The sequence below is a fragment of the Mesoplodon mirus genome (genome assembly GCF_964341445.2).
Source record: "Mesoplodon mirus genome assembly, chromosome: 9".
In the NCBI taxonomy this organism is placed as follows: domain Eukaryota; kingdom Metazoa; phylum Chordata; class Mammalia; order Artiodactyla; family Ziphiidae; genus Mesoplodon; species Mesoplodon mirus.
This window is the reverse complement of record NC_138985.1, coordinates 31,755,669-31,899,847: the sequence shown is the minus strand read 5'-3', so window position 1 is coordinate 31,899,847 and position 144,179 is coordinate 31,755,669. Positions and strand designations below refer to the sequence as shown.

The 144,179-nt window shown below is 43.4% G+C and overlaps 1 protein-coding gene and 1 pseudogene across 2 annotated transcripts; both read left to right on the top strand.

The window, feature by feature from the left end:
• Positions 1-56,378: 56,378 nt before the first annotated feature.
• On the top strand, positions 56,379-56,748 carry LOC309810649 (mitochondrial intermembrane space import and assembly protein 40-like; annotated as a pseudogene). The gene has a single exon. The product of its transcript is annotated as a mitochondrial intermembrane space import and assembly protein 40-like (transcript).
• A 15,507-nt stretch (positions 56,749-72,255) lies between these two features.
• On the top strand, positions 72,256-133,400 carry LANCL2 (LanC like glutathione S-transferase 2). The gene is made up of 9 exons (XM_082632648.1): positions 72,256-72,676; positions 90,366-90,483; positions 108,445-108,652; positions 109,771-109,918; positions 111,268-111,414; positions 114,567-114,749; positions 125,265-125,441; positions 128,214-128,286; positions 130,871-133,400. Exons 1-9 carry the CDS (start codon positions 72,488-72,490, stop codon positions 130,984-130,986), a joined length of 1,359 nt encoding a protein of 452 aa, XP_082488774.1. The 5' UTR covers positions 72,256-72,487; the 3' UTR covers positions 130,987-133,400.
• The last annotated feature ends 10,779 nt before the right edge of the window (positions 133,401-144,179 follow it).

Sequence of the window (144,179 nt, the reverse complement as noted above, 5' to 3'; positions counted from 1 at the left end):
ATGCGAGGAGAACTTATCATGGCCCAGAGTCCACATGGTCTTGCAGTTTCAGGGATAGTGGTGACAGGCACAGGACACTAAGACCATGTGTGATGGGAGTGTGGGGCAGGAAGAAGCAGATGAGAACCAGTTTCAAGAGATTTCCAAAGCTATAACAATTTGAACAACAAAATAAGTGATGATCGTAACACATTATAGCTCATTGAATCAATTGGAGTTCATGAGTCCATAGCCATGTAAGACACATAAATAAGGAGAAGTGAAAGCTCTTCGTTAAAGTAGAGCGCCAACTCAAAATACACAATAAAGATGGAAACGTCACAGTGTTGACACTCACACTGAGAGTGCAAACGCAGTGCGCCTAAAGCCTGCTGGAGTCTTCACACGCATCAGTGCACCGGCTGCAAACTGCCAGCAGCCATGTGCTCTCCCCACCAGGCACGCACAGTCATGAATAAAGAAATGTTAACACCAGCGACAAGTGAGGTAAGTTTCTCTTAAGAATGTTCTAGATAAATCGGTTAAAAAAAAACTATTAATTTCATTAAATCTTGGCCCATTAATACATGTCCTTTTACTATTGTGTGAGATGAAATGAGAAGGCGTGTGTGCCGTGTGCTGAAGGGTGATGGTCAGGGCACCGAGGAGCCAGGTGCTGGATGGGTTTTGTGGGCGGAGCTTGTCAGCTTTCTGATGGACACCAGTTTTACTTGAAAGAACAACTGATAGACAAATATGTTATTCACACATCGGTATTAGGCAGACATTTTCTCAAAAATGGACAAACCAAGCCTGATGCTTCAAGGAAATAACTGAGAGTAAGTGTTGCCAATGAGAAAATTCAAGCTTTTTAACAAAAACTAGAATTTGGAAAACTTGAATCTGCCACCATGAGCTTGACCGTTTCCCTTGACCTAGTAACTTCTGTAACGAGATCAGTGGTGATAGTAACAGATGTGATTTTTCAGTACTGTATAATGAAATGTGTCAACATTTGATAAATTTCACAACTCAAGGATCCAGCATTTTCCAAATGGCTAATGTCACAAAATATGACAAAATAATACACAGATAAAACATCTATCCAAACTGCAAGATAGAACAATGGATTTTAATGTAACAGAGTATGAAAATTTAATTGACATGTTTCAAATTCCACATTGCAACTAACCTTTAAGAAACTACTATTGTTGAGTTTTGGTGTAGTATCAAAAAAGAAGACCCATAATTATCCAAAGTGGATACTTAAATACTCCTCCTTTTTGTGGATTTTCTGCAAACATTTCCGCCATAAGACCATACTCCAACAGATCACAGAGGTGTGTAAAAATATGAAACAGAGCCACTTCTCTCACTAAACTTCCTTCTGAAAATATTATTTTTCATAAAATTGTTCATTTATGTTAACATGTATTTGGTTTATTATTGTTATTTTTAAATGAATTAGTAAATACTTTTAAAGTTTCCTACCTCTAATTTCTTCTTCAATAAATATTGATAGATCTAAACCATATTAACAAAAGCTTTTTGGAGCCCTTAGTACTTTTTTAAGAATGAAAAGGAGTCCTGAAATTAAAAAGCTTAAGAATTGCTACCTTGGGAAAAAGTATGCTTGGGGAAAAGGTGTTTTCTTTCTTGTCGATTTCTCAAAAACATTAAACTGCTAATGAATTGGAACTCTGCAAGGCGCCAGGAGAGAGAGATGGGCTATTTAGCACTGTTCAGACTTATCTAACCCCACAGACTCCACTGCATCGTGTGGGCATCTCTCCACAGACAAGATCCCTGGAGACGGGAACCCAGGCTCTGCCACGAACTTGCCATGTGGCCTCAGTCAAACCCAAACAGTTTCTAAATCCAAACCTAACACCCTGTAACAGTGGCACATCAACATTCCCACTTGCATGTGGCTTTGGACTCCAAATTCATATGTGGAAGCCCTAGCCCTGAATGTGGTAGCATTTGGGGACAGGGCCTCTGGGAGATGACTGGGTTTAGATGAGGTCATGAGGGTGGGGCCCTCATGGTGGGATTAGTGCCCTTGTAAGAAGAGACAGCAGAGAGCTTGTTCCTCTCCCCTACACGTGAGCACACAGCCAGAAGGCAGCCATCTGCCAGCCAGGTAGAAGGCCTCACAGGGAACCGAATCTGCTGACACCTTGATCTTGGATTTCCAGCCTCCAGAAATGTGAGAAACAAACGTCTACTGTTGCAGCCCCCCAAGTGTGGTATTTTGCGATAGCAGCCTGAGCTGACAAAGACACACACACCTACAACAAGGCGGCAGAGCTAAGGAAGCCTGGCAGTGTCGTGCAGTTACATACATGAGCCCCGTGGTCCCCACTCAAGTAAGGCCTCTAACCTGAGCTCTCTTCCAAATGTTTTAAATGTATTTTCAATCAGAATAACATGTACACGTTTTCTAAAAATCAACTAAGGAGAGACACTGATAAAGAAAGCCACCTGTCCCTGCCTGCACCCCTACCCTCAGCCCTGCTCTCCAGAGCAACCTGATTCAATCATTACTGATTTGGTTCTGTGGTTGCCTCTGAAGTTCCCAATAACAAGTTCACAGAGCTATTTCTGGATTTATCAGCTCTACATATTTTCTGCTGTTATGCTGAATGATGGTTTAGTTTGCTTACACCCTCAATATCTTTCCCCATAACACATTCACCTACTACATACATACATATGTATATGAAATATAGGTGTATAATACCTTTTTCAATTTATCTATTTGTGACCTTTATAATTTTTAAATTGCATCTTTACACCTCTATTTCTTTCTTCATTAATTATAGACAGGTGGTATTTCTTTTTTTAAAACATCATCGCCAATGCTCATTTATTAATCAAAGTCAAATGGGAAATACATCTGCTCTAATTTATAAATTAGGATTCCTAGTTGTCAGAGATGGTAAGCGTCAGCTGGACATCTGGTTTTCTTTCCATCTTAGTGTTTTTTTAAGTCTACTGCAAAGTGTACATTATCGGGCTTCCCTGGTGGCGCAGTGGTTGAGAGTCCGCCTGCCGATGCAGGGGACACGGGTTCGTGACCCGGTCCAGGAGGATCCCACATGCCGCGGAGCGGCTGGGCCCGTGAGCCATGGCCACTGAGCCTGTGCATCCGGAGCCTGTGCTCCGCAACAGGAGAGGCCACAGCAGTGAGAGGCCCGCATACAGCAAAAAAAAAAAAAAAAAAAAAAAAGTGTACATTATCATAGTGTTGTGAGCTTTTGATGACCCATATGCATAGACTGGCCATCTATGGCTCGGCTCTTTCATGGAATCCTATGGGCATCTTCACGATATCCATGGCCTGCGTTTTGGAGAAACGTATGTGTGTATTCCTGGAGGCCCCTTCTTCCAAATCTATGAAGACATGCTCTTTCTAGGACTGAGAATTGCTGTCTCACAGAACTCTCTTCAGAGCGCTCCTGAGTTGGACCCACTGTTTCCTAGACCCCTCAGTTCCCTTTTTGTATTTTCTCCTTGTTTTTGCTAGAGTACCGCCTTGCAGTAGTTTCCCAGGACAGACACAGAGGAGTTAAAGTGGATTTACTGTGCTGTTAATGAGCCTCTTCCAAGGGCCTGGGAAGGAAGGGCCTTTGCCTTAGAGTCACATGATTGTGTGTTTTTATAAATTCTTCAAAAATTAGACCCTTCAACAGCAACCGTTTAAGGCAACATCTCTCTCCCGCCTGCCTTCAGTCACATTCCCCACATTGCTGGGTGGCGGTGGAGCGGCCCTAGCGCGTGTTTGAAATCTGGCTGAGGGGAAGCTGAGTGGGGAACACACTGAGCTGCAGCACCTCCATCCCCACGCAGAGCTGGGTTCTTGCCAAGCCAGAGAAGGAACGGCTTCCACGAGCCACCCCACTCACCGTGTCACCTCTCTCCCCAACAGGCCATGCCTCTGCAGGCCCTGAGGTCACATCCCAATATGAACACGGAGTTTCCTATACTATCAGTAAGAAATAACAAATTTTGACCAACCATAGTAGAGAAAGGACTGAATGCGTCTCTTCTCTCCACAAAAATACTATAAAACTGTTGTCATATGAAGAAGCAACCAAAAAGTATGGGGAAAATATAGGATCAAAGTATAATAGAAATCAGTCAGTGAATCAAATTTTTTCTGGATTTTATGTTTATAATATTTAAGGCTAATATTTGTATTCAGTTGTGATTTCTCATATGATTCTAAGTAACTATTCACTTTGTATCTAATTATATAGTAGTAATTTTTAATGTTTTTCTGAAAGAGAGGCCCCCCAGATTGTACAGGCTTCATGCCCCACCAAACCTGAACCTATCACCGTACTGCAAGTACATTTCCTGAAGCCTTGCAATTCTGAAAATAACTTGTATTTGATAGATAATGCGGCCAAGTAAAAAATTCTAGTTTGAATTTTTGTTTCTCAGATACCCAAAGGCACTGACTCAGTATTGAGAGTACCATTTGGATTCACTTGCCTGCTTTGGTGGAGTGGGGTGGGAAGCAGGCAGGACGGGTAGTCAGCTGGGCCACACGAAACACAACCACACCTGTTGCTAAAATACAGAAATTCTTTTGCACCAGTTGGTACATGGTCAGCATCCTATGACCCCCAGCCCCAGCCCCAGCCCTGGAATGTCCCAGCATCCTGCAGACTCTTCTCCTGGACCTTTAGACCTTTCCACCATCCAAACAGCTAAAGGGCTAATACCCAGTATAGCAAGACCCCACTTGAGAGCTACTTCCAGGAGCATCCATTCTGATGGGCCAGTGCCCAGGCCACACCAAGTGTGAAATATTTTCAATCCTGCCACCAGCTGGTGGGATTTCGTTCTTATTGTTGGTATTTATTTTTCTCTGGAAGGCTTTAATATTTTCTTTTGTCGTATGAGCTCCGAAATTTCACAGTAACGTGGGCTGTATGAGCCTCTTTCCTTTCATTGTGCCGGGCTCTCCACCCTGGAGATGTCCAGTCAGTCTGGAAATCGCCCTCACCCCTCTTCTGCAGGAAGGCTTGCTCTGATTGTGATACAGGGGCAGCCTGCGATGGAGCTTTAAATTCTTTCCTTAGGGAACTGCCCTGAGGCTGGCCTTCCAGTTCACTTCCAGAAAACACTGCGCACAATTAGGCAGGAAGCTGCGTCCTCCCACGGGGCCCCCAGCCCTGCCTCACCTTCACCAGCCAGCACGCGCTGCCCCAGTTCACACCCACCCTCTTTTCCCTCAGCATCTCTTGCACTGTGGTCTCCTCACGTCACCGACAGGACGTGGGTCCTGTCACCCCTAAAGCATCTTTGTATTTTGCTCTTGCTTCTGACACACACAAGCTCATCCATCACTTTTTTCTTCCAAAATTAAACAAAACTGCCCTTTGGGGCTTCCCTGGTGGCGCAGTGGTTGAGAGTCCGCCTGCCGATGCAGGGGACACGGGTTCGTGCCCTGGTCCGGGAAGATCCCACATGCCGCGGAGCGGCTGGGCCCGTGAGCCATGGCCACTAAGCCTGCGCGTCCAGAGCCTGTGCTCTGCAACGGGAGAGGCCACAACAGTGAGAGGCCCGCATATAGAAAAAACAAAACAAAACAAAACAAAACAAAACTGCCCTTTGCATGCAGAATATTGCCTGTAGGAAGCGGTCCCTGCCTGGTGTCTGGATCTGTGTGACACCATCCCCCACACCAGCGCTGCCCACACCATCTCCTATTCCAATCCCTGCTCACTCACGGCCTCCAGAAGCTGTGCTCTGCCTGGGATGACCTTTACCCCCGCCCCTCCATCCTGTAGGATTTAACTCACACTCCACCTTCTCTATCAAGTTCTCACAGATGCAACACATACAGCCCCCCCATGCCAAATAAACCTCGCACTTAGCCAGGCCCTCCTGAGTGTGCACGTGTAGCTCTTACCTTAGCTGTCTCTCCTGGGTTCCGAGCCCCCACACCCAGCTGTGAGCACAGTGGGGTGTACGTTACATAATAGTTACCATTCAGTTTGAGAGACTGGGAAGAGAGATGGTTCTGGGAATAGAACAGAACCTCCTTGGGTAAAAAAGGTCTAGGAGAGCCAGAGAACCAGAACCTTGCACGTTTTTTGTAATAGAGGCCTGATTGTATTTTGGGTTTGCTAAGACTTTGCATCTCTGAATTTCAGAACACCAGAAAAGCTGGATTAGTAAGAGCCTTTTACTCTGGTTTTACCAGATCAAGTATGATTGCAGAGCCGCCTCCTTTCAGTCCATGACCCAAGTTTAAGGTAAAGGGAGGAGGATCAGGCAGAAGGCTCACTCCTCATCCCACTAAGTGAAAGGAGCGCGCAGACTGTAAAAGCAGGGGTTGGCCAGCACCGGCGAGGACCGTGGCCTTCGCTCCCCCGACATGGTTCCAAATGCGTTAGGCCTCAGAACTTGGAGGCCAGCCCAGGAGAGTCTGTCTTCCCACCCCGAGTCCCACCCCCACAGGCAGGAGCCCTTGGCCTGCGCTCTGAACCCTGTCCAAGGGGCTGGGCCCAGGCATGTCTCCTTGTTTTGTCTAAGTTTGATCAGGAATGAGAAGAAGGCCCAGCAACTACATTCTGCCCAGACAAAAACATTCGACCCGCTTTCGGAAAAGCAGGAACGTGGAAAAGAACTGACTTTCTTCTCCCTCTGGGAATACCCCCTGCGCCCCTCCACCCTAACTTCTGTCTCCTTTGCTCCTCACGTGTTGCTGTCAAGGGAAGTCTCAAGGTTCAGCTATTTTACAGGAGAGCAGTTATACGGAAGGCTCAGTTAAAGACTTGAACACCTAGAGATAAATCAGGTGTCCAAATCTGACCTCTGCTGCCAATACTCCAATAACCTGTTTTATCAAAACAGTGGACTAGTTTAAGAATCAAATGATCAATTATTTTATTTATTTTCTTTGATATGAGAAAATAACAGAAGTCTTGAGAGAGAAACTAAAATTTTAAATAGGCCTCAAATCATGGAATTTAAGGTTTTTTCCAGTCATAAACATAATGTATGTAGGAAAAAATACGATAAAGAAAATCTTAGGAGCTAGTTTTCCTGGGTCTCTCCTATGTATACATGTTATTAAACTTTGTTTTGAAAAGAAAACTTAAAATTGTTTTCATTTAAATAGAAGTTTTAATCGTCTATCAGGGCCCTTTTTTTCTCTTTCATGGCACCTGCTGTCCTAAGCACACAGCTTTTAACTCTTCCTCCAAGATTGCTGTTCTAATTCCAGCCATAACATCCACATTCCAGGCAAAAAGGAGACAAAGGCAGGAAAGGGTGTGCCTCCTGTCTTGGAGGACACCTCACAGAAGATGTGTCCACACTCGCCTACATCCCCTTGGTGCCCTGTACTCATAAAGCCGCGCTCGCTGGGAGATGGGGTCTGTTGTGGTGGCCACATGTCCAGCTAAACACCCTGAGTTCATTTACTGCAGAAAAATGGGAGAAAAGACATTGGATAGTACCAACAGCATCTGGTACAGGGAGTAAATTCCAAGGAGAATCCTTTTTAAATCAGCAAAGGCATGAAAATGCAGATACAAATCACGGAGATCACGCTACATAAGAAAAGAGATGGTGTGAAGAAGTCTGGGAAGACAGGGCTGAAGCCAGCCCAGCCAGAGGGGCCCGGACACACTGCCTTCTAGGTGGAAAGATGAGGCTGCTGACATCAAGAGGGAGAAAAAGAAAAAAGGTAGAGGATTTTGTAGTGAGGGGGTTGCCATGTAAACTCTCTACGCCGCCGTAAGTGTTGACATGGAGTGGAGCTGGACCTGTTTGGGAGAAGCACAGCCTGCTTTTTGGGAGGTGCAGTAAAGCACAGCTGCTGGAAACACCAGAGTCTGTATGTTTTCTTGCAGAAGGTGATGGACACGTGCAGGGAGAGATCCTTGCGTGGAGAGCTCTCTCGAGGGCTGGTCCCCCACCCCGTGATGAAAACAGGGCATGGAGCATGTCTGCAGCCCACACTGTCCACATGTGTGTTGGGAGATTCCTTCTGGTTGGGCATAGGGTTCCCGAACATCCGAGGGGGCTACTGCCTGGCATCATGGTGGCTGTAGCCGCCGTCCCGCTACAGGCAGCCGGCGGTATGAATCCCCATACTCTCCACCCCTCCCTCCTGTGCTGAGACGCGGGGCAGGACGAGGGGAAGGACACACAGTTCAGAACTAACTTCCTAACTGGCCTGTATTAACAGTGATGTGAGTCAAAGTTTCCTGGGAAATTGGGGTAGGGTCTTCTTTTGCTATCACCCTATAGAGCTGTTGTCCATTTCTGTCTGTCGTGGATGCTCATGAGTTTCCTATGAGAAGAAAGGAAAGCGCATTTGTGTTGTTCATTGGGCATCCCACAGCCTGAGGGCAGGAATTGCTGGGCTGTGGGGAGAGCGTTCTAGGCGGAAATAACAACACGAGAAAATGGAGTTAGGTAGGCAAAGCCCCAAATCAGGAATTAAGAGCAAAGTGAGGACATGGGGTGCAGTAAAAGGCAAGTCTAGAAAGATCTAAGGCTCTGTTCAAGTGCCAGCTCATCAGCTGGAAGCAGCTGCCCTCAAGGGTCTGAGGCTTATGAAAAAGAACACGTTGCTTAGCTAACGATGTTGGCCCCAGGGGTGCAGAAGGAGAAGAGGCAGGGAAGGAGCATGGAAACCTCATCACAAATCTGAGACAAGCGTGTCCAGGGCCTTGGAGCCACACGAGGAAGTCTGCAGTCTATCTGAGGGATTTGCCTTAGAGCAAGGGCCAAGTCCCTCTAAGGACTGCAAGGTCCCGAGCTGCTCTGGCCTGAAAATTCAGCACAAACATCCCTCTCTTAACAGTCAGCCAGAGGAGGCGGTGGGGTGAAATGCAATCCCTGGGACTGTCTTTGCCTCTGGAAAGCAAGGAAGAGCAGAAGCAGGGCCAGGAGGGACCACAGCGGACACGGGAGGTGGAAGGGAGGTCTTTCAGCTGCTCACCTGGGTGACAACGGTGATGATAATAATGAAGAAGCAAGGCTGCTCTGAGAAGCCGGCAGGAAGGAACTGAAGAGGCACAGATAAGAAATCGCATTTCAGCACTCCCCTCAGCATCCCCTCCACTTCCCCACGGTGGTTACAGGGGAGCTTTCCCACCCAGGCTTCAAATCTTCAAGTGACCTCAGGCATTTGAAAAGTAGCTTTGTATTCCGGTCTGCTAACCTTTCTGTGAAAGAACTTAAGGCCCACTGGGGTTGGGAAGTGTCACCATCATGTTTCCTAAGTGTTCTTTTCAAAAGCTGGTATTCCTCGATGAGATCCATGAAATTCCAGGTATTCCTAGAGATTCTCCCTCACAGCCAAGGGTAAAGCAGCTTTTATTGCCCCACCCATGTCCATGGATCTTACATCAAATGCCTGTGAACCCTGACTGTGGGTCCTCACACCCCCAGGCCGTTTCTCAAAGACCTCAGGAGCTGCCATAGAAAACCTTCTCCTGGCAGCTGCCCTGACAGTTCAGGCTTCCTGAAATGTATATTCAAAAAAGAACCCTTGTATATATGTGCCACATCTTCTTTATCCATTCATCCGATGATGGACACTTAGGTTGCTTCCATGTCCTGGCTATTGCAAATGGAGCTGCAATGAACATTGTGGTACATGACTCTTTTTTTTTTTTTTTTTTCTATACACAGGCCTCTCACTGTTGTGGCCTCTCCCGTTGTGGAGCACAGGCTCCGGACACACAGGCTCAGCAGCCATGGCTCACAGGCCCAGCCGCTCCGCGGCATGTGGAATCTTCCCGGACCGGGGCACGAACCCATGTCCCCTGCATCAGCAGGCGAACTCTCAACCACTGCGCCACCAGGGAAGCCCCATGACTCTTTTTGAATTATGGTTTTCTCAGGGTCTATGCCCAGTAGTGGGATTGCTGGGTCGTATGGTAGTTCTATTTTTAGTTTTTTAAGGAACCTCCATACTGTTCTTCATAGTGGCTGTATCAATTTACATTCCCACCAACAGTGCAAGAGTGTTCCCTTTTCTCCACAACCTCTTCAGCATTTATTGTTTCTAGATTTTTTGAGGATGGCCATTCTGACGGGTGTGAGATGATATCTCATTGTAGTTTTGATTTGCATTTCTCTAATGATTAGTGGTGTTGAGCATTCTTTCATGTGTTTGTTGGCAGTCTGTATATCTTCTTTGGAGAAATGTCTATTTAGGTCTTCTGCCCATTTTTGGATTGGGTTGTTTGTTTTTTTGTTATCGAGCTGCAAGAGCTGGTTATAAATTTTGGAGATTAATCCCTTGTCAGTGCTTCATTTGCATGTGACACTTATATACAATGGAATATTACTCAGCCATAAAAAGAAACGAAATTGAGTTATTTGTAATGAGGTGGATGGACCTAGAGTCTGTCATACAGAGTGAAGGAAGTCAGAAAGAGAAAAACAAATATCATATGCTAACACATATATATGGAATATAAGGGGAAAAAAAAGGTCATGAAGAACCTAGAGGTAAGACGGGAATAAAGACACAGACCTACTAGAGCATGGACTTGAGGACACGGGGAGGGGGAAGGGTAAGCTGTGACAAAGTGATAGAGTGGCATGGACATATATACACTACCAAATGTAAAATCGATAGCTAGTGGGAAGCAGCCGCATAGCACAGGGAGATCAGCTCAGTGGTTTGTGACCACCTAGAGGGGTGGGATAGGGAGGGTGGGAGGGAGGGAGATGCAAGAGGGAAGAGATATGGGAACATATGTATATGTATAACTGATTTACTTTGTTATACAGCAGAAACTAACATACCATTGTAAAGCAATTATACTCCAATAAAGATGTTAAAAAAAAAAAAAAGAACCTTCACCTAATAGTGTGACCTTAGAAATGTAACAATTGGAACACTTCACATTTCAATTCCTCTATCCATCCAAAATATTTTTTGAAGATCAACAGTGGCTTCAAAAGTTTGCCTACCTGTCATCAGACTTCAATCCCTAGAGTCCCTAGAAAGGACACTGAAGACTTCTTAAAACTAAGATGTCTTTTCAAATGAAAAGATGAATGGAATTCCTTGTTTTTAGTGGAAGCCACTCCCCCTTTGCCAACAGTACCCTTTGGGACCCATTCAGTATCCGGGTCCTCATCGCCCATCTCCACGGTGACAGGATCCCAAGTGACAGCACCACCTGCAGGTCCGCCTCTGGTCCCGAGGCCCAGTGTGAACAGGAAGTGGTCTTTGTACCCTCTATGTGCTCACCCCACACAGAGCCCGAGGGCGGCTGGCTGGGCTCTGGAGCCGGTTCGCTGACCCCTGCACTGCCCTGTTGTCCCACCCTCGGCTGATCGGGGCCCTCCTGATCAATCACAAGACTGTGCCCAGCAGGTCTCCCACGGTCCAGGCGCCAGGCCTCCTGACTCCGAGGCCACATTCCAATAATCTGTCCAACAGCCCAGGGGACTGGCCGCCTCCAACCCAAGCGAGTCCCTAAAGGCCCTCACCTGAGCACAGGTCCTTCCCACTCGGTCCTCCCTGCAGTGGGTATCGCGCTGGGCATCTTCATGCAGCCTCGTCTTGTTCCCATGACAGCCCTGCAAGGTGGTCTTCTTGCCACCAAACCGAGAAGCTAGAAGGTGCAAGGCAGAGTTTCACCCCAGCTGTCTGCTGCCCTGCCCTGGGTGCTGCGTGGAAGCAGTGCCCTGTTTTAATGGGATGCATTGCTCTGGAGAGGGAGTGAGTCCGACGTGTTCCACCTGTTTTATCTCAGCACAAAGGGCAGTGAGTTTTTGTGCCTGGATGACAAAGACAGAACGTTCAGGGACCCCCGAGGAGCTCAGCCAACACTGACGTTTCTCTAAATCTGGTTTTCCAAAGAGCTTCCCCTTGTCCCAGCTCTATTTATCTCCACATCGTGATGTTTCATAGCCTTTTGTAAAAGTCAGAGTTTTCAAATAGCTCTTACAATCCATGAAGGCAGTATTCCCATATTATATGGTATTAAATCTTAACGCATTCTCCGTAATGCCTGGACTGGAAACCACAGTTGTTGAAAACACCCACGGACTAATGGTGCCCTCTGCTGGTGGAGCGCAGCAGTACAGCACAAGGGATCCAGGCCGCGGTCTAAGGAGGCTGAGATTCACAGTGCGCTCGCTTCTTCACTGAAGAGGCTGAATTCCAGCCCCAACTCTTCTGCCGATTGACTAATTGGCATCGTGTAAGTGATTCCCCGTTCTGGGCCTCGGGGGTCTGTTCTGGAATGAAGAGCTGGAGTCGGTGCTTCCACATTCCTATGTTCCTGGATGGCTGGAGAGCCAATCCAAGGTTTGGGAACCAGACCCCTTCATAACCTGGTGTAGAAGCAATAAAAGTCCCTGAACCACCATCACCTCCAGTCAGTAAAACATCACCTACTTCATCTTGACTTTTCAACTTCCTACGAGAGCAGAGAGAACCTGGGGCAGAGGAGACACAGCTGCTGAGACGTCCAGCTCACGTGTGGCCAGCACACCCCCAGTCCTTCCTGCAGTCGGAATCCCACTCCCCTCCCCCAGCCACGGCTGGCCCACTGCTGCTCTTTACTTGCACTTACAAGTGTGCGGGTTGTTCATTATCTAAAGCCTGAGACTCACTGCCGGTGAGGGTCACTGACAAGCTGTCCTGGAGACAGCACGGGGGTTAGTCTCTACAAGGGGCATGGTGGAGCCAGAGTCAGGCTCCACCTCTGCTTCTGCCACGTTCCAGCTGGGTCCTGTGTCTCCACTCCTGCGTTGCTGAAAAATAGAGGTTTACTGAGGACCTAAAGAGAAATGAATACAAAACTGCCTCATCAACCCTGAAGAATTGTGCACATAGATGTGATCATTAGGCTGCGAAGCCATCAAATAACAACCTGGCAGGGCCTCCCTAGTGGTGCAGTGGTTAAGAATCCGCCTGCCAATGCAGGGGACACAAGTTCGAGTCCTGGTCTGGGAAGATTCCACATGCCGCAACGCAACTAAGCCCATGTGCCACAACTACTGAGCCTGCGCTCTAGAGCCCATGAGCCACAACTACCAAGCCGGAATGCCACAACTAAAGCCCACGCGCATAGAGCCCGAGCTCTGCAACAAGCGAAGCCACCGCAGTGAGAAGCCCACACGCAGCAACAAAGACCCAACGCAGCCAAAAATAAAATAAATTTATATAAAAAAAACAAAAACAAAAAAACAACCTGGCATAGTTAGGTAGTAAAGAATGAATCGAAGGAAACTGAAAAGGAAAATCCAAATTTATGCGAAAAAATTAATTAGGAGGTCTTGAACTAATAGCAAGATTATCTCAGGGCATGATTTCCCAAAATAAAACTCCCTTGAGATGCTCCAAGGGAAAAAAACGATTGCATGGGCTTTATTCCCTCCTGGGAGATTCACAATGCCTGTCAGATTTTGCTGCCAAATTTCTTACTAAAAATGCTCAATTTTTAGAGCTGTTTTGGATTTCAGAATTGCAGAATTTTGATACTTGTAAACCTGTATCAAAATCTACAAAAAAATTTCCAGTCTGAGTGGCTCCTACGTCTCTGGTCTCTTCAGAAGGAATTATTTCAATCTAGTTTTAGTTTATATCACTGTCAGTAACTTAGTAGTCAAAATAACCTTACCAACTAGGGTTGATTTAGGACTAAATTGCCCAAAATGTATACAAAGTGCTTATCTGGAAGTGGGCACAAGAGGGTTTAATACGTGTGCTGTAATCACCATCTGTGATGGAAGCACTCCTTCTGGCTCCAGGTCACTAGGAAAGATACTGCATGCACCAGTGCCACCTAAGAAAGGACCCAGGCCACCCCCTCATACTGATATTCTGAACCTCAAATTAGGACTAATGATCTGACAAGTATAATAGTAAGAACCACAGGATAGACTACTTGAACTCAGGACTGCCAGAGAACACATAGGATGCATAGATGACATAAGAAATGCATGAGAAAATGGGATCAATTGTCTAACAATGGACCCATCCTGGAATGTCAGATTCCCATCTGTCATATAATTCTTACTTATTAGTACACAGGCTGAAGGAGGACGGAGAAGGATGGTTCATTCAGTGAATACAGTGAAAGGCTCTAAACTTCCACTATCACCATGTGCTGCGTCTTATTCTACAAATCAGGGTCTTTTTTCAGCCAGCACACACTCCCTTGTCCTGAGAACACTGAACCTAGGACCAGAAGAACCACTGTTCCCCAGTCGGGTCGTGATCATACAGGCATGGACCCAGTGCTGAGCTCCCCATGTGCTCCTTTGGCCTGTTTGTGGGTTCTCACGCCTGTACCACAGTGTTGATTACTGTGGCTTTATTAGTGAGTCTTGAAACTGGGCCATGTAAGCCCTCCAATTTTGTTCTTTTCTTTTTTTCAAGATGGCTTTGGATATTCTAGGTCCTTTTCATTTCCATATAAATTTCAGAATCATTTTGTCAATTTCTACAACAAGCCCTGCTGGGATTATGATTGAGATTGCAGTGGATATCTACTTGGGGAGAATTGATATCTCAATAATACTTTCTTCCAACCCACAAACATGGTATATCTTTCCCTTCATTTAAGTCTTCTTTAATTTGTCTCAGCACCATTTTGCAATTTTCACTATAGAAGTATTGCATGTTTTTGTTGATTTATTGCAAAGTATTGGATGTTTCTGTTGTTATGGTATATGGTTTTTTTTTAATTTCATTTTCCAACTGTGTACTGCTATATATTAAGTACCTGTTGATTTTTGTATATTAACCATATACCCTGCAATCTATTATCAGTTCTAGTAACTTTGTAGATTCCTTAGGATTTCTCTATATAAACAATCATGTCATGACTATAAATTAAAAACCAAGCCAAGCCATACCCATAAAATTAAGTCTCTCTTTGGAGCCTAAGAAAAATGAGGAAAAGTAAAACTTAAGATGCTTCATTAATGAACGAAAAGTTTACATCTACATAACCCACAGAAATGAGTGCAATAACACAAGAAGGTGGACCAGATTATCAAATTTTATGTCATTTGATTGTTATTTTCTTTGATTTATGGAGGGAGAGGGAGAGAGGGAGAGAGAGAGAGAGGGAGGGAGAGAGGTGCTACTCTCATCTACATTTGGGTGAATTCTCACCTACTCCCCAAATACTGTTACTATCAGTAAAGATATCCAGAAAGTATTTGTCATACATTAAATAATGACCTGCATTAACTGCTGTAAGATAATTTAAAATATAGGGACTTCCTTGGTGGCACAGTGGTTAAGAATCCACCTGCCAATGCAGGGCACCTGGGTTCGAGCCCTGGTCCAGGAAGATCCCACATGCCGGGGAGCAACTAAGCCCGTGCACCACAACTACTGAAGCCCGCGTGCCTAGAGCCCGCGAGCCACAACTACTGAAGTCCGTGTGCCTAGAGCCCGTGCTCCACAACAAGAGAAGCCACCGCAATGAGAAGACCACGCACCGCAACGAAGAGTAGCCCCCGCTCGCCGCAACTAGAGAAAGCCTGTGCGCAGCAACAAAGACCCAACGCAGCCAAAAATAAATAAATAAAATATATTAATTAAAAAATAATAATAACCACACAAATATTTTTGTGATCCTGTAAAGATCCCACTGGGAAAAGACCTCTTTTCTTCCATGTTCTTGCTTCCCAATCAGCTCTAACACCATGTGATCATCTCCACGGTGGTCCCACCCACGCCCCCCAGCAGGGGGCAGGAGCCGTATCTCTGACATTGTGTAGAATGTCCAGCCCAAGGTGATTATAAAAAGCATGCGGACTTCAGTCCTTTGCATTACTGTCTGTAGACTCTCTGTGGCAGTACGCCCCATACAGTGTGTGCCGGGTGGGCTGCGTCCCTACCGTGTCCCCACCGCGTCCCCATGCAACTACCTCTCTACCACCATCTCCAGTTGGGTCCGCAGCTTCTTTGCTGTGGACAAACTACCAGTGCTCAGAACCCCTAACTCAGCCCTGGTCCTGTTCACCAAACAATCCTGCTGGCTCAGCTGGCTCTGAAAGTGTCCATGGCAGATTCTGAACTCAGAGCCTTTCAGTTATTGAGAAAGGCGTATCACCTTGGCTCATTCAAGCGTTCAGTGCAGGTAGGCCTCTGGTTTCTTATGTGTCTCGAGTAAAATGAGAAATATTACTGCTCCCAAAATAGACTAAACTTAGGCAAAATTTAGACTAAACCTCTGGCCGACAGAATAATGGCCCCCCCAAAGATGCTGCCCTGGTTTGCTAAGGCTGCCATACCACAGACTGGCACAGAGAAATTATCTCGGATTGGGTGATTACACAACAGAATTTATTTTCTCACAGTTCTGGAGGCTGGAGGTCGAGATCAAGGTGTCAGCAGAGCAGGTTTCTCCTGAGGCCCCTCCCCTTGGCTGCAGAGGCCGTCTTCCCCCCTCTCTCCGCCCCGGATCTTTGCATCACCTTCCCTCTGTGTGTGTGTGTCTCCTGATCTCCTCCTCTTATAAGGGCATCAGTCAGACTGCATTAGGGCCACCCTAAAAACTTCATGTTAGCTTAATTAACAGTCACAGTCTGAGGTACTGTGGGTTAGGGCTTCAACATACGTGATTTGGAGGACACAATTCAGCCTATAACAGATGTCCATGTCCTAATCCCCAGAACCAGTGAGTGTTACCTTACATGGCAAAACGACTTTGCAGGTGTGGTTAAGTTAATTTAAGGATCTGGTGAGGGGGAGTGGTTCACTCTGAATCATGCAGGTGGCCTCACTGTACTCACAGGGTCCTTAGAAGGAGGCAGAAGGGTCAGGGTCAGAGAAGGGGGTGTGACAACAGAAGCAAAAGTCAAAGGGAGACAAGACAGACTTGCAGGGGTAGGCTCCACGGGCTTTGAAGACAGGAAGGGGCCGCGGGGATACAGGTGCCTCCAGAAACCAGAAAAATTGAGGACATGGATTCTCCCCTAGAGCCTCCAAAGGAACACAGCCCTGCTGACACTTGGCTTTAGCTCAGGGAGACCTCCTACCTCCAGAACTGTGAGATAATAAATCTGTGTTGTTTTGAGCCACTAAGATTATAGGAATTTGTTACAGCAGCAAGAGGAAAACTAATATAACTTCCCAGTCTGGAAATATTTTGGAAGCTGTGAAAATGAGGAAACAATCAGAAGGATAATCAAAAAATAATGAAAAACTAGAGTTCAAGGGAAAACACCAAAGGAAATGAGGGAGGGGGAGAAAGGGGGAAAGAGAAATCAAGGAATGCAACAGGAGAGAGCATAGGATGCCTACAGTGGCAGCCCTGCAGAGGACACGTGCTGGCCTGGAGAAGATTATAATATGAAAGAATTTAAAACTCAATGCCCATAAAACCAGTTGTGGAACCCTGAGCCTCTAGGAAAAGCGGCCAGCAGTGTATTCAGCAACTCTTTGCATCCATGACTCTGACCACACCGCCAACGCCCCCAGCTGAGCTGCCTTAGAAAGACCAGACCAGGAAGCCAGTCAGCCAGATCTGGAAATGGCCCAGGGCGGGCACGCTTCAGAGAAGCCACAGAAATAACAGGACCTGGTTCTAAGACCATCCAGGTGAACAATCTGGGCACCCTCTGTGGAGGTGACAATAATAATAACAGCTACTTTTTAGAAGCCTATTACTATGTCCAGGCACTTGAGAGGCAGAATATACAAAGAGACAATGGCCAGACCATATATAAGAATAGAGCTCTGACCCCCAACCCGCTGCAGCCCGCACAGGGAACTGACCTCTCATCCACAGTCCTCCACAGGAACCAGCCCAGGAATCAGCCTGCCGTCTCTAGTGACAATGCAGAAAGCCAAACAGTAACCCCTGCAGCATTCAGCCCCAAATGCCCAAGACCTGATGAAAGACTGATAGCATACTTTTGTCCCTACTTCCAACTTAGAACCAACCAGAGGAAGCCAAATATGTCCCTCTGACAAATCGCATAGGATGGGCTTCCCTGGTGGCGAAGTGGTTGAGAGTCCGCCTGCCGATGCAGGGGACATGGGTTCGTGCCCCGGTCCGGGAAGATCCCACATGCCGCGGAGCAGCTAGGCCCGTGAGCCATGGCCGCTGAGCCTGTGCATCTGGAGCCTGTGCTCCACAGCGGGAGAGGCCACAACAGTGAGAGGCCCGCGTACCACAAAAAAAAAAAAAAAAAATCACATAGGATGCCCCTGTCTAGTAGCCGCCTCCAGCCAGGGCACGCCTGAAACCTTCCCTTTTTTTCCACCATGAAGCTTTCCCACTCCTCTGTTTGTCTTTGAGTCTCTGACCAACCAGGTGATGGTGGTCGCCGCCCTCGCTGCAGCCAGCTCTGCATAAATAGCCTTTGCCTGTTTTCACGTGGGTGGTCTTCATGTACACACTCAGGAAACACTCACAGCCACCCATGCATTGATAAGTTCCATGACGCTATGCAGCAGAAGCTAGAAGTCACTCTCTGATTGGCACCTGAGGCTGCCTGCTCATCAGCTGACACTTGGAGCCCAGAGAAGTTTGGCTTCTTTTCCCAAAGCCTACCACTAACCATGTTTGGGAAAGACTGAACTAGAGGTTCAGAAGCAAAGCCATAATTTGGAAGCCAGAAAGATAGTTGAATGCCAGAGCAGAAGGATTAAACAAGGAAAACCAGAGACTGACCAACATGATGGTCAGATGTGTCTGGCCCTCATCACAGAGGCACTTCCATTTAGAAATTAACACGCTTCAAAACGGGCCGAAGTATTCCTGGAGGTTCCTCCAGGGTCTGTCGCGTGCTGTCCAGTACAGTCCAGGCCACCACTGTGCCCATGTCGCCCTGGGTCTCACGGACTCTGGAACCTGAGCGCTAACGCGGGGGCCTGCCTTCAGAATCCTGCACTCTTGCGCCAGAGCTGAGACCACTGCCCCCCAGACAGCCGAGCCTGAACCACACACCCGCCCGGGGAGACCAGCACGGCCCCTCACTCCTGTCTCAGCGCACCTCCTCGACCGTGTTTTGTCCCAGCATCACTGTCACCTCAGATGATTGACAGGAGAACATTTACTCCTTCCCCCCATGATTCTTAAAGACGATCACTCATTGCTACATTGCCATAATCACCTTGTTGAACTTGCAACAGTCTTAAAATTATTTTCACAAACACTATTCATGCATTGCACTATTCCTCTTTTTTTCTTTTTTTTAACATCTTTATTGCAGTATAATTGCTTTACAATGGTGTGTTAGTTTCTGCTGTATAACAAAGTGAATCAGCTATATGTATACATATATTTCCCATAGCCCCTCCCTCTTGCATCTCCCTCTCACCCTCCCTGACCCACCCCTCTAGGTGGTCACAAAGCACCGAGCTGATCTCCCTGTGCTATGCGGCTGCTTCCCACTAGCTATCTATTTTATGTTTGGTAGTGTATATATGTCCATGCCACTCTCTCACTTTGTCCCAGCTTACCCTTCCCCCTCCCCGTGTCCTCAAGTCCATTCTCTACGTCTGCATCTTTATTCCTGTCCTGCCCCTAGGTTCTTCAGAACCATTTTGTTTTGCACAGCAAAGGAAACCATAAACAAAACGAAAAGACAACCTTCAGAATGGGAGAAAATATTTGCAAATGAAGCAACTGACAAAGGATTAGTCTCCAAAATTTACAAGCAGCTCATGCAGCTCAATATCAAAAAAACAAACAACCCAATCCAAAAATGGGTAGAAGACCTAAATAGACATTTCTCCAAAGAAGACATACACTATCCCTCTTCTGGGAGGATGATGAACACTCAGGGGACCCTGGGTTTTCATCCAAAGAGCAAAAAATATTTACAATCCAAAAAACCTCTCCTCAAGCTCCATGAAGTCAAGGATGAGATTTCAAACAAACCAAGTCACCCCAGCTGCCATCTACCTGGGCTCCCTTTGCTGGGTGGGCTAGAATCTGGGGAGGGGGTGGGGGACATGATGGGGAACATGTGAAAAGAAAAGGATAAATCAAGGAAGACTGCCAGGAAATCACAAATGCATCGGCAGCTTGTGCTAAGCGCTCTAGGATCATAGCCCACAAGCGCGGCCCTCTGGCGTGTGTGAGATGGGGTGTCCCTGAGCCTCATCCTGTACGGCCCGTTGTTCAGGACAGAGCTGACCCATATCCAAAGGCAGCGCGGACTCCAGGAGAAATACGATGAACAAAGGCTGAGAAACAAAGCTGAGCTGTTTTCTGAATGGAGACTCTATGAGAACCAGGTGGAGAGGAACAGAGGGGCCCCCTCCACCCCTGCCGTCCTGAGTGCAGCGGGGGTGACCCTGGCGCTCTTGTGTGGGTCAACGCACCCTGCCATGCCTTCGCCTCAGGGTGTGCAGTGGAGGTGTACTGACGCTGCCACACATGCTTTCTTACAGAAACTTCTGCACTCGATATATGGAATGCTGTCGGAGCCAAGAACGGAAGGTTGTAGCCTCGCCTGTGACCAGGCTGGCCTATCACTGCCCCATCCTTCCAGATACTGCGAGGGGTTAAGGGGGAGATATGAGCCCAGCAAAACCAATCAGAATATTCAGGGAGATGGAAGAGGACACGGAGTGACGAGAGCTGTTCCTTATCAAATTCGGAGCTGCAGGGATCCTGTAACCGGGAGCCCCTACAAGGCATCGTCCCTGCCAACTCACAGGTGCAACGCAGACCTGCAGACGAGAGGAAGTGGCCCCTGACAGCAGGGGCCGAGGACCAGCAGCCTCCCGTTGCTGTACTTGGGCTTCTGCCTCTCTTCCCAGCTAGAACAAAGGGAAACTGGCTGAGCCCGTACCTAAAACGAGGACAGACACTGAGCGGCAGAGCCCCTGCCCTCCCCGGTGCCCGCTAACCAGTGTGACCCGGGAGGGATCAGGGAGACAGAGCCTTCAGGAAGCGCGGCGCCCACCAGAGCTGAGCCCAAGATGAGGCAGTGACCTTACAGTGTGTCAGGACAGCCAGGAGAGCAGAAATAAAGCCCGTTCTCCTCCAAAGGGGCCGCGGCCTCGGGCCCAGGCATGTCGCACTGAGTACACTCACTCTGGTGCAAAATCCCTGACCCTAGGGCGAGGCTGGTCCAGATGCCACTGAGTCAGAAACTCCTCCTCCAGGGTGCAAACCACCAGGGACCACCTTCACTGGCTCTTTTTGTTTCCAGAGCTGGGACTGGGCAATTCCGGTAGAGCCACACTGAACGTGCCTGGCTGCAGCCTGGTTTGGGACCCTGGAAGGGACTCACCAGGTCCAGGTGGGACCCTTGGATTGCTCTGGACGGCACTGTGCCCCCTCAAAATTCACATGGTGAAGCCCTAACCCCTCACGTGGCTGTAGAGGAGACAGAGCCTTTCAGGAGGTGATGAAGGTTATATGAGGTCATAAGGGTGGAGCCCTAAGCCCATGGAACCAATGTCCTCAACAAAGAGGAAGAGGCACTAGAGATCTCTGGCGAGCACACGGTGGGAAGGCAGCCATCTGCGAGCCCGGAAAAGAGTCCTCATCAGACACCACATCCTCCAGCACCTAAATCTGGACTCCGCAGCCTCCGGAACTGGGGAGAGAGAACTTTCTGTTGTTAAGCCCCCAGCCTGTGGCATTTGCTTCGTTGCCCTGAGGTGATTAAGATGAGGACTGTGAAGATCTCTGGGTAGATACGCACCCGCCCGACCCTGTGGTTTCCTGGACTAAACCTCAATAATGCTGAGCTCCACGTGCTAAGGACAGGGCTGCTGCCTGGAGCTCCCCTGCCCTGATGACCAGCACGGCTGGGCCGTGGAGCCTACAGACCCGAAGGGTGGACTCTGACCAGGAGCTCCGTTTCCTCACTGAGGAGGTCAGGGCTGCTGCATAACCTTGAAGAAAATGAGGGGTCAGGCAAAGTCCTGGCTCAGGGCTCAGTCAACTGGCCCCGTGGTTTGGACGCTGAGTGGGCACAGAATGAAGTGGGCCTTCCAATTCCAGATGCTTCAGCTGCAGCCGAGACCAGGTGGCAGGGGCCCCCTACTGACGACTGGTCAGCAGAGCAGCCACCCTGGACAGTGTGCAAAACAGTCTCCCTGGGTTCCGAGCCCAGGGAGGGCAGGGCCGTGTTGGCTGTGCCCACCTTCGCCCTGTGCTGAGCACAGACGAAGGCACCTGGTGGGCCAGCTCTCTCCCAGATGGGGGAAGTGCTGGGGCCCACAGACAGTGCCCAGCCGCTCCCCTCTCCTTGCCATCACGGCGGCTGCTTCTGAGCACCACGGGGCCGTCTGCCCGGGATACGCAGCATGGTATTTCCACCCTGCGGCTCTCCCCGGGCCTTTAGAGCGGAGGGAATCCCCTGCCTCAGCTCCACCCTTGCTGCACAGCACAGCCGTCCGTCAGGGACAGGGGCCGAGCGGCAGGTGAGACCCATCGCGCGGCCGGGCGTCCGCTGGCTCTTCCCCGTCACGATGTTACCCAAGGTGGAGTCCGGCTGCTCGTCCCTGGAAAGCCAGTCCTCAAGAGGCAAGGTTGGTGGAAAGAAAGATTGCTTCATTCCAGAGCCCCGCAGCTGGCGGGGAGGGCGGACTCGTGTCCAAAGGCCAACTCCGCCCCCACCCCCACCCCCCGCAACTATCAGGAGAGTTTCAGGGCTGCACAGGCGGAGGGAGGGGGCTACACATGGAAACGGCACAGTCGGCTCTGACAGTCTTCCTGAAATCGGTCCTGCGGTTCTCTGACCAGCGTCATCGTGATTGCTTTCAGTACAGTTAGTCTTCAGTTCCAGGCTTGCTTTGTTCCCATTTCCTTGAGGCCGATTCTCAGAATTGCAGCAGCTGATGTCAGGGCTACACTCTGGTCATCATGTAGTTCACTCCTTCCACCTGGTGGCGGTTGCAGTGTCTACGAGACACCGTCTAAGAGACAGCTCACAGGATGTGGCTCAGAATATTTATCTGTAGCCCTCAGAGACCTAAAGGTCTCTGACTTTGCTTAACGATTACACTATTATTATTTGGTCTCATTTGACTGTTTTCCTTTGTTTCTGCATTTTCCCGCTTCTCTGATTAAACTTATTCTTTGACTAAAGCTTTTATACAGACAGAGGACATGGTGGGGAAGGACCACGGGGTCCTGCTCCATCTCAATAACCACCCTGGGCATGAGACGGGCGCCTGCCTCGCCCAGTCATCCCAGCACATTTCTGGAATCCTTTTACTCTCTCACTTCCCCGAGAGGTTATTTCACGATTTCTCCTGGTGAGAACACCCCACACCCCTCCCCCTCCTCACTCTCCACCCTCAGCGTCCCCTTCTGCTTCCCTGAGGACACAGAGGCAGCGATCTCCCACAGCCTGTCTGCAAAACTCCCCGCACCGAGGACCACCAGTTCCCTGTGTCCTCCCCATGGCGGCTGGTGAACTGACCTCGCTCCTTCTAAAGCAACCCCTGCCCTCCGTTTGTGCTCAGGACCTCACCCCCTCACATCAACTCACGGACTTTTCTCCTATGGTTATCTCCTCTCCCTCTGTCATCAGAGGTTTACGCTTGTCCCCTGGATTATCACCATGAACGTACAACATGTTCTAGGATCTCCCACCTTTTAAAAGCTTCTCTCTCTAGAACGCATGTTCTCCTTGAGGTGCTGCCTCCCTCGCTGCCGGCCCCGTGCCCTCTACACTGAGCCTCTTTTCCATATGCAGCTGCTCGTCCATGCCATGGCTTTAATGACACCAAAATGCTCATGATGATTAAATGTCTATTTCCAGCCCCAACATGTTCCCTGAGATCCAGACTCAAATATCTCAGTGCTTACTCAGATGTCTAGTAGGTGTCTCAAAATTAATACAATCAAAACAAAACTCTTCCCAACGCCCCTCAAACTTGCAGATGCCCATTTTAGCAAACAGCATGCACATTGCTCCCATTTTCAAATCAAAACCCCAGGAATCCTCACTAAGTCCTCTTTCCCACATACTCTGGGATTCATCAGCGGGTCATACTCACTCCTTCATGAATCCCAAATCCAACCCCTCCCTACCAGGGCCTGCCAGCCCCAAGGGCCCAGCTTGGGGCCCCTCTCTAAGCTCTTGTGCTGACAGCCGCCAGGCCACGGGCGCTGCAGCCCCTGGGGCAGGACAGGTGGTGAAAGATAAGCAGGGACAAGGGACATCCCCACCAGCTACCACACTCAGGACCAGGGCCACAGAAACAGTCATTACTTGCCCTAAATCACAAGACAGTAAGTAGAAGAGGCAGGATTTGAACCTAGGAAATCTGGCTCCAAAGTCTGGGCTCTAAAATACAGACGAGGACTGGACATGCAGAGCGTGCAGCTCACCTAAAGAACTGCCCAGCTGGAGAGAGTTGGACATATTCAAACCCCACCCACGCATTCCCACGGATACAGGCCATCCATGGTGTGGGCGGTCATGAGGCCATTTTTTCAGTCTTCAAAAACACTCTCTGAGATCCAAACTCAAATATCTCAGATGTCTAGCAGGGTCCTGCTACTAGACAAGTCAGAACCACCCAGCTAAGCCACTCTTGAATTCCTGATCCACAAAATAGTATGAAATAATAAATGTTTATTGTTGTTTTAACCTGCTGAGTTTTAGAGTGATTTGTTAAGCAGAAAGAGAAGATTAATAGGCCTGGAATGATCAGGACATTTTGTGAAGGAAACTGGACTCTGGGCTCTGATAAGAAGAGAAGGGAAGGGCATTAAAGAGTAATCTAGGTCCGGAATGATCTATTTCACTGGAAGTCAAATAGAGAAGAATAAACTTATCCCTTATCCCCGGGCCCAAATTACCCTGCTTTCCCAGTGACACTAACAGTTCTCCTCCAGGATCTGGGGCGGGGCCTGGGGGGTGAGCTGGCATCTTGATGCTCTGTAAGGAGCTGGCCTGGATCCGCACTGACGCCATCCATGGGTCTCAAGCTGGGTTGCATGTTAAGATCACCTGAGGAGCTTTAAAAAATATTGACTCCTGGGCCATATTCCCAAAGATTCTGATTTAACTGGTGTGGGCTGTAGCCTGGGCACAGGTAACGTTAAAATCTTTCCAGGTGACTGATATGCAGCTCTGGCTGAGGACCACTGCTGTAGATAAAGAGCTTCAGCATCTTCCTAGAGCTGGGCTAAATATATGTGCAGCAAGGGTGGGCAGAAAACTGTGGACCTTTGTTCTAACAGCCCAGTATGCAGGGGCGCTGGGACCATGCACACTAAAGTCAGGGTCTTCTGAAGGGCAATAATTTTTTTTAATATGTTTGGGGGGTTTTTTGGTTTGTTTTTTTGTGTGTGTTTTTGTTTGGTTGGTTTTTTGGGTTTGTTTTTTGTTTGTTTGTTTGCTTTTTTTCCAAGCTGCTCAGCTTGCAGGATCTTAGTTCCCCGACCAGGGATTGAAGACGGGTCCTCGGCAGTGAAAGCGCAGAGTCCTAACCACTGAACCGCCACGGAATTCCCATGAAGGGTAATAACTGAACAAATAGCCAGTGAGGATTGCTGCTCTGGTTATCTATAGCTGTGTGGCGTAAACCACAATAAGCATTTATTGTAATTATCATGCTTGGTCTGGGACTGATGGAATTCATCTAGATGGTGCTTACTGAACTCTCAAGTAGTTACAGTCAGACAGTGGCTGGGCTGGAGTCCTCTATAAGACTGCTTCACACAATGGTTGACACTGGCTATCAGCTGAATCTCGTATAGGGCTGTTGGTGGAACATCTACATGCAGGCTTCCCATGTGGCATGGACCTCCTCACAGCATGGTGGCCAGTTCCAAAAGTAAGCTTCACAAAAGAAACCATCAGAAGCTATTGGACCTTTTCTAAGCCAGCCCTGGAAGTCATGCAGCATCACCACATCTTTTTTTCTTTTTTTTTTTTTATTGAAGTATATAGTTGATTTACAATGCTGTGCCAATCTCTGCTGTACAGCAAAGTGACTCAGTTATACACAGAGACGTTCTTTTTTTTAATATTCTTTTCCATATGGTTTATCACACGAAATTGAATATAGTTCCCTGTGCTACATATTAGGACCCTGTTGTTTATCCATTCTAAATGTAACAGTTTGCATCTACCAACCCCAAACTCCCAGTCCATTCCTCTCCCTCTCCCCGCTCTGCCTTGGCAACCACAAGTCTGTTCTCTATGTCCGTGATTCTGTTTCTGTTTTGTAGATAGGTTCATTTGTGCCATATTTTAGATTCCACACGTAAGTGATATCATATGGTATTTGTCTTTCTCTTTCTGACTTACATCACTTAGTATGATAATCTCTAGTTTCATCCATGTTGCTGAAAATGGCATTATTTTGTTCCTTTTTATGGCTCAGTGGTATTCCATTGTATATATGTACCTCATGTTCTTTATCCATTCATCTTTCGATGGACATTTAGGTTGTTTCCATGTCTTGGCTATTGTGAATAATGCTGCTATGAATATAGGAGTGCATGTATCTTTCTGAATTATAGTTTTGTCTGGGTATATTCCCAGGAGTGGGATTGCTGGATCATACGGTAATTCTATTTTTAGTTTTCTGAGGAACCTCCATACTGTTTTCCATAGTGTCTGCACCAACTAACATTCCCACCAAATGTGTAGGAGGGTTCCCTTTTCTCCACACCCTCTCCAGCATTTGTTATTTGTAGACTTTTTAATGATGGCCATTCTGACCGGTGTGAGGTGATACCTCGTTGTAGTCTTGATTTGCATTTCTCTAATAATTAGTGATGTTGAGCATCTTTTCATGTGCCTACTGGCCATCTATATGTCGGAAATGCCTATTAAGGTCTTCTGCCCATTTTTTGATTGGGTCGTTTGTTTTTTTGTTGTTGAATGGTATGAGCTGTTTATGTATTTTGGAGATTAAACCCTTGTCTATCTCATCATTTGCAAATATTTTCTCCCATTCCATAGGTTGCTATTTTGTGGAATTTTTTTTAATGTGGAATTTTTTGTGGAATTTTTTTTGTGGAATTTTTTTTAATTTTTTTCCTTTGCTGCGCAAAAGCTTGTAAGTTTGATTAGGCCCCATTCATTTATTTTTGTTTTTATTTCTATTGCCTTGGGAGACTGGCCTAAGAAAACACTGGTACAATTCATGTCAGAGAATGTTTTGCCTATGCTCTCCTCTAGGAGTTTTATAGTATCATGTCTTATGTTTAAGTTTTTAAGCCATTTTGAATTTATTTTTGTGCACAGTGTGAGGGTGTGTTCTGACTTCACTGATTTACATGCAGCTGTCCAACTTTCCCAGCACCACTTGCTGAAGAGACCATCTTTTACCCATTTTACATTCTTGCCTCCTTTGTCAAATATTAATTGACTGTAGGTGTGTGGGTTTATTTCTAGGCTCTCTATTCTGTTCCAGTGACTCATATGCCTGTTTTTGTACCAATACCACACTGTTTTGATTACTATAGCTTTGTAGTATTGTCTGAAGTCTGGGACAGTTATGCCTCCTGCTTTGTTTTTTTTTTTCCTCAGGATTGCTCTAAAAATTCTGGGTCTTTTATAAATTTTTGGATTATTTGTTCTAGTTCAGTAAAAAGTGTCATGAGTAACTTGATAGGGATCACATTAAATCTGTAGACTGCTTTGGGTAATATTGCCATTTTAACAATATTAATTCTTCCAATCCAAGAGCATGGGATAGCTTTCCATTTCTTTGAATCCTCCTTAATTTCCTTTAGAAATGTTTTACAGTTCTCAGTGTATAAGTCTTTCACTTCCTTGGTCAGGTTTATTCCTAGGTATTATTTTTTGGTGAGATTTTAAAAGGTATTGTTTTTTTACATTCTTTTTCTGATATTTCATTGTTAGTGTAAAGGAATGCAACCAACTTCTGAATGTTAATCTTGTATCCTGCTACTTTGCTGAATTCATTTACTTGGTCTAGTAGTTTTTGTGTGGAGTACTTAGGGTTTTCTATATATAGTATCATGTCATCTGCATAGGGTGACAATTTTGCCTCTTCCCTTCTGGGTACCTCTTATTTCTTTTTCTTGTCTGATTGCTATGGCTGGGACTTCCAATACTGTGTTGAAGAGAAGGGAGAGTGAAGCAGCATCACCACATCGTATTATCGAGGTAGTCACAAAGGCACAAGATAAAGGTGCTACGGACTGAATTGTGTCCCTCCCAAAATCCGTAGGTTGAAGCCCTAACCCCCAATGATATTTGGAGATGGGGTCTTTGGGCGGTGATTTGGTTTATATGAGGTCATGAGGGTGGGGCCCCCATGGTGGGATTAGTGCCCTTGTAAGAGACACCAGAGAGCTTGTCCCCTCTCTCTCTCTCTCTGGCTCTGCCATGTGAAGATACAGCAAGAAGAGGGTACCTGCAAGCCAGGAAGAAGACCCTAACCAGAACCAAACACACTGGCACCTCGACCTCAGACTTCCAGTCTCCAGAACTGTGAAAATAAATGCTGTTTAAGCTCCTGGTCTATGGTATTTTGTTATAGCAGCCTGAGCAGTCTAAGACAAAAGACTCCACCTCTTGTTAGGAAGAGTGTTAAAGGACTTGCAAGCATATTTTAAAAGCACCTAAAATAGAATGGACATAAACAACACCTCTACGACACATCAAGCCTCATGCTGGTGAGTCTAAAGCTGAGAAGTTTCTGGGATTTTATAGATGATCAGCGGTAGAACTATTTTGTAATCCATAGATTTCCTGGAATTGCAGCTCCCAGACCCTTTCTAGCCGAAATGGGAGGAACAGAGGTTGACTTGGTGGTCTCACCAGGAAAGCAACAGAGGAGATTCTCACTTATTTTAAAAATTCCAACACATGTGCTCTGCCTAGCACATGGGCGGTGAAGAATAAACACTTGGTGAACGGATGAATTCGGTTCTCAATCACCACCTCAGTCACAGCCTTGAGAGCCCAACTGAAAGGCCCTGGGCTTGAATCATCTCCATCCTATGTCTGGCATTGGTCTGCCTGTTGGGAAACAGAAGACATTAAGTGGGGCTTCCCTGATGGTACAGTGGTTAAGAATCCGCCTGCCAATACAGGGGACATGGGTTCGAGCCCTGGTCCAGGAAGATCCCACATGCCACAGAGCAACTAAGCCAGTGCACCACAACTACTGAGCCTGCGCTCTAGAGCCCACGAGCCACAACGACTGAAGCCCGCATGCCTAGAGCCCGTGCTCCACAACAAGAGTAGCCCCCGCTCTCTGCAACTAGAGAAAGCCTGCGCACAACAACAAAGACCCAGCACAGCCAAAAATTAATTAATTAATTAATTATTTTTAAAAAGAGAACAGAAGACATTAAGAGGACAAGGTGTCCACCTGCCGCCCAGTGACAGAGATGGGAGCCAGCAGCAGAGGGCTGAGACTGTTTATAAGTAGTTATTGGGATAGATTTCTGCTCTGAGGAGACAGCGTGGGAATCTGTGAGGGGGATTAGGCTGGGGCTGAGATGCTGGAATTCGTTTCAGATGTGGATGACAAGACACAGTGGTACTGGAACGCAGGCAAACTTTTCAAGGCTGCTACAGCCCTTCAGCTGCTGTGGCCTGGCTCTGTGACCAGACGTCAGATACTCACTAGAGGTGCCGGCCCTGGGCACTCCTCCCAGAGGCCCCTCCAGCCCTCACAACAAGAGTACAATGTACGTGGAATTTCCACAGGTCACCCTGTTCTTGCATCCATTAAACTGGTGTCACTTGGGAGGGCAGATGGGAGGAAGTCCACGGGGTGGAGGGTGCAACCTCAGCTGTGGCTAGGGCAGCAGGACACAGCACCCTAATGCTGCCATCAAGGTGTCAGCCAGAGGGATTTGCTAACTGGGTGAAGCATGACAAGGCCACAGGGAAGGTGACCTGAGATGAGCTGAGAGGGGATTCCCAAAGATCAGGAGGATGTTACTACGAGGATCCTCAAGAACAAAGAAGCAGCCCAAGTGATGACTGTTTCAAGGGGTTACTATATGCCTGGCAAGAAGCCAAAGCATGGGCCCGTCCAGAGCTGTGGCTTGGCTGTCAGATGTGCCCACACAGCCATTCATTAGACGTCATATCCGTCAATCTCCCGGCAGCCTCTGAAGTGATGTCATCCCCACTCTGCATCTAAAGAAACTAAGTGTATTCCTCTCCTGTGCTGCTGTAAGAAACGGCCACAAACTGAGCAAGGTGTTCTCTCCCAGCGTGGGCAGGGCCTGCTCCAACTGAAGGCTTCAAGGAGGACCCTTCCAAGCCTCCGCCTGGCTCTTGGTGGCACCTACGGTCCTTGGCGTTCCCAGGCTTGTGGACACACCTCGCCAGGCCCTGCCTGTCTCCCCTAACCCACCCCACCCCACGCCTCGCCTCCTGCCATGTCTCCTCTGGGTGCACCTCTCCTGACCCCCCTCCTCTTCTCAGAGCACCTGCCATTGGGTTAGGGCCCATCTCATCCAGGAGGACCTCACCTTAGCTAACGACATCTGCAAAGACCTAATTTCCAAATAAGAGCACATTCTCAGGCTCCGCTGAACATGGATTTCAACCCAGTGCACTGAGTTTTAAAGAGGTTTAAGGAATTGCCAAGTTTCCACAACCCATAAGAAGGCAGTTGGAATAAGGTTTGAACCCACAGAGCAGAGCCGCTTGCACGCATCCCAGATTTGCCTTTGCAACAGAGGGGTTTAACCCTGTGAAGCCCCCAAGAAACATTCCCACCTCTGCCCTCACTTTTGGGCCATGAGGTGGAATTGGAAGACAAGTATTGCGCTGTCACTGTGAACCCCTGTGCCCGCACCCCTCAGGGAGCTGAGGGAAATTCTGCCCAGATGCCTGACCTCCCGACAATGTTCTCAGTTGGCTTAGGGAGACCATACAACCTGACAGCTCTCACCCCACCCTCACCGGATCACTGGGTGTGGATCAGATCCCAAACTCTGCAGGAGGCCACAACCTCAAGAGTCCCACGCAGACTGCCGTGACCCCTGGTGGCCTGGAGGAGGGGCGCTGGAGAGAGAGTCAAAGTCTGGACTGGGGGGAGGAGGATGCTCCTCCTCCCCCCAGTCCAGTTGGGGAGGGACCCCGGAATCCCAGAACTCAGGGAGGGACCCGGGAATCCCAGAATCCCAGAATCCCAGGCCGGGAGTCTGAGGGCTGGTGCAGGGGAGGGCCTGGGTGTTCTTGAGGTGGGTGGGGGACTCCTAGCGATGGGTGGGCCCAGGATAAGAAACAATCCTTTCTTGGTCCAAAGACTCTGCACTGCACCACAGCACGTGATCAGAAAACAGGAACTCAAAGCAGCACAGGGCTCAAGGGACACCTGCTTGTGCACTGGACACCACGGACCTTCCTTTCCGTATGAGGGTGGGTTTGAGGGAAGGAATGAAGAGGCCCTCTCGATGACCAAAGCCCCCCTCCATCCCCCGCCAGGCCTCAGGCCACTCCCAGCCCGTGCCTTACTGGTGCCACCGCGTGCCTGGTACCTCCACCAAGGCGCCAACCTGCGCTGGGCTTCAGTTCCTTCAGTTCCACCAGGGAACAAGGACGACCTGACAGAATTGTAGCTAGGACAACGGGACAGCAACTGACAGCGTCGCCTGCAGCTCCCTTTCCGAAGAAAAGGAGTATTATCGACTTTTTTAATGTTCTAGATAGCCGCCAAGCAGGTCAAAAGGACTGGAGCTGGTTCCACATTGTGGGACCCAGGGACCAGGCTTGGCTGAGCCATGTGGGTGTCAGGAGCAGGGCCCGGGGCCTCAGAGCCGGCTCAGGGCCCTGCCCAGTCGCCCAGCAGCACTGTGGCCTTGGCAGGATGTGTCCATCCACCAAGCGCCGGGCTGTGGTGGGACCCAGAGGAGAGCGCACCCGGCGCCCAGGCAGCCCTGACGTTCCCAGAGTCTCCACAGCCTCCCCAGAACCTGCCTCTCCCTTGGTCCTAGATTCTGCCGCCACCTCCCATTTACTATGACCTGTGAAGCACCGCAACTAAGACCTGATGCAGCCAAATAAATAAAAAATTTTTTTAAAAAGCTGAAAGATTTTCCTCTAAATTCAGGAACAAGACAAGGATGCCCACTCTCACTACTTCTATTTAACATAGCATTGGAGGTCCTAGTCACAGCAATAAGACTAGAAAAAGAAATAAAAGGCATCCAAATTGGAAGGGTAGAGGTAAAACTGTCACTATTTGCAGATGACATGATACTTTATATAAAAACCCTAAAGTTTCCACCCAAAAACAATTAGGATTATTAAATGAAATCAGCAAAGTAGCAGGATACAAGACTAATATGCAGAAATTTGCTGCATTTCTATTCAATAATAATGAACTACCAAAAAGAGAAAGTAAACCAAAAAAAAATACCAAAAAGAATAAAATACCTAGGAATAAACTTAACCAAGGAGGCGAAAGACCTATACTCTGTAAACTGTCAAACACTGATGAAGGAAACTGAACATGATACAAAGAAATGGAAAGATATCCTGTGCTCTTGGAATGGAAAAATTAATATTGTTAAAATTACTACTGTGTACTACACAAAGCTATCTACAGATTTAACTCAGTCCCTACCAAAATATGACATTTTTCACAGAACTAAAATAAATAATCCTAAAATTTATATGAAACCATAAAAGACCCTGAATTTCCAAAGCAATCCTGAGGAAAAAAGAACAAATGATATGACCAATAAGGAGTTAATATCCAACATATATAAATAGCTCTTACAATTCAACATCAAAAAAAAATTTAAAAATGGGCAAAAGAACTGAATAGACATTTTTCCAAAGAGGGAAGGCTAATGGCCAACAGGCACATGAAGAGATGCTCAACATTGCTAACCAAATGCAAATCAAATCCAGCAACATTTAAAAGGGATTATATACAATGATCTAGTGGAATTTGTCACAACAATGCAAGGTTAGTTTAACATATGAAAATCATTCAGTATAATAGATCATATTAATAGAATGAAGGACAAAGTCCACATGATCATCTCAATAGATTCAGAAAAAGCATTAGACAAAATATAACACCCTTTCATGATAAAAATATCCAACAAACTAGGAATAGATGGTACTTCTTCAACCTGATAAAGACCATCTATGAATAAAACAATTAATATCACACTTAATGATGAAAGACTAGATGGTTTTCCCCTAAGATCAGGAACAAGACAAAGATGTCTGCTCTCACCACTTCCACTCAACACTGTATTGGAGGTGCTAGGAGGACAATGAGGAAAGAAAAAGAAATAAAAGTCATAGAGACTGGAAAGGAAAGGGTAAAATCCCTACTTATAGATGACATAATCTTGTATATAGAAAACCCTAATAAATCCACTAAGAAACTATTAATAAATGAGTTCAACACATATATTAGTCAGTTCTCAAGAGAAACAAGACCAACGTAGGGGGAGGGTGCAGAAGAGAGGAGAGGGGAGAAGAGAGAGGACAGAACAAAGAGGAGAAAGATTGAGATTTATGAGAAACTGACTCACACGACTGTGGGGACTGGCAAGTCCAAAATCTGTAAGACAGGCCAGCAGGGAAGAGTTAATGTTGCAGTCTTGAGTCAGGGCAGTCTGGAAGCAGAATTCCTTCCCCCTTGAGAAACCTCAGTCTTTTTCTTTCAGGTGTTCAACTGACTGGATGAGGCAGTCCACATGGTGGAGGGTAATCCACTTTACTCAAAGTCTACTGATTTAAATATTAATAACATCTAAAAAATATCTTCACAGTAACATCCAGACTGGTGTTTGACCAAACAACTGAGTACCAAAACCTAGCCAAGTTGACACATAAAGTTAACCATCACAGCAAGGTTAATATACAAAAGCCCATTTCCATACACTAGCAATGGACATTCCAAAAATGAAATTCAGAAAACAATTCCACTTATGGTAGTACCAAAGAGAATAAAATATTTAAGAATAAATTTTTAAAAGTAGTGCAAGAATTGTACACTAAAAATTGTAAAACATTTTTAAAAGATATTAAAGATCTAAATAAGTAGAAAAATCCCCATGTACATGATTAGAAGACTCTAAGATGGCCACACTCCCCAAACTGATCTGCAGATTCAATGTCAACCCTATCAAATTCCTAGCTGGAAATTTTTTTTTTTCTTTTGCGGTACGCGGGCCTCTCACTGTTGTGGCCCCTCCCGTTGCGGAGCACAGGCTCCGAATGCACAGGCTCAGCGGCCATGGCTCACGGGTCCAGCCACTCCGCAGCATGTGGGATCTTCCCGGACCGGGGCACGAACCCGTGTCCCCTGCATCGGCAGGTGGACTCTCAACCACTGTGCCACCAGGGAAGTCCCTAGCTGGAAATTTTGATAAGTTGATTCTAAATTTATATGAAAACTCAAGGGATCAAAAATTATCCAAAATAAATCTTGAAAAAGAAAAACAAAGTTGGAATAGTCACATTTCCCAATTTCAAAACTTATAAGTTTATAGAAATCAAGAGAGTGTGATACCAGCATAAGGATAGAAATATAAATCAATGGAATAGAATTAAGAGTCAGAAATGAACCTTTACATTTATGGCCAACTGATTTTCAATAAGGGTGCCAAGATAAAATGGGAAACAATAGTCTTTCCAATAAATATTGCTGGGACAACTGGATATTCACATACAAAAGAATGAATTTGGACCCCCTATCTTACACCACACACAAAAATTAACTCTAAATGGATCGTAGACATAAATGTAAGAACAAAACTATAAAACTCTTAGAAGAAAATGACCCTGGGTTAGGCAACGGTTTCCTAGGTATACCACCAAAAACGTGTGATGAAAAAAAATACAAATTAGACTTCATCAAAATTAAACCTTTTGTGCCACAAATGATACCATCAAGAAAGTTAAAAGACAACTCACAAAAAAAGGAGAAAATATTTGTAAATCGTGTTATCGAAGAAGGGACTCTGATTCAGAATATATGAAGAACTCTTACAACTCAAGAAAGAGTTGTTAAGTAACCCAACTGAAAATGGACAAAGGGTTTGAACAGACAATTCTCCGAAGTATATATACAAGGCCACATGAAAAGATGTTTAATATCATTTAGTCTTTAAGGAAATGCAAAACAAAACCACTTCATGCCTCCTAGGACAGCTGGAATCAAAAAAGATAGATAATAACAAATGTAGATGAAGATGTGGAGAAACTGAAACCCCCATACACTGCTACTGAGAATATAAAATTGAGCAGCCACTTTGGAAAACGGTGTAACAGTTTCTCAAAGGCTAAACATAAAGTTACCATACAATCCAGTAATTCCACTCCTGGTTATATACCCAAAAGAAATGAAAAGCATATGTCCACACAAAGGCTTGCAGGTGAATGTTCACAGCTGCATTACTGATAACAGAGAAAAGGCAGAAACAACCCAAATTGTCTATAAACTGATGAATGTATGAATAATATGTGTTAGATCCATACAGGGGAATATTATTTGTCAATGAAAAGGAATAAAATATTTATGTGCTACAACATGGATAAATAAAAAGGAATAGTGTACTGACGTGCTACAACATGGATAAATCTTGAACACATAAAAGAAGCCAGATGCAAACAACTAACTTATGTGTAAGCCCATTTACACTAAATCTACAGAATAGGCAAATCTTCAGAGCCAGAGGAGATTAGTGGGTGGGGGATGGAATTAGGAGTGACTACTAACGGGTAAAAGGTTTCTTTCAGGAGTGATGAAAATGCTCTATAATTAAACTGTGGTAATGGTTGCACAACTCTGTAAATAAACTAAAAACCACTGGATTGTACACTTTACAGGGAGGAATTTATGGTAAGGGAATAACATTTCAATAAAGCTGTTAAAAATTTAAGAGAAAAAAGATTCAGACAAGAAGGAGGAGGAAAGAGAAAAAAAAGTAAAGAGAAGGAAGAAGTTATCTGTGTTGTCTTTCCAAAGTCATGAGGAAAGCTCTAAACACATCCTTGGAATGAGAAAGACCAACCTAAAATCACAAGAGGGGTCACAAGTCCAAATGCCTTAGACATCTGTATCACAACTGAGGAACACCAAGCTTAGGAAACCAAAATATTTCATTAATCTTTTATTTGTTTATCTTTTATTTATTATACAGGCTGCTAGCAAACCTATCTGACTTTTACCTTGAAGGGAGACGTTATTATACTAGACAGCAAACAAAACCCTACTCTCTGCTCCAGAAGGACACGAGTTCTCTATTTTCCAAGGCTATTCACCATACAAGTGTTACCGAGCAAAGGCTCACCACCTGACATGCATAGGAGCCAATATCGTGGTACTGGCTTTTGAGAAAAGAAAGAACTTTATTGCAAGGTCGACCAGCAAGGAGACAGGAGGCAAGGCTCAAAGCTCTCTCCCAATCCAGGGTTGGGACAAAGGAGTTAGGGACAAAGGAGTTAGGGGAGTTTCAAACTTGGAAGCTGATTGGCTAGTCTTGAATCAGTCCATATAAGCTACTCATGCTGCTGGAAGCCAGATTTTTCCCCCATTGAAGGACTTCTCGCTTCATAAAAGGCTCTGGTGGCAGCATGTTTATTCTTTGAGTTCCATAGACTGAGGATTCTTGGTTCCAGGATCATCCTGGAGACACGGGTTCCCATCTTGCATATGCACAAGGCTGTCATTCTCTAGTCCCTGGATAAATTCTCATTTGGGTACATTTTTAGTCTTGTCCTCATCCCGACTCTTGCATCTATGTTCCAGATTATTTACAGTTTTCCAAACTGTGTGGCTTTCAGAAATGAACACACTACTTCAGGTGTGGCTGACCAGCACAGAGTAAAATGGCCTATCACTTTCCTCTTCCCAACTTCTAGACTTCTATTAATGCAGTCTGAGCTCATTCTAGGGCTTCTGTTTTTTGTGGATTTTTTTGGCAGTCACTTCACAAACTGATGACTCACACTGAGATAACTTTTTAAGAAAGGCACTGAAAATCCAAAAGTCTATTTAACAGGAGATGCCACAAAACTACACAGTCCACATTCTGCATTTGAGCAAGTGGGTATATATGGATCAAGACCAGGACTTTTCCTAACTTCTACTTGTCAAGATTTTTCTGAGTCCTGATTTCTGTTCCACAGCTCAATGTAATGTACAAGTGTGAAAACTGTGCCTTCTTTGCGTCATATTGCAGGATTGGCATGAGACATGATGCTTTCTTACAGCACCCTGGAGCAGGTGAGATCAAAGAGGGAGCCAGGACCTGAGATAACCTTTATTGAGAGAGTAAGAGGAGTAGACGGAGCCTCTGCAGAGAATGCTGTGCCTGGAGGGGCAACCAAGGTACGGCCAGCCAAAGGATACGACTAACTTAGGCTTCAATCTGGCCACTGGTGCTAGGATAGTGAAGATAGTGAAATCCTGTTCTGGGGGGTTACAATGGAAGGGACTGAGAATCTGATTGGCAAAAAGCCACGGTCCAGGGGAGCTCTCCGAAGGGCTATAATTATTTGGAATGTGCAAAGAAAAGGCTTGGTCGCTGGAAGTAGATCTAGCAAGAATAGGACAAGAAGCACAATGGAAACCCAGTCCTAGCAAACAGAGCCTAAGGAGAGTTTCTGCTGGGCAAGGGCATGGGGCAGGAACAGCACTTCCTGACCTGAGTCCAGGAGTGACAACTTGCTGATGGACCTGCCTGGACAGGACTGGTTTGGAGGCTGGGATGAAAGGGGGTGGTTCTGGGGATGAATCTAGCAAGAGACAGTTGCAAGTAACGGAGAACGCAGAAACTGGGAAATGAGATATCCGTGCCATCACTGAAGCCCCCAGTGAAAGAGCAGAAGAGGACCGGGCTGAGATAGGGTCATAACACCCACTTGCAGCCACACCACTCTCATCCTCTTCACTTTGAATTCTCCTTCTATGTAGTTTTCTCCATTTCTTTCTAAAATCTCACTTCATTGAGAGCTATGTCCCCTGTACTTTTTCCTGATGTTACTTGGCCCTTAAATAGGAAGATATGTCTTTACATAATCAGGGATCAGGTATCAGTACTCAGCACTTACACCTAATTGCATTAGCATTTAACCTGCATTTTCCTCTTATCCAAAGGGATAATGTTTTTTAAAATATTAGGGGCTTCCCTGGTGGCGCAGTGGTTGAGAATCTGCCCGCCAATGCAGGGGACATGGGTTCGAGCCCTGGTCTGGGAAGATCCCTCATGCCGCGGAGCAACTAGGCCCGTGAGCCACAACTACTGAGCCTGCGCGTCTGGAGCCTGTGCTCTGCAACGAGAGGCCGCGACAGTGAAAGGCCCCCGCACCGCGATGAAGAGTGGCCCCCACTCACCGCAACTAGAGAAAGCCCTCGCACAGAAACGAAGACCCAACACAGCCAAAAATAAATAAATAAATTTATATTAAAAAAAATTCTCTTCTCAAGGAAAAAATCTTTAAAAAATATTATATGCCTTGTTAAATTTCAGTAGCAACGTTGACCACTTTGCCAATCTCTCAATTTTATAACTGGATCAAAAAAGGAAATGAAGCTACTTCAGTATAGTTTTTAATTGAACCTACTGACAAATTCTAGTCACCTCTTGCTTGTGCAAGTATAGACAAGCAATTCATTTGCTAACCTATTCTACAAGACCACAGTCTATAGAATGTAGGATGTACCTTCTTTCCCTTGGAGAAAATGGAAGCACCTCTTCATCTCTGTTCTTCTTACGTACTCCAAATACCTGTGATTTGGTGAGTTCAGCTGCTCTGAGGTTCCTTTGGCTCAGACCTATAGAACAACCAGATAATCTCTCAGTAGAGCTCACCAACCAGCAGACCTCGGACATATCCTGACCACAGCTGTATTTGATGCACTCAAACAAGGTTTTAAAAACTTTGAATTAGTTGCCAATGTTGAACATTGAAGACATCACATAAAATCAGGATTCCTGACCTCTCTTGAAAATGTGGAAGCTATGACACCCCTGGGCCCTGATTTCCACATGGTACATCGGGTGTCTTGGGGTAGCACGCGTTTCTAGTTTGCCTCTCCACCTGGCCCACTTGCTCCTCCATATTGGCTTGCTGGCCCCTTTTGCTGTGGCGTTTGTGATCCCTGATTTAGAGTTTCAACATTCACCCTGGACTCGGTTTCCCCCTTCCAGTTACAACCTTCCTATCTGAGGTTAATACTCCCCAGATGAGAACTAAGATGCAAAATTTGAGTTGAGAGCAATGGCAAATACCAACCTAGCACCTGCCAGGCACCACAGACACTGAACTATTAGTTCATGTCACATTCAAAACAACCCTGTGTGGAAAGTGCTATCACCCCCACCCGCCCTTACAGGTGGAGACACTGGGGCTCAGAGCTCTCAGGCAACTGCCATGTCTACATCTTCTGCTCAAATAACCCTTACACTACGGATGTTTTCTGCTCTGAACCTAATATTCAGACTGGTTTTCTTTTTCTTGACCTCAACATTTTGGGCTCTCCTCAGCATATTTGGGGGTAAGGGTGCTAGCCCTCCAGATACTATTCTTCCAGCTCTGTGATACTTCAGTCTCCCTTCTCTCATGTTCTGTGTTTGCCCACTTTTTTTTTTTTTTTTTTTTCAGTACGCGGGCTTCTCACTGTTGTGGCCTCTCCCGTTGCAGAGCACAGGCTCTGGATGCGCAGGCTCAGCAGCCATGGCTCACGGGCCCAGCCGCTCCACGGCATGTGGGATCTTCCCGGACCAGGGCACGAACCCACGTCCCCTGCATCAGCAGGCGGACTCTCAACCACTGCGCCACCAGGGAAGCCCTTGCCCACTTTTAAATTGGAGCTCGTCTGAGTATGACTCCCCCCGTGTCTTCTTGGCTCATGTTCTTTGTGGGCTTCAGGAAATAGGAATCTGTTAAACAAATGAAGTCATTGTTTTGGATACACCACTAAGAATGCTTAACAGTAAAACTGTCTGATAAAACTGTGTGTAAATGGTCTGGGAAAATGAAGCGTGGATGAGAATGGTAATTATTCCTTATGAGTCAGGGAAGTTTTAAATTTACTTTCTGAAGTCAGAGGGTTAGAGGGTCACCATTGCAATCTGGTGAGTAAGTGGTTTCAGCACTTTCACTTGTCATTGTAAATAAACCTGAAATGGAAGGAAAGTGAAGAAACACGTTTCAGAAGAGCATGGTGTCTCTGACCTGGACTACTAGGGCAGGAACTGCGCACAGACTCCAAAAACCTCACCCAGTAAAGCAGGAGAGCATTTAGATTCAAGGACATTCATGTAGTCAGTAATTCATCAGGTATGTATTAAGTGCCTACTATGTGCCAGAAACTGTGCTAGGTGGGTACCAACAGTTTCATCCAATCGTTAATATTCTTTTGTGGGCCTACTAGGTGCAAGCACCACATTAGGCTCTGGGATGTAGCCCAAACTCTGGAGCTTATGTATTAGCAGAAGAGCCAGACTTTCAACAACCAATTACACAAAGTAGTTAATTACAAGCGCCGCAAAAAGAAAACGCTCCCCAACTTAGGTGTTCCCAATCATCTAGTTCCCCACAACTAGTCTGGGAAGTAAGGAAAAAACCCCTGGTGAGGTAAGATTTGAGCTGAAATCTGCAGGAGTTGGAATAGTGAAGTGAAGTAAGAGAAAAGGGAAGAGAAAGTGTCAAGGACCTAAGGAGGGAAGGAGCCCTTGACTTCAAGGAACTGAAAAAGGCCAGTAGCAGCACACGTGGAGCACAAGCAGTGAGAGGAGAGGCACGGAGTGGGACCAGTGATCTGGGCAAAGATCACACCAGCTAGAGCTGGTGGACCATGTTAAGAATTTTGAGATTTATCCTAAAAGCACTGGAAAACCAGTAGAATTTTAAGCAGGATGGTGATAGGATCAAATTAGCATTCCTAAAGTTCAGCATGCCATTATGTGAAGAAAGGTCAGAGGCATGGAAGAGCAGGTGCCGTGGGTCAGTGGTCAGGCTAACTCAGTGGGGCAGGCAATGAGTGCAGGGTTAGGGACTTCCCTGGTGGCTCAGTGGTTAATAATCCACCTGCCAGGGCTTCCCTGGTGGCTCAGTGGTTGAGAGTCCACCTGCCGATGCAGGGGACACGGGTTCGTGTCCCGGTCCGGGAGGATCCCACATGCCATGGAGCAGCTGGGCCCATGAGCCATGGCCACTGAGCCTGCGCATCTGGAGGCTGTACTCTGCAACGGGAGAGGCCACAACAGTGAGAGGCCCGCGTACCGCAGAAAAAAAAAAAGAATCCACCTGCCAATGCAGGAGACACGGGTTTGATCCATGGTCCAGGAAGATCCCACATGCCATGCACCACAACTACTGAGCCTGCACTCTAGAGCCCAGGAGCCACAACTACTGAGCTCATGTGCCACAATGACTGAGCCCGCGCTCTAGAGCCTGAGCTCCGCGACAAGAGAAGCCACCTTAATGAGAAGCCCACACACTGCAATGAAGAGTAGCCTCCGCTTGCTGCAACTAGAGAAAGACTGCATGCCACAACAAAGACCCAACACAGCCAAAAATTAATTAATTAATTAATTAATTAATTAAAAAAATAAAAAAGAAGTGCAGGGTTAGTGCTGAGTTTCTCATCAGCAGCACCACTGGCATTCTACACTAGATGCTTCTTTGCTGTGGGGCTGTCCTGTGCATTGCAGGATGTTTAGCAGCAACCCCGGCCTCCATCCACTAGATGCCAGTAGCACCCTCCCTTTGTCATGACAATCAAAAATGTCCCAACATTGTCAAATGTCCCTTGGGGAGGAAAGTCACACACAGTTGAGAACCACTGGTTTAGACTAAAGTGGTGACAAGGGAGGTGAAGAAATGTGGAGAGATTCAAGATGTACCTTGAAGCTGAATCAAAAGTAATTAATGATGATGCATTAAAAAGAATAAAATACCTAGGAATAAACCTACCCAAGGGGGTAAAAGGCCTGTACTTGGAAAACTACAAGACACCAATGAAAGAAATTAAAGATGACACAAACAGATGGAAAGATATACTGTGTTCCTGGATTGGAAGAATCAGTGTTGTTAAAATGACCATACTACTCAATGCAATCTATGGATTCAATGTGATCCCTATCAAATTACCAATGGCATTTTTCACAGAACTAGAACAAATCATTCTAAAATTTGTATGGAACCACAAAGGACCCCAAAGAGCCTAAACAATCTTGAGAAAGAAGAACAGAGCTGAAGGAATCATGCGTCCTGACTTCAGATTGTACTATAAAGCTAAAGTAAACAAAACAGTATGGTACTGGCACAAGAAAAAGACACATAGATCAATGGAACAGAATAGAGAGCCCAGAAATAAACCCACACACCTATGGTCAATTAATCTATAACAAAGGAGGCAAGAATGGAAAAAAGTCTCTTCAACAAGTAGTGCTGGGAAAACTGGACAGCTACATTAAATAAAAATGAGATTAGAACATTCCCTCACACCATATACAAAAATAAGCTCAAAATGTATTAAAGACCTAAATGTTAAGATCTGAAACCATAAAACGCCTAGAAGAGAACGTGGGCAGAAAACTCTTTCACATAAATCGTAGCAATATTTTTTGCATCTCTATCCACAGTCAAAAGAAATAAAAGCAAAAATAAACAAATGGGACCTAATTAAACTTAAAAGCTTCTGCCCAGCAAAGGAAACCATCAACAAAATGAAAAGACAACCTATGAAATGGGAGAAAATGTTTGCAAATGATATGACCAACAAGGGGTTAATATCCAACATATATAAACAGTTCATACAACTCAGTATCAATAAAAAATAATTAAAAGATGGCAGAAGACCTAAATAGACATTTTCCCAAAGAAAACATACAGATGGCTAACAGGAACATGGAAAGATGCTCAACATCCCTAATTATTAGAGGAATGTAAATCAAAACCTCAATGAGATATCACCTCACACCCAAGAACACAAATAACAAATGTTGGTGAAGATGTGGAGAAAAGGGACTCCTCATTCATTGTTGGTGGGAAAGTAAATTCCAGCCACTGTGGAAAACAGTATGGAGGTCTCTCAAAAAACTTAAAATAGAACTACCATATGACCCAGAAAGCCAGAAATTCCACTCGGGTATATATCCAAAAAACCCAAACTACTAATTAGAAATGATATATGCACCCCAATGTTCATAGCAGCATTATTTACAATTGCCAAGATATGAAAGCAACCTAAGTGTCCAACAACAAATGAATGGATGTGGTATATATACCACATCATATATAGATAGATAGATAGATACACACACACATATACATACACACGTACATGTTGCCATCTGCAGCAACTTGGATGGAATTGGAGGGCATTATGCGAAGTGAAATAAGTCAGACAGAGAAAGACAAATACTGTATGATATCACTTATACTGGAATCTAAAAAGTAAAAAAAGCTAGTGAATATAACAAAAAAGCAGAGTCACAGATATAGAGAACAAACTAGTGGTTAACAGTAGGGGGAGGGAAGGGGGAAGGGGCAATATAGGAGTAGGGGATTAAGAGATACAGATTATTATGTATAAAATAAGCTACAAGGATATACTGAACCACATGGGCAATATAGCCAATATTTTATAATAACTATAGAGTGTAACCTTTAAAAATTGTACACTTGTAACTTACATAATATTGTACATCAACTATACATCAATAAAAATAATAAATAATAATAAAAAAGTAAGAACTAGAAAAAAAGAAATTAATGATGGGTTTGAAAATGCACAGAGCGTGGGATCAGGGATGACTCTAACTTAAGCTACCGGTGGATGGCATGGCACCCATTGATAGAAAATATGAAGACCAGGTTTGAAGGAAAAGAGAAAGAGTTCCATTTGGGGTATGTGGAATGTACAGTGCCTCTTAAGACCTGCAAGAAGTGCAAAGAAAAACACACAAACAAAAAGTGCCTGTCTTCCAGGAGTTTAGAATCTAGAGAGACCGATAAATACGTTAATGAGTGCAGTGCAACGGGTCAAACACCGTGTTAGTTGTGCTCACGTGAGTGGCCGGGAGCGAGACACACACAGACGCAACCAGATGTAACTGGAGAGGGAGGCCAAGGGTGGCTTCTTAAAGAAACGAACCTCAGGGTGGCTTTTAAAGGCTGGTTTTAAAAAAACTGGTTAGGGCTTCCCTGGTGGCGCAGTGGTTGGGAGTCCGCCTGCCAATGCAGGGGACGCGGGTTCGTGCCCCGGTCTGGGAAGATCCCACATGCGGCGGAGCGGCTGGGCCCGTGCGCCATGGCCGCTGAGCCTGCGCGTCCGGAGCCTGTGCTCCGCAACGGGGGAGGCCACAGCAGTGAGAGGCCCACATACAGCAAGAAAAAAAAAAAAAAAAAACTGGTTAGAGACAGAGAAGGGAAGAGGAAAGCCAATGTGAACAATCTGTGCATGCAGCCTAAGGAATTCAGACAAGGTCCAGAGCAGCTGAAATGAGGGCCTCTGCTAAGAGAGTGAAAGTGTGGACGGGGTGTCTCCTGAGGTCCATTCCTCAAGAGGGTGGGCGGCTCCATGACGGCGCAGCAGGGCCAGAGACTTCAGGGTGAGAACTAGATTTCCTGGGAGATATTAGTGTGAGTTTAGGAAAGAGTTTGAGGTGTGGGAGGGAGACAGGCAAGCGGCAGCAGCCTCTAGCGCACTGACCCCAGGCTCCTAGACCCCTGTTTCAGAGCGAAGTCGGGCCCCAGCAGTGGTCCTTCCAACAACGTCCTCCCCCACCACTCCCCACGCCTCCCCCGGGGTTCTGAGCCGGGTGCTGCCTACATCTCACCATGTCCAACGCCGCCCTGGTACACCTCGGACTTCCAGTCTCCATGTGGAAGAAGCCAGGGTCCGGGCCGGGAGACGGAGGGTCTGCGCTACGCCGGAACTGGGAGCAGGAGCGCTTCCGGCGTCAGCGCCGAGGACTCACCTGGAGCCGCTTTCGGCCGGCGCCGCGGGGCGGGGCTGCACCTGGAGGGATGCTGAGCCTCTACCTCGCCGCTCACGCAGCCCGCTCAGGCCTCGTCTTCTGTGAACATTTAGTGTAGGTTTCCAGCACTTCCGCTGAGCTGAACTGCAAGCTCCATGGCGCCGACCCCGTTCTGTGAGGCTCTGGGAACTCCTTACGCTGCAGACATTGCTCAGGGCGTTTCAAGGGATGAAATAAATTGGTAAAATGCGGCAAGCTGGCAACGTGTATGAAATGGAGATGAAAATAGGTCAATTTGAAAACTTACTTTAAAAATTTCTAGGAAGAAAAATGCTTCCCCCATTATGAACCAAGACTAGACCTCATCCCTTTTCATCAATCCAAAAAATACCGCTATGGCTCATCCACTGTCTCTTCTGTCACTTGGTCACAACTGAATTGAAAAGTGAAAAAACTAAAACGTTGTGCATGGAGTAGGGTTGCCAGGTAAGATACAGAACATTCAGTTAAATTTAAATATCAGATAAACAGCCAAGTTTTTAGTATACTTATGTCCCAAATATTGCATAAGACACACTTACACTAAAAAAAAAACAAAAATAGGCATCGTCTATATAAAACTGAAATTCAGCTGGGCACCCTGCACTTTTATTACTAAATCTGACAGCTGCACCATGGAGTGGTCTGAAATTGGACCTTCAGCCTCCTTAAAGAAGTATTTAAATGTGTTTATCCACTTGTCAGTAGGTCCCTCCTTGTTCCAGAAAGGATGGGAAGTGCCTGAATAAAGTTGTGTCCTTCTAGGTGACTCTGTTGCCAGCTGTGGTCACTTATTCTTTATACTGAAGAGAAGGTCCTCCTCAGACGGCAGAACAGGTCCCGCCCGGGGCAGTCAGAGACCCAGGCAGGTTCTGAGAGACCCTGACACCCTCCCTCGGTGCCTCCTGACTATCCTCTCAGCTCAGGGCATCTATTTTCCCATCGTAAAGCCGGCATTGAACCTACAGCAAACGTGATGAGAATCAAGGAGGTCTCTGTCCTGGTGCCACCTTCCTCCTCACCCCCTACTCTTTCATCCTGGGGGAAAGCAGAGCCTCTCACTCCCCACACACTGCTCCCATTCATTCTGTTCCCTAAGGATGGGTTCCCAGCGAGTCAAGAGGAGTGTCCTTCAAGTGCCAGGGGTCCTTTCAGACCTGTTAGGTGTGCCATGGAACCAGCATTCTGAGCTGATTCTATTTGGGTCAGAAGCGAAACCAGGGAGAGGGATGCTCAGGCAGTGGCATCTTCTTAAAAGTTATGTGTCAGGGCTTCCCTGGTGGCGCAGTGGTTGAGGGTCCGCCTGCCAATGCAGGGGACACGGGTTCGTGCCCCGGTCCAGGAAGATCCCACATGTCGCGGAGTGGCTGGGCCCGTGAGCCATGGCCGCTGAGCCTGCGCATCCGGAGCCTGTGCTCCGCAGCGGGAGAGGCCACAGCAGTGAGAGGCCCGTGTACCGCAAAAAAAAAAAAAAAAAGTTATGTGTCATCATGACAGACACAAAGACCGTGAGGAAGACTGGAGAAGTCCGAAAACACCTGAGAGAGAGAGAGACCAGGAGTGGTGCTGTTTTAATGTCCTCGCTCTCCCAACCGGGCTGACCCTACCCCCAGGCTTAGCCTTTTCAAATCTAAGAAACTGGTTGAAACTCTGTGGTCAGAAGTGCCTTCGAAAAGCTACCTTTTCAGTCCTCAACTCTGTCTGGTTTTGCTGGGAAGGAAGAGAGGCAGGGACATGGACAACAAGGCTGGCTGTCCCAAGGAAGAACAGGCACGGGCTGGTCTTCAGAGGCATACACCCACAGGGCCTGGTCTGAACTCCAGCCTAGAGCTCCATGGAAAGTCGCAGCTCCTAGGATGTCATCTTTAGTCACTCATTAGAAAAGTCTGAATAAATACAGAAGTCACATGCCTGGCCTACTCCAGATGGCTCAGAGCTCTTCAAGGCCATTATTACATGAATACTTTTTAAGACTCACAACAGTCATATTTGATAAGTGGGTGTAAATATTATCTTCCTTTTTATAAGAGAGACATAGGGGCACTAAGTTTACTTAAGATCAGGCCAGAGAATAGTAATAAGACTCCTACATAAAAATGATTTTTTTATTTTTTAAAAATATTATTTAAAAGGTTAAACATATACAAAGTAGAGAGAATAATATAGTGAACACCCATGGACCCATTGCTCAACTACAACAATTATCAATTCATGGCCCATCTTATTTCAACATCCACTTTCCCCTCTCTCATATTATTTTAAAGCAAATCCTAATTGTTACATTATTTCATCTAGAAATGTTTAGTATGACTTTCTGAATGATCAGAACTCTTTTTTAAACATAGCCACATTACCAATCTCATACCTAAGAAAGAGTTAATTTTCCAGTAGCATCAAATATCCAGTCAACGTTTAAATGTCCATTGATCTCATAAATGTCATAAATCTGTTTTCGGTTTATTTGAATTAATAGGATCCAAATAAGGTCTACACACTCGGATTGGTTGACATATCTCTTAAATCTATAACTTCCCCTTCTACATTATTTTTTTCCCTGCAATTTGCTTGTTGAAGAAACCAAGTCATTTGTCCTGTAGAGTTTACCATAGTATGGATTTTTCTGATTGAATCCTGAGATGTCATTGAACCTATTTCTCTGCCTCTGTGTTTCCTACAAACTGGTAATGGGGGCTTGATCCACCTTTTATTGGAAAACTTCTTCACAGGTGGTGCTCTCTACTTCCAGGAGGTTATCTCTCTTTCTCCATCTCTTTTTCTGTCTCTCTCTCTCTCTGAAGTTATCTGCCGTTTACTATTTAAATATTCAAAGCCTAGTTCCCTTCATTCATCACCAGTTGTGAAAAGGTGGCATTCTGATTCAGTCTTTCCTTCTTTATCTGTTAGCTAAACTACATCCACAGAAAGAAACCACCCTCTTCTACTATCTGGTTACCCACTGGCATAGTTCATAGAGGAAAAGTAGGTCAACTGTTTGATTTCTTCCTTTATGTATCATTTTCAATGTACCACTTTTCAAAATAATGAGGTGATTCACTAGCATTCTGCAACTGTAATCAGCGAAGTTTCTTTTGTGTTTGTGTCATGATGATCACAAATTAAGATATGCTAGATCATGAAATCAGAAGGTAATAGAAGATTTGAAAAATAATTAACAAGCTTATATCCATAATTGAAGAAAATATATTTTTAATTGAAATATAATTCATGGACATAAAATCCACCCTTATAAAGCATAAATTTAGTAGGTTTTAGTATATTCGCAAAATCATGCAAACATCACCATTATTTAACTCCAGAACTTTTTTTTTCCCGGTACGCGGGCCTCTCACTGCTGTGGCGTCTCCCGTTGCGGAGCACAGGCTTCGGATGCGCAGGCTCAGCGGCCATGGCTCACGGGGCCCAACCGCTCCGCGGCATGTGGGATCTTCCCGGACCGCGGGGCACGAACCCGCGTGCCCTGCATCGGCAGGCAGCCTCTCAACCACTGCACCACCAGGGAAGCCCCAGAACATTTTTATAACCTCTCCCAAAACACCCTATAATCATTAGTGGTCATTATCTACTCCTCCCTCCACCCAGCCCCTGGCAACTCCTCATCTACTTTTCTGTCTCTATGTATTTGCCTGAAGATATATTCTTTACAATCACATTCGTAACATTTAAGAAAAATTACTGTATGAAAAGTCAGAAAGCAAATCTCAAGGAATGTCAAAGGACTGATAATACTCTTTGACTACAGTGCAAATAAATTAGAAATAAATAACGAAAAGATACCACATAACTGGAAGATCAACAACACACTTATTTGACTCAGGGGTCAAAGAGTCAATAAATCCTGTCAATATTTACAGTACCTAGGAAATTACTTCCTTTGCAACTATTTAAACCTAAATTGAAAAGTATTAGATATCAACTTAAAGGTATGGAGAATTTTTCAAAATCCTTTTATGGAAGCGTGAAAGAAAGAAAGAGGTTAGAAAGGCAGGAAGTTCGCTGGTTTAGAGACCACTTAAGGTGCCTGCCAGCGGGGGTGGAGCCCTGCTGAATGAGGAGGTGCTGACCTGGTGGGCGGGGTCATCAGCAAGAGGTGATGGGTCATTCCTGGCAGGTCAGGACAGACAAGGGATGTGCTCTGACTACAGGAAACATCCCTTTAAGCCAGGCACTGCTCTGCTGGAAGTGAGAGTGCTTGCTAAATTGGTCACTGGAGCATAGGTGCTTCCCCAGTATCTCCTTCACTTGAAATCCCCTGCAGTAAGGACATACATCCCCATAGCTTCTTCCGGTTACTATCCAGACAACTGCTAGTCACTTCTTCACAGGTTGTATGATGAATGAGAATCCCCCTCAAAAGTGAAACTACTTCCACTTTGCTGTACACCTGAAACTAACACAACATTGGTAATCAACTATACTCCAATATACAATAAAAATGTTTTAAAAGTCCAACTTCCAACAATCGTATATTTCTGATTTTATGCTAACTCATCACTCCAGTAGCTCCATAAATGTGCCATAAAACTTACATTTTCACTTGCATTTCAAGTGGCCCTGGCATGCACCTGGTGGGCACGTACAGCAACATCACTTGAGTGCCTTTTGTCAACCAACATGGATCAAAACCACTCAGATGAACACACAGCAATGGCAGAAAACAGGACCACAGCAGTGGAATAAACAGATTGGTCAGCACTTGGGAAGATGAGGAAACAACACAGTGACCCTCACTGGCCACAGGGGCACAGCTGACTCTGTGCCATCACATAACGGCTAATGTGATATGAGCATTGTGTTAACTGTACTCTTCAGAATTCTAAAATAAAAAATATTTCTGAGGGAAACCGAGCCATGGTGCCTCAGCCTGCACACGGTCGCTGAGCGAGCATGATCAGACGGCGGGGCCTGGAGACTCAGCTGCAGTGCTCAGGCCTCAGGGTTTTGCTGAGGCCAGCAGTGGTGTGGGACTAGAGGGAGGCCTGGGGTTCCAGTAGTTACTGATTTTGTTACCAAGAAGAGGACGGTCCATTCCTCTTTGCTCTGTTGTCCTTTTTTAGACCCGTGGCCGAAGGAAAAAATGTAACTTGTGGAACCTGAAAGTTGCTTGAAAATTCAATATAAAATAGTAGTTAGTGGGGTTTCCTTCATCCAAAACCATCTTGCTAAAGCAAATATCAGGGGACGGTCAGTGACTGAAGCCAGGGTATAAGGGTTCACAGATGGACAGCTAGGAAGCGGTTGGCTAAGAGCCCAACAGGACTGACAGCTCGTCCTCTGCAACTTGATATTGGTATAGTTTGATTAAATCAGACTTTCGGAAGCATGCTAAAGTGGTTATTATACAATACGAATGTACCAATGGGATAGGAATGTACCGGTGGGTGAGGAAATAAATCCAACACCCAGAGTAGGTAACTTGGTCTGGGTTCCCCAAAATGCAGTTTCATAGGTGCAGGTAGTTTATTTGGAAAGAGTGTCTCGGGAAGCAGATGCAGGAGACTGGGCAGAGGCAGGGAAGGGAGAAAAGTCAACAGAGGCTATATTTTGAGCTGTACTTGCTGTAGGCGAGTGGAGCTTCATCCACCTGGGAGCCTCTGAAGAGCCTGGGGGAAAATGCCTCAGAAAGGCCTCACAGGAAGATGGGGACATCTGTCCACAGGTTTCCACCTTCCTGAGGCTTGGGTTGCCCCCAGGGGCATTAGCTCCACTGCTCCTGGGCAGGGGCTGAGTGTCCTCCTAGGCCTTCACAGCAAGCCCTGAGGCAGGGCGTCTGAGAGCCACTGCTGGTTGTAACCTGGAGAGCCCAAGGCCTGCAGTGAGGGCTTCAAAAGCAAGGCTGGAGCTGGGGATGGATCTTCTCTAGAAGGTTGTGGAAGTTCCCACTGTAGAGGTGCCTGCAGGGAAGCTGAGTTCTCAGGACAGGGAGCTAGTCTGGGACCTGGGAAGTATCCTGAGAGCATCTCCTATGGAAAGTTTACCTATTACTTTGTTTTCTTTGCTTTCCCAAGAACTGTGGGACTAGTCGTATTTCCCAGAAGTGCTCAACATTTCAATATTCTCTAGCTAGCATCAAACATCTGCATACAGTTGCCTAACTCCATCTGTGGTTAGTGTTTTGCCAGGTTTTCATTAACCATATGTATATATCTATCTGTATGTGTATATAAGTATGTATTTAAAACTTCTGGATGATTTGAAAGTAAGTTGCAGATGTTATGTCACTTCACTCCTAAATACTTCAGCATTCTTCTCTTAAGACTGACATTCTCTTGCATGACCACAATACCATTCTCATAGCTACAAAAATAATTCAATAATGTCATCTAAGAGAGAAATCATTTTCATATTCCCCAACTGTCTCCAAGATGTCATCTAAAGTACTGCCCCACCCCAGATCCAACTTGGTTCACACACTGAAGCTATTAAATGTTAGTTTCTTTTTAGTCTAAAACTTACCCCTTGCCTTTTCTTCCTTTTCATGATAACTGACTGTTTTTTTAAGAATCTGGGCCAGATTCTTAAATTAACCACATTCTGCATTTGTCTGATGGTTTCCTTGTGATGAGATTCAAGCCAAATTCTTTCGGTAAGAGTATAAATAGAAGATATTGAATATTTCTTACTGTACCACGTCAGGAATTCCAAAATGTCAGGTTTTCTCACTGTTGGTGCTGATAAATTAGATCACTTGGATAAGGAACCAACCAGTCTCTCAATTCTAAAACCACATCTTCCCCTATCTAATTAGTAATTAACCTATGTAATCTGTAAGTAATCTGTGGGATAAGGGTTTTTGTGTATAACATCCTGTTCCCACAACATTTTATCTCATTGTTTTATCATCTATCTAATGATCACTTAGGGGTGCTGTTTAAAATTCTACCATTCTTTCTAAATTTATTCGCTGACATTTGTAAATAAGAACTTGCCTTCTTCTGCCTTTTCTTTCTTTTTGCTTTTCAATTTTATATGGACTCGTGAAAAATTGTAAATTTTTTACTATTATGACTTACTATTGTCATTATTCTTTTTGACAAACTGACCCATTTTGGGGCAGTGGGAGCCTCTTCCAGACCATGTGTTTGTTGGTTTTTTGGGGTTTTTGGTAAGTGTTATTGAGCAAATCCTGTGTCCTTTGACCCGATTTATCCTTCACTGAATTCTTCCTTGATTTCTGGTAAAACAAGATGATATCCCAGGCTCACCTCAGACTCCCCCAGTCCCAGGCCTAGCTTCAAATATTTCTTCAAGGAGTCCTGGTTCCTTTTTGTAAGAAATGGGATTTAGAAAACAAGCTCTTGCAACTAGAGATTATCACACTAAATGAAGTAAGTCAGGAAGAGAAAGACAAATACCATACGATATCACTTAATGTGGAATCTAAAATATAACACAAATGAACCTATCTTGTGGAATCTAAAATATAACACAAATGAACCTATCTATGAAACAGAAACAGAATCACGGATATAGAGAACAGACTGGCGGTTGCCAAGGGGGAGGGATGGCGTGGGAGGTTGGGATTAGCAGATGCAAGCTTTTATATACAGAATGGATAAACAACAAGGTCCTACTCTACAGCACAGAGAACTACATTCAATATCCTATGATAAACCATAATGGAAAAAACTGTTTTAAAAATAATGTATGTATTGTATAACTGAATCACTTTGCTGTACAGCAGTAATTAACACAATATTGTAAATCAACTATACTTCAATAAAAAAAAAACAGATCTGGTGTTTGTTGCTTCTAGATCATTTTGGTATACAGACCCCCCCCCCAAAAAAAGATAGTATTTTTAAATGTTGGTAAGGGCTATAGAGAAAAAAATAAACAGGGAGGAGAAGGCAAAGATAGCAATTTCAAAAGGGAATAAAGGAATTAGGACATTAAGAAAAAATGGAAGAGTAGAGCATAAAGGGAGGTGCGCTCCCTCCCACACCCACCCTCCAGCCGTTGAAGGCGACCAGCAGATGGGCAGGAAGAGGCTGGAGAAGTGAGGACAGCTGAGAGGATGGCACAGGCGCAGACTCAAGACTGAGCAACCCCCGCTTCTCGGCAGGCAAGCCACGCCAGGACGTCAGGAGGAGCGATGAGTGGTGGTTGGGGGGCAAGCTGGCGGTTGGGTTACAGAATCATGGCCATTTTTTTAAGTAATTAATTTTTTATTGGGGTATAGTTGATTTACAATGTTGTGGTAGTTTCTGCTGTACAGCAAAGCGAGTCAGTTATAAAAACACCAATCTCCATTCTTGTATAGATTCTATTCCCATATATGCCATTACAGAGTATTGAGTAGAGTTCCCTGTGCTATATGGTAGGTTCATATTAGTTATCTATTTTATATACAGTAGTGTGTACATGTCAGTCCCAATCTCCCAATTTATCCCTCACCCCCTGGTAACCATGAGTTTGTTTTCTACATCTGTAACTCTATTATCTGTAGATAAGTTCATTTGTACCCTTTTTTTAGATTCCACATATAAGTGATATCATATGGTATTTGTCCTTCTCTGTCTGACTTACTTCACTTAGTATGATAATCTGTAGGTCCATCGATGTTGCTGTAAATGGCATTATTTCATTTTTCTTTATGACTGAGTAATGTTCCATTTTATATGTGTACCACATCTTTTTTATCCATTACTCTGTCGATGGACATTTAGGTTGCTTCCATGTCCTGGCTATTGTAAATGGTGCTTCAGTGAACACTGTGGTGCATGTATCCTTTCAAATTATGGTTTTCTCAGGATACAGGCCCAGGGATGCGATTGCTGGATCATATGATAGCTCTATTTTTAGTTTTCTAAGGAATCTCCATACTGTTCTGCATAGTTGCTGCACCAGTTTACATTCCCACCAACAGTGGAGGAGGGTTCCCTTTTCTCCACACCCTCTCCAGCATTTATTGTTTGTAGACTTCTTTGATGGTGGCCATTCTAACTGGTATAAGGTGATACCTCACTGTAGTTTTGATTTGCATTTCTCTAATAATTAGTGATGATGAGCATCTTTTCATATGCCTCTTGACCATCTCTATGGCTTCTTTGGAGAAATGTCAATTTTATGAGAATTGTGCTGTTGAATGTAATGTTTGCACTGATTTTTATTTTTATGATTAAGTGAGCATTTTCTAATATCAACTTTAAACATTTTTCAGGGAAAAATAATATAGTAATACTCTATGGTGTATAACACTGGGTGTTTTTCTCCCCTTTTCTCTGTGTTTGAATTATTTCCCAACGAAAATCTTTTGGAAAAATGATTCAAGAACCTTTAAAATTTCACATCATTTGATCCACTGATTATACTTCTAGGAATAGTTATAGTGGAACAATCAGACATGCAGAGTTACAAATAAGAATATTTTCCAAGTGTTATTAATAATATGGACAAATTGGATATAACTCAGAGTCCAAAAATAGGGGCCTCCTGAAGAAATTAGGGTGGTTCCTTTAGGTGGAATATTACACAGCCACTAAGATCACATTTTGGCAGACTATAGCATAGTTTGAGGAAATGCTCATGATAAAATGTTTATGGGTAAAAGTCAGGGTCTATATCTATCTATCTATACACATATATATAGGCATGTTTTTTAATAGATAATTAGAACATTGCCAGAAAAGGGAAGATAAGAATAGGCAGAAACCGAATTAGTAAAATATTAGACCAATCATCAGGAATATTGCAGCCCTGAAATTCCTGGGCAAAACTGTACACACTTTCTCAAAGATTATTAAGGAAATAAATACCAAGTGTCAATTTTTCATCCAAATTATAATATCACCATCAGAAACAATCAACACAAAATACTGGCAACAATTAATTCTACACACAAGAAAAAACGTTTGTTAGAGATTTTGTAGAACTGACAGAAGAACCTTGTAAAATCTGGAAATTTTGACTTAGTAGAAATAAGCAACAGTAGGTAAACTCTGAATTTCTAGATTTTTGTCACAAGGAATCAATTCCTTTTAAAATGTGGTAAATAAACTTTACCATGACCAATTTTACTAAAAGTTTATTCCCAAACTGACTGAAAAGGGTTAGCTAGTTTTATTTTATTTTATTTGTAGATCCTAGAATGGCAGGACCCGTCCTCCATGCCTTTGCTTTCCCTGGAGAGTTGGCAGGAGCTCAGAGAGGAACATTCACAGGGCAAACCTGAGGAGAATGGAGCTTGGGGAGTGGTCAGGGTGCCCCGCCTGGGCAGGAGCCCCATAGCACAGGATGAAGCCAAGGAAGCCCCACCTCCAAGGAACCACAAGGGCTTGGACAAGGGGCAAATGACGGTGACTAGTGCAATCTACAAGCCAATGGGCTCTTCCTTAAAGGTCTGGAATGACCTGGATTCTTTGTGCTTCTCTAGTAGAAGGGACATCTGTGCTGTTTACACTCTATTCCTCCCCAGCTCTAACCCCTCAATCCATCCCCCCACCCCGGCCTTCTGCTCTGGGCCTCAGGAGGCTGACCCTTATGGGCATGATTCCTGGTGCTCTCTCACCTTCTGGCTTCCTGAAGCATTTGGCCAGTGGAAGGCACTGACTAAAGGTCAGAAAGGGGGAGGAGAGAGAAGTCAGAATATGTTTCCCTGAGAACACAGCAGAAGTTGAGAGAACTAATCCAAGTATCTTCTGCAATGATTTTATGTACCTTGGGCCAAATCAGTGTCTTGAGTCAAGTGAGTTCTTCCAGGAAACCATGGAACTAGTGGATGATGATGGGACATCACCCACTTGATTAGAGCAAAAGAACAGTCTTGGCATGAAAGAAGAATTGCAAATGACAAAAAACCAAGTGTTACCTGCCCAGTGTAACAACATAGATGAATGCAGGTAGAATGAGGGTTTATTATTCTCAATTACAAGTAAACTTTCAGGGATCAAGGAATATGAAGATAATTCATTCCTCTAGTTACAACTATAGTTGGGGGTCCAACCAGACAAAAATATACAAGCTTATAAAAATATAGAAGTTACCAAAGATTGGAGCCAATCTTCTAGTATTCTTAGATACTTCTGGGAGAAGGAATATTGCCTGCACACTTTGCTTGGACCCATCTTTTGAGTCTTCTTTTATCTGCAGAGATTGGGGCAGTGGTCCTTGGGACAACAGATCCAGTGGGATTTTTCCAGTTGCCCCAGAATAAGTGACTAAAGTCTAATACCAAGGACAGAAAGGTGCTGAGTATACCCACTATAGTCAAGGTCATCTATAGCCTCCCCCCGCCCCAAACTAAAAAGGAGACCTGTGGCTTCCACCTGCCTCACCAGAGGAGGAGTGGGGGTGGGTAGGTCCCTGAGTTACCTTGTGATCTTGCCTAGCATCCATGATGAGAGGCTTCTCTCTTCTCCTTCTACAGAGAAGCAGGAAGTGCTTCTCCCCTACCTATCCCCACCCAGAGCCCGGAGAGGAAGGAGGTGCTAGAAGAATTATTTAGGAGAATTAGAAGTGCCTGAAAAAAAGATTGGCCTCTCTGGAGTGGAGAGGTCATGGCGTGAGGTCAGAGCACCCGGCTGCACCATGGCCTGCTGCCGGCAGGAGGGGAAGGATCAAATCATATCTGTGGCCAAAGAAAACCATGAAACTCCAAGCAACGCGGAGCTGGTGGCCGATGACCCCAGTGATCCGTACGAGGAGCATGGACTTATCCTGCCCCACGGAGACATCAGCTGGAACTGCCCGTGCCTTGGGGGTGGCCTTTTCCTGCTTCCACTGCAGCACAGAGGATGTCAAGGGGTCAGACTGTGTAGACCAGTTCCGGGCCATGCAGGAGTGCATGCAGCAGTACCCGGACCTCTATCCCCAGGAGGAGGAGAAGCCAGCAGATCGATTAAAGGAATCGGCTGCCTCTGAGGCCATCACAACCAAAGAAAAGGAGGGGTCCAGCTAACGAAGGCGCGGGGCGCTGGGCTCCAACCTCCTTCAGAGCACATGAATCTCTCCAAGAAATTATCTTTCCCTCTGTTGTTCTGGGCACTGTAATGTATAAAATAACTTATTGAGCTGATCAGGGGTCTTGGCGCCTTGACATATACACTGAAAAATGGGTTGTATGTATGTGTGTCTCACATAACCTATCAGCGAATGTAGCTGCCACTGTTGAATTCTCTTTGAAATAATGTGTTGAATAATCTCAGCAACCAAAAATCTTTATCTGGGAGTGTCTCTTGTGAGTGAGCTGATTTATTCTGATTCATTGTGTCCCTTTTAGTAGATTTTATACCTACTTGGAAAGTGAAATAGAAACACACATCTTCCTTTAAAAATGATGGAGTAGGGCCATTCCTGTTGAAGAGACGGGATGATCAGACCTTGAGTATATGATGGGGCGTTCTGCTTCTTTTCTGATATATTTTGGTTTCCAGTTTGCATTGAGCTCCAGGTTTTCTACGTTTGGAAAACAGAGCTTTGGACCCTCTGAGGGACTCCCTTTGTAAGTGAAGAGAAAGGCTGTTTTTTCCTGTTCTTTTTATTCCGAAAGCCCTGGTTTGAGGTCTGTGTTCACACTGGCTCTGTCTCAGCCTGTTCAGATGCAGTGGTCCTGAGAGGTGGGGACCTAAATCATTACCAAAGTAGCACCCGAGAAAGGAAACGGTGTCAATTAAAAGAAAAACCTGATTTAAAAAAAGAAAAAAAAGTTTGGCCTCTTTCTCCCCTGTTGATGCCCCCCATGCCAGCAAGATGAGAGGGACCCACTGCGGGATGTGCCAGAGAACCAAAGGGAGTTACTCCTCCACCCAGCCCAGATCTCTGAAGCTCTTGGAGACATGAAGGGGGGATAAGGCATTCCAGTGTGGAGCTTAGGTGCTGGGGGAGACAGGAGCCCTCAGGTCACCCAGGCACAGGACCAGAGACGGCAAGCCCTGCCCTGAACAGATGCTATAGACCTGGACTGTTGGTGTGGCTAACGGGACACACAGTTGCCCCCTTTTGAGGGAATACTCTGTGATAAAGGGTAGGTCAGGGTGAAGCTGAATGCTGCCCCGTCCCAAATCAAACACACATACCATCTACACAGAGAATGGCATAGCAGAGAAGCCACCAGCGTCAGATTGAAACAATCCAAACCAAGGTAGGTCCAGAAGGGAAAGGGGATTAAAGAGCAGGTGCAGCCACACTCCCATCCCGGCCCTTGAGCCACAGTCTCTATAGAGACGATGGTGGGGAAGACTCACACCAGATGCAGCTGGACCAGATTTCATTTAGTTTTTTAAAATAAATTTTTAAGTGAAATACACATATAGAAAGTGCATTAATTATAACTAAATTAGAATCAATTATTAAAATTAAATTATAAGATTACAGCTCAATGAACCATCACAAAGTTGAACACAACCCTAGATGTAAAGATTGAACATCATTGAAGCCATAGGCACCCCTCATGCCCCTCGCTGTCACTGTCCACTCCACAAAGGCAACCACTGTCCTGACTTCTAACAACAGAGATGAGTTCTGACTGTTTTTAACCTTTACCTAAATGGAACTATACAGTGGGTTGTCTTTTGACTCTGGCTCCTTTTGTTCAGTGTTATGTTTTTGAGATCTATCCGAGTTATGTGTGGAGCAGTTCATTTATTTTTATTGCCATATAGCATTCCATTGCATGGTGTATTCCTTTCCTGTGCTGCTGTAACAAATTACCACAAACACAGTGGCTTACAATAGAAATTTATTCTCTCATGTTTCTGGAGCCAGGAGTCCAAAGATAATATCACTGAGCCTTAGTCAAGGTATCAGCAGAGCTGCACTTCTTCTGTCTTATAAGAGAGATCCATCCCTTGCCTTTCCAAGCTTCTGGTGGCAGCCAGCATTCCTGGACTAGGGGCCACATCACTCAGTCTCTGCTTCCAGGGTCACACTACCTTCTCTTCTGTGTATGTGAAATCTCCTTCTGTTTCCCTCTTAATAAGGATACATCTGATTGTATTGGTGGTGGTAACAATAAACTTTACATTAATGAGATCCATGATGGCCAAACTGTAACTTTCCTCTTGCATCTTTCCTTATTAATCTGAATGGGTTCTATTGGACTTTCTCACTATCTTTATTAACCTGGTGCTAGGAGGAGGGTGAATGCTATATTCAACAGGACCAAGTACAGATGGAATCAATCTTACTTAATCAATTCTTTTTAAGAACTGAAGCCTCCACTAGTGATATGAATTCTGGGTAGATATAACTTACTAAAAATAATAATAAAAGAACATAGAGAGATTTTTTGCCCAATCAGATAGAATTCCATGATATTCATATTGCCAGAGAAATAATACAGGACTAGAAGAAATTACCAAGATGAGTCACCCCTACCCCTGCCAATTCTTTCCCTCACAGATGGAGAGATAAAAGACCTAAAACTGTGTATATAGTAAGAATTAACAGTCTAAAATGTAGTCACTTGTAGGAATATTATATTAATGATCATTTGAAAAGACAACACATCAAGCATTTTGCTTATGGGACCCCAACTGGCTTCCCCCAGAAGGAGCTTTGATTTGAGAAGCCACACAAAGTATTTCCTCTCCCTCACTCCACCCTCCACCCTTCTTTTGTCCTTTTTCCTTCTTGCTCTTTCCCCTTGCTCCCTCCTTCCTTCTCCTTTCTTCCTTCCTTTCTGCTTTCTTTCTCTTTCCCTTTCTTCCTTCCTTTCTTATTTCTTTCTTTCCAATAGAAAGTATTTTATTGTTCTATTTTATAGTCCTATATTTAAATTTCATTCAAGATGTTACCCTAATCCTAGAAAGGAATATAAAGAAAAGTAAACGTGGGACCTCCCTGGTGGCTCAGTGGTTAAGAATCCACCTGCCAATGCAGGGGACACAGGTTCGAGCCCTAGTCCGGGAAGATTCCACATGCTGCGGAGCAACTAAGCCTGTGTGCCACAACTACTGAGCCTGCACTCTAGAGCCCACGTGCCACAACTACTGAAGCCCACACACCTAGAGCCTGTGCTCCACAACAAAGAGAAACCACCGCAATGAGAAGCCTGTGCCCCTGCTCACTGCAACTAGAGAAAGCCCACGCATAGCAAGGAAGACCCAACACAGCCAAAAGTAAATGTAATTCTTAAGTCTCGTTATTTCCAAAGGTCTCTTAGCTAATTAAGAATCTGTAACATACCCATGTCAGTAAAGAAACTATAATTATGTCATTTTTTTGTAAAGATGCTCTCTCTTCTAAGCCAAGTTCTTCTCAGCAGGAGAGCTCCTCAATATAATCAGCAATAAAGAATGCTGTCTTCTTCCCTGGGCAAGTCTTCACAAACACCCTGTGGTCAAGGTGCCACTCTCTGGACCAAGACCTACACAGATCCACGCTAATTCCTGGAGCTGAGCATGGAGAGCAATGGAGAAGGAGGGGACTGGAAGGGTCAGACAAAGTAAGAGATTCAGAGACAAAGCAGGGATGCGTGAAAGTAGAAAGAAGCCAGTGACTTTGGTACAGTATGTAGTCCACACTTTCTCAGCAGCACCACAGGCAGACGCATAAAGGCATGACTAGTAATTTCAGGGTTAGCAGAAAAGATATCATTTAGTTCCAAGACTTCAACTCATAGTTTCTTTGGGATTCTCTAGCGCTTCATATCCTCCTTTTCCCTGACAGTGTCCCTGGGCTCCTAGACATGGCCCCAGCACAGCACAGCTCTACAGAACTATGTGTATTCTAAGATGTGCTTCTACGGATGTTTCAGGCACAGTACAGTGTAAGTGGTGCCACCCAAAGCTGGGCAGTGCCATGTACTGTCACATGATCACCTTGTTACTGAACTCAAGTTCAGCTGCTTGCCACTCAAAAGCCAATAGTCGAGAGGCATGTGTCAATAGGAAGGAAAGGTGCTTTAATCAGAAAAGCTGGCAATCTGGGGAGAAGGTGGACTCATGTCCCAAGACCAACTCCAAAGATTCTGCTCAGCCATTATAATTTTTGAAGGGACAGAAGGAGGGGAAGAATCTCAGTGAATCATCGAGGCAGGAGGTTGGGTTCTGCATCCTTCTCCATTGTGTGCAGACTGGCTGACCCTCTCTTCATATGTTATCTTGTCTGTGTGATCTGCCTGCAGGATTACTAAGAAGGTCTCTTGAGGGTAGAGAGCTAGTCATTCTTTACTTAATTCTTCATTCTTACTTCTTCTTATCTAGGAAAAGAATCAACAGGTTAATTAGGTTCTTTCAAGGTTAGAAGGGAACAGAAATGGGAAGACAGGAAAGGGGCAAAAGAGCTGCTTTCAACTTTGGTGAATGGCCAGTGGCCATTAATATCTTATTATTTGTTACTCATAAAAACAAACAGAAACAACTAAATCTCTCATAATGACGTGATAAAATAAGTTCTGATAGGTCATACAGTGGGATACTATGCAGCCAATAAAATCATGTTATAGGAGATATTTAAGGACAGAGGTAAACATTCATGATTTATTGCTAAAGAAAAACATAAAATATATACAGGAGTTCTGGCTTCTATAATGGGGGAACGATTTCACCAAACTATCTGCAGGAGGTCAAATCCTCCTGCAGATAACACTGATAAAACCTGAAAGAAAAAAAAGAGTTAGGGGCTTCCCTGGTGGCGCAGTGGTTGAGGGTCTGCCTGCCGATGCAGGGGACATGGGTTCGTGCCCCAGTCTGGGAAGATCCCACATGTCACGGAGTGGCTGGGCCAGTGAGCCATGGCCACTGAGCCTGCGCGTCCAGAGCCTGTGCTCCTCAGTGGGAGAGGCCACAGCGGTGAGAGGCCCGCGTACCGCAAAAAAAAAAAAAAAAAAAAAAAAAAGTTCCGTCCCATATCAGTAAACAAAGGATCAAATCAAGCCATCACATTACAGCCCGCCCTGTGGTGAGCCCTAAGGGAACTCAGGGTAGAAACAGGATGCCCACCATCAAGGAGTCAGCCACTGCAGCCACCCCCTGACTTGTACCCTGAAGAGACTCAGGATGAGAAAGCACAGGACACTGGCCCCAGATAGCTGAGGTGCATATCAAAGGAATGATTCCAGTGAGCCCAGACTCTTGCATCTTCCCACACATAGAAAAGCACTAAATTCCTTAACTTGAGATGTCTGGTTTTCTTTCATTAACAGTAATCTTTTGATGTCCTGACTACCTGGTCTTTGTTGCAAAAGCTCCTCTGTATCCCGGTTCCCCCCTTACCTCTTCGGGGCAGTCCCTCAGAGCGATCTGAGAGGCTGTGTCCCGAGCTTAAATCCTCAGTTTTGTGCACCAAATAAAACATAATTCTCAACTTTTAGCTTGTGCATTTTTTTCAGTCAACAGGTTTAAAAGGGTCCAATTTCATTCTTTTGCTTATAGATACCCAGTCTTCCCATCACCATTTCTGGAAGAGAAATTGTATATCCTTGTGTATTCTTTTTGTTTCTCATATTTTCTTTTCTTTTTCTTTTATTGAAGTATAGTTGATGTACAATATTTTATAAGTTGCAGGTGTACCATATAGTGATTCACAATTTTTAAAGGTTATACTCCATTTATGTTATTTAAAAATATTGGCTGTATTCCCCATGCTGTACTCTTGTGTATTCTTGACTCCCTTTTGAAGAAGAGTTGACCATACAATAGACTGTGACAGTCACAGGGGTAAACATGGTGTTCCTTCTTCTCTACTAACATTATTTCTGAAGTAGGGGAAGGTGCTGAAATAAAATTTACATTTTAAGGCAAGACAAGAAAATTTAAGCATAAAATTCTCTCTGTTTGGGCCTCCTCCCTCTCCCTTTTTTTTTTTTTTTTTTAAACAGAAGAAATTTATTTTCTTACAGTTCTAGAGGCTGGAAGTCTGGGGTCAAGGTGCCAGCATGGTTGGGCTCTGGGGAGAGCTCTCTTCTTGGTTTGCAGATGGTTGCTTTCGTGTTGTGTCCTCACATAGCAGAGAAAGAAAAAGAGAAAGAGGAGGAGGAAGAGGAGTAAGAGAGAAAAAGAGAGAGAGAGAGAGAGAGAGAGGGAGACCTCCCTCCCCCTTTAAGGTGCAGTGTGTATCTGCGTTATACATTAACCAGACCTCCTCAAAAGTGGGAGCGCCTGCTCGATGGTAAAGATCAATTTTTTTCCTTTCTTCTGATGCTAGCAATGGAATGTCTTAAAAGGTTAGTGTTCTTTCCCAGGTCTGTAGGGGGTCATGGTGACTTGCTTCTCACTTTGTACATGATTACCTGGACTAGTGTGTCTTTGGTGAATTTTATGTAAAATATCAGTATGTCATTTTTATGTATGATCCTTTGTCTCGAAAATGTGTTTGACTGTGCCTTCAACTTCTAACAGGAGGAACAGTTCCCAGGTTATAATCCTCAATTTCAAAATTCTCAATTTTTCCTTCTTAGCTTGATGACTCATTGAGTTTTCATTGACAAATACATACAGGAGGGTGTATAGGGCCCAAGGCAAGTAATGTTTTGCAGGGCCATTATTTACACAAACAATTTGAATCACCCCAAGTCAGTGTATCAGCCCCATTCTGAGGCCTAATCATTCTCCAGACCACTCTCCTAGAACCTGGGTCCAGCCAGGGGGACCCTAGGGAATCTCCAGAGGCACAAGTCCCAGAGCTTCTGGGGCATCTGGTTTGGACCCTGCAGGGAGCAAGTGCCCTGAAGAAAAGAAATGGGAACGGACCCTTGTATGTCCTGCCAGGGCCTGGGGCACCCCACCCAGAAGGCACATCCAGTCTTCAAGAATCCTGGGTAGAGGAAAGAAACTTGGAAAATTCCAAGGAAGGGCCTAGGGTGTATTATGCCATCTCTCTCTTTTTCTCTTTCTCCTTCTCTTTCTTCCTCTGGTCACCGTACTAAGTCTCATGGAGACCATATCAGAGCACATTTGAGTGATGCTATGTGATGTCACTCCCAAAGCCTTTTTTTAGCCAAAAATCAATAATAAATCTGTGTCCCAACATAGAGCCTAGGTGTCTTGAGCTTCTCCACCTCACATGGTACAGGTTAGCACAGTCCTGCACCCACCTGTGTTGGTGGAGAGTTGGATCATGGCACTCTTCTGCCTGACTATCAGTCCCTCAACTGTTTTTTTGTGTGTGTAACAGCTTTATTGAGATATAATTCATACAGCATATAATTCACTCATTGAAAGTGTATGATTCAATGGTTTTTAGTATATCACAGAGTTGTGCAATTGATTGTATCACCACAATCAATTTTAGACCGTTTTCATCACTGCAAAAAAAAACTCCATATCTCCTAACCATCACTTCCTAATCCCCTCTCCCCTCAGCCCCAGGAAACCACTCATCTATTTTCTGTCTTTACAGATTAGCCTATTCTGGACAGTTTATATAGCACAATATGTAGATTAGGAGGGGGATCTTTCCATGCCATTATCTGCTAAGGAGATCGGGTAGCTAGCTAGTAAGCCAGCTCTTTCCTTATGAATGAGAGGATTGTCCCAAATGAAGTCCAGTTTGCATTAGAAGAGGCCTATTTCTTTCTTTCTTTTTTTTTTTTGCGGTACGCGGGCCTCTCACTGTTGTGGCCTCTCCCGTTGCGGAGCACAGGCTCCGGATGCGCAGGCTCAGCGGCCATGGCTCACGGGCCCAGCCACTCTGTGGCACGTGGGATCTTCCCGGACCAGGGCATGAACCCGTGTCACCTTCATCGGCAGGCAGACTCTCAACCATTGCACCACCAGGGAAGCCCAAGAGCCCTATTTTTTTGCATGGAGAAGAGCTAAGGAAATAATTAGCTAGATGGAGGCACAGCAGCCACCTGAGTAGAAAAGCTATCTTGTAGTACTCGTTACTGAAAAATCCTATATTTTTTCCTGGAAAGAACTTATCTCTGCAACTGCTCTGTGCATCAGGTAGGCCAGGTTCCCCTAGCTTATGAGGAACTTCTCATGAACAGTTGGAAGTCACAGTTCACTGGCTCATTACCTGCAAACCACACCCCGCCACCAAATATTTATGGGAATCTTTATAGTGCGTCTCCTATGTTCTAGGGGGGGTCTGCTCCTCCGGCACTGCATCTGCTTCGCAGGGCACCACGCTGCCTTTGCCACCCTCATGGGCTGTGCCTGGTCTGGAGGAAGGAAGGGGAAGGGCACAGTTATCCATGAGGCCCATTCTTCCTTCCAGTGTTTTGTAAAGCACTGTTATTGATCAAAATGCAGAGGCATGGGTCCTCCCAGTTTTGCTCAGAGAGCAACTCAAAGATATAGATATATAGATAGATTTGATTCGAAAACTCTTGTGGGAATAGAGATTATCCTTGTACTTGAGTGCCAGGAAGAAAAGTTTAATCATTACAACATAAGAAAAACTTGAAATCAGTTCTGTCGTTAGAGAATTCTATAGATCGTGATATAGATGTATGTCTAATTCTTATTTTTTAAAAGTCAAATAGGGGCTTCCCTGGTGGCGCAGTGGTTGAAGGTCCGCCTGCCGATGCAGGGGACGCAGGTTCGTGCCCCGGTCCGGGAAGATCCCACATGCCGCAGAGTGGCTGGGCCCGTGAGCCATGGCCGCTGAGCCTGCGCGTCCGGAGCCTGTGCCCCGCAGCGGGAGAGGCCACAACAGTGAGAGGCCGGCATACCGCAAAAAAAAAAAAAAAAAAAGTCAAATAAATGCATGTTTAGTAAACTATTATATGCAAGGTGCAGTTAGTAAGAACCATGTCTCAAATGCAGTCTAAATTACTTATAGTTTACCTGTTTTCAGTTTCAGTTAAATTATTTACATATCCCTTCATTTCATTTTTTACTTGAACACCTACAATGTAACATCTAGGCAATAAATTTTGGAAGAGATGTACAGTTTGTATTTACAGGAAATGTAAAATTCTGTAGAACTGACATAATATAAAACTATGTTGTGTTGCTAAATTAGAAGTTCATTCCTCAGTATTGCTCATTTAAATGTACAAATAACATCCTTATGTAATAAATTCATCATTTCCTGTGGGAGGTCGGGAAATGATGACATTCTCTTTTCTAAGGACCAATCCGGGTTGAGCTGGGGATGAGCCCCTGCCCCGCATTGTTCTCAGAATCCCACCACGTCTGCAACTGAGGCTTTGTTCCTGGGCCCGATGGTTGCACCTGGCCCTCAGAGGGTAAAGGAAGACACATTCCTTGCAAATAGACTGTGCTGGGGCTGACTGCGTGTCCCCAGACCTTCTCAGAGATGGCTGAGCTGAGTCAACCTTTCTGTCTCATGTTTTGGGGCATTCCAGATGAGCTCATGCTGAGAGCCTGTGGCCACTTCAGTGCTGTCTGCCCCTTAGCCTTTTCTGTGATCTAACCAACTGCTGGATTCACCCTTGCCTTTTTATCTATCTGTTAGTCTAGAACAAGTTAAATCGTCCCACAGATTCCTGCAGAGATCTAGAAAGCAAATTAAATATTTTGGGCAGTCATGATAGATTTTGATCTGATGTAGAAAGAGAGCATGAAATTGCCCATTGACTCAAAGGTTTTCAAAGATCGCCACGCCCTCCTCTGGTGAGAGCCACTGAAGCATCCCCACGAGAACAGTGGCCCTGTCCTCAGCACCCAGGGGCACTGCCACAGAGGACCGGTGCTGAGAGCTGCCACAGGGACAGGAGCAGAGAAAGATGCCCTCCAATCCACCACCACTTCTTCCTGCAAATGCTTGCAAAACCCGACATTGGTTACAATCTAAATTGTTTCTGGTTTCTACAGCTATCATGGAAGAACTAACATCCAGCTTACGTTTTAAATTTTGGCACAAGCTTTAAATCTATTGATACATCCGTGACTACACACACAATTTGGATCAGGATCTCCTAACTCTCTTTTTACATGTTTGAATTGACACCTAGCCTTTCTTTGATCATAATTTTCCAATCACAAATTGAGTTCCACAAAGCAAGAAATTATACAAATGACATCAAAATACATTAGTGTCATAGGGAGACCTAGTAAAAAAAGACTACAGGAAGTGACAAACATGAGCAGGTGAGGGTGCAGCTCTTTGCAGGGCTCACCTACACATTGTACTGCTTTGAATGCTCCATGTCCCTTAAGTGAAATATGCCTGATGCAACAGCTTGCTGAAGGCAGTGGTTCTCAAATGCTTGGTATCAGAATCCCTTTATACCTTTACAATTTATTGAGGACCCAAAATAATTTCTGTATGGGCAATATCTATCAATATGTACCAAATTAGAAATTCAAACTGAAAACATTTTAATATTTATTCATTTGTCAATATATTAACATAAATTACATGCTACAGGTTAACATACACAACATATTTTTATGAAAGATAACTATTTTCAAAACCAAAATAACAGATATGGGGATATATGTATATGTATAGCTGATTCACTTTGTTATAAAGCAGAAACTAACACACCATTGTAAAGCAATTATACTCCAATAAAGATGTTAAAAAAAATAACATGCATGAGAAAAGGGGCATTGTTTTATATTTTTGCAAATCTTCACCTGGCTGCTTCTCTACTTAATCCGCTATGACATCATGTATCATGTTGCCTTTGGAAAACCCCACGGTACACTCATGATAGGTGGTAGTTCACGGGCACTCTTCTCGCACATGACTCCAGCTGTCTGCACAGACCCACTCGTGCTCAGTGTCCTGTGCACGTGTATGAGTGACATGTCTAACTACCAGAGCACCAGTTACCATTGCTGCTGGGACAGCTGCAGCTGGTTATCTAGCTTACAAAAGATTTTATGTTAAAGATCATTGCAGCTTTCATATCCAGAAAAACAACACTGATCTGTACTCCTGCCATTGTTGGAGGTCCAAAAGGTTTCCATTCTGTAACGGATTTCACACAAAACACAACAAAAAGGAGACAGGCTGGGACCTGGGACCCTCTGCTGCAGGGCTGCCGTGCTTGCACCTGGACAATCGGCTCCTGGAGCAACAAGATACAAAGAAACTATATGGGACTAAAAATAACTGTGTGCACGTGCAGTTGGGGCAAATTCTGGACAAAAGATACAAAAGACCCAAAAAAGCCCAACTGCCACTTCTGAAGAGCTGGCAGCAAAAACAGGGTATCAGGAGCAAAAGCAGGGCACGTGCCCCCTGCACTCAACACCACCTAAGGGGTGAGCAAACAACCTAAGCCGTCCCTCTGGCCTGACCCCTGGATACACCCTTGCTCGCTCCCCATATAAGGAAACAGCTTGCACCACAGAGCCCCCCACTCCCCAACCCCCCAGGAAGCAAGCAGGGAAACCTGATACTTGTTCTTCCTCCTGCTGCAGCAGGGGGCCCAATAACGCCTTGACCAGCCTCTAGTCAATTTCTATTGTTTGGGGACGGGCCCCTAACCTTGGTCGGTATCAAAAAGACTGGAGACAACATGGGACCTCTGGTCACTAAGAGATAAGAAATCTAAATGAACAGTTTTGATGCTGCAAATCCATTTGTCATGATGTTACTTGATTGTCTAATTAGAATGATTACCCCTTCTGTCTAATGCACCTCCCTAAGTTCTAGATGTGGTATATTGCGAACTGCAGCGTTCATATCCATGTTATTTGCCTTACTTGTTGAACTGGCCTGGTGAACATTTGTTTAAATTTTAAAAAAAGGAAAAGGAAGAAACCCACCTTATGGCTTGTATGTTATTTTGGTCTTGTAAGGATCTGTTTCTTCACACTTAAAATAATGATATTAAGATATAATAGTTTATGTTAAAGTTAACATATTAAATTATTCTCAAAATCAAAAAACCAAAAACTAGTGTTGGCTTCATAGCCACCCAAAAGGGTCTCTGATCACACTTTGAGAACTGCCAGCTTAAGGGATCAAATTTGTCTTAAATCGGGGCTGTAGAGCATACATAGGTCCTATATATGGATTGCAGCTGGAAGGAACCGTCTTATGTATCAACAGAGAAAGGGGGTAAAGCAAATCCCTCCCCTATACCCCTGGGCTTGTTTCTTTCCCCAACTAGCTAACAACTTGGACCCTGATGGATGGACAAAGTGTAGGGAAATCTCAGAGGAGAATGCAGTGAAAGACAAAGGGAGTTTGCTGGTCTGCCTGCTGGGACTTCCCCTTGTACCATCCAAAGGAAAAGCCTTCTTAATGAAAGCCTGGGCAGCTCTGGCAATGGGACCAGAGGACTCACTGGTAGCTGAGGAACATGGGCAAATCTAAATCCTGTCAGATGACAAACATGAAGACTAAATATAATAAAAACACTTAGTAAATCAAAAACAAACAAAGCCTCAGGCCTTCATGTGTCATCAACAAATGTTCCTTCCCCTGACCCCCTGCCAACATGCATGCCATCTGGAAGTTTCTCAGCCATGCAGCCCTCTGCCCTCCCTCAGGAAAACCTGCTGTGACAGGCAGAAGTCTCACTCCCTGGACCCTTTCAGAGTTCCCAACCTTGAGTAGTGCCCTAGGTTTCAGCCAGGGAACACAGAGGCGCCCCTCTCCCAGTTAGATTCCTTTGAAAGAAAGGACAGGTCACTTGCAAATTGTCCTTACAACTCCTGGGATTTGTTTCGGATGGGCATTTAGCTAATCCTTGTACTGTCTCCATCTCACTTACATAGAAGGGCTGGTGAGGATGCCCTCCCTGTCTAAGAATTTGGTTTGGCCTAAAATAATTAAAATGTTGTAATTCAAAGCACTGGCCAAGTCTTTGTACTACTAAAGAGTGTACACGAGAGGGGGATGGTCCTGAGGTTTGAAAGGGCAGAACGGATCCCCATACCTCCTGCATTAAGAAGCCTCTTGGAGACAAGAAGGTGAAGAAAGGAGACAGTCACTTCTTGAAAAATAATGTAATCAGTAAGTGAAATCTCCACTGAGGGCAGGAACCTGCAGATCGGACAGCATTTAGGAAAATTTGCCAATTCCTTAAACTGGGTTTAGATATTTCGGTCTTCGAACATACCGGTTGTCCTTAGGACAAGTTTGTGTACTTGCCAATAGTTATCCATGGTTATGCCCAAGATTTTAAGAAGAATGAGAAAACCTGTCTTTACCTCGTACCAGGTTGTGGACACAATGTTGCCCTGCCATTCCAGTAAACGGGGAATGTTCTGACCATCAAGCCCTCAGCCAGTGTGGCCGTTCCCAATGGTGCACCCTGAGGGGATTCAGGATGGAGAAAAGCAGGATACTGGCCCCAGACAGTTAAGATGCAGACCAAAGGAATAATGTCAATGAGCCTAAAATCATTAATTTGCGATCTCTGGGGTTTTTGTGTGTGTGTGTGATTTGCAGTAATATTTTCATATTCAACAACAGGGTTTGTTTTGTTTTGTTTTTTTCAGCAAACTCCTATATATGCTAGCTCCTAGCTTACCTCTTTGGAATAGTTCCTCAGAGCTCTCTGAGGGGCTGCCATCCCAGGCTATAGTCCTCAGTAAGGCCACCGAATAAAACATAATTCTCAACTTTTAGGTTGTGCTTTTTTTTTTTCCAGTCAACGGGGTAGAGGGAGATCAAAGGTCACCAGGCTTAACACAACAAAGCCAGCAGTGGATGTTTCTGCTGCACCTACCTGTGGTATTAGGGTCTACATAACGCAGGCTTTGGGAAACATCTGCTGTGGGTTATTCTGTGTAGTAAAGTCCCTGAGGTGGGAGAGGAATGGCTCCTAAGACAGGTCAGCCTCAGTGGTTCGGGTGTCACCGTGTGGACTTGCGTTGTAACAAAGTAGCTTCAACCGAGGATGTCAACGGAAGGCCCGGAGCAGCAATCTCGTTTCACGATAGTAAGCAAAGAATTGCAAACTACCACGTTAAGCTTAAGCACAAAGCAAAGTTTATTTAAGCATAGGTACACTCTCAGAGAGGGAGAGAGAGAGAGAGAGAGCGGGCTGTTTCAGCGAAGTGAAGGAAGCCCAAAGCAAAGTTCATCGAAGCAAAGGTAGAGAGAGAGAGAGCGAGCAAGCTGTTTCTGTGAATTGAAAGCAGCATTCCTGTACAGGCTTAAGAACGCTTTTTAAATTTTTTTTTTAATTTTTAAACTTTTTATTTATTTTATTTTATTTTTAAGGGCGCTTTTAAGGAGCATTTTGCAGGGAGGCGGAGGTGAGTGACAGGGGATCATTATTTGATTGACAGTCCCGAGCTATGGAACAAGTTTACTGCTGTGGATGCTCTCACCCTTGAATCGCTAAGAAACTCCCACTGGGGGGCAGGGGGGCAAAACCACATGTAGATTTTTTTTCACATTAGATTTTATTATAATTATGGTATAATGAGTTCGGGTTCACTATAGGTTATATGCCTGTGTGGTCTGGGCATGCGCAGCCCAGGGAAGTCCCCCTCGTATCACTGTGCCTCTCTTCATCAGGATAAGTTGCTCACCACACGACCATAGTTTCGCCCGTTCTGGGGGGGTCAGGGGAGGGTCCCCAGATGGCTAGGTGTGTGACTCGATTTCTCCTTGTCTTTCTCGCCACTGTCACCTCCTTGCTGCTAATGTCTGACTAACTACCTAACAAGGGGACTGAATTTCCTATATGGTAAAAGTATCAGAATTCAGGAGCAGTTAGAAAATGTCCTTGACTGAGGGTGGGAGAAAGATGGACCCCGGGACAAACGAATGAAGCAGAAGAGTGGAGCGGGCCCCTTAAGGCATCCCCGTTATATCAGTTCTGTTTCCTTGAACTCTAAGGATATATATTTATGCTGAGTAACCCCTTTATAATGATTTTTTCCAACAGTGGAATTTCCCATGGTCATCATATAGGTAGGGGCTGTTTCACATGTGCATCCTTGTACAGTTGGGGGAGACAACAGGACAGACAGGAGTGGGAAGCCAGGCCACAGAGGCAGGAGGATGGAGCCTTTCCAGTGCTTGGTACTGTTTTCCTCTATCATGTCACTTTTTGATATATTAATGTATACCTTGCTTGGTTTCAGAAAAGTATCCACATCATGCTAAGCTATGCTTACTTTTCTCACCCACTAACTTGGAATCCCGAGGGTAGAAACTATCTTTTGTCATCACCTAATACCATCTGGCATTCAATGTTTAAATGGAAAAAAAAGGGGGGGGGAATAATATATTTCCCTCGAGGAGAAATCATTACATCTATTTAGTTTCAAATAATTAAAGAAACAAGAAGAACAAAGAGAACCAATAAAGGCTGCTAACTATGTTGTGATTACATAAATGCAGATGTACTTGCTTGTGTCCTTTTATTATTATACATGTTATGCTCCTGGGCAATTAAACTAATATTGGACGAGCCTGGGGGAGTCAATGAACTATTTAGGTGATTAAGGATGCCTTCACATTACGTGCTGCTACCAAAGATACCCGATTATTCAAAACAAAGGGGCTTAAAACCTAAAAGGGAAAAAGAAAAGGCGGTGGCTCCTCCTCCAGACCCCCCTCCCCCCCGACGGCGGGATGACTGGGAGGGACAGCGCCCTCCCCGGAGACGCTGCCCTTGCGGCGCCGCTGGCCGAAGCCTACTCCTCGGAGGGCACCCCGCTACCGCGGCGCCCCGGTGACTGCGAACCGCCGCAGCCTCCCCGAGGGCCCGTCTAGAGCCGGGGCGGGGCGGGGCGCCCGCCGCCTTCCTTAGGGCTTGCCTGAGACCCGCCCGCGGCCGGGCCCAAGCGCCTCGGAGGAGGCTTGTCCCCGCTCGCTCGCCGTACCGCGCGGCCCCGCGGAGGGCAGGGCGCGCGGCCGACATGGGCGAGACCATGTCCCGGAGGCTTAAGTTGCAGTTGGGCGGGGACGCGGATATGGAAGAGCGGGCTTTTCCCAACCCCTTCCCGGACTACGAGGCCGCCGCGGCCGTGCCGGCTGAGGAGCCACCAAGTGCTCGCCCCCAGCTCACTCCCGACGAGCTCGGCCTCCCCTTCGACAGCGATGGGAAGGTGAGTCGGCGACCGGCGGCCGGACTCGGGCCGCGCCAGGCGTTGGGGGAGGGAGAGCGCCGGCGGTGGTAGCGTCCACCCGCCGCCCCCTCGCCGCGCGGAAGTCACCCACCCGCGCCGCGCGCTGCTCCTGGGTCAAGGCCCTGGGTTCCGCCGCTGGGCGGTCCGGGGCCGGCGAGCTCCCAGCGCGCGGGCGCCGAGCTGCGGTCCTTCCCGGGCGATGTGGCCCTGGAAGGCTGTGGAGCTCTGCGTTGTTAGCCGCTTTCCTCCTGGTAGGCGCCTCCTGGCCCCTCGTGCCTTTGAAATACACTCTTTCGGGGCTCTCGGAAGTGCGGGTCAGGTCTCCGGGGTCTGTTGAGGTGCAGATCTGTTTACCATCGAGGGCCCGCCCCCAGAGCTGTAAAGCGTACCTGCTGACCGCCTGTTGGCACTTTCCTTGGGGCCGAGGTTATCGTCAGCCCTGGCCTCCGGTCCCCTGCCCTTGGAATGTAGGGCTTGGGAACAGCAACCAAAAGGCCTTGTTTCTGCACAGTAGTGTCATTGTAATGGTTCTGGTATGTGCGCCCAGGAGTCGGAAGTGGGATACGTGTGAACAAGCTAACTCGGTAGGGGGAAGGTGGACAGGAAGGAATACGTGAATATCGGCACAGCTGTTCTCGTTTTAGTAAAACCGCGCGTTCACCTGTTAGGTTCCTGTGTTTCCGCTGATCTCTGTTCCAACTCCCACTTTACCTCCCTGGCTCCCCATGTATTTTGTGTTTGAAAAGGTATTAGTTCGCCCCAATGAAGGCAATTTTGAAAGAGCTGTTATTGGTCTGAACATAGAATTTTAGGCAAGCGTCTTCTCTAAACTCGCTCTTCTTGTATGTAATTCAAATCTGGAGAACAATTCCTAACTCATAGGGATGTTAGTGATTGAATTAAAGTATATCAAATGGTCTGTCAAACTGCCTTACGTGGTACCTGGTAAGCCCCCCAATAACTGCATCCTCATTCTTCCTCTGGAAAAGTCAGCGCTCGTGGTTTAGAATTCATATGTCAGCACTGATTTTTCTCTGGATTTCTTTTGTTTTCACATACATTTCTGTTGTGTTTGTGACTTGGTGTTTAAATCCTTTGTAGTAAAAATAAGTCTCTGGCAAACATTTGAAAAATCTGTCATTCATACATATTATCAGTTGCTGTGTCAATATTATCCTTAGAGTAAGGAGACAGTTTGAAGATAAGTGAAAGGAACCCCTGCAGTTTAAAGATAAGTGAAAGGAACCACGATTTGAGTCTCCCTGAGAACAGTAAAGAGGTGAGAACAGTTGAGTTTCATTTTCTACCTCAGAGAAGGAGATAAACACTGGTTCTGAAATGACATGTTTTTCTTCTTAACCTTTTATATCCAGTAAACATAATGTTGACGTCAACTACATACCAAACGGGCTTATGTAAAAGAAAATTAAACTACAAATAACTAATGAGGCTTGTGATATCTCCATGCAGTTAAACAGTTAAAATAAGTCAGGGTGGGGGACCCATGCCAGTGGTCGTTGTTATATGCTAAAGGAAAGGGGAAGAGTTTTTTCATGTTCTTGAACATGAAAATGAGAGCACATTAAAGGGAGAGAGGGATTTCTGATTTTGAAAGGTGGACATGAAATAGAGCAGGACCCTGTGGCCCGCACCGCCGCCCCCCGCCCATGTCCTCAGCCCACCTTTCGTCTGTAGAAAACCTGCAGTCAAAGAATAAGTTGAATTAGAGAAGTGAGAAAATGCAGAAGCAAAGGAAAGCAGTCAAACAGGACAAAATAATAATAGTTTAGTCATGAAGCAAAGTGAAGGGCCTTTAGTTCCTCCTCAAGGGCTGTAGATAGTATTCTGGGCCATGGCCTTTGAGCTGTTTTGTAGAGATGGAAAGCCCCACCAGGTAGAAGAAGTGAACTACATGATGACCAGACTGTAGCCATGACATCAGCTGCCACAGTTCTGAGAACTGGCCTCAAAGAAATGGGAGCAAACCGACCCTGGAACTGAAAACTAAGTGTTGTTAAAACAATCAAGATGATGTTGATCAGACCACCACATGACCAATTTCAAGACGACTGTCAGAGCTGACTATGCTGTTTCTGCATGTAGCCCCTTGCTTCCACGTACACACCCCAGAAACTCACCTTTAAAAGCTCTTACCCACTGGTCATCCTTGGGGGCGGGGGGCGTCAGCCTTTGGACACGAATACCCCCTCCCTTGGTTTGCCAGCCTCCAAAATAAAGCAAAGTTTCATTTCCACTAGCCTTACCTCTAGAGTATTGGTTTTAGAGCAGCAAGCAGCCAGACCCCACTTAAGGTAAGAGAAAGAATGCTTAGATTTAGGGAAGTCGTAAAATAAAATGAACATGAATTAAGTTCCCCTGCCTTCTGTATTGATAGATTGTGATTAACAGATTATTACATCTTTAATTCTTAGAATATTAAGAATAATTAAAATAGAAGTTGTCAAACTATGCATTTGTTGTGATATACATGAAGTTTCATGAAAATGAGGGTGTTATGAGTTGAATTGTGTCTCCCCAATAGATGAAGTCCTAACCTGTGGAATGTCAGAATGTGACTCTTGGGAATAAGGTTATGTTAGGTGTAATTAAAGTAAGGTCATGCTGGAGTAAGGTAGGCTCTTAATCCAATATAAACTAGTGTCCTTAGAAGAGAGACAGAGACACACAGGGAGAGAGAAAATGGCCATGGAATGATGGAAGCAGAGATTAGAGTGATGCATTTGTAAGCCAAGGAATGTCAGAGCTTGCTAGCAAACACCAGAAACTAGAAGAGGCAAGGAAGGATTCTGCCCAGAGTCTCAGAGGGAACATGGCCCTGCCAACCCTTGATTTTGGACTTATGGCCTCGGGAACTGTGAGACTATAAACTTCTGTTGTTTTAAGCCACTCAATTTGTTTCGGCACCCTAGGAAATTAATACAGAGTATAATTTGTAAATTAGGCACTGAGGAATAATTTTATCATGATGATGTGTGCTGTTAGTGAGAAAAGATTACGTAAAATCTACCAACACAGTAACTTTATTACTAAGTATTCTTGAAGTCACTTATTTGATCCTGTTTAGGTTAGCTGTGTATATGTTGTGGTGTAATCAATCAGTAAAATTCACCTCAAATTCTAAAACCAGATTAAGTCTACTTCACTGAATTATGTTTCGGTAAGTAGGCTTTTGTAACATTTTGACGACATCAGTCCAGATACTATGAAAAGCAGTGAACCAGTGTCATAGCAGCTTTTTTTGTTCTTGTTTTTTAAATTATGGAAGGTATCTAAAGTCAGCACTGTTGGCTACTTCTCTAACAGCCATTCCTTCCCTTCTTTTTGCTTGATTTCGTTGTGGCCATGAACTTCAGGAGCTGAATCGTGGTTAACATACACCAGTGTTTCTCAAAGAGTGCTTCTCTGATGAACAGCGTCCCGTTTATCTGCTGTATCATCAAGGATGCACTCAGGAGGTAGAAACCACACAGTGATTTGATAGGGAAAGTTTAATATAAAGAATTATTCCTAACCATAAAGAGATTGGAGTAACGAGAGGTTGCCTCATAAGAAGTAAAGAGAACTCTAAAGAATATAGGAATAGCCTATATGAGGCGCAGCCCCATTCCTAGGGCTGAGAGGGCACTCAAGGGAGAAGCCACTGTTACTATCCATCTATGGCTATGTAAGAAATGATCCCCAAACTTAATAATTTAATAAAAATTTATTAGCTCACATAGTTTCTGAGGGTCAGGAATCCAGTTGCTATAGCTTGAAGCCCAGTTGGCGCTTTGTGATTGGTTGTCCTTAGGTTTTGCTTTTGTAACCTTGAGGCATTTACAGCCTTAGGTTTTAGTTTGCTTACAGAGGCTGCCAAGGCAGTAGAGCCACCTCAGCCTAATGGTCTCCTTGTTTAATTAATCTAACAATACCCCTTTTGGTCATGCTCTCGTACATGAGAGATTGATCTCAGATGGTGTATAAGCGCCACCCTCGGTCACCATCAGAGTTAAGTTGCTCTTGTCTCATTGTGAAACTCACAGGGTGTGGTGTCAGGTCCATGGAAGAATTGCTTTTGCTGTTCATCTCTTTGCTCACTTGTTTCTGTTTCTCCAAGAGCAGTGAGACCGCTTGACGTACTGCTGATGGCTGTGAACATGCGTTTAAGACGGTTGAGAGAATGTCGCCCACCAGGGAGACTGTTGGCAACTATGAGGACAATAACACAGAGACTGAAGACTAATCCTAAGCCAGGGCCCCCATGAACCAAGCCAGTTGGTATCAAATAAATCAAAGAATATACCTGAAGGGATATCAACCTGTTTTAGCCAAGTAGCTTATTTGCTAATTTCTTACATTTGCTAAAATATCAGAGGGGTTGATCGAGGTACAGCAGGAAGTATTTGCTTTGGTGCCCATTCCTTGTTTAGCCAGTAAGTGATCTAAGCAATTCTATTATCTAGAACCACCTTAGCAAGAAAGCCTAGAGACTTTTGTTGTGCAGCTATGGTCTTGGCAGTAGATTCAGTGATAGTTGCCAGAGCTAAGGAGCATTATCTTCTTGTGCATTAGCAGAGAGAAAAAGCAAGTAGTGAAGTGGCAAAAGGAATAAAGGTTTTTATATTGGAGACAAAGATCTTGTTCTGGGATCTTGGGAGATGCCATCTGCTTCTGGGGAGGAACCTCCCTGGTCAGTTTCACTTTAGATCTTCACCTGGTGTGCATTCCAAGAGTCTGGAGGAGCCCTTTTTAGTTGAGGGATGTGGATCTAAGGTTCAGGGTCCTGAAATTTGGCTTCCATCTGGGTTTGAGGAGGGGCCCTTCAAGGAAGTTCAAGGGCAATCTTTGTTCTTAGTGATTCCAGATCAGAAAGGTGGGAGAAAACTGGAAATATTATTGATAGTTTGGAGAGTCATAGCCGGGTATTTGAAGAAGCTGGAAGAATTCAGGATCCAGTCCAGTTTACAGGTATATAGCAAACCTCAAAGGCAACGAACAGGACTAAAATCTCATATGCACATGGTTGTGTTACAATTTTCTACTGAAACAATTTTTTTTCTCTACAATCACCCTCATTTCTATTAAAGATAATCAAAGTAAGGCTAATTTGTTTGCAAAATAAGTCATCTCATTAAACTTGGCCTGTTTTAATGAGAGGACCTCCTGGGGGCTGTCAAGGGTCTCCTTCGATTTCCTCTTCTGACAGCGGAACTGTCAAAAGATAAACTGAGGCATATTACAAATGTTAAGAGTTTAGTGAGCACAAATGGATTTGAATCAGGCAGCGCCAAACTGGAAGTGGTTAGGAGCATTTTTCCGACGAGCCAGGGGAACAGTGAGGGGGTTGGGCCCCTGACCCTCCTAACAGTCGAATGTCCCCATAACTTAATTCTGCATAGGTCGTTCTTCTGTACTGAATTTCTTCCACATCTGTGGTTCCTTATCCGTGGATTCAACCAACTAGGGATTGTGTGGTACTGTAGTATTCACTGTTGAAAAAAATCCCCATGCGGGTGGACCCAAGCAGTTCAAACCTGTCTTCTTTAAGGGTCAGCTCTGTAGAAGAAGTGTGGAAGCAAAGCAAGGACATTCTTGATTGGCTGTAGCTTAAAGCCTAGCTGTTTGTGGTTGGTTGTCCTTGGTGTTTTGATTTCATAACCTTGAGGCATCTACGGGCTCAGGTTTTGGTTTGCTTACTACACTCCCAGGGCTTTGGAGCCACCTCAGTCCAGTGGCTTCTGCTACTGAATCTAACAGTGGGGCTTTGCCAGGCTAAGGGGGAGCGCTGCGTGAAGGGAAAGGCAGGGAGTAGAATCTGACTGCAGAGGAGGGAGCGTGAAGAACATTGGGTGGTAACGGGGCTGAAAAGGTAGATTGGAGCCAATTCTAAAGGACTTGATGGATCCTAAGGATTTTAAAACTTTTTCCATACAAAAATGAAGATAAAGAGAATTTTTACTTGGAATCTATAACTTGACATTATCTTGAGCTGTTGGAAATTCTTCATTTTATACTTTTCCCTTAATTTTCTGTATTTTTGCTTTTCACTTCAAAATTTGTTGAATGTCATAATATATCATGGAAGCATAAGGAAATAGCACTTTTCAGTTGCCCAGAAAATATATTGGGTTGGCCAAAAAGTTCGTTTGGGTTTTTTGGTAACATCTTACGGAAAAACCCAAACGAACTTTTTTGCCAACCCAATAATTTTTCTTTCATTCAGATGAGCTAAAATGGGGGTAAGGGAGGGAATATACTCTATAGCCTTTCTCCTAAAAGTGAGATTTTTGGACCCAAAACATCAGCCTTTCCTGAATGCTTGTTAGAAAATGCAGCTTCCACCCTACACCTAAAGAACCGGAACCTGCATTTAACCAAATTCCCAGGCCAGACAGTCCATGTGCCCATTATATTGGAGGAGCACTGCTCTACAGCTTGTTGAATTTTCTTTTAATTTTAACCTCCAGCCAGTTTTCAATTCCTGATATGGAAAGATACTGACATAAAAGCATAAGGGGAAGGTTATGTAGGGGAGACTACAAAAATATTGCAAATCAGCATTTTCCATCGGTTGGGAATAAGATGTGGAGTATAGAGCAGGGGAGAACTTGGATAGACCTGGGTTTGACTCCTACTTTTCTGCCACTTATTAGCTATAGCCTTTGGGCAAGTAATTTGGGCAATGATAGTACCTTCCTAATAGGTTATGACTATTTAATTAATGCATTTAAACGCTTAGAACAATGCCCGTTAACATAGGATAATAGCATTTATCTCATCAGCTTGTAGTAAACGGTTAAGTTGAAAAGGTAATTGAAGTTCTTAATATAATGTATTGGTTGAAAGTTGATAATAATATAGTTGTAGAGTAACCCATTCCTCATTAGGTTGTTATGGTGTTTAAGTTAATACATTTAGAGCACTCAAGAGGGTGCCTAATACTGATACAATTAGTACCTTGTTACACAGTTACTAATATATAGGTAAGTAGTTTAAAAGTTCAGTTAATGATAGCTATTAGCATTATTACGTATCCTGTTTTTTGTCACTATAGCATACAATGTGGTAATGAAAAATTGCTTAAAAGTTTATATCTTTAGTGGAATGTAAAAAAATATTGCATATCCTTTACTTTTTCCTTCTTAGAGAAATGCTTATTCTTGTGCCTTTTCCTTCTGAGGAAAATATAGGCAAACATGCAGTATTCTTGTGGGTATGTCCTCAGATTTATAAATTCCATACCATACTTTCCTCACTCACATCTCTGCAGTGGGGACACTAACACGCCTGCTGATGGTGGGGAAGGTGAAAAAGGATTATTGGACGTTGGAAAGTCAGCTAAACTCTCTGCCCACAGTTCTGTCAACTCATGCTCTTTTTATTGGGGCCTCAGCAAAACTGAAAACTGTTGTATATCATGACATAGATCTTCAGATTCGCATGCTTATGCTTGAACCCCCAAACAGGAGCTCTGAAGGTTTAATCCATGGTTAGTGAGGGCTGACTGATTCATTTTTGTTTCTCTTCCCCACTTGACTCTTTGAGACAGGAATTTTTTCTTATGCTTGAATTATTATTATATGCTTGAATTATTATTATTATTATTAATTATTATTAATTTAATAATTTTTGAATTATTAATAATTATTGAGTTATTATTATTATTTTAAAAAATATCTCCACACTTGATACTGAGCTAGGACAGAATAGATACTCAGTGAATGTTGAATGAATAAATGTACTGAAATAAAAAACTTTTTTTTATTAGAATCATTTTTATATATTATTTAATAGCATCATTTTATCTTTAAAATCTCTTCTGTATCTAGAATGTTATATGAGTCATGACCTAGGTCCTCTAGACAATCTTCTAACCTAATATAAGACTGTGTAATATACTTCATGGGTGTCCCAGGTGAGGTGTATATTCTGTAGGGCAGCCACCTAGGAGCCTGCTAGGGCCAGAATAGTTTTGAGCCAATTTTACTTGAATAGGATTGAATATAACAAACTGAGTTTCCTTTTCAGAAAACGTTTCTCTTCCCTAGATTTTAGCTAATACCGTGCAACAATTGTTTAATCAAAAATGAAACCTAGTTTTTCACCGAGAGCTTTCCAAAAATAAATATAATTTGACCACAAAGTCCTATTAACCTTATGTTAACTATAATTGTGTATGCTTTGAGCCCTTGTAATCAGTTTATTAATATACCATTACTAAGCAGTTGTCCTTGGTTCTTTATGGCAATTATAAACTTCTTTTGTGGTTATGAGATATATATATCCCCCAGAGAGTATACACAGCAGATTATCAATTTTTATGACACAAAATAAGTACATCAGAATTGGACAGATGTGTGTGTTTAGGATATGTAGTCTAGAATATTTTCTATTAAATAGTGTTACTGAGTTTGAAACAAGAAAAACAGAAACAGACCTGATTATGTAAATATATACCTATTTTTAAAAGAATGAACTATTTTCAGACATCTAAGCAAACAGCATTTCCTTGACACACATTCAGTATAGGTAATGATCCTTCTTCTGTTTATTGAAAATACTGCTAGTGAGGGTAGATGTGCCCCCACCATCTAATTCTTTACTGTCAAAACATACAACTTTTTTCCCCTTTTCTCCTTTAGTAATTCACTTTGAGGTAATGATTGGGGTACTTTTGCTTATTCATTTTTGTTTGAAAATAACCAAGCCCACCTACTTCATATGTGTAAACTGTCACAGCGCATCTTCCCCTGCAAGACCTGAGATTACAAAATATACTTTCCTCAACCTGTGCCCTGGATTAAAAAGATTTGTTAAAACCTTTCCTATAAAAGAATTACTTGCTGATGTATATATATGTGCCTGTGTATACATATACTTATAATTATGATATCTATATATTTGCACATATTCTGGAGTGTATAATCTGTGTATTGCACATACACAAAATGTGGGTTAAAAAGCTATTTTTATTATCTTTAAAAATGTAGACAAGTCATTGTTAGCTTTAGTTTCTTTGTCTATAACACGGGGATGATAATGTTGTTATAGGGTTATCAGGATTGAATTAGATGGAGTGTCACAAGTGCCCACCTATGTGAGGAGTATAATAAATGATTTTATTCATAAGCTCTCCTGGTGCATTATTCAGACTCATAAGTTTGGCTCACAAATACCTGTTCCAAACATTACCTTTTGCTTTAGGAGTTATTTGTGCATGTTAAACACCTATTTTGAGAGTTTCCACTCTCCTCTATTTGAAGTTAAGATCATGAATTTTAAAATTAATGATCAATCTCTTTTACGATTTCTGTATTTTTGTATTTTAGGGTTGTATTTCCTCAAACACAGCTTTCATTAAAAAAATACAGAAAAACATGTAAGTATTAGAAATACCAACATCGTTTTGCTTTATAGCACTTTGGGGCATCCTTGTTTGGGAAAATTGCCTAGTATGTAGGAAAAGAATATTTTCTTTCTAATTGCAGTGCAATTACTAAAAATTAATCTTTGAGTCAGAGAAAAACCTCCCAAATTCTTTAGCTACTCATTCTGTTTCTGTACTTTGTGGAAGATGTGTATTGTATTCATATGGTGTGACTGGGTGAAAGCTGTAGTAAGCCTTTCAAAAATCTAAAGGTAAACTGTAAATAGAAAATCAAGCAAAGATTTTCACAACAAGGGCTCAGCATAGGGAGGCCCAGGAACTTTCAAATTAGACAGTCTAGCTACAGCCCCAAAAGCTTGGTCTCTTGTTGTCTCATGTGACCTTGGACTGGCCTCAGGTTTCTCACCTAAAAAAGAATCATTCAGTAATGTGAAGATTAATTGAAATGTCACATAGAGCACTTAGTGCTAGGCATATGGTAAAGTGCTCAATAATTATTAGTTATCTTTATAATAATACCATTATTAAATGAGATGAACCAGTTAAAATTTCTCCAAATAGAATTACAGCATAATAAATTTTTTTCTTGAGACTTTGGTTCCAACATCAACAAATTAGAAATCTCTTTGATGACAGAGAGTTAGAAAATTAGGAACTAGAAAAAATACCTTAAAGCGAAGGCAGAGAAATTATTTTCACAATGGAATTTTGTCAAGTATTCAAAGGAATTAGAGTGAGTAATCGTAAGCCTTAGAACTATACTCCAGTATCATTTATGAGGAATAAAGCATATGCTTTGGAATAAAGTTATCATGCCAGAGCTAAAACTGTACATGAATGTGTTAGGCCTGCATTCAGCTACAATAAACAGAAGACTCAACTTGGAAGTATCTTAGATTATTTTTCCTGTATAACAGGAAGTCTAGAAGTAGGCAACTCTTGGTGTTGATTCATTTCAGGATTTCTGCAGTTAACGTTGGTCTTTCTCTCATATTTTTTGTGTTATAGTATAAGATGGCTGCTCTAGTCCCAGATTTCTTGTCCAATTTTACAATAGGATGAAGGAGGAAAAAAAAAAGGGAGTACCAACTGTATCTTTCTCTTCTATCAAGAAAAATGAGAACCTTCCAAGAGCCCTTAGAAGACTTGCACTTACATCTCACTGGTTAGAACTGTGTCATATGGCTGCCCCTGGTCATAAGGCAGTCTGGGAAAGCAAGTAACTCTTCTGGGGTTGGATGCATTGCTGCTGTGAATCTAATCAGGATTCTGATAAGGAAGAAGGGTGTCTGCAATAAGTGTGGGCTAGGTACTACCTTATGGGTTCTGCCACATCAGGTAATGAAGTGGTAGTACTCTAGTTTTTTTTCTTCTCATGAAAATTATTCTGTATCTCTTTGATTAATGGTGGAAACCAAAGGTCAAGACACAGGAGACTTAAATTACTAACTTGGAGTCAAAAACTTGTTAAACAGTTGGATGGAGAATCAGACATCTATCCTCTTTGACACATAACAGCAGTACATGTTAATTTTTCTGATCCATGAAAACAGGATATTTTTCCATTTGTTTATCTCTTCACTTTCTTTCATCAGAGTCTTATTCAGAGTACAGCTCTTTCACCTCTTTGGTAAAATGTATTCCTAAGTATTTTGTTGTTTTTGATGCTATTGTGATGAGACTTTTATTTTTTTCTCTGGATAGTTTGTTGTTAGTGTATAGAAACAACTGATTTCTGTATATTGATTTTATATCCTGCAACTTTACTGAATTTATTGGTTAGTTCTATCGGTTTTTTGGTTGAGTCTTTAGGGTTTTCTGTATATAAGATCATATCCGTAAATATAAACAGTTTTACTTTTTCCTTTCCAATTTGGATGCCTTTTATTTCTTTATCTTGCCTGATTGCTCTAGCCAGGATTTCCAGTACTGTGTTGAACAAGAGTGCTTAGAGTGGCACCCTTGTCTTGGTCCTGATAGTAACGGAAAAGCTTTCAGCCTTTCACTATTGAGTATGAAGTTAGCTATAACCATATAGTAAGTATATGGCCTTTATTATGTTAAGGTGTTCTCCTTCTATTCCCAATTTGCTGAGAGTTTTATCGTGAAAGGATGTTGTATTTTGTCAAATGCTTTTTCTGCATCTATTGAGGGGATCATATGATTTTTATCTCTTGTTCTATTAATGTGATTGTGTCACACTTATTGATTTGCATATATTGAACCATCTTTGTATCCCAGGGAAAAATCCAACTTGATCATGGTGTAAGATCCTTTTAGTGTATTTTTGAATTCATTTTGCTAATATCTTGTTGAGAATTTTTGCATCCGTGTTCATCAGGGATATTGGTGTGTAGTTTTTGTTTCACATAGTGTCCTTATCTGGCTTTGGTATCAGGGTAATGCTGGTCTTGTATTTAGGAGTGTTCCCTCTTCAATTATTTGAAAAAGTTTGAAAAAGGTTGATGCTAATTATTCTTTAAATGTTTCATAGAATTCACCGGTGAAACCATCTTGTCTGGGGTTTTCTTTTTTGGGAGGTTTTGTATTATTGATTCAATCTCCTTATACATTATTAGTTTACTCATACTTTCTATTTATTCCTTTTTAAAGATATTTATTTATTTATTTGGCTGAGCTGGGTCTTAGTTGCGGCACGTGGGACCTTTAGTTGCAGCATGCGAACTCCTAGTTGCAGCATGAATGTGGGATCTAGTTCCTTGAACAGGAATTGAACCTGGGCCCCTGTGCTGGGAGCACAGAGTCTTAGCCACTGGACCACCAGGGACCACCACTGGACCACTATTTCTGATTTGGCCTTGGTTAGTTGTATGTTTCTAGGAATTTATCCATGTTTTCTAGGTTATCCATTTTGTTGGCATATGGGTTAATCTGCATATAACTTACAGTCAGCCTTCATATTCTCAAGTCTTCCACATCCCTGAATCCAACCAACCATGGACCATGTAGCACTGTAGTATTTACTACTGAGAAGTATCTGCATATAAGTGGACCTGTGCATTTCAGATCCGTGCTGTTCAAGGGTCAGCTGTATTTCTGTGGTATCACTTGTAATATCTCTTCTTTAGTTTCTGTTTTTATTTATTGAGTCTTCTCTTTTTCTTAGTTTAGTTAAAGGGTTTATCAATTTTATAAAAAATCTTTTTAAAAAACAGCTCTTAGGGACTTCCCTGGTGGTCCAGTGGTTAAGACTCCATGCTCCCAATGCAGGGGCCCAGGTTCATTTCCTGGTCGGGGAACTAGATCCTGCATGCCGCAACTAAAAGAGCCCGCATGCCGCAACTAAAAGAGCCCGCATGCCGCAACTAAAGATCCCGCGTGCTGCAATGAAGATCCTGCATGCTGCAACTAAGACCTGGTGCAGCCAAATAAATAAATGAATATTAAAAATAAATTAACTAATTAAAAACAGCTCTTAGTTTTGTTAATCTTTTCTATTATTTCTCTAGTTTCTATTTCATGTATTTTTGCTGTGATCTTTGTTATTTCCTTTTTTCTATTAACTTTGAGCTTGGTTTATTCTTTTTCTAGTTCCTTGAGGTATAAAGCTAGGTTATTTATTTATCTAAGATCTTTCTTTTTCCTTACTGTAGGTATTTATCACTATAAACTTCCCTCTTAGAACTGCTTTTGCAACATCCTATAGTTTTGGTAATGTTGTGTTTCTGTTTTCATTTGTTTCAAGATATTGTCTGATTTCCCTTTTGATTTCTTTGACTCATTGGTTGTCCGGGAGTATGTTGTTCAATTTCCTCATATATGTGGATTTTCCAGTTTCCTCTTGTTGTTGATTTCCATTTTTATACCAGTGTCAGTAAAGGTAGTTGGTATGATTTCAGTCTTCTAAATTTGGCTAAGACCTCTTCTGTGCCCTGTCATATGATCTATCCTTGAGAATATTCTGTGTGTACTTGAGTAGAATGTATATTCTGTTGTTGGATTGAACGTCTTATATATGTCTATTGGGTTCATTTGGTCTAACATATGGTTCAAGTCCAGTGTTTCCTTAGTGATTTTCTGATTGGATGACCTACCCATTGCTGACAGTGTGGTGTCAAAGTCCTCTATTATTGTTGTATTGTTGTCTGTTTCTCCCTTTAGCTCTGGTATTATTTGCTTAATATATTTAGTTGCTCTGGTGTTGAGTACATATGTATTTCCGATTGTTAATGTCTTCTTCAGAGGAGTTGACCCCTTTATCTTTATATAATGACCTTTGTTTCATGTGACTTTTTTACTTAAGGTCATTTTGTCTGATATAAATACAGCTACCCCTGCTTTCTTTTGGCTTCCACTTTGTGGAATGTCTTTTTCCATCCTTTCACTTTGAGCTGTGTGTGTTCTTAAAGCTGAAGTGAGTCTTTTGTAGGCAGCATATAGTTGGGTCTTGTTATTTATTCATCCAGCCATTCTTTGCCTTTTGATTAGAAGTTCAATCTACTTATATTTAGAGTGATTATGGATATGTAAGGACTTACTAGTGCCATCTTTTTAACTGCTTTATGGCTGTTTTGTAGTTTTCTTGTTCCTTTTTGACTCTTGCTGGATTCCTTTGTGAATTGGTGATTTCCCACTGTTGTATGCTTCTGATTCCCTCATCTTTATCTTCTGGGAGTCTACTCAGATTTTTTGCTTTGTGATTTTCATGAGATACATAAAATATCTTATAGCTATAACAGTCTATTTTACTCTGATAACAGCTTAATTTTAATCTCATATGAAACATCTACCCTTTTACTCTTCCACCTTTTATGTTTTTTTATGTCACAGTTTGCCTCTTTCCATATTGTGTGTTCATCAGCAAATTACAGTAGCTGTAGTTACTTTTGATACTCTAGTTCTAATCTTTATACTAGTGTTAAGTGTTAACACACCATCATGTTGCAGTGTTCTGAATTTGATTTTATATTTGTCTTGATCAGTGTATTTTTTATGTTTCACATTACTAGTTAGCCTCCTCTCATTTCAGCTTGAAGAACTTCCTTCAGCATTCCTTGTTAGACAGATCTAGTGATGATGAATTACCTCAGCCTTTGTCTGGGGAAGTCTTTATTTCTCCTTCATTCTGGAAGGATAACTGCCACAGGGAGTTTTTTGTTTCTGTTTTTTTTTAAATTTTTGGCCGCACCGCATGGCATGCAGGATCTTAGTTCCGCAATCAAGGATCGAACCTGTGCCCCCTGCAGTGGCAGCGCAGAGTCTTAACCACTGGGCCGCCAGGGAGGTCCCCACATGGAGTCCCCAAATGGAGTATTTTTTATTTTTTTATTTTTTGTTTCATCACTTTGAGTATATCATCCCACTCTCTCCTGGCCTGTAAGATTTCTGCTGAGAAATTCACTGGTGTCCCATTGGAGGTTCCTTTGTAGGTTACAGTCTTCTTTTTCTCTTGCTATCTTTAGGTTTCTCTTTTTGTGTTTGATTTTTGATAGGTTTATTAAAATGTGTCTTGGAGAAGGACATTTTGGGTTGAAGTAACAGGGTAGTCTGTTTATTAACTTCATGAACTTGATGTGCAGATCTCTTCCTGGGTTTGGCAAGTTCTCAGCTATTATTTCTTTAAATAAGTTTTCTGCCCCTTTTCTCCCTCACTTTTCCTTCTGAAACTCTAATGATTTGGCTGTTGGTTTTTTGAGGATGTCTCATAGATCATGTAGGCTTTCTTCACTCTTTTTTATTCTTTTTTCTTTTTTCTCTTCAGACTGGGTTCTTTCTAAGTTCCTATCTATATTGTTGATTCTGTCTTCTATTTGATCTGCCTGCTTTTGATGCTCTCTATTGCATTTTTCATTTCATTCATTAAATTCTTAAGCTCCAGAATTTCTATTTGTTTTTTTTCAGTGATTTCTATTTCTTTGTTAAATTTCTCATTTTCGTCACGTACTGGTTTTTTAATTTCATTGAATTGTCTTTCTGTGTTTTATAGCTCACTGAGTTTCCTTACAGCAGCTATTTTGAATTCTTTATTGTGTAAATATTAGGTTTTCATGTCTTTACGTTTGGTCACTGGAAGATTATTGTGATCTTTTGGTGATGTCATGTCTTCTTGATTTTTCATGTTCCTAGTAGAGTCCAAAATGGACCAGCAGGAATTACATTCCTTTAATGCCCTGGGAATCTTATATGCTGCTCTCTGACTTGCTCCCTCTCCCCAGGCCTGGACTCCCTATGTAATGCTCTGGATACATTATGAGAAATGAGAGAAATAGGTCTCTTCATCAGAGTCCTGCACAGATTTAGAAACCAGGCAGTCGCTCAGTGGCTCTCCCTTTCCCCAGTTGGAGAAATAATGGGCCATCTATTTAGCCATATGCTATACCTGAACATTAGGTGATGCCAGCAGAGACAAGCTGTTCCTCTTACGCACTTGAGTGGATCCAAACTCCTTTTTTTCTTTTTCCTCCAATGGAGTGTTGGTACTTCTCCTCGGGAAATCTGGACTTCCACAAAGGCTATCTCATCCGAAGGCGACTGCCTAAGTCACTGTTCTGCCTGCACTCCCAGGCTGTAGCTGAGGGGCTGGAACCGATTCAGTCTCCTGTAGGTTTCACAGCTGGTACTGAAGTCCCTCTGCTTATTACCTAGTTCTCTAGTGGGCTAGATTTGCCGTGGGTCCCTTGGTGTATGGTGCTGCATTCCACAACTCACACGAAGGCACTTCCGTTGGTGGATGGATGCCTAATTTTTGTTGTTAAAGGAGAAAACAAAAACAAGGGATGTGTTGTACTGCCATGATGTTGATAATATCCTGGTTTAGGTTTTGAATATTTATACTTATTAATTTTTTCCTGAATGTACACAAGAGGTTTCTGGATCAGAGATTTCTTATTTACTAGACAGAAAATAACCAGTGAGTGGTTCCCTCAGTCTCACGTCTTACCTCTTTGGCAGTGAAAGCCAGGTCAAATGTCCTACGTACACAAAGTCTGTATTGTAGGCAAAGAATGAAGAAAAACAAGTTTTCTATGCTTTTTATACAAGGGAAGGAGACAATTGTCTCTCCTTCCCTTTCTGAGAGAGTTTCATTGGAAATATCAAAGTCTTTGGAATATAAATAAATCTCTCTGTGAAAAGACAGGCCCGTTTGTCTTCAGTTCTATGACTGGGAAGGGTCTCCCTGCTCTAGCTTCTCATCCCCTTTGAAATGTAGACACATCCCTCCGGGGTTAAGTAAAACGTCTCCAGAGCTTTTACAATGTATACTATTGTAACTTAATTCCTAAGGTTGCTTTTAGTCCAGAATCCCAAATTTCAGTAAAATTTAGCCTGAAAACCCTAACTGTCCAGTAACATGAAAACATTTTCCCTGTAGTCCCACAGAGGGATGTTTCTTTGTGATAAAATCTGTCAGGAAGATCTAGCATTCCTAGATTTGTCTATGCCAAATGACAGAACTACAAGTACACTAAAGGAAAAAAAAGCAGAATTAAAGGGAGAAACAGACAATTTCACAGTCACAACTGGAGATTTTAATACACCTCAGCAATTGATGTAGCAGCTGGAGTCTTCAAAAATCATCAAAGACAGCAAAATCTGGACAACACTGTCAACTACATGTTTAAGAATACTGATAAATTTCCCTTGAGAAAGATCACCAGTAGTGAATAAGAATACCTGTTATCTTAGCTCCTGGCAGCCTTGGGAGTTAACATTTAAAATTTTTTTTATTATTTGTTAATCTGATAGGCAAACCATAGCATTTGTACTTACTTGCATTTCATTAATTGGTAAGTGATTGAACATTTTTGCATATGCCTGCCATTTGATTTTTTTTCTTTTTATAAGGTACCTTGATAATTTTAAGTATATTTCTATATTGTTATATAGTCTTCTTTTATTTATAATATTTTATATTGCACATATTTCCCCTTGTCATTGACTTTTAAACCATCTCATGTTTTTTAACTTAAAGAAGTTAAAATGTTTGTGTGGTCAAATACATCTCTTTCCTCTTTTTATGTTTTTTAGTTTTTTCCTTTGATTTCTGCAACTTATTTTTTGTGATTCTACAATACTTATGACTTAGAGTCCACATAGGGCATTCTAATTCTCCTTATGACTTAGAGTCTGTATAGGGCATTCTCTCATTTTAAAACTTACCTTGTAAAACCAAGGTAGACTCCCTCCAACCAATGAAGCATTGAAATGGTCCAGGTAATATAATTTCTGTCTGTTTGTTTTTACAACTTAGACTGTTAGTTACTACAGCATTGTCCTATTCTTGTGCAATTTAATTTTATGTCTTCTTTTGGTTCTCAGATTATTAATAATTTCACAAGGCGGATCCAGACCAAAATTAAAGACCTTCTACAGCAAATGGAAGAAGGGCTGAAGACAGCGGATCCACATGATTGCTCTGCTTATACTGGTTGGACAGGTAAGACTATGGGATATAAGTAATTGATACGTTTTATTTTTGGATTATGATATATAAGCCTTGGATCTGAATTCTTTTTCTTTTAAAAGTCAAAGGTTTATACCTTTTAAAAGAAGTCTTGAGCTATCTTCATTGGTGAGATGCTTTGTAATTTTATTTCTAAAGAAATTCTTTCTGCCTGAAGTTTGAATGGCATATGAGTTTGTATGTCATATTTTTGTAACATTAATTATCTGACCTAATATATGGCTGTTTTTGAAAATGTGTTAAGATCAGCTTTTTTGTTTGCTTTTGGGTCTTTGATCTTTGCAACAAGATGTATTTGTGTGATTTCTCTGGCCCGATACATATGAACGATTTAACCTACTTTTTGTACTCATTTACATCATTTGTACACAAAAGATTTTGATTTTGAGTCTGATAATAATAATTAAACAAGCAACCAGTAATACATTTCACATCAAAAAACTTAATTTCAAAATTAATTTGCCTTAACTAATCTTTACATTCTTTTTATTATTTTACCATGTAGCCATAATATTGTCATAGCTATTTAGGGAATATAAAAGAAATGAGACAGACCTTGTTCTGAGAGATTAGCATGCAGTATGAGCATTGCTATTGTTATAGCCTTTTCTTGCTAAGTTTTTATAGTTTAATCAGTGAACAGTATGGACACAAGTGTACATGTTGGAGTCACCAAGAGCTGGCATTTGTTTTTGCAGTGCACGCCCAAACTTTATTATTTGTGTTTATATTTGTACTCATTTATGCGATGCTTTATTTATTATTTGCCTGTTATCAATACAGTAGTACATAGTAACATTAGAATTGAATTTTTCAAAATTTTATACCCAGACAGACATAGAGCTAGTTCTCTTACAGAGCCAAAGAAACTTATCCTAAATGTAATTCTTTTAAAATATTTATTTGTTTACTTGGCTGGGTTGGGTCTTTGTTGCAGCATGCGGGATCTTTAGTTGAAGCATGCTAACTCTTAGTTGTGGCATGTGGGATCTAGTTCCCTGACCAGGGGTCGAACCCGGACTCCCTGCATTGGGAGCGCAGAGTCTTAGCCACCAGACCACCAGGGAAGTCCCCTAAATGTAAAAGTAAATAGTTTTGGCTAACTTGAAGTAAAATACAGAGAATAAGTTTATCTTGAAAGAAAAAACAAGTTATTAGTAGCACAGTTTTCCCCTTATAAAGTCTTTTACTTAAAGCATTTCTTCTTGTTGAAAAGGGGTTTTAACTCCATGATTGTTAGGTCCCAAATTGGCTATTCATCAGAATTATCCAGAGAGCTTTATAATAAACAAAGACTATCAGCCTCCACCCCAGGACAGTTACATCAGGAACTCTGGGGGGAGGATTCTAAGAATCACTGTTTCTTAAAAATCCCCGGTTGTTGTCATTTTTTGGAATCACTGAGAGAGCCATCATGGAAGTATTTGGTTTGAATGATTTCAAATAATATTTAGGGCTTTGGGGTTCATGTAGCAGTGTGGAATCCACTTACACCCATACCTCCCTGTCTTTTCTCCTAAAACTGTACAATATAAGAAGAATAAATGAAGCACCCAAAATTTATCCCTTTAGCAAAAAGTGAAGTAGAAAATATACACAAATAATAAGGGATGAAAAACAAATAGCATCCAGAATAACTATGGAAAGTCACAGTGGCAGAGCCAGTGAAGAAAGACAAAGGATCCAGGGGTGGAAAAATCTGTCCCACCATTCCCCACTTTCCCAATTAACGAGTAATTTTTCCCAGAAGGAGTGAGACACACCCTGAGGGGGATCTTTTTTTTTTTTTTTTTTTTTTTTTTTTTTTTTTTCTTTTTGCGGTATGCGGGCCTCTCACTGTTGTGGCCTCTCCCGTTGCGGAGCACAGGCTCCGGATGCGCAGGCCCAGCGGCCATGGCTCACGGGCCCAGCCGCTCCGCGGCATATGGGATCCTCCCAGACCGGGGCACGAACCCGTATCCCCTGCATCGGCAGGCGGACTCTCAACCACTGCGCCACCAGGGAGGCCCGAGGGGGATCTTTTGAGGGCGTATCTAAGTGCAAAGTGGGCAAGTAATGCTGGACAAAGCAGAGAAAAAAGGTATTTAGGGTATACAGGGAACAGGTTTTATTTTAGACTTTCTAAAAAAGTACTATTCTGAAAAAGAGGGGATTAACTTACAAAGCAGAAGCTGCATTCCTGGTGGCACTGGCTAATGGTGTAGGTAAGGAGAGAAACAGCAATGATAGGGGCCCTCCTCAAACAAGAAAGAATATGAGACTCAAAGGAAATCTGGCTACCAAAAGTCATCATTTATTAACTAAACTGTTCATCACTTACTAAGAAGAGGATGCCTTTCAGATTACAACTACCCTAACCATTTTCCTCATCCTGTTAATAGTTGATCCAGAAAAATCCATCTGTTTGGAATTTAAGAAAAAAAATCTACAATTATTTACATAATATTAGGAAAAAGAAAAAAGAAAATCAGATTTTGTCAGCAGAAGAAAACACACCAGGAAAATTCTACTGCAAGATGGAGAAAAAGGGCAGCACTTTCAACATTAATTTTGTAAGTTAATTATGCAATATAGTCACAATGCAGAAATAAAGTAACTCAGAGAAGAGATGGCAAGACAGAAAGGTGATGTGAATAAGAATTGACAGAACTCAGAAAAGAAATTAAAGGAAAAGGCAAAATCACTTCAGAAATGAGGACCAAATTGCAAGGAGTTGAAGAAAGAACTGGCACCACAGAAAACACAGCAATACCATAAAAGGAAAAAAATCAAACTGGAGAAAAACGTCCAGTTTCTGGTCTGATGTGTAAGGAGTTTAGAAGTCACCACTTTGTCCTAAAAAGTTAAAAGCTGAACTAACTGAAAAATCAATAACTTTTCTAAGATCCATCAGAGAAGTGGGGTTACATGACAAATGGCTACACCAAAAATAGCAGTAGACAGGAAGATTCAGAAAATCACCATTTACTGGAGCAGAGACCTACAAGGAGAGATCTCCACAGGAGCCTAAACTGTAATTGATTAATTGCTAGAAGCTCAGTGTGGGCAAATAGGAGAGTTAAGAAAACTCTAGGAGGACCCAATCATAGGGAGGCATCCACACTTTTGTGAGGTTAACTTCGGAGTTATCCCAGGTCCTCACTGTGAATATTGGAGAAAAATCCCCTCATGCCTCTGGCTGGGGGAGGGGAAAAGGAACCATGTTGAAATATGCTAGAGCATTCTGTTCTTAACAAGGCCAGCCTTCAGGAGAAACTATTTTACCAGAGCCTCGCCTACTGGAGTTTTATCAGAAACTAACCTACCTGGAGGAAGGGTAGTAGCCAACTCCAGCTCCCTCTAGCCATTCTGTCCAACCTAAGGGGAAGAAGACACTGAGAAGCACTGGTGGAGTTCATGGTCCAGGAGCACATGTTCATCAAAACACTGAGACCTGGTCATAGGACCATAGAATGCTTCCACTCCCCCACTCCTTACCTCTCCATTGCTAGAGGACTATTTGTTGCAGTTTCTTTTACCCAGTACATTATGTCCACCTTTCAATTAAAAAATTACAAGACATACTGAAAGGCAAAAACAAACCAGTTTGAGGAAACTAAACAAACATCAGAACCAGAATGAGATATGGCAGGAATGTTGGAATTATCAAACCAGGAATTTTTAAATACTATGATGATATGCTAAGGATTTAATGAAAAAAGTAGACAACATGCAAGAACCCATGGATGATGTAAGCAGAGAGATGTAAATCCTAAGAAGGGATTGAACATAAATGCTAGAAATCAAATACGCTATAACAAATGAAGAATTCCCTTGATGGGCTCATTTAGTAGACTAGACACAGCTAGGGAAAGAATCACTGAGCTTGAGGATATGGCAGTAGAAACTTCTAAAACTGAAAAAAAAAGAACCCAAAACCAATATCCAAGAAATAGGGAACAGTGACAAAAGGTTCAACACTTGTGAAATGGTAATACCAGAAGGAAAAGAAACAGAAAGAATCAGAAACAATATTTGAAGCAATAATGACTAGGAATTTTTCCAAATTAATATACACTAAACCATAGGTCCAGGAAGCTCAGAGAATACCAAAGAGGATAAATGCCAAAAACAAAGAACAAAGAAACAAAAAACCTGCATCTAGGCATATAATATCCAAACTTCATAAAACCAAAGAAAAAATCTTGAAAGAGATACATGCTCCCCAGTGTTCATTGCAGCACTATTTACAATAGCCAGGACATGGAAGCAACCTAAATGTCCATCGACAGAGGAATGGATGAAGAGGATGTGGTACATATATATGATGGAATATTACTCAGCCATAAAAAAGAATGAAATAATGCCTTTTGCAGCAACATGGATGGACCTAGAGATTGTCATACTGAGTGAAGTAATTCAGACAGAGAAAGACAAATATCTTATTGCTTATATGTGGAATCTAAAAACAACAGGTACAAATGAACTTATTTACAAAACAAATAGAGTCATAGATGTAGAAAACAAATTTATGGTTACCAGAGGGGAAAGGGGGGAGGGAGGGATAAATTGGGAGATTGGGGTTGACATATACACACTACTATATATAAAATAGATAACTAATAAGGATGTATTGTATAGCACAGGGAACTCAATACTCTGTAATGGCCTATATGGGAGAATAATCTAAAAAAGTGTGGATATATGTATAACTGATTCACATTGCTGTACAACTGAAACTAACACAACATTGTGAATCACCTATATTACAATAAAATTTTTTTTAAATATTGAAAGAACACGAAAAAACTGCCCTATTATAGAAAAGCAAGGATCAGGAATTACACCAGACTTCTGTTCAGCAACAATGTAAGCAAGATAAGAGTGGAGTGAAATACTTAAAGTATTGAGAGTTAAAAAAAAAAAAAAGAAGAAAAATCCTAGAATTTTGTACCCTGCAAAATTATCCTTAAAAGTGAAGGAGAAATAAAAGCTTTCTCAAACAAAAATCAAGGGAATTTGTTGCCATTAGACTTGATTTTCAAGAAATGGTAAGCCAAATCCTTCTGAGAAGGAAAATGGTATTGGTTAGATACTTGGATCTATGTTAAAAAAGGGAAGAACTTCAGAGTATGAGTAAGTGAAGGTGAAATAAAAACTTTTATTTTTCTTATTCTCAGATGATCTAACAGATCAAAATGTGTGTTCAAAATAATAGCAATAATGTGTTCAATTACATATGCTTAAGTATATGTTTATATGTATGCATATATATGTTTATGTGTATATGTTATATATATATAACATATGTTATATGTTATATATAAGTAAAATGAATGACAGCAAGATACAAGAGGTAGGAGGAAGGAATTAGGAATATTTTGTTATTATAAGATACTTGCTCTACCCATGAAGTGGTACAGTAATATTTGAAAGTGGAGTGGGATTAAACAAGAAAAAAAATCACATCATATAAATAGATGCAGAAAAAGCATTTGACAAAATCCAGTGGCTATTCATGATTTTAAAATCTCAGCAAACTATGAATAGATGGGAACATCTTCAACTTGGTTAAGAACATCCACAAAAAAAGGTACATTGTATTTAATGGTAAAACACTCAGAGCTTTCCTGCTAAGATCAGCAGCAAGGTAAGGATGTTCTCTCTCACCACTGCTCTCAGCATCATATTTGAAGGCCTAGCTAATGTAATAAGAAAAGGAAATAAAAGGTGTATGGATGGGGAAGGAAGAAATAAAACTGCCTTTGCAGATCACATGCTGTTCTATGTAGAAAATCAGAAAGAATCAACAAAAATAATCTCCTGGAACTAATAAACAGTGATAGCAGGGTTGCAGGATATGAGGTAAATATACAAAAGTCAGTTGCTTCATTATATACCAGCAATGAATAAGTGAAATTTGAAGTAGAAAACACAATACTGTTTACATTAGCATCCCCCCAAAATACTTAGGTATAAGTCTAACAAAATATATACAAAATCTATGTGAGGTAAACCACAAAACTCTTATGAAAGATATCAAAGGGGAACTAAAGAGAGATATTCCATATTCTTGGATAGGAAGACTCAATATTGTCAAGATGTCAATTCTTCCCAACTTGATCTATAGATTCAATGCAGTGCCAATCAAAATTCCAGCAGGTTATTTTCTGGATATCAATAAACTGATTCTAAAGTTTGTATGGAGAAGAAAGAGACCCAGAATATCCCACTCAATATTGAAGGAAAAGAACAAAGTTGGAGACATGACACTATCTGACTTTAAGACTTATAAGACTATAAGACTTATAAGCTACAATAACCAAACCAGTGTAGTACTGGTGAAAGAACAGAACAGAATAGAGAGCCCCAGATATAGACCCACATAAATATAGCTACTGATACTTGACAAAGGAGCAAAGGCAATGCAGTGTAGTGAAGATGGTCATTTCAGCAAATGGTCCTAGAGCAACTGGGCATCCACATGCAACAAATGAATCTAGATACCTTTCAAAAGAATTAGCTCAAAATGGATCATAGACTTAAACATAAAATTCAAGACTATAAAAGTCGTAGAAGATAACACAGGAAAAAACATAGGTGGCCTTTGGTATGGCACTGACTTTTTAGATACAACACCAAAGATGTGATCTGTGAAATACAGGCATACCTTGGGGATATTGTGGGTTCAGTTCCAGGCTACCACAATAAAGCGAGTATCACAGTAAAGTGAGTCATATGAATTTTTTTGTTTCTCAGTGCATATAAAAGTTATGTTTACAGTACATTGTGCAATAGTATCATGTCCAAAAAGAACAGTGTACATATGTTAATTTAAAAATATTGCTAAAAAATGCTAACCATCATCTAAGCATTCAGTGAGTCAGTCTTTTTTGCTGGTTGAGGGTTTGAAATATTGTGAGAATTGCCAAAATGTGACACAGAGACACAGAGTGAGCAAATCCTATTGGAAAAATGACTCTGACAGACTCAGCTCAATTCATAGTTGCCACAAAACTACAATTTGCAAAAAACACAACATCTGGGAAGTGCAATAAAATGAAGCACAGTGAAATGAGGTATCCCTGTAAATGATAATCTGGGCTTTTTTTTTAATTAAAAAAGAGAAAGGGGACGAGACAAGCCACTGACAAGGAAAAAATAATTGCAAAAGACATATCTGATAATGGACTTTTACCCAGCATAAACAAAGAACTCTTAAAACTCAACAATAAGAAATGAACAACCTTATTACAGAATAGGCAAAATGCATGAGCAGACACCTCACCAGAAAAGATATACAGATGGCAAGTAAGTGTATAAGAATATGTTCAACGTCTTATGTCATTACAGAATTGCCAAAATTCAAAACACTGACAGTACCAAATGCTGGTGACAATGTGGAACAACCAGAACTCTCATTTACTGCTGGTGGAAATGCAAAATAGTCAGACACACTGGAAGACAGTTCAGAAGTTTTTAACACAGCTAAACATACACTTACCATATGTGCCAGCAGTTGTGCTCTTTTTTACCCAAATGAACTGAAAACTTAGGCCCACCAAAAAACCTGCACATGAATGTTTATAGCAACTGTATTCATAATTGCCAAAAGTTTGAAGTAACCAAGATGTCCTTCAATGGGTGCATGAATAAATAAATGGTGCATCCAAACAAGGAAACACTATACAGACTTAAAAGGAAGTGTGCCACAAAAAGACATGGAGGAAACATAAATGTATATTTCTGAGCTTCCCTGGTGGTGCAGTGGTTAAGAATCCGCCTGCCAGTGCAGGGGACACGGGTTCGAGCCCTGGTCCGGGAAGATCCCGCATGCCGCAGAGCAACTAAGCCCGTGCGCCACAACTACTGACCCTGTGCTCTAGAGCCCATGATCCACAGCTACTGAAGCCCACGTGCCTAAAGCCCGTGCTCCACAACAAGAGAAGCTACCACAATGAGAAGCCCACGCACCGCAATAAAGAGCAGCCCCCACTCGCAGCAACTAGAGAAAGCCCATGCACAGCAATGAAGACCCAATGCAGCCAAAAAATAAATAAATTAATTAAAATTTTAAATTGTATATTTCTGATTGAAAGAAGACATTCTGTAAAGGCTACATACTATGTGATTCCAACTATATGATATTCTGGAGAATGTATAACTGTGAAGACCATAAAAATGGTTAGTGGTTTCAGTGAGCTAGAGGGTGAAGGACAGATGAATAGGTAGGGCACAGAGGATATTCCGGACAGTGAAACTGCTCTGGATCATTGTACAGTAGTGGATACATCTCATTATACATTTGTCCAGACCCACAGAACGTACAACACCAAGAGTGTACCGTAATAAAAACTATGGGCTTTTGGGAAAAATGATGTGTCAGTGTCAATTCATCAATTGTAATAAATGTACCACTGTGGTGTGGGATGTCAGTAGTTGAGGAGGAGGTATATGACAGAAATATCAACAAGGGAGAAAATCACATTGGTATCAAACCTCTAAGTGGCCACATTCAGAAATTCACCAGCAGGGGCTTCCCTGATGGTCCAGTGGTTAAGTATCCACGCTCCCAATACAGGGGGCCGGGGTTCAATCCCTGGTCAGGGAACTAGATCCTGCATGCCGCAACTAAGATCCCATGTGCTGTAGCTAAGACCTGGCACAGCCAAATAAATAAACATTTTTTAAAAAAGAAGTTCACTAGCATCCTACAAGATACTCAAGGAATGAAAATATGAAGATAAGATGTTAAATTCAGCTAGGTTACTGCTCTACAGGCATATGAAATATAACAAAAGGTATAACAGGAACCTAGGAAATACTTTTATCAAGAGCATTCCAGAGGACTCTACTAGTGTAGTAGTTGACCAACAGTGGCTCATGGGCCAAATCTGGGATACAGCCTGTTTGTTCACAGGCCTTGAACCAAGAAGCGTTTTTATTTATATTCTTAAGAATTTTGAAATAAAAGAAAACCCAACAGAGACTAAATGTGGCCCTTAAAGCCAAACCTAAAGTTTATTGTCTGGCCTTTTATGGAAAAAAAAATTGCTGATTCCTATATTAGAGGACTAGCCAAGATATGATTGAGGAAATGGGCATAATTTTATAGTGACATTAATTAGGAACAGAAGTTTGCAGATAGGGGAAGAAGGGCACAAAAACATAAATGAAATCGGGAAGCCTTAAAAGAGAGGAAATTTTAGGGACTTCCCTGGTGGTCCAGTGGTTAAGAATCCGCCTTCCAATGCAGGGGACACGGGTTCAATCCCAGGTTGGGGAACTAAGATCCCACGTGTCACAGGGTAACTAAGCCCATGTGCTGCAACTCCTGAGCCCGTGTGCTCTAGAGTTCGTGCACCACAGCTAGAGAGCCCACACACAACAACTGCTGAGCCTGTGCACTCTGGAGCCCTCATGCCTCAAGTAGAGAGCCCGCGTGCTGCAACCACTGAGCCCACGTGCTCTAGAGCCCTAGTGTCACAACATAGAAGCTCGCGCACCACAACGAAAGTTTCCACATGCCACAATGAAGATCCCACATGCTGCAACTAAGACCCGACACAGCCAGATAAATAAAAAATAGAGGAAATTTTAGAAATCACATGACTACTTTTTACTCTACAAAAATTTATTTCACAATGTAACTGAAATGGATAATTCTCTGTGAATACACAATCTACCAAACCTGACCCTAGAAGAGGTGACATGTAAACAGACAAAATTTCAAATAAAAATTTGAGAATGTCAAATATCTACCCAAAAATTTCACTGGGAAATTATACCAAACCTTTACTAAAGGACAGGAAATCCTTAGGAGTGACAACAGTAAAATGGTGGAATAGGAGTTTTCTACTGTCTTCCTCCCCACAGAACACTGGTTTTGATAATTATACACAGATGAGAGTACCTTTCTGGGACCCAAGAGTCCAGTGGAGGAGTTACACAATACCATTGGGCGGTGGTGGTGGGGGATACAAAACAAAAACTGAGATTGGGCACATTGAAAAGGGTAAGAGGAAAATTTTCACTTCACCCGTGTCACCCCATCCCCAAGGTGGCACAGCTTAGTGCCAAGAGAGACACATTCAGCCTGTGATTTCTCCTACGGGGAAAGTGAGAACATGTGAATGAGTGCCCAGCTTCCCCAGCTATGTGGGAAGCTACAAAGGATACCCACTTCTTTCTCATCCCTTTCAGAATACAGAGGAGATCTGCATGACCAAGGGGCAAGGAAAGATTAAGAGCATAGCAACCAGGGCTCAGAATTCAACAAGGGATGCAGGTCCACTAGCTACTTTGAGGACTCCATCAGGAAACCTGCCTGTGAGCCACTGGGGACACCTCACCAGTGGATCCCCCAGTTAGCCCATGGTTACCTCCAACGTTCTGCATTCCTCACCCACACACTGACCCACCCCATAACTGTGTGTGCCCTTGAGGGTAGTGTGTGCAAACCTTAGTGCACAGTTAGCATGGGCAGAAAGCTGGCCCAACCCTGCAGAATTGGGAGAAGGCATAGACACTTGAGCATCCTCACTGCCCTAGGGAAAGCAAACAGGAGACTGTCAGCACTCAGCCTGGCTTTGTGGAATCAGGAGAAGGCATACAGTCTTAAGAATTCTCCCCTAACAGGGAACAAAAAGTGTGGAGCAGGCATATCCATAGAGAAGGCCTGAGAAAGCCTGAGAATCTGTAGTAAGGCTGACAGAAGACATTTCATTCCTGAAGGCTGTCAGTAAAGACTGGAGGAGGTGACTGCATCTTCAAATGCTAAGACAGCAACACAAGACTTCAAGGAAAATGAAAGATCAAGGAAATATAAGAGCACTAATCATTTATAACAGCACTAATAATTTATAATTTTATAATAAAATAATTTGCCAGTAACCACCCCCAAAGAAATGGAGGTTTATGGTGTGCCTGATAAAGAACTCAAATTAGAGGACTTCCCTGATGGTCCATTGGTTAAGAATCCGCCTTCCAATGCAGGGGACATATTAATGAAATCAGGAAAACCATACATAAACAAAACAAGAAGTTTAAGAGAGAGAACCAAAAACAAAGTGTAGAGCTGAATAATATAAATGAATGATATGAAAAGTGCAATAGAGAGCAGCAGCAGCAGCAGAATGAATCAACAAGATAAAAAAATCTGTGAACTCGAAGCCAGGTCATTTGTAATTAACCAGTCAGAGCAGAAAAAAGTAAAAAGAATGAATAAAAGTAAAGAAAGCCTACATGAATTAAGGGACATAATCGAGTAAAGCAATTAATGCATTATAGGCGTCACAGAAGGAAAAACAGGGAGAAAGGGGCAGAAAGTTTATTTAAAGAAATAATGGCTGACAATTTTTCAAATCTGGGGAGTTTATGATGTCCATAATTTCCCATACAGACTCATCCCAAAGAGGACTTTACTGAGACACGTTATAATAAAACTGTCTAAAACCAAAGACAGAATTTCCAAAGCAGGAAACAAAAATATCCTTACATACAAAGAAACCCCAAGAAAGCTATCAGAAGATTTCTCAGCAGAAACTTTACAGGCGAGGAGAAAGTGGGTTGATGTATTCTAGGTACTTAAAGAAAAAAAAATGCCAACCAAAAATACTATACCTGGCACGCTGTCCTTCAGAAATGAAGGACAAATGCTTTCACAAGCAAACAAAAGCTGAGGGAGTTCATCACAAGTAAACCTGCCTTACAAGAAATGTTGAAATGAGTTCTTCAAGCTGAAACAAAAGGATGCTAATTAGTAACATGAAAATATAAAACATACTGTTATAAGCAAGTGTGTAGTCAAATCCAAATACTATAGTAATGTAATATGGTCATGTAGTACTTAATTTTACTACAAAGGTTTTAACAGAAGTATTAAAATTAACTATAGCTACAATAATTTTTTACTGGGTATACAACATAAAATATGTAAATTTGTGATGTCAGAAACATAAGATGTTGGGGGAGGGGAGGAGAGTTTTTGTACTAGCTTAAAATAGAACGTTGTAAGACGTTTGATGTAAATCTCATAGTAACTACAAAGCAAAAACCTGTAGTAGATACACAAGCAATTGTTTTAAAAAAAGGAATTGAAGCATACCAATAGAGAAGATCATCAAATCGCAAGGGAAGACAGCTAGAGAGCAAGAAAGGAACTACGGAACAGCCAGAAAAATAATAAGATAGCATTAGTAAGTCCTTACATTATCAGTAAGTACTTTAAATCTAAATGGCTTAAATTCTCAAATTAAAAACAGAGTGGTTGAATGGATAAGAAAAACTATATGCTGCTTACAAGAGACTCATGTCAGCTTTATGAACATAGGCTGAAAGTGAAGAGATGGGAAATTATATTCCATGCAACTAGAAACCAAAATAGAGCAGGAGTAGGTATACTTATGTCAGAACAAATAGACTTTAACTTCAAAAACTTTAACAAGAAGCAAAGAAGGTCTTTATATAATGATAAAGGAGTCAGTTCATCAAGAGAATATAACTGTTGCAAATATATATGCACCTAAAAATATAGCGAATACTAACAGTTCTGAAGGGGAAAATATACAACAATGCAACGATAATAGGGGACTTCAAGATCCCTCTTCCAACATTGGACAGGTCATCTGCATTATCAATAGGAAACATTAGAATTGAGCTATGCATTAGACCAAATGGATCTAACAGACATATACAGAATACTGCATTCAGTAGCAGCAGAACACATTCTTCCCAAGTGCGTACAGAACGTTCCTCAAGATGATCATGTGTTACAACTCAGAACAAGTCTCAACGAATTTAAGAAGATAGAAGTTATATCAAGTATCTTTTCCAGCCACAATGGTAAGAAACTAGAAATCAGTAATAGTAGGAAAACTGGAAAATTCATAACTATGTGGATATTAAAACAGAAAGCTCCTGAACAACCAGTGGGTCAAAGAATAATCAAAGGAATAGCAAAAAATATCTTGAAACAAATGAAGATGGGAGCACGGCATATTAAAACTTAACAGGATGTAGCAGAAGCAGTTCTAAGAGGGAAGTACCTTGCAGTAAACAACTACATTAAGAGAAAAGAAAGGTCTCAAATAAAGAACCTAACTTTACACCTCAAGGAACTAGCAAAACAAGAACAAACTAAACCCAAAGATAGCAGAAAGGAGATAAGAAAGATCAGAGCAGAAATAAGTGAAATAGAAACCAGAAAGCAGTGGAAAAGATCAGTGAAACTAAGAGTTGGTTTTTCAGTAAAGAAACAAAATAGGCAATTTACCAAGCTTAGCTGAGAAAACAAGAGAGAAGATCCAAGTAAATAAAATCTGAAGTAAAAGAGAAGACATTATACTTGATACCACAGAAATACGAAGGATCATAAAACACTACTATGAACAATTATAAGCCAGCAAATTGGATAACCCAGAAGAAATGGATCAGCTCCTAGAAACATACAGCTTACCAAAACCAAATCATGAAGAAATAGAAAATCTAAACAGACCAATAATGAGTAAAGAGATGGAATCAGTAACCAAAAACCTCCCAACAAAAGCCTAGGACCTGACAATTTTACCGGTGAATTCTGTCAGACATTTAAAGAATTAATACCAGTCCCTCTCACACTGTTCCAAAAAAGCTGAAGCAAAGAAGAAAACTAAAGGGCAGTATCTCTGATGAACCACAGATACAAAAATCCTCAACAAAATACTAACAAACACAATTCAAGAGCACATTAAAAGAATATGCATGATCAATGGGTTTTATCCCAGGGATGCTAGGATGTTTCAACATACACAAGTCAATAAATATGATATACAACATTAACAGAATGGTGGATAAAAATCATGATCATCTCAACAGATGCAGAAAAAGCATTTGATAATACTCAACATACTTTCATAATAAAAACTCTCAAATTTGGTACAGAAAGAATGTACCTCAATATCACAAAAGCAATATATGATAAGCCCACAGCTATCGTCACACTCAAGGATACTTGTACTCAGCTAACAATACTCAGTGTTTCCTCTAAGATCTAGAACAAGACAAGGACGCTCAATCTTGCCACTTCCATTTAACATAGTACTGAAAATTCTAGGGGGGAGCAATTAAGGCCTGCCCATAAATAAATAGATAGATAGATAGATAGCATCCAAATCAGAAGTAAAATTGCTTCTGCTTGCAGATGACATAATCTTATATGTAAAGAACCCTGAAGATCCACCAAAAAAATTTGTTAGAACTGATAAATTCAGCGAAGTTGCAGTATATAAAATCAGTATACAAAAATCAGTTTTTCCTATACATTAACAACAAACTATTGAAGAAGGAAACTAAGAAAATGATTCTATTTACAATAGCATGAAAGAAAAATACTTAGGAATAAATTTAATCAAAGAGGTAAAAGACCTGTACACTGAAAATTATAAGACATTGATGAAAGGAATTGAAGCAGCTGCAAATAAATGGAAAAATATTCTTTGTTCATGGATTGGAAGCATTAATGTTGTTAAGATATCCATACTACCCAAAGTGATCTATAGATTTAATACGGTCTTTATCAAAATTCTAATGGTATTTTTCAGAGAAATTGAAAATCAGTCCTACAATTCATATAGAATTACAAAAGACTGAGAATAGCCAAAGCAATCTTGAGAAAGAAGAACAAAGCTGGTGGCATCACACTTCCTGATTTTAAAGTATATTATAAAGGTATAGTAATCAAAGCAATATGGCACTGGCATAAAAACAGACACAGAGACCAATGGAACAGAATAGAGAGCCCAGGAGGAAATCCATGCGTAAATGGTTCATTAATTCTTGACAGAGAAACCAAGAACACACAGTGGGGAAAATTGCCTCTTCAATAAATGGTGAAAACTGGATTGCCACGTGCAAAAGAATCAAACTGGATTCCTATCTTACACCGCTCTCAAAAATTAACTCAAAATGGATTAAAGACTTAAGTATGTAAGGCCTGAAACCATGAAACTCCTAGAAGAAAACAAAGGAAAAGCTCCTTGGGTCTTCGCAATGACTTTTTGGATATGACACCAACAGTACAGGCAATAAAATAAAAACATAAGCAAGCAGGAGTAGGTCAAGCTAAAAAGTTCTGCACTGCAAGGGAAACAGTTGAAATGAAAAGGCAACTTCATAGAACAGGAGAAAATATTTGCAAGCCATATATCTTCTAAGAGGTTAGCATCCAAAGTATATTGGGAACTTACATAACTCAATAGAAAAAAATAATCAATTAAAATATGGGCAAAGGACCTGAGTGGACATTTTTCCAAAGAAATACATATGGCTGGCACATATATGAAAAAGCGTTCAACATCACTAGTTATCAGCAAAGTGCAAATCAAAACCACAGATATCACCTCACACCTATTAGGAAGGCTTTTGCCAAAAAGACAAGAGAGAACAAGTGTTGGTGAGGGTGTGGAGAAGAGGGGACCCTAGTACATGGTGGGAACATAAATTGGTGCAGCCACTATGGAAAACAGTATGGAGGTTCCTCAAAAAACTAAAAATAGAACCATATGATCCAGCAGTCTGACTTCTGGGGAAGTTAGTATCTCAAAGAGACATCTGCACCCCCAATAGCCAAGATATGGGAACAACCTTAATATCCATCCATCCTTGAATGGATAAAGAAGTTGTGATCGATTGATCGGTCTCTATAACTATATCTAATGGAATGTTATGCTGTCTATGAATGGAACGTTCAGCCACAAGAAAAAAATGAAATCCTGTCATTTTTGACAGTATGGATGGTCCTAGGGGATATTATGCTAAGTGAAAAGCCTGACAGAGAAGGACACAAACTGTATGATCTCACATACATATTAATTCTAAAACAAACAAACAAAATGTCAAACTCATGGAAACAATAGAATGGTGATTACCAGGGGTTGTGTGGTAGGGGAAATGGGGAAATGGTGGTCAAAGGGCATAAGCTTTCAGTTATAAGATATACCAGTTCTATAGATCTAATGTACAACCTGGGACTATACTGTATACTTGTAATTTGTATACTTGTAATCTGCTGAGAGAGTAGATTTTAAGCATTTTCATACATACACACACTGTATTGTATACTTGTATACTTGTTATCTGCTAAGAGAGTAGATTTTAAGCATTCTCATACACACACACACACAAACACACAATGATAACTGTGTGTGATGATGGATGTGTTAACCTGATTGTGGTAATATTTCCACATTGTATGTCAAATCATCCTGTTGTACACTTTAATATATACAGTTTTATTTGTCAATTATACCTCAGTAAAACTGGGGAAAAAGAAACAATAAACTAATAAAAAGAGACAATTTTTTTTAAAGAACAGGAAATCGCAGTGCTCCTCTTACAGTGTTTCAGAGAATAGGAAAATAAGGAATACGTCCCATTGTTTTATGAAGCAAGGTTAATAATGGTACCAAAACTGATATAAAAAACACAGCGCAGTCTCACTAATTATTAATTTTGATAGTTATGGTGCTGTTTTGGCTTGTAAGAAAAGGTTCATATATTTTAGATTTTCATACTGAAGTATTCAGGGGCAGAATGACATGATGACTTTTTTTTTTTATATTTTACCCATCATCATTTACTTTAAAATACTTAAGCTTTGAATGTATATAACCATAGGTTTTTAGGTTCACAGGTTGACCAGATCATCATCCTATTTTTAGGGGTTTCTGAGTCAATCATGAAGTACTTGAAAAACCTTCTATAGTGATTATTATGTTTGAAATTTGTAGGTATTTAACTTCTAACTTGTTTTCTGTATGTTAATCATTTCAATTTTTTGCGTACAGAAGACACTCAAGGAGATCATAAGCAATTCACATGGAGGGGTTTTTTTCAGGGCTTACAAATATGCTGCTTTTATATCTGTTTGACTTAATGTCTTTAAAAGAAAAAATGGATAATGACAGAAGAAGGACTTCTCAAAAAATATATGTAGGTGTTAAGAATTAATTTGAAAGGCAAGTAGGATACCCTGAATAGGAGAATTAAAGAAGCAGCTACCTATTTAGAGAAATTTGAAAAGCAAAATGAAAAATAATAAAAGTGAGAGTAGGATATCAGACAAAGAACAGAATATTAGAGAACCTCAATTCAAACATTAATAGATTTTTTTGCCTTTTCACCATCATATCATTTCTTTAAATATTTTTTCCTACAGTGTACTTTATTAGGTATATATTTATACAGATTCCTTTATTACTTATCTGTCACATTACTTCTTGAGCCCAGGAATAATAGCATGCTTCTTTTAGAAGTCATATAGGTCATCCTCCATAGATTTTCAGAAAAAGACCCCTCTCTGGTTCCCTTGAGTAACCAGATCTGTTCTTTAATCTAAAATAGGAAATGTGGATAGGTGATAAGCTATGTCTTCTGAATTCACTACCTAACTCTGCATCATGTAGCTGTTCTGTAAACGGTGAGTTGACTCACTGGTTGGTTGGTCACTAAAGAAAATTGAAAAATTGTGAGAAATAGATAAATTAGAAAGAAGATGGTATAAAGCTCAGAAAAGCAATCATGTAATTTGGCATAAGATAGGAGGACATTATTATATGAGAAGAAAGAAGAAAAGGATCCAGATTAGCTTATAATACAAAGGGGAATAAGTACAACCTGGAAACAAATGAAAATTAAAGGGGAATGAGTGGGAAGTCTTGTATTTCCCTTATCTAGGAGGTAGTGAATCATTGTGTCAGAACAGTTAGCAACATTTTAACTTGTTTGCAATTTTTTCTACACTGGGTTCTTTTTTTTCCCATTTTTAAGAAACATATCATATATAACTTGTTTGATGTTACTCCTTCAGAAACGTAGTCTTTATGTGGGTTTTTCACGTAATCATGAAATAATGTCCTGACAGTAAAAAGGAAAGACAATAATGCTTTTCTTTTGCGGGGGTGGGGGTGATTTTTCCAGGCATAGCCCTTTTGTACCTGCAGTTGTATCGGGTCACATGTGACCAGACCTATCTGCTCAGATCCCTGGATTACGTAAAGAGAACACTTCGGAATCTGAGTGGCCGGAGGGTCACTTTCCTCTGTGGAGATGCTGGGCCCTTGGCCGTCGGAGCTGTGGTATATCATAAACTCAAAAGTGATTGCGAGTCCCAGGAATGCATCACAAAGTGAGTTTTTACAACTGGAAGTATTTTCTCCAAATTCTCAGTCTTGATGTAGAAAGAAACTCAAAAAACGAAAAAGAATTTATCTTTTAATTCACCTGCTCTTGCAGACAGTTCTCTCCAATAAGCGAAGAGTTTGTATTTTAATCTTGAGCATAATGGTGGGATTGTATGCTACCTTTCTATCCAAGCATGCGTTTGCCTTAATTTGAGGGAGGAATAGACATGTTTTTTCCTAAATAATTTTTGCTTGCCTTCAATGCATGAAAATTACCTTATATGCCTTAGATTCTCTATAATAACTCAGTTATTTTGGGGTTCAATTGTTAGGAAACAGTTAGAGAATGTAAGCTTTTATGGTACCTATTGGTTTATATTCTCTTTTGAAGCAGTAGAAATCAGAGCTCATGGCCATGGTCTGGTGGAGTGTCTGGCAGGTGCTGGTCAGTTAATGTTTGTTAAAGATGGGGTGACTCAAGCTAATTTTCAAGCATTGGCTACATTTTAGTAACATTTTTGTTAAAAATTGAAATCACGGGCTTCCCTGGTGGCTCAGTGGTTGAGAGTCCGCCTGCCGATGCAGGGGACGTGGGTTCGTGCCCTGGTCCGGGAGGATCCCACGTGCTGCGGAGCGGCCGGACCCGTGAGTCATGGCCGCTGAGCCTGCGTGTCCGGAGCCTGTGCTCCGCAACGGGAGAGGCCACAACAGTGAGAGGCCCGTGTACCGCAAAAAAAAATAAAAATAAAATAAAATAAAAAATAAAAATTGAAATCACTTTCTTGTAATTCTGGATTACAAAATTGAGTATCTTCTCATATATGGTTTAGAGTATCTTCTCTTATATGCATATATCCTATACATTTTAGATATAAATGTAGAACTTTTGAACAGCAAGGTGTTTTATCATTCGTGTTGATGATATCTGAGAGAGAAGTTTTTGTTTGGTTTTGTAGTGGGGAAGTTTTCGTTGTTTTCCCTCTTTTTTGGTATTTTTAAAAATTAGTTTTAAATTAAAAATAGTAACAGATGGTTCCTAAAGTGACAGGGTTCCTTGCAGTTTTAGGAAGAGGTATGTTAGACATTCTCTCTCTGGGAAAGCAGGATGTTTCTTGTTGGGTAGACTTTTGCAGCTCCAGAGAGCCATCGTCTGCCGAGATTCAGACCTTCCCGACGAGCTGCTTCAGGGCCGGGCAGGCTATCTGTACGCCTTACTCTACGTGAGCACGGAGATGGGGCCGGGCGCCGTGTGTGGGTCAGCTGTCAAAGAGGTACTGTGGGGTCCCGCCTCGGGGCGTCCTCTCCTGTCTGCCACGCAGCCTGTCTGCTAGCAGAGACTAGCAGTAGTGGCTGGACTCTGCTTCTAGGTAGGAGTAACTTCCCAAGGCCACTCATAAAATTAATAAATTGCTCCTTTTTTCTCTTCCAGGAATGTTTTTTAAAAAACTTTAGGTCTGTATTAATTTAGCTGTCTTTACTAGAATCAAACAAGAAGATAGAATGTTTATTTCTCTTTCAGGAGGTATCAGAACTGGTAGGCAAACCAGACGAATATGGCTAGGCACCAGCTTCTGTCTTGTTCTGCCTTATCCTAGGGCTGTGCCCTTATCTGCACGACTAAAGCTTGCTGAGCACCCCCAGCCCAGGGGGCGGTGAGGAAGTGGGAGATGAGCAGCTTCCTTTTTAAGCCTGAGAACTAGAAGTTGCCCACCTCCCTTCTGCTTCCATCCCACTTCCAGAGCTCAGTCAGATGACCGGGTCCAGCTGTTTGTATCTCTGAGGCCAGATGCCTCGCTATAACTTGGGGCGCTGTTACCAAAAGTGTGAGGGGAGAGAGGATATGAGGAAACAATTACTGTCTTCGCCGCATAGTCATTCTAAAATCCTGCAACAGACCCCACTTCCTTAGCCTTTCATAAATAAAGCCAGTTCCTCCAGCCTTGGAAGATGTACAGTTATCCTTTAGTATCTGTTGGGGATTGGTTCCAGGAGCCCCCTTGGATACTAGAATGCCGGGATGCTGAAGGCCCTTATATAAAGTTGTATAGTATTTGCATATAAACTGTGCCCATCCTCCCATGTACTTTAAATCATCTCTAGATTACTTATAATACCTAACACCATGTAAATGCTATGTAAAAAGTTGCCCACGTGCAGCAAATTCAAGTTTTGCTTCTTGGAACTTTCTGGAATGTTTTTTTACCAATATTTTTTATCTGAGGTTGGTGAATCCATGGGTGTGAAACCCGCAGCAAATATGGAGGGCCGACTGTACTTGCCAGTGTTTGGGGGAAAACACTGAAGCTACAAAGCAACTAAGTAGTCTAGGATAGTTTTTATCGGAAGTTTTTCCAGGTTCCAGTAAACTGTTCATGGAAAGACGTTTTGATCTCTTGGTTCTACTTCTTAATATCTTTTTCTACTCTGAGATTGTCTTCTGGTTTCTCTCTGCCTGTATTTATTTATTTATAAAATAAAGATAACAGTGTTGGCTACTTACTGCTTAAAGATTTTTAGAATAAGTAATCTATCTATATAAAGGCATGTTGTTATTGTTAATTAGACCAAAACAGGTTACCTGTAAGTTTTTTAGACTTATGCTATCTCATTATGTCTGTAGGTAGTCGATGCTATTATTGAATCGGGCAAGGCTTTGTCAAGGGAAGAAAGGAAGGCTGAGCGCTGTCCCCTGTTGTATCAGTGGCACAGGAAGCAGTATGTTGGAGCAGCCCATGGCATGGCCGGAATCTACTACATGTTAATGCAGGTGAGTGATACTCTGAAATACTAGTGCAGTGACCGTATTGTAAAATATTAGATCAAATCGGAAATGGGTACTGAAATTTTACTACAAACCAAGCAGGCTGAAAGGAAATAAGGATCCTGCTTTGAATCATGGGTCCCCAAGCAGTGACCTCCTGAGAGCACATTCTGTGTGCGGTTTCGTGTTGGATTAGGTGTGTGTGGCCCACACTTTATTTCTGTCCATGTCCTCCTGCTCTTTTAATAGGGGAAAACCTTCGGGGAGCAGAAAGGGCTTCCAGAATGCAGACTAGGGCAGAGACTTTTCATATTCAGATACCCCCAACTTACTGTCAGTTGTGTTCAAAATTTTTTTTAACTAGTTTATTGCTGTGGTTATGATTTTGTCTCTGAATCATCCCTGACATCTACTGAATTAAGTACTGACTCTTGCGTCAGGCAGTCAAAGACCTCACCCCAAATATTGCTTCAGCCTGCTTCCAGCCTTATGGCCTCTGGGTCCCTCTTCCACTCTGTATGCAGCCTGCAGGCAGACCTCGGCGACATTGCGAGTTCAGTTCCAGACTGCTGCAATAAAGCAAAACATCTCGGTGAAGCAAGTCTATGCTGTAGTCTGTTAAGCGTGCAATAGCATTGTCTTAAAAAAAAGAAGTGTACATACCTGAAATTAAAAATATTTTGTTGCTAAAAAATGCTTAACCATCATCTGAGCCTTCACTGAGTTGTAATCTTTTTGCAATAGTAAGATCACAGATCACAGATCACCATAACAAACGTAACGATGAAAAAGTTTGAAATATTGTGAGAATTACCAAAATGTTTCAGAGATACAAAATGAGCAAATGCTATTGGAAAAATGGTGCTGCAAGCCTTCAATTTTTAAAAACCGCAAATGCAGCACATTAAAGCAAAGAACAGTAAAACAGGGTCTGGCTGTGCCTTTTGTTTGTTTTTTCCCCCAATTAAGCCTTTATTTATTCTACTACACCCATAACAGTACTTTATGAATTTGTTCAAAATTACAACGCTAGTAAGTCAAGGAGCATGGATTAGAATTTAGATCTTTTAAATTGAAAGCCCATATATTCCTTTTTTAAGTTTCCACTTACAAATTCCTTTTTTATTTTTACATTTTGCGTCATGCCACTCCTCACTAAAGGAAAATAGGAGATTCCTATCTGCACAGGACTAGAACTCCCTTCTCTGGTGATTAGTAGGTGTCTTTGGTTATCACTGTAGAAAGTAAAACACGTATGTATTCCAATTTGTGAATTTAGGTGCAGACATGTTTCCAAAATAATCAATTCCATGTCTCATCTTAAAATGGCAGTGTTGTTCTAGACAGTTGGTAGATTGTCCATTTTTCTCTGTTCTCCCAGAAAAAGATTTTAACAGTGGCTTTTGAACCCTGTTTTAAAAGTGACTAGACCCTTAAGGGAAACATAATCATATGAGAATCACACCAATAAAAAATAATTTAGATTTAGGTGTTTAGTTTAATTTTGCTAGATACTGGGGGGTTCCTTGAGAGAATCACAAATCATAAAATTTACAACTCATCTGCTTTTAAAGTGAAGAACATGGAAACACTCTTTCGTGAGGATCCTATTTAGAAATTGGTGTCAGCGTTCTCCTGGTTGGTAGCAGCGGTGTGCCAGAGCTGGTCTCATGAGGCCGGCTGCACACACCGCTCCCCAGCGGTGCCGGCCTGGCTGTGCGGGGGCTCCATGTGTGGTTTCATCTGGACAGCTGTGAGAACAACATACACAAGAACTTTCAAAATATCACTTAAAGGGAACTCCACTCTCACGATGAAGAATAAAAGCACAGTTCTCCTCTGGAAAATCATTTCAAAACCTCAAGGAAAACAGAAAACAGACACCCAGCTTCTCTGATGAGACTCAGAGACTTCTGGAGCCCTGCGCGACAAGTGGACTGAGAACGGGTGAAGGAACAAAGGAACAGCAGGTGACCTGACGGGACAGGGATGCCCGCACAAGGTGCCTGAGGAGGGGGATGCCAGCAAAAAGCAAGCCAGGTGTCCTGCAGGACCCTGCACTTGGGAACTTACGGCGCCATCGATGTTGGCGCCAGACGTGTTCAGGTAGGGAGTGAGGTCTGGGCTGCAGGGGAGCTTCTTTGGAAATCCTTGTGCAGCCCCGCTGGACCTGTGCAGTGAGATCACCGCGCAGGGTGAGGTGACTGCAGGAAACAGTATGTGGTCTGGAGCAGTCAAACCAGTTCTTCTGACTCCAGAGAAGCAGGTGGAGAGGAGAGTGGAAGTGGAGCACAGACCTGAAAGCGGGGCTTGGTGACTGTCCACACGGTCAGCGGGAGACCTCCCTGCTGCCACAGCCAGCCTTGCACCAGCACCTTTCCCCGCCCCAGCCGGCAACACGGCCACCACCTCACCTGGGGGAGTGAAGTCTCTCTTTTGGAGAAACAGCTCAGATAAAAGATTTGTAGTTATAGGTATATGGAAGTCCCCATTAAAAAAGGTAGCTAGGGCTTCCCTGGTGGCGCAGTGGTTGAGAGTCCGCCTGCCGATGCAGGGGACACGGGTTCGTGCCCTGGTCCGGGAGGATCCCACATGCCGCGGAGCAGCTGGGCCCGTGAGCCATGGCCCCTGAGCCTGCGCGTCCGGAGCCTGTGCTCTGCAACGGGAGAGGCCACAACAGTGAGAGGCCCGCGTACCGCAAAAAAAAAAAAAGGGAGCTAGCTGTCTGTGGTGGTTAATTGTATGTGTTCACTTGGCTGGGCTACCATTGCCCAGATATTTGGTCAAACATTATTCTGGGTGTGTCTCTGAGGAAGTTTGGGTGATATTTTCATTTAAACAGGTGGACTTGTAGTAAAGCAGTTTGCTGTCTGCATTGTGGGTGGGCCTCATCCAGTCAGTTGCCTCCCCTGAGCAAGAGGGAATTCCCCAGCGGATGGCCATCAGTTTCATGCGCAGCATCAGCAAGCGTTGATGCAAAGGTCTGCCCAGGCCTTAAGTAACCAGAGAAGTGGATTAATTCTAATTTTATGTGTTCCTCAGTATTCTGGGTAATTGATGCTTAACTATATTAGCCACAATGCAGAGGTTTAAAAAAAAAGAAAAAAAAAAGCTTATGGAAACATAAATTAAATGTTTTATTTTTGTTTGTTTAAAAGCCAGCAGCAAAAGTGGACCAAGAAACCTTGACAGAAATGGTGAAACCTAGTATTGACTATATGCGCCACAAAAGATTCCGATCTGGGAATTATCCGTCATCCCTAAGCAATGAGACAGACCGACTGGTGCACTGGTGTCACGGGGCCCCCGGTGTCATCCACATGCTCATGCAGGCGTACAAGGTCAGTGCTGCAGGGCGTGTCCTTAGCACCCGATGTGCACAGACACGGTTTTCACCACCAAGTTTTCAGTTTGGTTTTGGTAAGCACATTTGCTTGCAAACTAAAAACATTTTAGAGTTAATATTTCTACTAGTAAACAGAAAGTCTTTTTATTTCACTGTTCATCACCACTATAATTAGAGTTGTAAGTATATGTGTGTGTGTTTTAACAGGGATTATATTCATGTGTAAAAGAAAACCTAGATGACATAAGTGTGAATATCCAATAAGGCAGGAGGTAGTATTATAACCAAAATGCTTTTTATTTGACTTCACATCATTTGATTTCCTTGCTTGAATAAGCCTTTATTGCTAGGTGATGCTGATGATTCAGGAGCTTTTAAATTTGAGTTTTACATTATTATAAAATTATTTACAAAAGATCGATGTGCATTCAAATTTTTACACATATGAGGTATTACTGGAAATTAGGCAGTACCTTTACTGATGAATTGTAGTAGACTCTGTAGATCTATCTGGGCACAGTATTAAGAATACTGTTGATTTCTCTCCTGGACTTAGAATTATGATGTAAGTTGAAAGCAAACAATTCTTTGGCAATTTAATTTTTCTTTTAATGCATCTTTGTTTGTAATAGTTGATGTTGGAGATTGTTGCTTATATACCAGAGTATACAAATGTAACCACAGTGATTGATTAGTGTTTTGGCAAGGTCTCTTAGTTTTGCAGAAATAGACTTACTGGAGCAGAATTCATATGTCTACCTGAAAATTACAGAAGAACTGGTCCCTGAATCAATTTTACTTTCCTTTTGTCATTAACTATAATAAATTATTCAGAAAAATTGTGGGGAATTAACCTTTCATGATTTAGGCTGATTTCTCAGAATTTTTTAGTCCTACAACAATAACACCAAAAATATTCACATAATATAAAAGTCAGGTACGAGCATTCAAGAAAATAACTCAGAAAGTTATGATGTTTGATGAGAGGAAAGCACAGCGAAGTATACTTTTTGGAGATCTGAAGAGCTTAATGATTCATCTTCTTAACAATACCTCAGCTTTTAAATTAGAACAGACTTCTGTTCAAATCACTGCCTCCCCTTTTCTAGAGCTTTAGAGGAAATGTAACTTCAGTGACATAGAGATAAGTCTGTAATATTATAAATATCCAACCATAGTATCTGAGCACAGTACTGACGGCACAAACAGGAATCCTTTGGTATTCAAAACAGATGTTTGACTGTTAAAAGCTGAAAGCTTCTATTTGTCAAAACTCCTTTTCCCTTTTGCTTTAAAGAGGATCAGCTATAGAGGTGGGCACTCCTGGTGGCTGGTAGTCTTGGCCTCTGGGGGTCTCCCCAGTCCTGCTTTAGCAGCTGAGCTGTGGGCAGTAAGAAGTGGTCAGGAGCCAGGGCTCTGTCCTTGTGGGCCCTTGTCCTGGGCAGTTCCATTTCCATTAGCCATGCTGACCGTGGCCACCATCTGCTTCCACCACTGCTGGTACCAAGGGAGCAAGCGCCACAGACCCCTGCCAGTGGCAGGGCCGCCACGTCTCAGCCCAGCTCTGCCTGCAGGGCTTCCGCTCCAGAGACCACTGGGTGCCTGTCCCCCCCCCACACACACACACTGATTCCAAAACAGAAGTTCCTCTTTTCTAGAAGCATGGACAATGACAATAAGATCCCATACTGAGTCACTAAAACTTAATTTTGTCCATGTACTTCAAAGTTCCCAAACCTGAGGAAGGGGAGGAATAGCGGAATCTTCTGGGGCAGAAGGTGTCAATGGTAGTTTGAAGAAGCATAGATAAATCATGTAGTTTTACAGTTGGGGGTGAAAATATGTCTTCAGAGTATAAGTTAGTGGAGTATGAAATTTGTATTTGGCCAGGACAGGGGTGTCACAAAGCTAGAGGAACACAGCTCTAGACTCTATTTTCTCTCAAGTTATTGTTAACTCAGATTAAGAGGGTCCTTGTCCATTGAAGCCATCTCTCAAAATGAGGAAATGTTTAAATTTTGTGTAATAACGAGCTTTCAGCAGTTTCTTATGCTGGCATATAAAGTTGTAAGTTCTTCAGGAGCACTTAGGAAGGCATAAGGTGTTCAAGTATTTTAAAAATATATTAATATCTTTCACAAATAAAACTATAATTTGAGTCCAGATTCACACTAAATTTGTTCTCCCTTCCTATAGATGCTAATCACATTTCACATAGGGTATACTCTTCTTGGTCTGAACATGTATTATTCGCAGTTATGTAGTGTTATAGATGGTCTTGGAAAAAATGTCAAGATTTTTAACAATATTTCTATGCTGTATTAGGAATTTTGTTACTTGCAAATGATTTCCTAACAATTACATTTGTGGACCTCATAGCTGGACAGCATTCTGATGAATAGTTACGATCAGTTCTTAATTATCTGACAGTAAATTACAGGTTATGGTAACAAATTCTACCACCTTCTAACCACACATTTAGGTCTTAGGGCATTAGCAGTTTGTGTGGGCTCAGCCACTAATAAACAAATGCTAGCATTGGCCACATAAAATTATATTTGGAAAAGTAAATATGTTGTCCAGGAAAACCAGGTAAGTCATACCAAAGTGATATCAAAGTAGTCCTTTGATTCTGGGCCAAATGTGTGAAACAACCATACCTTCCCCTCCTGCACCCACAAGCCTGCTCTGAAATTCCCACAGTAGAACTGGGTTAGAATGTGTCCTCATGGTCAACTCTTCACTGTCCATCAGAAAATGTTTTCATATGAATTATTTTCCAAAAGCTCATTTGTAAGTTGATTATTTCTAATGTGGAATGTCTTTCTAGGTGGTGTATATCAGGATCACCTGGAGAGATTATTTTCAAACTATATTTTGTTTCCTTCTCCTCAACATTCTGGTACCTTCCTAATATTAAGCATCATTTATAAACGTACCACAGTTTATGCCTTTGTTTTTCAGTTGTTTCTAGTTTTTTTGCTATTGTGAATAAGCTATAGTGAACATTCTTGTACAGGTCTTTTCATAGACATATGTTTGCATTTCTTTGGGGCTAATAACTAGGAGTAGAACTGCTTGATCAGAAGGTAGCTTTTTTAGTTTCATAAGACACTGCCAGACCTTTTCTCAAAGGGCTGTACCGGTTTACATTCCATCCGCAGTGTAAACAGAGTTCCAGTCGCTCCACATCTCTGCTAACACTTGGTGTTGTAAGTCATCTTGATTTTATTCTGGTGGATATTTCATTGTGGCTTTAATTTGTGCCTTCCTGATGGTTAATGATGTCGAGCAGTTTTGCTTGTGCTCATGGGTTGTTTGTACAGTTGACCCTTGAACAACATGGGTTTGAACTGCGTGGGGCCACTTATACATGGATTTTTCCAGTAAACACAGTACTGTGGAACCACACGGTGTGCAGTGTGGTGAATACGGGGATGCAGAACGGCATACAGAGAGAGCCCATTGTAAAGTTACACAAGGGTTTTCAACGAGGTGGGGACTGGCACCCCAACCCCCATGTTGTTCAAGGGTCAACTGTGTTTCTTTGTTGAGTGTCTGTTCATATCTTTTACCCACATTGTTTTATGTATTTATTGTTTTCCTTTTATTATGGAGTCATAAAAATTCTTCATATGTTCTGGTTGTAAGTCCTTTTGTCAGATACATTTTGGAAATAATTTCTCCCAGTCTGTAGTTGGCCTGATCATGTTCTTCATGGCATCTTCTAATGAACAGAGTTTTAGATTCTGGTAAAATCTGCCTTATCAGTGTGTTTTTTGTAATGGTAACTACTTTCTGTATCTTGTCTGAGAAATTTTACTTACTCCCACGTTATACAGATAGTATTCTCCTACGTGCTTCATGGATTTAGATTTTACATTTAGAACGGTCTCAAATTAAGTTTTGTATATTATGTGAAGTAAGGAGTGAAGTACTTTTTTTAACCATAGGAGTATCTGATTGTTCCCACATTATTTGATTTCCCCATTGATTGATTTGGTACCTGTAGAGGCACTAGTTCAAAAGTCAAATGACCTAGTAAGTGTAGGTTTATTTCTGGGCTCTCTTCTGTTTCTTTGGCTTCTTTATCTGTCACTGTGATACCATGCTGTTTGGATGACTTTAGCTTTACTCTAAGTTTTAACGTCAGGTAGTTTAAGACTTCAACTTTGTTCTTCTCTTTCAAAATTGCTTTAAATATTCTAGATCCTTTGCATTCCCGTATAAGTTTTAGAAATCAGTTTGTCAGCAAAAGGGGCCTATTGGGATTATGACTGAGATTGCATTCAATCTGTAGAACAGTTTTGGTAGAATTGATACCAATATTGAGTGTTCTTATCCACAAATATGGTATATCTCTCCACTTTTTACATTTTCTTTCATTTAGGTCAGCAATGTTTTATAGTTTTTGATGTCTTTATATTTAAAGTGTGTGTCTTCATAGTTGGGCGTTGTCTAGCAATGCAGTCTAACAACCTCAGCCTTTAATTTGGAGTGTTTAGTTCATATATTGTTAATGTAATTATTTTGTGGTTGGATTTAGCTCTGCCATTTTTCCATACGGTTTCTATTGGCTACATCTTGGAACTCTTTTTTCCTCCTCTGTTTTTTCTTTCTTGCCTTTTTAGGGAGGTAGGAGAGAGTAACTGAATATTTTCTGGAATTCCATTTTAATTTCTCTGTTGACTCTTTTAACTGTATCTATTTGTACATTTTTTTAGTGGTTGCTAAATATATATCTTTATCATTGCAATATACCTCCTTAACTTTTCACAGTCTGCTTAGAATTAACATTGTACACTTCATATAAAATGTAAGAAAATAGTAAATGCCTAGTTCTCTTGACAGCAGTTCTGTACATCTTTATTATGTCTGTCAAGATGTATCAACAAATGTTATAAACCCCCAGTATAGTTTTATAATTTTTGCTTTTGAAATAGCCCTATGTATTTTAAAGAAATTAAGACAAGCAAAGAAGATGGTCTTTGATATTTATTTGGATATTTCCTCTTTTCAGTGCTCTTCATTCCTTCTTGAAGGTCCAGATTTCTATCAAGTATCATTCCCTTCAGCCCAGAGAACTTCCTTTAGCATTTCTTATAGTCCAGGTTTGGTGACAACAGATTGATCACTTATCTTAAATTTGTCTTTATTTCACTTTCATTCATTCTTTTTTTTTTTTTACTGGAAAATAAAGGACAGTATATTTTAGTTGTAGTGCATGCATTTGGATCCCAACTCATTGCTAAACAGTCCCGTGCCTCCGGCCCTGCCTCAGGTGGTGAGTGCCATATGGACACCATGTTCTGCCTGGAGCCACCCACTTGAATGCACCAGTGGGAACTCCTTTGGCCTGGCTTTCATTGATTCAGCAGGTTACTTAGAGGATGATCCATTGTCAAAGAGATGATTCTTGCAAGGAATGCATGTCTGGCAAACAGCCTCTAGTTTGTAGATCATTGTGGAATCTGTGATAACGAGAATTCTGTGTCTTCCTCTAATTTAAGAAAATTTCTTGCAGTTGTCTGTGATGATGATGTGTGGTTCTTGACATCCAGATGAACTGATGCAATTCTAACAGTAGAATTCCTACTGTTACATCTTCCTGTGGCACTGGTGCAGTTTGTACCGAATTGCTTTATAGTTTTCAAGGTGAGCTTGACATTTTGGGATTACTAGTACATCTGCTTTACATACCAGGGAACTTTTCCTAATATAGGTGAAAGTTTTGGTTACTTCCTGGTTGTTCCTACAATGGTGATTTTTATGGGCAAAATCCGAAACAGTCCCTCTGGGGGTGGTGCTTCAATCTTCCTTCCATGCCCTCTGGTGGTTTGTGAAGAATGCTATCCTTACCATGACCATCTAGATCAATTCTGTGGACATTTCTTTATTATCACCAAAACTGCAGAGAACAGGGGTTTTGTAATAACTGATCCAAAGATTCCCTTGCACTTTAGGAATGCCTAATAATAAGCAAAAGCAATGAGAGAGGTGAATATTACCCTGTACTTAAGAAAACTCAATTCTGCTGCCCCATCACATTGGCTACTAAGTCTAAATGGAAGGTGTAAAAAAAATTGAAGTGGAAAATTGTGAAGGATTCCTTCTCTCCAAGACCTACAGTGGGAATGCCTCTTAGGAATTAATTTTTTAATTAACTACTAAAATACTGTAAATTTAATCTCCTAATAAATTGAGTATTGTTACTGGAAGAGGTCTTGTAAATGAATCAGCTGAAACGTCACTTCTACTTATGAGAATAAAAAAAAATGTTAAGTAGTGTTATTAACTTCCTGTCATGTTTGTTTCTTGGCAAGTCCAAACTCTCTTACCAATCCAGTTTTCACTGAATATGAGCTCATTTTTCCTGTTTTGATATTTTCCTTGAAGGCTTTAATTTTAGTAGTTGAAGTCATCTTAAAGAAGATAAAGGAAATATTAGATAAAAAGATGAAAGCATTAAGAAGGAAGGGAAAAAAAAAAACCTTCATTTCCTTGGAGCAGACATTGTTATTCACAGTGTTTATGAAGAAATGGTAAACACCATGGCAGTAAGACAAATAATGACTTTCATCCCAAAGGCTGTTGCATGTAGTCATGTATTAAGCCATAAAAGAAAAAAATCAACCCAGTTTTCCCTTGGAAAAGCTTAAGAGGCAGAGGGAGTAAGGTCAGAATCTTATAGCTCAACGGAAAATTACACCAGCTATTAAAAAATTCTGAACTCTGCTTCATACCATGCAATCCACAAGAGGGTTATACCGAGGAGAGAGAGGAGCAAGGTCTCGGTGACCAGGTCTGAGGAAGGACGGGGTGTGTTCTAGTCCACAGTCGTGCAGAAGAGCTGGGTTCACTCTGCGAAGGGTTAGATGTGAAACAGTGTGTGGTCTCAGAGGGCTGTGGTACCACTGGCTCCGACTCTTCACTCGCTTATTTTATTTTTTTTATTGAAGTCTAGTTGATTTGCAATGTTGTGTTGGTTTCAGGTGTACAGCAAAGCGATTCAGAGATATTACATACATCCTTTTTCAGATTCTTTTCCCTTATAGATTATTACAAGATACTGACTGTAGTTCCCTGTGCTATACAGTAGGACCTTGTTGTTTATCTATTTTATATGAAGTAATGTGTGTATGTTAATCCTGAACTCCTAATTTATCTCTCCCCCCTTTCCCCTTTGGTAACCATAAGTTTGTTTTCTATGTCTGAGTATGTTTCTGTTTCAGAGATAAGTTCATTTGTGTCATATTTTAGATTGCACATATAAGCGATATCATATGAAATTTGTCTTTCTCTTTCTAACTTACTTCACTTAGTGTGATAATCTCCAGGTCCATCCATGTTGCTGCAAGTGGCATTATTTTCTTATTTTTTATGGCTGAGTAGTATTCCATTGTATATATGTACCACCTCTTCTTTATCCATTCATCTGTCTATGGACATTTAGGTTACTTCATGTCTTGGCTATTGTAAATTTCACCCTCATTCTTTGAAGGTATTTTTGCTGAATATCTACTCTGACAGGTTTTTTTTTTTTTTTTCCTTTCAGTTCTTTAAAGATACTGCTCCCCTGTCTTCTGGCCTTCACTATTTCTAGAATGTTAGTCATTCTTTATATTGTTCTCTTATAAGTAGTCTGTGTTTTCTCTGGAAGCTTTCGGGATTTCCTCTTTTTGGTTTTCAATATTTTTATCATGTACCCATGTGTATCTGTTTGTATTTATCCTGCTTGAGAGCCTTTAAGCTTCTTGAACTTGTAATTGTATGTCTTCCACTACATTTGGTAAATGTTAGGCCTTTACTTTCCAACAGGTCTCTGAGGCTTTTGTTTTTAATTTCTTTTCTTTTCTGTAATTCAGAGTGTATAATTTCTATTTATTTAGCTTCATATTCACTAATGAGTTCTTCTTTATTAAGCCTTACTCAATAAGTTTTTAATTTTATCTGTTGGTGTTTTTTCAGTTCCTGAATATCTATTTCTTTTTATAGTAATGTTTCTCTGAGATTTCCAAACCATTCATTGATGATGTGTTTAGTTTCTTTTTCATCCTTAAAGATTTTTAATAACTGCCCCAAATGCTTGTCTCTGTTTTCAACATTTGGTCATCTCAGCATCACTTCATTTTCTAATGTGAGCAGACAGACTCAGAGAAGTTACAATGATTCACCCAAAGTTACTCGGTCAGTTGTAGTGGAAGAGGGAGTCCAGCCATGTCTTCCGACTCCAGATCTCTTACGTCTTCCTCTGCATGGCACTGTCTCTTCAAACTTTCTGTCATGACATTTCCCAGGGAAATTTACGATTTGAGAGAGGTAATGTGGATCAGTAAATAGATTTTCTGGCCAAGTTATAATGGCTACAATGTAGAGAAGATAAATCTGGGAGCTTCAGTGTTCATTAAATTTTCAAATGTCCCACTATTTATTTCTTTTAAGGAATATTTATTTGTTTGTTTATTTATAGCTGCGTTGGGTCTTCATTGCTGCGCGTGGGCTTTCTCTAGTTGGGGCAAGTGGGGGCTACTCTTTGTTGCAGTGCATGGGCTTCTCATTGCAGTGGCTTCTCGTTGCAGAGCACAGGCTCTAGAGCGCAGGCTCAGTAGTTGTGGCATGTGGGCTCAGTAGTTGTGGCTCGTGGGCTCAGTAGTTGTGGCTCACGGGCTCTAGAGCACAGGCTCAGTGGTTGTGGCTCACGGGCTCTAGAGTGCAGGCTCAGTAGTTGTGGCTCGTGGGCTCAGTAGTTGTGGCTCGTGGGTTCTAGAGCACAGGCTCAGTAGTTGTGGCACGCGGGCTTAGGTGCTCTGCGGCATGTGGGATCTTCCTGGACCAGGGCTCGAACCCATGTCTCCTGCATTGGCAGGCGGACTCTTAACCACTGCGCCACCAGGGAAGCCCCTCAAATGTCCCACTATTCAGAGTAGCTCCTCATGTGGAGCATGAGTGTGTGACAGTAGTGGGCGTGGTGGGCGTGCTGCGGGCACGCGCCGGGGAAGGAAGGTAAAGCTCGCTGTGTGGGGTGCCTCTAGCAGCCTCAGTCTCACCAGGGGGACAGGGACAACGGGAAAGAAGTCCGATTGATTTCACGTACCCCTGGGTGACCATCAGAAAGGAGCCAGTCAGGTTTTCTCTGGGACTGGCCTTACTCTCAGTGTGATTTTATGACATAGCCTCCAAAACAGTCTCCTTTCACCTGTCAACTTTGACGTAATCTTTTTCAGGATGGGAAAAAGGTCCCTTTTATAATTCATTTTAAGAGGGTTAAGATGCAAATGAGAGGATGACATATTTGTGCTGGCAGGGTAACACAGAAAGGATGGTGCTTAATGACAGCTCAGAAGTAGCACTAACCGTGTGCCAGGCAGTGTTCTAAGAGCTTCTTGTATGTTATTTCATTTTAATACAACAAGCCGCTGAGATGAAGACAGGGTATCTTTTTATAGTACATGAAGAAGTAAGAGGTGACTTGTCCTCAGTCACATTTAAAAGGTGACAGAGCTGAGGTTGACACTCAGGGACCCCAGAGTCCACGTCTCAGCTGCTTTCATGACCAAGAAGCCTGCTCCTGACCCCGGCAAGGCCGTTGCACCAGGAGCAGTGACTGCAGTGTGGATCCGCCTCCTTCCCCTGCTGGCCACGGCACACGCTGATCACACTTCAGGCGCTTCGGTTTCCCTGCACCTCAGAGCCTCCTCGGCGGGTGCCCAGGAGTCACTGCTCAGCAGTCACAAGGAGTGTCCCCTTTGCCGCCCTGAGAAGCTCTTCTCCAGTGACCTTTTGCCTCTAATCCGTGGTCCAAAACGCATTTGCACTAGAATGGAATGAGCTAAGCAGGGGAGACTGCTAATAACAGATTCAGAGGAGAGGACCAGGGAAAGAAAATAAATGAAATGAGAGGAGACGGAGAAGAGTGTCAAGGGGCATCTGGGGGTCGCGAAAGCTTCCTCATGCTGGCGCACTTGCTTCCACCGAGCACGTTTGTCCCTCCGTCCCCGTAAACCATTGCATGGCGATGGTGCCGCTGGGGCTGAGAACACTCTCTGCGGGGTTCCTTGTGACGGTTTATGACAGCTCGTCGGGTGCGTTGGATGTGTGACTAACCTAGGATGTGGAATGTTCCCGACCTGGATGACGGGACAGTGTGGAATCCTCGACTGCCCTCTGCACGAGTAGGAGTGTCACAGCTGCAGCCTACAGGTCCCAGGAGGCACAGGGTGGCTCATTGGTGACAAGAGCATCTTACCGGGGAGATCCGGTAGCCTTCCCTATAACTGCTGGAACTTTAGAACTGCGTTTGCAAAACCATGACCTCGAAGGCAGGCGAAGGCGGGAGAGGAGTGGATGGGGCTGCACGGCACCTGGTGCAGTGCCGGTGCCTCTGGGCTTGGCTCACCCGTCATTTCAGGTTTCTGAACGTCGTGCAGTTTTCTAAACAGCAAGGGGAAGTATTTCGCTGACTCGCTGCGTAAGACACCTGTTGAACACTGCTTTGCTTCTCATCGCCCAGGTGTTTAAGGAGGAGAAGTACTTGAAGGACGCCATGGAGTGCAGCGATGTGATTTGGCAGCGAGGTCTGCTGCGGAAGGGCTACGGGATCTGCCACGGGACCGCCGGGAACGGCTACTCCTTCCTTTCCCTTTACCACCTCACGCGGGATAAAAAGTACCTCTACCGCGCTTGCAAGGTAAGGATGTCTCTAGCCAAACCACTTCTGAACCCTCCAGGGCACACACAGAGCCCAGATACAGCTCTCTCCTCCTTCAGACACATTTCTCCCAGCTCTGTGGTTTCTTCCGCAGAGCCTTGTCCCTGGCGGCCGCGTGCCTTGGCCGTTCCACCTGCACAATGGGACTAAGGGGTGGAAATGCGTTCTGGAGTCCCGTGACCTGTTAGGATGCCCTCCTGTGCATTTATTAGCTTCATGACTTTGGGGCGCCCCTTCTTCGAGCCTCAGTTTCCTCATCTGTAAAAATACTACCCGCCTCCTAAATTTGTTCCAGGAATTAATTGAGGTAATGGGCAGGTCGTCGGTAGTTGCCCCTGCTTAAAATCCTCCAGTGGTTTCCCACTGCCCGGGAGTGGCACCCACGGCCCTGAAGTGGACAGCCCCGTGCACCTCGGCCCCTGCCTGCCTCTCCCCCGCCTTGCCCCACACTCTCCACAGGGCGCAGCGTTCCTGGGGCTTCCCCGAAATCTGCCTGGGGGAGGCGACCTCTGAGGTCTCCTCGGTGACAGAGCCACCAGGGCGCTCACTGTGCGCTTCTGCTCGTTCCCGAGTGTGCCGCAGCCTAGACCACGAGCTGCGTGGTCTTCCTAGTCGACGTCCCAACGTGCCCAGTACCTAGGGCAGTGCCGGCACCAAGGACAGGCTTGATAAATATGCATCGGGTGTGCGAAAATGGACACACAAAACAAGACTCAGTAAATGCTTGCTGGTGTTTTTATTACTATACACACTTCACAAAATAAAGTTACAGGAACACAGAAAAAAAGATGGGAGGAAAATGCACCAAAATGTCCAGTGACCCTTGATAGATGGAGGCATTCAGGTGGCTTATTCTGTATATTTATTACTGTTCGGAAGCCTTTTCTCACACCAGACGGAACAGAGCCCTCCGACCTGGTGCCCCGAGACACGCACGCAGTCGTCGTGCCCCCACTCAGCAGAGGCCGCGCAGGGTATTGTGGGGATGCAGAGGGCAGGTGCCTGACCCGGGCGTTGGGGGTGCCATGTAGGCTGAGACCCAGAGCAGAGCTGGAGCTCGAGCAGGCGGGTGGGAGCGGTGCCGCCAGCCGAGGAAGCTGGCGGGGTGAGCACCCTGGGGCCCGCAGCGTTCCCTTGGCCAGAGCAGAGCAGGGCAGGAGCTGGGGTCAGCGAGGCAAGGGGCAGTTCGGGTGGACGGCAGTCACAGTAGCAGATGGGTAAGAAAATACGGGGATTGGGGAAGGCTTCGTGGGGGCTGAGGCACAGCGAGTTTTCTAAAGATGTGGAGCTTTTCAGGTGGGACAGGAAGGCAGGGCATGGGGAGGCGAAGTGCACCCCAGTAGGAGAAGAGCCCCTGCAGAGCCACGGAGGCAGGCACGGCACAGTGCAGCCTGACCCCGAGCGCTCAGCACGGGAGGGTGCAAGGGCGAGGGGTGAAGGCAGAGGGGCCGAGGCCAAAGAAAGCTGGCCCTTCCCCTTAGTCAGTAGATCTGAGCCTTGGTTACACCTTAGAATCACTGGAGCTTTGAAAGAGTGCCTGGACCCCACCCTGGGCCCAGTTCTGCGGGAGCCCAGGCCCCCCACTGCCAGCTCCTGGGTGGTTCTCATCTGCAGGCGAGGCTTCCCAAAGGTTTGTGATTCATGTCCAGACTCCTCTCAGGATTGCCGTGGCCACGGCGGAATGGATGAGGTGGAGATAAACAATGTGGGTTTCTCCAAGTTGTTGTTTAATAGTTACTGCAAGAAATGTTGTTATAAACCCAAGAGCATTGGCTGTGATACTGAAGAGGAGAGATTCAGAAACACTTAAGATATTGATGTCGCTGATTCACTTTGTTATGAAGTAGAAAGTAACACACCATTGTAAAGCAAGTATACTCCAATGAAGATGTTAAAAAAATAAATTCCTCTTGATAGACACTAAAAAAAACCCCAGATATTGAGCTGAGTCCGCAGAATTCAGTGGGTTTTTTTAAATGTGGAGAAGACAGAAATGTATGAATGTCTCTCTGCTCTCTGACTAAGGAAACCAGATAGATGGTGGTGCATCAAACAAGCTAGAAAAGTGAGCAGATTTGGAGGGTGGAAAGTTTTATTGTATATGTGCTGAATTTATGATTATTTATATACATAAGACAAAAAGTAAGTTACCTTAAGCAAAAAAGGGAAATTTATTATAATGTTTATAAAAATCCATTGAAGAGGTTTAAGAAGCAAGGGTCAGGGAGCTCAGAGGAAATTGCTGATAAAGCTAAGGGATGAGTTTTCAAGATGAGCAGGGTGGTCAGTGGGCAGTGGGGTGGGCCGGCCGGGGAGGGGTGGGGAGAGGAGAGGGGAGGGAGGGCTGCGCGTTCAGCAGAGGGGCTGGCGGTGAGCCCAGAGAGCAGAGCTCGGCGAGCGGATTCAGAGCCAGTGTTTTAATCTGGGCGGAGCGCCTGCAGGGGCAGGAGGCGGTGCTTAGAAAAGACCGAAGGTTGTTGGGTTGTGAGATTTCTTACTTCGGCCCTCCCAACAACCTTCCTAGGTAAATTCCCCGCTACAGAGGAGGAAACAGGCCTAGGCAGGTGACAGCTTGCCAGGTCTCACCTGCTCCGAAGAGGTGGTGCCAAGTCCCTCGGAGTTCACACTCCTGACGCTCTGTTGCCTGCGAGTCTGCTGTCTTTGTTTCTTGGTGAATTCACTGCAGTGTCTTACGCGTTCCATTTTCACCAAGTGAAATCCCCACTCTTAAAGAAATGTCTTTCTCCCTAGTTTGCAGAATGGTGCCTAGAATATGGAACACATGGTTGCCGCATTCCTGACAGACCCTATTCTCTCTTTGAAGGTAAGAGTGAGGGAAAGCTCCAGGTCTGAGTATCTGGGTGTGTGGGTATCTGGGTTCTTCTGACTGCACCATCACAGTCGATCTTAATTAGTAATCACTGCACAGCTGGTAAATACCGTGAGCAAAGTCGTTCATTGCTGAAAATTATATTGAGTCTCTTTACCTTGCCTGTATTGTGCTCCTGTGAACTTCTTCCAAGTATTTTTAGATCTTTTGTGACGTGTATAGGCATAGACTGTCTGCTGCGCAGTAATGGAAGAAAATAACAAGTTTACTCCTGTGCGTTTCATCGGTAATATTGTGCGTGTAGTATTGATCTATTCACAGCAAGCTTGGTTAGTTACTTAAATGTATTTAAGTCACGTAAAGAAGTGTAAATAATTAATATTAGTAATTTAAAAGTATTAGTAAATACAAGTATTAGTAGTTGGAAAAAATAATGAGAATATTGAAGACAGTTCTGAAAAACAAGAGCAATGAAAGAAACCAGCAAACACATTGCGAGTCTGCTCCAGGCACACACAATACATAGAATATAATTCAGGAAAACAAAATGGAAGTCCTACAGAGACTCAGATATTCTTTGTTTAGTGTGTGTGTGTGTGTGTGTGTGTGTGTAATGGTAATTTGGAACATAAGCCACAGAAACCAGAGGGCAAATGTTAAATGGTGTTACAATAAATGGATGGTAACTTTTTAATTACTTTAGAGCCACCTTTTATAGTAATTCCAAAATAAATTTCAGAAGGAATAAATGAATACTTTTTAAAAAATCAAATAATAGATAGGTGTTGAATTTTGTCAGGTGCTTTTCTTGCATCAGTTGATAAGATCATGTGGTTTTTCTTCTTCAGGCCCCTAGCATTGTGGATCACATTGGTTGATTTTCAAATATTAAGCCAACCTTGTGTCTCTGGAATAACCCTTACTTGGCCATGGTGTACAATTCTTTTTATGTATTGACAGAATTATATTTGCTAAAACGTTGTTGATGATTTTTGCGTCTATATTCATGAGGAATATTGGCCTGTAGTTTTCCTTTCTTATACTGTGTTTGTCTGGTTTTGATATCTGGGTAATACTGGCCTAATAAACTGTACTGAGAAGTACCTTCTCCTCTGTTTTCTGTAATAGATTGTATATTAATTGGTGGGAGAATTCTCATTTAAATGTCTGGTAGCATTCTTCAGCGAAACCTTCCTAGCCGAGAGATTTCTTTTTCGGGAGTTTTAAATTTACAAATTAAATTTGTTTAATAGGTTACAAGGCTGTTCAAGTTATCTGTTTCATATTCAGTGAGTTTTAGTAGTTCGTGTTTTCAAGATATTGCTCCAGTTTACCTACGGGGTTAAATTTATGTGCATAAAGCTTTGGTAGTAGTCCTTCATTATCTTCTTGATGTCTGAATTGTCTGTAGTGCTATGCCATGTTTTATTTCTGCTACTGATAATATTTTAATCATATAATAGATAAATGAGCAAAAATTAGAGCATTTGTCATTATCTTTTGCCGAATAAGATCTTTTTAATATTCAAGGAAACCGTAACGGAAAAATGTTTCTCAGAAAAAAATTTTCGTCTATTGTGTCATAAAAATGAGGTGTATTTGTATCAGATATAACACAGTTAATACCTGAACTCTAAATGGAGTTCATTCAGGTTCATAAATTCAAGTTTACGATGGCAAATTCAAAGCCCCAGCAGGTGAAAATCTTTGAATGTACCCTCCCGAGAGGCTGGGAAGCTCTTGCATTCTTCTGGGCCCCTGTGCCTCACAAGTGCCTGGCAGGAGACGCTGACTAGGTTCTTGTTGGATGGGTGAGTGCCGGTGTGGAGGCCACTAGGCTGGAAGGGCCCACAGCGCCCAGGACCCTTTGTGGAGGAGCTCCCTCCCGCCCAGGGATCCTTCGGGTAGGCTGCTGAGTTACTGCAGTGAGTGGCGGTGGGGATTTTGACCAAGCAAGTAAAGTTCGTTTTAAAATAACATTTTTGAGGGCTTCCCTGGTGGGTGACACAGTGGTTGAGAGTTCGCTTGCCGATGCAGGGGACACGGGTTCTTGCCCCGGTCCAGGAAGATCCCACATGCCGCGGAGCGGCTGGGCCCTTGAGCCATGGCCGCTGAGCCTGCGCGTCCGGAGCCTGTGCTCCGCAACGGGAGAGGCCACAACAGTGAGAGGCCCGCGTACCGCAAAAAAAAAAAAAAAATTTTTTTGAAACCCAAAATGCAACCTTCCGTTTGGAATAAAAACATAAAGGCTCTGAGAGGAAGTTTACATGTTGGAATATCACAGTAGCAGCACCCTTAACTTTTTTGTTAGCACTTCTGTGAAATCATCTTAAGGTGTCAAGATACAAGATTAAAGCTCAGAAACCAATTTTTAAAATTAAGATAATGAAGAAAACTGGTATTACCTGTTGGGTGCTAATGTGAAGATTTCCTTTTCGTGTGTGTGAAGTTATTTTCAAAGTCCTTCGCACCTTTTCCCACATCCTTACAGCCCCAGTAAAGGCAGTGATCAGAGGTCACTTGGTTCTGGACCCCGCCACGCACCCTTTCTCACGAAGGACCGCGTTTTGCGTTGCAGGTATGGCTGGCACTGTTCACTTCCTCTCCGACATCCTGGCCCCAGAGGCATCACGGTTTCCAGCATTTGAACTCGGCTCTCCACAGAGTGATACAAAGGTGCAAAAAGACGACTGAGAGATCCAGCTGGACCAGAAGCCACCAGGTTGCTTAGTACCTGACACAGAACCAAGTGTGAATCCTGAAAGAGGGAGAAAAAGGAGAAGCAGGCACCGTCCCAGACCCCCTGTGTCAGAGTGTGATGACAGACCGTCCCATCAGCGATCTGTAACAGTGTCCCCTCACTGGTGTAAAATACGAATTCCTCATGTCCAGTTCTCTGTAGTGTGTGCATGTGTCTTGGTGTTTGCTGTCTGTAGGTGTAGGTTGTTGTAAACGGAAGCCCTTCTCTGTCCACGAGCCCGAGCTGGCTGTGCATGAGGGCACGCGGCAGCCTCTTCTCTGTACATAATATTTAAAGTGGGGTGTTTTCTGTACTGACAAACAGGAAATAGGCAGGTTGTGTCTCTCCTGTGTAACAGAAGATTCTCCGCAGTGATGTTCCAGTGGTAAGACTTTACAGCATTTTCTGTGGGTACCTTTTAGATCAGCATGAGAGAAAGACCACCCCAGAAATGAAAAGAAATAGAACAGGTAGAGGGGGTTTGCTGGAGTAGGGGGTGGTGAGCCTTTCCACCAGGTAGTCGAATGCTCCCTCTTTGTGTTTTGTGCTCACCTCAGTGTTTTTAAGAAGCCAAAGGGGGTGCATTGCAGCTCTACTGGGGCTCCCATTCTCAGGCTCTTTGTGTGAAGTTCTGGACCCTCCTCGCAATCCAAGGCAGCTCGTGCCCTGGGGAGTGGACTTATGACACCAGGGCCATTCAAGGGAGCCGTTTTCGTGGCCACACTGTAAATCATGTAGCAGTGACTGAGGGTTGGCAAGTCTCGATTCAGTGTATATTATTAAAATAGGCTGTACCTCAGTTCTATCAACATTATAACTTAGTGTTAAAAGTACAGTGGATACAATTCCAGATGCATAATAAGCAGAAAGATACTCATCTCTTCCTATGTCTCTCCACTTAACTTACCAAATTTTGGAATAAGTTTATCAAAGTACAAATTTGGAACGAATTTAGTCCTTATTTTTGTCTACTATTTGGGTGATAAAAGTCTCACCTTTGATGAAATGTATTAAGCATAAAGTACTAGTCTGCATTTATGCATATGGAAAACAGTCTTCTAACCAAGAAGATTACGATACTGTCTGACATTTTTTATTTTAAAACTGGGCATTAATTTGGCTTAGCATACCCTCAATAATTTTACTCTGTAAATCTGTTTTTAGAAGAGTTTTGCTGTCATGGTATGAGTGGTCTAGGACTTTGTACAGACTTCTCATCTTATGAGCTAAGGCCAGTTCATAAAAGACAAGATAGGTCTCTCTGATGGTCTGGTCCTTATCTGCAAGCGATTGTCAAATGTTTATCAGCCCTCGTTTCCACTCCTTTCATAAAGGTGAAAGAACGTCCATGTAGAAGACAGATCCCTTCACACAGGTGTAAATCTGTGCAGTTCTTAGGATGCTGGCTGAGCCTTGGTGGTGGGGCTGACTCCCTAACACGTGCCCTTCGGTTTCTAAGTGATGCCTCGTGAGTCTCAGTCACGACTGTTCTTTTCAAGTTAGGTTGATGACTTCCATGGCTATAAGTCCTCACGGTTGTGTTTTAACCGTCTTCCCGGGCCTGCTCATGTGCGTCTCAGGCAGCCTGGTTCCCGGGACCTGCAGGCGGGATGCTAGTGAGCTGAGGGACTGTTTGTCCGAAGAGCTCCCCCGGTGTCACAGCTCAGCCCAGCTGCCCCGCTGCCACCTCGGCCAAAGCTCAAAGGCAGCCCCCGGGGCTTCGGCCCAAAGGTTTACCCAAGCCGTCTCATTTCTCACGGGAGGCCAGTGGGGCTGCACAGGATTCACCCCCCTCAGCAAGAGGGGGCAGCTCATGGAGGCCCTGGCCCTGGCCACGTGTCTCCTGACCGGAAGCAGTGAGGGTGACCCTTCGTGACACCTGGGCGTCACGATGCCTTGTATGTTTGGCTTGTTTCTGCCTCGCACACTGAGGGAAGATGGAGCGCTTGTAAGGTAAACCGGAGGAGATTGTATTTGCAGGGTTTTTTTAGAAGCCAGCTGGATTGACCCCTCCCGCTTACCCACCAGATGTCAGCAGAGACGCAGTCTGTGACTCCACAGTAACCCACCTCCTGGGGCGCGACGCAGGCGGCTGCACGGTGCCGGGTCCAGCTCTCAGTCCCCAGAGGCAGCGGGACAGAGGAGTCCCGGAGCTGGTTTAGTGGTTCTGATGAGTGCGATTTCGGATCTCAGAGCGGCTCACAGTGATTTCTTACGTTTGTTTGTGTATCCAAGATGTGTCTAAGTGTTTAAAATAATGTGTATGCACAATGCCATTTTAAAATATGAAAGAGAAAACGTTGATGTCCACAGAAAGTGTGTGGGGTTCCCTGGTTTGGTACTTAGTAAAAACACGGTTTTGTTGTGACACTTGCGGGGTCTTTGTCTCTTCTCACCTCTGTCTGCCTTTGAGAGCGATGGTTGGAAGCCTCGGCCACGGTTCTGAAGATGGCCTTCCTCACGGAAAACGTGGCTGTTGCTCATGTTATGGCGTCCTACGTGCTTCACTAGAATGACGGCTTTCTCTCTCTATCCCAAGGGCCTCCGAGCCCTAGGCAGTACCAAGAGAAGCCTGTCTTGAGCTTGCCCGTGTGACAGGCCTTTATACTCATAGTCACCCTGAATGGCCCCAGCACGGCTGGGGTCACCGCGTGCGTGGCGGTGGGCACTCTTCTCATCACTGTCTTACAAGTGAGAAAGCTGATGGCCTTGCCCAGGGTCACAGCCGGAATGAGGGACAGTGAGGCTTCTGACCCGACAGTTCTTGCCAGTGGCCATACTTCTGACTTGTACTCAGTACCTCTTCCCCTACGTGCCCAACACGGAAGGTGAGAAATTGAAACCCCGGAGAGGCCCTGTCATCTGTACTGCTGCCCTCCTGGGTCCCTCGAACCATTCAGTGCAATTCCATACTCTTAACTTCGTGAGGCACTTCTCAACCGCTATTACTTCATTTGCTAAATTCACAAAAGCAGGACCCAGGTGTGAGGTCCAGGTCCCCCAAACGTTTTTACAGACTGTCTTTACTCCTTCCCAGCCTCTCTGCTAAGCTTCAAGGGCCCCTTCCTTTCAGGTCTCAGTTTTTCCACATCATGTTTTCTGGAGGAGAGCCAGGTGTCCATTCCAACCTGACGGTCACCCCCAGCGCCTGTCAGCCTTCTGTCAAACTGGCCGGTGGCCCGGAAGGCTGTGCTGCGTCATCACTTCTGATCAGAGGAAGGCCGCCGGCTCCTCACAGCCCCTGCTCCTTGGGGTTGGGTCGCTGGATGACTGAGGCAGTGACGACATCCAGTCGGCCGCACAAAGCGCCCCTGCCCCCATCTCCCTCTCCAGTTTGCTCCAGTCCTCCACCCAGCATGCCAGGCCTTGTGCTCGGTGCTGAGCGTGACGGCCGACAGCCACCCTCCTGCAGCTCGCCTGCCCCGTGACGGGCGCCTGCGGAAGGGCCGGCCCACCTCTGTCAGGACCTCGGACAGCTCCTCCGCAGCGCGGGCGGGGCGGCCGGCCTCCGGGCGCGCGCTTCCCGCTAATGGCAGGAGGGCACCACGGCTGAGTGTGACCGGTTCAGCCTTAGGGCGCCATGACCTCGGGCACGAGGCTGAGGCTGGCCCCTGTCGTCAAGGAGCCTGTGGAGTGGGCGTCCCGAGCAGAGTCTGGACCAGCCTGTGTGAATTTGGATCCGCGTTTCCTACAGAGTTTCTCTGTGTAATCAGGACAACCTTATGTGGTTAGTGGGAGAATTACAACGGAATAACAGGTGGAGAAAGCACCTAGCAGGTGGAAGTGCTCTGTGATGGGGAAGTTGAAGGTGTGCGTGTAGTGCCCTCGTGTGAAGAAACGGGCTGGCTCTCCTGAGTCATGAAAGGAAAACCCAGGTCTGTCCAGCGCCAAAACCCCAAGCCACACCACCGTCGCGCACCACTGCTCTGCCTGGCAGCCCCGAGCTTTCGGCCATCGTGGGCGAGGGCGTGTGTGTGCCCAGCTGCACCAGGCTCCTTCAAGGGGAAGAGTCTGCCACAGGGGCAAGGAGGAACCAAGCCACAGTTTCAGGCTTGCACAAAGTCTAGAAGTTCACAGAGGCTGGGTTCTCCGTCCTCCGGCCTGTTCTTTGTTTAATGCCCCTGGAGGTCTTCCCGCTTCTGTACCAGGTAGATTCTTGTGGCTTTCATAAGATCATCGTCAGATGCAGTGCTGGTCACACGTTAGCAGGGACCTTACGCCCACCTTAAAGTATTGTTCATGAGAGAAGAAAACATGTGGCAAGCAGCATGATCACATATCTACCCATAATCATATAATGTCCCCCACGGTCCCAAGAACTGAGGAAGCCAGCTTTTCAAACCATTTCGTCAGGCCACAGGGAAGTTATCCAACGCTTTATGCTTGGCTGCTGGGAGCTAACGGGGGAATGAACAGCACGGTCCTGCCTCCAGAGGCTCTCCAGTAGCAAGAAGGACCACGCTCCCTGCAGCTGAACGGGAAGTTCTGAGAACTTGCCTGCCTGAAGGGTGTCGTCGTTCTGCCATGACACTTGAATCAGCGATTGTTTATAGAGAATTCTGCACTGGAAGTCACTTTCCTCCTGAAATTGCGAGGCATCATACTGACTTCTAGCTTCCACTGTTACCTCCGAGAACCTCAGAGCCACAGTGATCCTTGTTTCCTTGTGCTCACATCTTGTGTTCTGATGTGAGCACTTTGCAAATTGTACAGTTTTTTCTCTGTCATGATGATGAGCCTAGTCCTGGGTTTTGTTTTTTTTTTTTTTTACTTTAACATCTTTATTGGAGTATAATTGCTTTGCAATGGTGTGTTAGTTTCCACTGTATAACAAAGTGAATCAGCTATATGTATACATATATCCCCATATCTCCTCCCTCTTGCGTCTCCCTCCCTCCCAACCTCCCTATCCCACCCCTCTAGGTGGTCACAAAGCACCGAGCTGATCTCCCTGTGCTACGCGGCTGCTTCCCACTAGCTATCTAGTTTACGTTTGGTAGTGTATATATGTCCATGCCACTCTCACTTTGTCTCAGCTTACCCTTCCCCCTCTCCATATCCTCAAGTCCATTCTCTACATCTGCATCTTTATTCCTGTCCTGCCCCTGGGTTCTTCAGAACTTTTTTTTTTTTTTTTTTAGATTCCATATATATGTATTAGCATACGGTATTTTTTTTTTTCTGACTTACTTCACTCTGTATGACAGACTCTAGGTCCATCCACCTCACCACAAATAACTCAATTTCGTTTCTTTTTATGGCTGAGTAAGATTCCATTGTATATATGTGCCACATCTTCTTTATCCATTCATCTGTCGATGTAGTCCTGGGTTCTTGGTAGGCCCTACCAATCTGGGAACTCGTGTGTTTCAATTCTAGGAAATTTTCTTGAATTATTTCTTAATGTTTTTTTTTCCCTCCACCTTTTTGCTTTCCTTTCCAAGAGATTTCAACTTTATTTTCAAGTCTTTCCATTGTGTGTTTAGTTCCAGGAGTTTTTCTTGTTCTCAGGGTATCTTTTGTGTGTATCCTCTTCTTATTTCTTGTTGCAATATTTTATCTCTGAGGATGTTAATTTATCAACACATAGTCATGAAGGGCTTATTCAATGCCACACATGATTCTGGGCACTTGGAATCCATCAATGATCAAAACAGTCAAAAAGTCTTATCTTGTAGAGTTTGTGGTATAGCAGCGAGAGACAAACAATAAGGCTAAATAGGCAAATTTTCTCCTATGTTATAAGGTAATAAATAATATGGAAAAAAAGATAGAATAAAACAAAATAAGAGAGACTGATGGTGGAGAGAACACAAATTACTGTTTTAAACAGGATGGTCAGAGTAAGACTAGAGACAGTGACATTTGAGCCAAGACTTTAAGAAATTAAAGGAGTTGGCCAGATGAGTATCTGTGGAAAGAGCACCTGACAGAGGCCGTGCCCTGTTCAACAGCGGAGTGAATGACCACACGGGGGGAGGAGGAAGGAAGGCCCGGGCCTGGAAGGCCATTCGGAGGAGTTTGGCTTTTGCTCTGGGTGAAGTACAGAGCCACTGGAGGGTTTGAGCAAAGGAAGGACGTTATCTGATTTATGCGTCGAAGGGGACATCCTGAGAGAATGCCTGGTGGACGTAGGGAAACCGGAAGGCTGGTCCAGGAGAGAAATGATGTGGGCTTGGCGAGAATGGTCGGCCTCTAGCTGTGTCCTAGAGCCAGTAGGATTCCTGATGGGCAGTGCAGAGCACGAGAGGGCAGAGTTAGCCTTGGAAGGGGCGTCGCCAGCAGCTGAGATGTGGAAGAGGCCAGTCGGGGGTCAGGGCATGTGGAGTCTGAGGTGACCGCGGACGGCTGGAGTTTGGAGAGAAATCCGGGAGGGAACTGTCACTTTGGAGTCATTTGCATATTGATTATTTACAGCTATGAGCTGGGAGAGCTCACCCAGAAAGTGAGGGGAAAAGGAATAGGGGAGGAAGGAGCTAAGGCAGAGCCTTGGCCACGTAACACCAAAGAATCGGGAGGAGTTTGCTCCAGCAAAGGAGGATGAGAAGAAGCACTCGTTGGGTGGAGGTCTGTTTTCCTGGAGGCCAGTGAGGAAATTTTACGTGTGCAGAGGAGTGACCGGCTGTCTCAGATGATCCTGATAAGTGAGAGAAAACCTAGGAGTTGGCCATTGCATTCAGCAGCCTGGAGGTCCTTGGTGAATTGGTGAGCAGAACAGAAAACTCTAAAAGGAGTTTGGTTGCAAAAGAGAGGAAAGAAATGGGGCCATAGTTGGTAAGAGAAGTAAGATCAAGAAAAAAAAAATTTTTTTTTTCTGAAAAATAACAGCATGTTTGTAAACCAATGTGATCCAATGGGAGCTTTTTAAAAAAATGATGTAGGGACTTCCCTGGTGGCTCAGTGGTTAAGAATCCGCCTGCCAATACAGGGGACACAGGTTCAATCCCTGGTCCGGGAAGATCCCACACGCTGCAGAGCAACTAAGCCCGTGTGCCACAACTACTGAGCCTGCACTCTAGAGCCCGTGAGCCACAACTACTGAGCCTGCACTCTAGAGCCCGCAAGCCACAACTACTGAGCCTGCGTGCTGCAACCACTGAAACCTCTGTGCTCTAGGGCCTGTGCTCCGCAACAAGAGAGACCACCGCAATGAGAAGCCTGCGCACTGCAGCAGAGTAGCCCCCGCTCGCCGCAATCAGAGAAAAGCCCGCGCGCAGCAATGAAGACCCAACGCAGCCAAAAATAAAATAAATTTATTTTAAAAAATAAATAAAAATAATAATGTGCTGCATAATCACAATACCAGTGTCACACCTGAGAAAACTAACAATGATTCTGTAATATTATGTTGCATCCAGGCCATGTCCAGTGCCCAGACCAACTCAGGAGTGCTTTAAGTCTGTATTGTTGTTGTTTTCCATCGGGATCCAATCTAGGTTCCTGCTTTATATTTTGTTAATCTTTTCATAACCTAGGACACTCACCTGCTTTTTTGTTTTGTTTTTAACGACATCAACTTTCTGAAGACACCAGGACTGTTGTCTTATAAATCTCCCCCATGAGTTTGTCTGATTCTTACCCCACGGAAACTTGTCCTGCCATCTCCCACTTCCTATGACTTGGAGGTTAGATTTGGACTCTGGAGGTACACTGTCCAATATGGAAACCACTAGCCACCGATGAGTATCTGAATGTAAATTAGTTTAATGAAGATTAAGTTAAATTTTAAAATCCAGTTCCTGCATCTCCCTAGCCTCATTTTTCTTTTTTTTTTAACATCTTTATTGGAGTATAATTGCTTTACAATGTTGTGTTAGTTTCTGCTGTATAACAAGGTGAATCAGCTATATGTATCCTAGCCTCATTTCAAATGCCCAGTATCCACATTTAGCCCGTGTCTACTGTACTGGACAGTGCAAGTATTTCCATCATCATAAAAATTTCTGTCGGATAACACTGCTCCAGATGCGGTTATATCCTGGTTGGACATTTTTGGCAAGACTGTTTCTTAGGTGGTATTTTGTACTCCGTACTGCATCACATGCAGAGGCCTGGTTGGGAGTCCCAGGGTGCCCTGAGGGACTTGTAAAGTGCACTAGGAATATCACACGCCCTCCACATCCTTCTCTGGTCGTCAGTCGGGACGCTACATCCTGTGATGGAAAGATTTCTAGGGAAAAGAAAAGAAAATCAAAGAATTTTAGAGCTGAGAGGGAAGTGATATTATTTTATAAGCAGCTGAGGAAACTGAGGCCCATAGAGGGTCAAGACTTGCTCAAGGTCACTGGTGCTAATTGGAAGCAGAGAATCACCTTCAACAAGCATCTTCTTACTCCTGGCCATTCATGTATCAGAGTTGAAAATACCCTGTGGCAACTGAGATCACACTACTAAAAATAACCATAAAATACCTTTTATTGAGTATTTATCAGCATTAGGTACTGTATTTAGTCCTTAAAAAAATTACTTCACGTGATTCTTACAACCACCCTAAAAGGAAGGTTACTTACAGAAAATCTCTGATTAACAGGAATTTATTTTTTCAGGTAATAAGAAACCTAGAATTGGTTCAACCCAGTGAAAGCTGGTATCTCTGTGATCATCTTGGCCTTTCCATCATGGTCACAAGGTAGCTGCTGCAGCTCTAGATATCACATCAATGTTGAAAGCAGGGTGAACCTGCATGTGGCGGTGCCAGCAACTCCAGTCTCATTTATGACAAAAGTGAAATCTTTCCCAGAGGCCCAGAGTAGACTTCTATAGTATCCATCATTGGCCAAGACTGTGCCCGTTGCAAAGAAAATGTGTGGCTCTTCTGGCTTCTACAGAAGAAATAGGGAAGGCAATGGGGGTTGGATTAAACCAAGCAACAGTGGAGGTGTTCCTGTCCTCACGGTTCAGTTGAGGAAGCTGATACTCAGAGTGCAGAATCCCTCACCGGGGGTTACCCAGTGAGTTAAGTGGCAGAGATGCTTTGACTCCAGAGCCGACGATGAGTACAGTGCACTGAAGAATGACAACGAGGACTCTGATGTTGCCAGGTCTGGGCTGGTTCAAACGCTTCAAGAGGTAGGATGTGTGTGTCCTCAAGGAACAGGGGAGAGGCTGCCCCAGGCAGCGATGCTGCCACCCGAATAACAAACGGAGGCAGGACGTTCGGGAGAAGAGTGCCGTAGGTATTTGGGGGGGGGGCAGCCGTGTGGTGGGGCGCTGTTTAATCATTGCAGGGAAGAAGCAGGAGACTATTTAAATGCCAGGAAAAATGCTAGAGGAAAGCGGGCTACGAAGGATCCCGCGGTGCACCTGTGTCGTCAGAGCAAGGGACCTAGAAAGTGACGGAAACGCCCAGCTGCAGTCTCGGGATACTGGGGTCGCAGGTGATTTCTGTTTACCTTTTGCTTTGTGCTTTCCTGTACGGTCTACATTTTAGATTAAAAATAAAGGCATGGGTTGGGTTTTGAGTAAAAAAAATATCAGCAGGGACTTTGCCAAGAAGGGCTAAGCAGGGTCCCCTCCTGGAGCCTCCCCGGGGCCGCCCCACCCTCTTCGCGCAGGTGCCGCGCCCCAACCTGGCTCGGGGCGGGGCGGAGCCGGGGCGGGGCCCGGGCCCGTCTCTGGGCGGGCGATCTGGGCGCAGAAGCCGCAGTCCCCGGTCCCGGGCTCGCGGGGTGGCGCGTGCGTCGTTGGCTGTGCAACTCGCACCACACCCCGAGCGCCTCCGTAGCCTCACTTTCCAGATGGGGAAACGAGGACACCAGGACGTCCCGTGCGCCCAGTCGTCAGGGCGACGCCGAGGCAGGGCGTCCGGAACGCCCGTCCATGTGCGCGTATGGTCCCTCCGTGCTCACCCGGCTCCACCGCGAGTGTAAGCCAGGGCCCTCACCACAACACAGGGCGACGAGGACAGCACGGCGCGAGCAAGAGCAGAAGGTGGGTAGAGGGAGCCGCTCTCCAAGGTCAGCGCGCCCAGAGCGTCCTCCCCAGGTTCTGGGGGACACGGCTGGCCAGGCACCGACCTGAGCTAGGCGCGGACGTGCCTTCCCAGGGCTCCCCAGAACCAAACTACACGTGCTGGGCACTGGGGCCTTTTTGAGGGCGAGACACACGGACCCTCCCCGCTCCGCCACCATCTCTGCGAGTGGACGGGCCGCCTGGGGGGAGGGACCGGGCTTCGTATCTCCCCAGGGGAGCGCAGAGAACGGGCGTGGAGAGCAGGACTGCCTGCCCGGGGTCCTGGAGACAGGAGGCCTCCCGCCCACCAGACTCTGCCCTCGGTAGATCCTGTCACCTTCTTCCTGTCCCCCTCACCCATCCACCCATCCAACTCCTGTACCTGCATCCTAGGGCCCAGTCCTAGACTCAGGTGAGAAAGGTCCTAGCTGCCTGTGAGTACAACCTTGTCACCTCTGACGGCAGAAACTCATTCAAGGGCACGGATGGTTAGCAGGTTTTGGGGGATGAGGGCTCTGGCGAGAGGACACGACTTCTGCAATCTGTATCCGCATACTCTTCTGCACCCACATGGGGGCACGCTGCTAACTTCCTCCTGACCGTGACAGGCATGAAGAAGCCAACGACTACTGCCTTTCCCTCCCTTCCCTTGCTTGATAGCAACTCACTCCTCCCAGGATTTGTGTTTCCTTGGAGAACCTGGTGAGGACAAAGGAGTGACAGCTGGTGGCTGGGGGACATTTGGGGCAGAAAACCCCAGGGCTAGTCCTAGCCCCACCTACCAGGCCTGAGCACGTGATCTGGGCATGCTCTCCAGGTCCCGCTGGACCTGCGGCGCCACCTGCGTGTTCCTTAGCAGTGCCTTTGGGGACTGGAGTCAAAGGCTGAGCTGCAATGGGGGCAGCACCCATCACGGTCCCCAGAAGCTCAGGAAGAATTCGCCCCATACCTCCCAAGACTGTTGACTTGTAACCTTAAGACTCTGAGTTTTGTTACAGACTCTACAACATCAGACGTTTAATTTAGAGAATGTGTTGGGTCCCTAAAAACTTCACCTGAGGTTGAACTTTACCTTCAACCTTTTCAATAATTAACTTCCTTTTAACCTCACTGGATTTTGTTGTGACTGACGGGCCAGAACATAGGAGCGGAGTATTTTCTTATGCGCTTCCCTCACACTGTCCAATAAAGCAGCCACTGGCGGTGGAGTTACTGTGCACTTGAGATGCAGCTGCCTTAAGTTCACTGTGCTGGTGAATATAAAATCCACACTGGGTTTGGAAGACAGTATGGAAAAAAGAATGTAACATTTCTTGTTAATATATTTTACACTGCTACATGTTGAAATAATATTTTGATACATTGGGTTAAATATTATTAAAATAAATTTCATCTTTTTTGATGTAACTAGTGAAAATTTAGTATAACATGCTTAGCTGACATCTTTTTAACGCACAGGCCTGGTCTAGAACATACATCTAAAAGCATTTCTCCTTATAAACTTTAAAGCAAGATGAAAAATTCCTTTCTTCCTCAAAAACATGAGGGATCGTTATTGTTTGTAAGGGCTGTGACCAGGCACTTTTCAAAGGCACACACTCTGTACACACAAAGGTACATGGTCTCCTGTTCCTGTACAATGAGCACCGGTCTGTGGCAAATGTGACTCAGGGCTTTCAGGACCTCAGGACTGTTTGTGATTTCGAGTCCAGAGAGGAAGAAAAAGCAGGGCCCCCCTGCATTCCTGCTACCGTTGAGACCACAGGCCCTGGGGATCAGGAGCCTTTCCTCACAAAGCAAAGCTGGAGTCAGAACGGGAGACGCAACAGAACCCAGCTCTACCGGGGGATGGGAGGTGTCAGTAATCGTCCCTGCACCAACCACACCGGTTTTAGGAAGGCTTGGAGCAGGATCCACCCTGGACACCGCGGCACAGCCAAGGAGGCAGGAGCATTGGAACAAAAAGCAATGGGGGCGTCAGGGAATGGCAAGAGAGACACCCAGGTAACAGGACGGATTGCTTATAAGCATGGCTGGTCCTAGGGCATGCACAGACCTCATTCAACATCAGTGGTGGGGAAAAAAGATGGTTGCCCGAGGTTTCTCCTTCCCAGCTCTGGTGGGCTCAATACCCACTGCTGAGCCGCCCACAGCCAACATTTCAAGACGGTAAGGTGACATGGGGGGCAGTGGCAGTGTATGGGACCCGTTCGGCTTCCATCTTCACATCCTGGATGTATTCAAGGGGAATTTGCTCCCCTCACACCACGGAGCTCATCTCCTGACGGGCAAAGGACTGGGTGGGAACTCATTCTCTCTCCCACTCGGCTTCAATTCCTCTTGCTCAGGGAAAAGAGGAATGAGGGAGAACAGAGGATTTCTAACATTTGTTGAGTGACCATAATGTGATTTTTGCAGTTGAGGAAACTGAGATTGGAGATCATTTGAGTCATTGAAACTCCTCTGCATGTTGTCAGCTCCCATCTTTTCTCAGATCTGGTTTCTTCACCTGTCAATCCCACCTGCCACCTTCTATTTCAGAAATTACAATTTCTGATCTTGCACTTTTTTGCCTTGATAACTATTATGGACTTTTTGGAGTTCAGTGAAATTTGGAGGGACAGACAAGAGTGAGTACTGTGTTTGCCATCTCCAGTCATGACCTTTGATGTGTAAATGACCCTGCTCCCGTTTCACTGGGGGAAGCTGATGACCAGCGGGTTGTCCAGTGAGGCATGTAAATCAGCTGAGTTCCCCACCAGCAGGCTGTGTGGCCTCTTCTACCTTATTTCCTGTCCTGTTTTAAGATAGTAAATTATAAAACCCTACTTTATAAACATTATCTCAGTTGGTGATTCATGTAAAATACAGCCTAACTGTAGCAGCTATACATCCGTGAGAGAAATACAGTTTCTGACCAAATAGAGTTGGATTCTTTTTTTTTTTTTTTTTTTTGGCTACGTTGGGTCTTCGTTGTTGCGCGCGGGCTTTCTCTAGTTGAGGCGAGCAAGGGCTACTCTTTTTTGTGGTGCGCGGGCTTCTCATTGCAGTGGCTTCTCTTTGTTGTGAAGCATGGGCTCTAGGTGCACAGGCTTCAGTAGTTGCAGCACACAGGCTCAGTACTTGTGGCACATGGGTTTAGTAGCTCTGCGGCATGTGGGATCTTCCCGGACCAGGGCTCGAACCCGTGTCCCCT

Excerpts from the sequence above, each read along its gene's own strand:
- LANCL2 (XM_082632648.1), top strand. The coding sequence starts at position 72,488 with ATGGGCGAGACCATGTCCCGGAGGCTTAAGTTGCAGTTGGGCGGGGAC. Across the intron at positions 125,442-128,213 it reads ACCTCTACCGCGCTTGCAAG|TTTGCAGAATGGTGCCTAGA; the intron begins GTAAGGATGTCT and ends CTTTCTCCCTAG. Across the intron at positions 128,287-130,870 it reads ACCCTATTCTCTCTTTGAAG|GTATGGCTGGCACTGTTCAC; the intron begins GTAAGAGTGAGG and ends TTTGCGTTGCAG.